Source organism: Punica granatum, chromosome 3 (assembly GCF_007655135.1).
Source record: "Punica granatum isolate Tunisia-2019 chromosome 3, ASM765513v2, whole genome shotgun sequence".
Taxonomy (NCBI): domain Eukaryota; kingdom Viridiplantae; phylum Streptophyta; class Magnoliopsida; order Myrtales; family Lythraceae; genus Punica; species Punica granatum.
This window is the reverse complement of record NC_045129.1, coordinates 32,391,374-32,531,397: the sequence shown is the minus strand read 5'-3', so window position 1 is coordinate 32,531,397 and position 140,024 is coordinate 32,391,374. Positions and strand designations below refer to the sequence as shown.

General features: G+C 39.3%; 18 protein-coding genes across 34 annotated transcripts; 3 read left to right on the top strand and 15 right to left on the bottom strand.

Moving 5' to 3' along the window:
• The first annotated feature begins 8,664 nt into the window (after nt 1-8,664).
• LOC116201304 (poly(A) ribonuclease pop2-like) lies at nt 8,665-15,623 on the top strand. Its single transcript, XM_031532489.1, has 2 exons — nt 8,665-9,606; nt 14,766-15,623. Exons 1-2 carry the CDS (start codon nt 8,764-8,766, stop codon nt 15,585-15,587), a joined length of 1,665 nt encoding a protein of 554 aa, XP_031388349.1. The 5' UTR covers nt 8,665-8,763; the 3' UTR covers nt 15,588-15,623.
• Nucleotides 15,624-16,046: 423 nt separating this feature from the next.
• On the bottom strand, nt 16,047-16,935 carry LOC116201303 (transcription repressor OFP8-like). The gene has a single exon (XM_031532488.1). The coding sequence runs from the start codon at nt 16,889-16,891 to the stop codon at nt 16,346-16,348; it is 546 nt and encodes a 181-aa protein (XP_031388348.1). The 5' UTR covers nt 16,892-16,935; the 3' UTR covers nt 16,047-16,345.
• Nucleotides 16,936-19,057: 2,122 nt separating this feature from the next.
• On the bottom strand, nt 19,058-23,170 carry LOC116200163 (transcription factor E2FB-like). The gene is made up of 14 exons (XM_031530892.1): nt 22,719-23,170; nt 21,913-22,090; nt 21,742-21,801; nt 21,522-21,607; nt 21,349-21,437; nt 21,171-21,225; nt 20,899-20,951; nt 20,762-20,812; nt 20,600-20,648; nt 20,448-20,513; nt 20,281-20,357; nt 19,957-20,185; nt 19,654-19,717; nt 19,058-19,524 (listed from the first exon to the last, which is right to left on the bottom strand). Exons 1-14 carry the CDS (start codon nt 22,908-22,910, stop codon nt 19,358-19,360), a joined length of 1,416 nt encoding a protein of 471 aa, XP_031386752.1. The 5' UTR covers nt 22,911-23,170; the 3' UTR covers nt 19,058-19,357.
• Nucleotides 23,171-34,486: 11,316 nt separating this feature from the next.
• On the bottom strand, nt 34,487-35,071 carry LOC116200542. Its single transcript, XM_031531382.1, has one exon. The coding sequence runs from the start codon at nt 35,069-35,071 to the stop codon at nt 34,487-34,489; it is 585 nt and encodes a 194-aa protein (XP_031387242.1).
• A 749-nt stretch (nt 35,072-35,820) lies between these two features.
• Nucleotides 35,821-38,779, bottom strand: LOC116200164 (transcription factor E2FB-like). Of its 10 annotated transcripts, none has more exons than XR_004155674.1 (7): nt 38,348-38,779; nt 37,544-37,719; nt 37,373-37,432; nt 37,194-37,238; nt 36,979-37,067; nt 36,800-36,854; nt 35,821-36,665 (listed from the first exon to the last, which is right to left on the bottom strand). XR_004155674.1 is itself a non-coding variant. In XM_031530896.1 (7 exons), exons 1-5 carry the CDS (start codon nt 38,368-38,370, stop codon nt 37,045-37,047), a joined length of 327 nt encoding a protein of 108 aa, XP_031386756.1. In that variant the 5' UTR covers nt 38,371-38,779; the 3' UTR covers nt 35,821-36,751; nt 36,827-36,854; nt 37,025-37,044. The 10 variants fall into 10 exon arrangements, 5 of the variants coding, with proteins under 5 accessions (XP_031386756.1, XP_031386755.1, XP_031386757.1 ...); XR_004155672.1 differs by having other exon boundaries at nt 35,821-36,751; nt 36,827-36,854; XR_004155675.1 differs by having other exon boundaries at nt 37,025-37,067.
• Nucleotides 38,780-52,690: 13,911 nt separating this feature from the next.
• LOC116201259 lies at nt 52,691-53,691 on the bottom strand. Its single transcript, XM_031532417.1, has one exon. The coding sequence runs from the start codon at nt 53,521-53,523 to the stop codon at nt 52,882-52,884; it is 642 nt and encodes a 213-aa protein (XP_031388277.1). The 5' UTR covers nt 53,524-53,691; the 3' UTR covers nt 52,691-52,881.
• A 1,986-nt stretch (nt 53,692-55,677) lies between these two features.
• On the bottom strand, nt 55,678-62,214 carry LOC116199533 (serine/threonine-protein kinase Nek5). Of its 3 annotated transcripts, none has more exons than XM_031529909.1 (14): nt 61,590-62,214; nt 61,386-61,452; nt 61,236-61,301; nt 61,064-61,110; nt 60,920-60,965; nt 60,717-60,797; nt 60,578-60,620; nt 60,458-60,486; nt 60,119-60,200; nt 59,968-60,017; nt 59,252-59,325; nt 58,401-58,452; nt 57,687-58,313; nt 55,678-57,607 (listed from the first exon to the last, which is right to left on the bottom strand). In XM_031529909.1, the coding sequence occupies exons 1-14, from the start codon at nt 61,685-61,687 to the stop codon at nt 56,021-56,023; spliced, it is 2,949 nt and encodes a 982-aa protein (XP_031385769.1). In that variant the 5' UTR covers nt 61,688-62,214; the 3' UTR covers nt 55,678-56,020. The 3 variants fall into 3 exon arrangements, with proteins under 3 accessions (XP_031385769.1, XP_031385768.1, XP_031385770.1); XM_031529908.1 differs by having other exon boundaries at nt 60,437-60,486; nt 61,590-62,211; XM_031529910.1 differs by lacking the exons at nt 61,386-61,452; nt 61,590-62,214 and having other exon boundaries at nt 60,437-60,486; nt 61,074-61,110.
• Nucleotides 62,215-71,030: 8,816 nt separating this feature from the next.
• On the top strand, nt 71,031-73,220 carry LOC116198610 (apoptosis-inducing factor 2-like). The gene is made up of 4 exons (XM_031528801.1): nt 71,031-71,332; nt 71,774-72,030; nt 72,173-72,633; nt 72,761-73,220. Exons 1-4 carry the CDS (start codon nt 71,205-71,207, stop codon nt 73,031-73,033), a joined length of 1,119 nt encoding a protein of 372 aa, XP_031384661.1. The 5' UTR covers nt 71,031-71,204; the 3' UTR covers nt 73,034-73,220.
• Nucleotides 73,221-73,222: 2 nt separating this feature from the next.
• Nucleotides 73,223-74,330, bottom strand: LOC116198611 (photosystem I subunit O). The gene is made up of 4 exons (XM_031528802.1): nt 74,171-74,330; nt 74,015-74,087; nt 73,722-73,901; nt 73,223-73,530 (listed from the first exon to the last, which is right to left on the bottom strand). Exons 1-4 carry the CDS (start codon nt 74,259-74,261, stop codon nt 73,440-73,442), a joined length of 435 nt encoding a protein of 144 aa, XP_031384662.1. The 5' UTR covers nt 74,262-74,330; the 3' UTR covers nt 73,223-73,439.
• Nucleotides 74,331-74,903: 573 nt separating this feature from the next.
• Nucleotides 74,904-79,724, bottom strand: LOC116198487 (small RNA-binding protein 11, chloroplastic-like). 3 transcript variants are annotated; one of them, XM_031528645.1, is made up of 4 exons: nt 79,451-79,622; nt 78,913-78,981; nt 78,722-78,828; nt 78,168-78,643 (listed from the first exon to the last, which is right to left on the bottom strand). In XM_031528645.1, exons 1-4 carry the CDS (start codon nt 79,569-79,571, stop codon nt 78,527-78,529), a joined length of 414 nt encoding a protein of 137 aa, XP_031384505.1. In that variant the 5' UTR covers nt 79,572-79,622; the 3' UTR covers nt 78,168-78,526. The 3 variants fall into 3 exon arrangements, with proteins under 3 accessions (XP_031384504.1, XP_031384503.1, XP_031384505.1); XM_031528644.1 differs by lacking the exons at nt 78,168-78,643; nt 78,722-78,828; nt 78,913-78,981 and adding exons at nt 74,904-76,459; nt 77,836-77,961 and having other exon boundaries at nt 79,451-79,715; XM_031528643.1 differs by lacking the exons at nt 78,168-78,643; nt 78,722-78,828; nt 78,913-78,981 and adding an exon at nt 74,904-77,961 and having other exon boundaries at nt 79,451-79,724.
• A 7,833-nt stretch (nt 79,725-87,557) lies between these two features.
• LOC116198581 (mRNA-decapping enzyme-like protein) lies at nt 87,558-92,133 on the bottom strand. The gene is made up of 8 exons (XM_031528768.1): nt 91,825-92,133; nt 91,676-91,716; nt 91,426-91,475; nt 90,919-91,063; nt 90,117-90,173; nt 89,467-89,593; nt 88,211-88,687; nt 87,558-87,849 (listed from the first exon to the last, which is right to left on the bottom strand). Exons 1-8 carry the CDS (start codon nt 91,981-91,983, stop codon nt 87,793-87,795), a joined length of 1,113 nt encoding a protein of 370 aa, XP_031384628.1. The 5' UTR covers nt 91,984-92,133; the 3' UTR covers nt 87,558-87,792.
• A 2,544-nt stretch (nt 92,134-94,677) lies between these two features.
• Nucleotides 94,678-99,912, bottom strand: LOC116198580 (OVARIAN TUMOR DOMAIN-containing deubiquitinating enzyme 6). 4 transcript variants are annotated; one of them, XM_031528765.1, is made up of 10 exons: nt 99,635-99,908; nt 99,362-99,404; nt 98,403-99,274; nt 97,889-98,050; nt 97,381-97,458; nt 96,590-96,668; nt 96,348-96,493; nt 95,894-95,959; nt 95,627-95,801; nt 94,678-95,126 (listed from the first exon to the last, which is right to left on the bottom strand). In XM_031528765.1, exons 3-10 carry the CDS (start codon nt 99,081-99,083, stop codon nt 94,912-94,914), a joined length of 1,602 nt encoding a protein of 533 aa, XP_031384625.1. In that variant the 5' UTR covers nt 99,084-99,274; nt 99,362-99,404; nt 99,635-99,908; the 3' UTR covers nt 94,678-94,911. The 4 variants fall into 4 exon arrangements, with proteins under 4 accessions (XP_031384625.1, XP_031384626.1, XP_031384624.1 ...); XM_031528766.1 differs by having other exon boundaries at nt 99,699-99,908; XM_031528764.1 differs by having other exon boundaries at nt 98,403-99,404; nt 99,699-99,908.
• Nucleotides 99,913-102,467: 2,555 nt separating this feature from the next.
• LOC116199285 (casparian strip membrane protein 3-like) lies at nt 102,468-103,493 on the bottom strand. Its single transcript, XM_031529591.1, has 3 exons — nt 103,218-103,493; nt 102,986-103,109; nt 102,468-102,858 (listed from the first exon to the last, which is right to left on the bottom strand). Exons 1-3 carry the CDS (start codon nt 103,439-103,441, stop codon nt 102,643-102,645), a joined length of 564 nt encoding a protein of 187 aa, XP_031385451.1. The 5' UTR covers nt 103,442-103,493; the 3' UTR covers nt 102,468-102,642.
• An 11,131-nt stretch (nt 103,494-114,624) lies between these two features.
• LOC116201620 (mitochondrial fission protein ELM1) lies at nt 114,625-118,692 on the bottom strand. Its single transcript, XM_031532903.1, has 10 exons — nt 118,218-118,692; nt 117,659-117,897; nt 116,738-116,834; nt 116,482-116,631; nt 116,275-116,401; nt 115,701-115,813; nt 115,552-115,615; nt 115,369-115,462; nt 115,165-115,273; nt 114,625-115,029 (listed from the first exon to the last, which is right to left on the bottom strand). Exons 1-10 carry the CDS (start codon nt 118,398-118,400, stop codon nt 114,928-114,930), a joined length of 1,278 nt encoding a protein of 425 aa, XP_031388763.1. The 5' UTR covers nt 118,401-118,692; the 3' UTR covers nt 114,625-114,927.
• Nucleotides 118,693-122,643: 3,951 nt separating this feature from the next.
• Nucleotides 122,644-125,924, top strand: LOC116201476 (extensin). The gene has a single exon (XM_031532723.1). It carries the CDS (start codon nt 123,159-123,161, stop codon nt 125,550-125,552), a length of 2,394 nt encoding a protein of 797 aa, XP_031388583.1. The 5' UTR covers nt 122,644-123,158; the 3' UTR covers nt 125,553-125,924.
• A 113-nt stretch (nt 125,925-126,037) lies between these two features.
• LOC116201477 (capsanthin/capsorubin synthase, chromoplastic-like) lies at nt 126,038-127,836 on the bottom strand. The gene has a single exon (XM_031532724.1). It carries the CDS (start codon nt 127,700-127,702, stop codon nt 126,191-126,193), a length of 1,512 nt encoding a protein of 503 aa, XP_031388584.1. The 5' UTR covers nt 127,703-127,836; the 3' UTR covers nt 126,038-126,190.
• A 1,337-nt stretch (nt 127,837-129,173) lies between these two features.
• LOC116201478 (vesicle-associated membrane protein 714) lies at nt 129,174-133,119 on the bottom strand. Its single transcript, XM_031532728.1, has 4 exons — nt 132,665-133,119; nt 131,772-131,962; nt 130,802-130,965; nt 129,174-129,742 (listed from the first exon to the last, which is right to left on the bottom strand). Exons 1-4 carry the CDS (start codon nt 132,879-132,881, stop codon nt 129,652-129,654), a joined length of 663 nt encoding a protein of 220 aa, XP_031388588.1. The 5' UTR covers nt 132,882-133,119; the 3' UTR covers nt 129,174-129,651.
• A 1,372-nt stretch (nt 133,120-134,491) lies between these two features.
• LOC116199173 (transcription factor DIVARICATA-like) lies at nt 134,492-135,709 on the bottom strand. Its single transcript, XM_031529464.1, has 2 exons — nt 135,258-135,709; nt 134,492-134,938 (listed from the first exon to the last, which is right to left on the bottom strand). Exons 1-2 carry the CDS (start codon nt 135,584-135,586, stop codon nt 134,689-134,691), a joined length of 579 nt encoding a protein of 192 aa, XP_031385324.1. The 5' UTR covers nt 135,587-135,709; the 3' UTR covers nt 134,492-134,688.
• Between the last annotated feature and the right edge of the window lie 4,315 nt (nt 135,710-140,024).

Genomic DNA, 140,024 nt, shown 5'->3' with positions numbered 1-140,024 from the left:
TTTTCATTCAATATTTCGTATTGTTACTGTGCACATAGGTCTTGTCTTTGTTGTAATATGTTAGGACGTTAGGAAAAAATCTGCCCAAAATATCCCAAGTCCTTATATACTCGAAGTCAATCATTTTTCTCTTCGTCTGCTCTGTTACTGCTTCTTTCTCGTAAGACAAGCTATTTTATTTTATTTTGCGATCATTGTATAGCATATTTTGTGATAAATATTAAAAGTAGGTAGTATTTCTAAACGAAATTGCAAAATTATATGGTATGTTAATGCCGGTTAAACTATCTTTGTAGTCCTTGAAGGATAGGAATCGAGATAGTTCAGCCAAAGCTTCACATATCTAGTGATTGCAATATGTTGTCTACCCCTAGAGAGGTATAGTTTCTCATATGTATGCATGCAGTCGAGTACATCCCAAAATTTTGGATCCGAAAGACTTAGGTTGTATTTTGTTTTAGAATTGAGTAGAATTGAGTTTTTGTTTTAATTGTTTTGTAATAATTGTGTTGTTGAATTATGAAAAAAATGTGAAAAAAGTAATGAATAGTTGAGAGAATTTAGTATTAAAAATTGAATTGAATGGTTAAAAAAATTGAAAAAAAATGAAAAAGCAATAATTGAATTGTTGAATTGAAGATTAGTAGAGTAGAGTTGAAAATTTTTATAAAAATAAACAGATCTTTAATGTGACAACTTAATTGATTTATTATAAGTTAGACTATCTCCAGCAGCCAAAATGGGCGAGTCTCTCCATGCCACGTGGCTTATGGAAAGACGCGCATTGTGTCTTTGGCCGTTAGAGACGCGCGAGGACGGATATCTCTTTGCAGAGAAACCTCAGACAACTACTCATGTAGCGGCTCATGTCAAAAGTTGTTGAGTAATTGTTATTTTTTAAAGAATGGCAAATGAGCCGTTGGCTCTTTCTGCCTTGTGGGACCCACTCCAACCAGGTAGCATCCAGCGGGCCACACAATCACTTTTTTTTTTAAAGTGTGAGGCTTTTTAACGATCGAAAAAAAGCGTGAGAGCACAACAGATATCCAAATAGAGACTGACCATTGGAATTTCGAGTTTCTCTTTTTCTTGGAGATGTCTCTTATTTATGTGGGTAAAAATCGAGCTTATCTTTAAGACTCATGTAGAGACTATTGCTGAATATAGTCTCAGTCTTAGTTTTCTATTACAGGTCATTTCGGTTTTGAGAAGCATGTTGACATCACAAAATTGTGTCACTTATTGCGTATCACATTATAAGAATCATTCAAGGAAAAGCTTGGTCCGTCCTATGTGCCGTTTTTCGGTGCATCGTACGGACTTTTAATATTTATATAGACATAGATATAGATATAGATTGGGGTAGCTCTCACGTCAAATCTAGAGATATATGGTTCTCGACAATACTATTCTCGATCTAATCAGGCGGGACCAAGGCCAATCGTATGCTTTTAATTCCAAAGAACATGTAATTAACACTCTTTGTTAATTTCGTACTCAACAGTATGAGATGATATTTTGTGATTCCGTGGCACGTTTATATTGACCAAGGACTATCATAATTTGAATAGTACTTTCCAGAAATGGAAAACGATTTTTGTCCAACATTTAATCCAATTTTATCTTGGTCTGCTCAATTAATATTCGTGGGCTAATTCCACTCTGATTCCATGGACCTCCACTCTCCGTTCCTGAACTCCACGGCTGCTCGAAGATCTACCATATGTATTCTCACCCTCAATATAATATATCGAGCACGAAATGCATATAGCAAGCGGGAGGTCTACGCAGTTTTGTTTTCTAAGGTGATAGAAATTAAATATAAATGTCTAATATGATCTTAAACAAATTTATCAAAGAGGGTGTAGCGCAGTGAAGTACGTCCTCAACTGATAACCAAGAAATTTCATATTTGATACTCGTTGTGTGATTACTTCCCGTGCCCCTTAGTCAGGTCCCTCTATTGTAATAGGAATTTGTTAGTGGACAAATTGATACACATTTGGAAACATTAATGAGCAAACTGATTCTAACTAAATTATGTTAGTGATTAAAGTGACATTTTTCTCATTTATCGTATTAGGCCTATAGACCAGCTTATGTAGTCAAAAATTAAAGTGACACTTATATAGAAATGTTAGTGGGCAAATTGCCTTCTAGATTGACAATGAAATTAGCACGAGCAAAATATCAAACAAGGAATCTTTATTGGACAAGGATATGAGATTTGATTATGGGGTACTTACCAACAGAGATTGCACGACTGAACCGGGCATAGCTGTGCAAGCATCAACTAGTGAATGTGTATGGAGAATGTGTTTTGTTATGCATGTGAAGATCGATACCAACTAAAGTCGTACTATGATGGAATTGATTAACATCTGATTGTTTATCATCGATGATCATAGTTTTGTCCTGTTTCGTTTTTATCTTTCTAAATATGAAAAATTCCATATTGATGAATTCATATTTAATTGAAAATTTTTGTAACTTTAAGAATTTACATTGTGACAAACTTAACAATAAGGCGTATATACGTCGAATTGCCATATATAACGTGCCGATGGTACAGACTGAGTTCATATAGCTAACTAGATTAATTAATTATCCAATAAAATGCCAGAAGATTATTACAATTAATTAACAGGACGATGGAGATAAATGAAATATGATTAGGATGAAGGAAAAGTAATTCAGATCAGATACACTCTATTTACACTATGGCTTCATATGTTCCCATTATTCCGTTAAGAACGGGTATAGTTATTAAACTGCGAAAATACATAATGCATTTCCCAAGCCGGAAAGCAACTGCATATGTGCAAAGCGCGTGCTTGAGGGCTAGTTAGCATTATAAAAATGGGAAATAGATGGAAAAGGAAACTGCCAAAATCGATTGGAGGAAAATTTGAATTTGGCAATATAACATGATCAACTTCATACAAAGGCACACAACACTTGTGGAAGTCTTTACTAAAGCTTTGGCTCGAGACCAATTTCACTTTCTATTTTGCAAGTTGGACGCATCTGACATACACCTTATTGACATATATAATGGGAATTAAACAAGTGAAAAACATAACGGAATGTAAATAAACAAGGCACATCATCGAAGATGAGCGGCATATGTACCTTACGGAGGGTCTTTCTTGAGAACAACATCGATCGAGAGCCTTTACTGTCTCATTGTCGTGAAGATAACCGCAGCCGGCCGATTCCAACGAGACCCCTAGGCTTAAAGTTGCCTTCCTTCCTCCCAACAGCAACACATCAAACCCTTGGAATTTTAAGGATGATATAAATTAAACTTGCAAATTAATTCAGGGCGGCACCCTTACCCCTTGGAACTTGAAGGTCCATCACCCAATCGACCAAAAGTCTCATGGACTAGAAGAAGTTGACAAGTTACTGCGATCACCCGATCCTTGGTAACATGTTCTAACTCAAGCTCTGGAGGTCAAACTAGATCCGGGTCTACTCTATACCCCTACACACCCCTACCAAGGACAGTTTGTGAGATTGGATTGTCTTCCGGGGATTGTGAAGCTGCACACTGCAAAGAAATTATTGAAGATGATGTAGATCAATACATGGGTGGCGAATTTGAAGGTGACGTTAAACTAGCATCCATCCTTTCATCGTAAATTTGAAAATAATTTTTAATGAAAAAAAATGTAAATGTATGACCACGTTAACAAACCTTTGAAATTTTAGGATAATGGTTGAACCGTAAAATAAATATATAAAAGAAAAAAGAGAAGGACTAAAGAAAAGGCTTTCTAAACTCTAAGGCTACGTTTGGTTCGTTGGAATAGAATAGACAGGGAATAGAATAAATAATGAATATAATAGATAGGGAATAGAATATAAATTCTGATGAAATTTTTTTGTTTGGTTGGAGGGAATAGAAAAATTGAAAATTATAATTCTGATATTTGGTTGGCTTGAGAAATAAAAACCGAATTTTTTCGTAAACAAATGTATACATTCCATATTGTAATAAGAAGAAAATGGATATAAAATTTTGGGCCCAATGCCATGGGCCCAGCCTTTTCTGAAAGTCCAATTGGTTCAATTATTAGTATTACTGGACGGAAACATTTCCGCTGTGCACGAAACCAAAAAAAAAGGAAAAAAAAAGGGAAAATATCGACAATTACATGGGTTTTATTGTTGTCACTTCAAGTTCGAAATAGACGTGTCAAGTTCCGTATGTCATCTTCTTCTTTTTTTAATATAAGAGTCGGATATATTATCAAACAATACAATCTCTTTTTCTAAAATTAATTAGGACTACAGTTTAAAATTAAAATAAAAAATAGATAAAACATAGAGGTGGCAGATGAATAATATGTATTGCATGCGAAACTCACACCTGCACGTGTACAATATGTATAATCTATTGTTTTCGTTTAATCATCATGTAGCTAAACTCACCAACCTCACAGACGCGACATAATTTGATTTTTTTCCCTCTAAATTCTCCATAGTTTGATTGATTTGGAAGAAGAAAATAAAAATTAATGAAAAAATGAAAATAAAGGAAAGACAATTGACCAAGAGCGTGGCCCCTTCCTGAGAGAATGGCGCAAAGAGATAGAGAGAGGAGAGGAGAGAAAAAATTGTTTTCAAGGAAAATTTTGCCCTCGATGATTACAGCAAGTGTTCATTAAACTAAGATTAAATGGTATAATGGACATTTCATGCAGTTTGTAACTGTAAGATGACACCGAGTTCTCCCTTTATTAATAGTATAAATAATTCTTTTTTGGGTAATATTAAAATTATAATTCTATGCTAATGATTGTTATTAATTTGAATTATTGCACTCATGATTTTTTTGAGAAATAAAAGGTCGACAAAATGAATTTCTTGCTTTACGTCACAATGAAGTCACAATAATTTTCAAGGCATGCAAGTCCATTAAGGGATAAAAGTTTTCCTAATTATGAATTTTCTACATTAATAATATTCGAATTTGAGATCTTATTTTAAGAGAATGTCAAATCGCTTGAATTAATTTATATTTGTAAGATACCATTTTTTTTGTGGGCACCTGTATTGATCTTCTTTTTTTTAGTCATTTTGCCTTATTGTAAAGTGAGTAGCTTTTTTTTTTGGATAAAAGAGGTCTATAAGTCTAATACAAATATAAGAAATAAAATTAAATAAAGGGGTATAGAAGTTTCATTAATGAGAATTGAATCCAGAATATCTTAATTCTGAGTCGGCGTCTTGTGTCACTGCACCAAGATCGCTTCTACGAATTTTCCTTTCAATAAGATGGGGAAGGACTTCGGTGGTTTTGTCAGGGTGAATAGTGGACGGATTTTCTGGTTGCTAATTTTAATTTTCAATTTTTTGTTTAATTCTAATTAATTTCTCACATATTTGATTTTTTTTTAGATACTTGAAGGATATTTTTTTTAAGTAATTCAAAGTGGAGCCGCTTTTTTTTTTTTTTAATGATAAGGATTCATCCATTATTAAAACGAGTATATAGTAAAATGCTCAAGAAAAATAATTACAAAAACAAGAATACACGAGGAGCTTTACCAAAAAAAAAAAGAACACAGGAGGAATCATCCAAGCTAACCACAAGAAAGATAGATGTGAAAAATTTGCATTAGTTATGCACGACTCAATCATAGAAATCAAGCCAGTCTCTGAAATCATGAACTCTATCCTCTACTGAACCTCATGGCCCCAGTGAAAAATTGGGATGTGAGAATCCTCGAGCCGAATCTATGCAATTTTCAGTCATTTTGCATGAAAACTTCGAATCAATTTTCACACAGTAACAAAACTAGATGGCTGATCTTGAGCTGTATTCGAGGGCGAGAGGCAAATCACAAGAACCGAAGCAAGGCTGGGCTGGGAAGAGGATGATCAGATTCGATCGGAACTTGTTTGGATCCGGCCCGATCTGATCAATCCGGTCGGGTCTTGTTTGTATAATAGATAAATATATGTGGATTTGCTTTAATAAAAATAATATTATGTGAATATTTTAACTTTAATTTTTAGCACGAGAGTTTCATTCCCATTGACCGAAAGTTTGCCGCCGCCATTTTGGTGCGTTTCTCTCTCCTCCCACTTCACGACTGCCAAGACGGACTCATGTGAAACCACAGTCAACATCATATTTCATTAGTTAGATAATTAATCCAATGATAAATTAAACAAATTACAATCCCTTAAAAGATTCTCCCAAAATTGTTGAGAATTATATTATTTCCGTATTTCATTCAGACATAATCCGAAAACGATCTAAGGATATCTTTTTTTTTTTTGGGGTGATTAATCTAAGGATATTTAAAATCAGGGTAATGATTATATCGGTAACGAATTTAACCGTAATAAGGCACATGTACTAGTCGAATCTTCTTATATAAAGAACTTATTGATAACGAACTTAACTAAAAGGCATTATACCCATCGAACTGTCATACATAAAGTGAAGATTGGAACCGACTAAAGTTCGTATTGTAATTGAATAAATTAATTAACTATGATATTTATCCTCAGTGGATACAAGACTAATATCCGTTTTGTTTTTCTCTTTCTTTCTATATGCATATGAAAAATTCCATATTGATGACTTCGTAATAATTTTGAAAATTTATGTATATTTATTATTAGGGAATTTTTATTGGTAACAAACTTAACGATAAGACATATATACTGATCCAATGAGAAACTCGTGGTCATTGAAAGTTCATGGTGATTTTTCATGGAATTGGCGGAAATTGCTAGAGTTAAGACCTACGCTCTTGCCTTATGTCAGTTGTCGAATTGGTTTAGGTGCAAATGTATCTTTTTGGTTCGATGCCTACCTGCATGTAGGATCTTAGATTAAGTACTGTGAAAGGGGAATCGCGTGTTCCCCAAGTATGGGATAACATGCCACAGTTAGTGCAGTATTGGTCGATGGTAGTTGGGTTTGGCCGAGAAGTTCAAACCCCCAGGCTACCTCCATTCATGCTTTGGATGCTCAAGTTGAACATATTGCGTGAGATGTTGTGGTCTGGACGCCTCATGAATGTGGACAATACTTTGCTTCCAACGCTTAGGGCCGCCTTAGTCCAAGAGGACACAAAGTGGAATGGGTGGGAGCAATTTGGTTTGATGGGCATATGCCTATATCATCTTTTAGTAGCTGGTTATGCATGTTCGATCGATTAAGCACTAAGGATAGATTGGTGAAACGGAAAGTTGATGTTGCAACTACAGAGTGTTAGTTTTGTAACAGTCATTTGGAGTTTTGCGATCTCCTGTTCTTTACCTGCCCCATTACACAGGCAATATGGAGAAGTCTACTAGCTTGAATTGGAGCATAGAGATCTCACCCCGATTGGCATTCAGAGTTGCAATGGATGTCATCCATTAAAGGCAAGAAACTTGACACAATATATTTGAAACTTATCTGGACGCATTATATATGTTGGATATGGCGTGAACAAAATGCAAGAATCTACAAGAAGAAGGCCATGTCTATTTTAACTTTCGTATAAAAAAATTCTTGTTGAGGTGAAAAAGCGAGTTTTGGTTCTTCATAACATTTCTTTGAAGCTTGTACATTCTGTCTATGCTAAATCTTTAGCTAACTGAATGTGGGTACGGGAGAGTGAGTTATATTGTATCCCTTTGGGGATTGATTGTTGTTTGTTTGATGGACTGATTGGGTGAACGATTTCTATATTGTAAATATTTCTTTGTTTTAATGAAGTTTTACCTCTTATCCAGAAAAAGGCCATATATAATGTCCGAACGAGTACCGAATAACTTCATATTGCTAATTGGATTAATTAATCAACTGAGATTTTTTTTTATCTCAAATGAATGAATAGTATTAACATTCGTTTTGCTTTTGACTTTCCAAGTACATGAAAAATCCCTCATCGGTCCACTTTCATAATAATTGAAAAGCTTAATTCACTTACCAAAGTCCCGATAAAATTTCATTACCATCTCGTATACCAACCGTACATTAATTTTTGAGGTGCTGTTATTCAAATTAATTATTTCACTAAATGCATCCTCTTATTTGAATAATATTGTATGGTACCTGCAATCCATGTCGTACAATTTAATATCGTCAATTTCTGAGACTAATAGTAGAACCAATAATTATCTAATAAAATATCGCATCCTTCTCACAATTGGCAAGGCGATGGAAGTAAACGAAATCTGGTTTGGATGAATGGATAAGTAAGCAAACGATGATGCTCTCGATTTACATGGCAAATCCAGATGTTTCCATCGTCCACTGACAAACACGGCTGTAAATTCGGTACGGGAGACACAATGACCCGATAGAACGGGAACGAGTCAGTGCCAATACGTGCGAAGGTGGGACGTGCAAATTTTAGTTAATTTTTTTTTAATAATGATAATTAAATTTTATTTTTATTATTTTTGACAAAAAGGGAAAATATATGAAAAAGGAAACTACCAAAATCAGTTGGAGGAAAATCGGAAATTGGCAACTCCACTGTGATTTGTGACGGCGAGGGAGACCCAAATCCGACCCGGTTTTTGGAAACTTCCCGTCCCTGCTGCCTCTGAGTCAAACGCGTCTAACATGCGTGGGCCCACACACTTTCCCTGTCTTACGTCATCAGCCCACCGTTCCCCTATTAAAACCGCCGCCGCCCCCACCCACTTCCCCACACAGCAATACATCACGCTCTCCGCCGCCGCGCCGACTGTCAGTTCTCAACGGAGAAACCCAAAATCTTGATTTTCAGATCACGGCCAGACATGGGAACCGATCCGGTTCTCCTCTCGACCGATCACAAGCCGGTCCTCATCCGTCAAGTGTGGGCGCACAACCTCGACGACGAGTTCTCCCTCATCCGCGCAATCATCGGAAACTATCCCTACGTGTCCATGGACACGGAATTTCCGGGCGTCGTCTTCGCCCCCTCCGGCGGCCACTACCTCCAGCGAGACCCCCGCGAGCAGTACCGACTCATGAAGAAGAATGTGGACGCGCTGAAGCTGATCCAGGTGGGCCTCACCTTCTCCGACGCCTACGGTAACCTCCCCGACTTCGGGATGCCCTGCAGCTTCATCTGGGAGTTCAACTTCAGGGACTTCGACGTCGGCCGTGACCCCCACGCCCCCGACTCCATCGCTCTCCTCCGCCGCCAGGGCATCGACTTCGAGCGGAACCGGGAGGAGGGGATCGAGTCCCACCGGTTCGCTGAGCTGATGTACACTTCAGGCATGCTCTTCGGCCGCGGCGGCATCACGTGGGTCACCTTCCACGGGTCTTACGACTTCGCTTACCTTGTTAAGATCCTCTCGAAGTGGGACTCTCTCCCGGCCAAGTTGGAGGACTTCCTCTGCCTGATGCGAGTTTTCTTCGGCGACCGCGTGTACGACATCAAATACATGATGCGGTTTTGCAACAGCCTGTACGGTGGTCTCGAGCGCTTGGCGAAGACTCTCCAGGTGGACCGGGCGGTCGGGAAGTGTCATCAGGCCGGTTCGGACAGCCTGCTGACATGGCGTGCTTTTCAGAGGATGAGAGACATTTTCTTCGTCAACGCCCAGCCGGAGAGGCTCGCCGGAGTGTTGTACGGGCTTGAGATTGACATGGTCAATGCTTAAAAAATTAATAATAAATGAAAAAATAAAAATGTACATTAATGATGTTTGAATGATATAACATTCATGACTTCATAGGTTTTAATTTCGGGTTCCATTCTCTCATCTTTTCCCCGTATTTTCGTTCGATATCTGATCTAACTTGGCGACTTTGCAAGATAACCTAAAATAGGCAAATAATTAAGCACTTGACCATTGACTGCTTGATCCTCACTTAATAATCAGGAACACATGAATTTCTATGGCGGCCCGCAGTTATAGAATGATTGATGATATATCTATGAGTATGTGCCCGAACTTAATGTGCATATTATCAAGTTGTAAAAGTGACTTAAAGTTAATAACATCCGGTTAGTCTTGATAATTTCCTTTAGTTTCATGGTTCATTATTCAGAGACATTATTGAAGTAATTCCGAGTGCTTTTAGATACTGCGATATTTATCTAATGAAGTAATGATCTTAAGTGAATTTCAATAAGGTGAGATGCGGGCTGGGACCAAATGATAGACCCCATATCCTATAATCCGGAGGAAATATCTCTGAAGATAAATTTAAGATTTATTTTAGATTTAAATATAAATTTGCTTAGGATTTTCTTTCTAAGTATGAGAAAAGGTAGTAGATAGATTTAGGATTTGATTTTAAGTTTGATTTTAGAGATAAATATTATAGGGGCCAAACTATTTGGTACCCATTCATCAAAAAAATATTTCGTACGTTTCCTTTCCGACCAAAATATTTATATTTGTATAAATAAGGTGGTAACGTTTGTTAAAATATTTTATTAGGGTCTTTTGGATATTTTAAAATACAGAAATTAAAATCTAGATTTTGAATTAAAAAAATTGAAAAAAAAAAAACTACAGCATGCCTGTGCAGAAGCAGGCCGTGGCCACTGGCAGCGGACATGGTCCGAGGCCTTCCCCGTCGTCGGCAGCGGCAACGGCCACAATGGGCTCGGTGTCAAGAGAGAATGCGATCACTTCCTCCAGATCAGGTCTACGAAGACCCTTGGGAGCTTCGTCTGGGTTTGATATTTAGCCTGAAGTTTCGTTATTTTCTGCATCTGATGAAGGGATCATTTTAGAGCAAAGTTGTCACAGAAGAGGCCAATTTTAATATAGCTGCTCAGTTTCTTACTACTCAAGCATGAAAATCACACTGAACTAGCGTTTGGATGCGTCCCTCATGTTCTATAGACGAATTGGCTGTCAATCTAGAAAATGTGCATTAAGCTCAATGCACTTATCCCATCCCGGTTCAATTAATTCATTGTTTGGTATCTGCATGATAGCTAGATAGATCAGTTTCAAAAGGAGCCCGGACTAAGAGATCGTTGGCGACCCAGGACGGGCCGGGGCGGTGGCCGCCAGCAACAGCCCCCAATTCCTCGGATCAATTTAAATAGTAGTCATGAATTTCATATTCTAATAATATGCACATTAATTTAGCTATGTCACAAGAAAAGTAGGATATATATATCTTTCTTTTTTTACTCAGCAATCAATGATTGTCCATAAAATAACGAAAACGAGTACATAATAAAATGTTCAAGAGAAAATTATAAAGACATAAAAATAGAGCAAATCACCGAAATAATTGCAAGGGAAAGACAATGTGACAAAACCCAAAACTATGAGCACAATTATAGTTGCAGAAATCTTTCCAGGTGCTGTATGTATGTTTCTGACCTCTTCGAACTAAATTCTATATAGACCCAGACAATGTCGAGAAGCGGAGCCAGGTGCAATCCATATAAATCTACTACTATGTGGCAACAACGAAGACATGCATAAAATCAGCATAAAACAAACCTCAAAAGGTCGATTTTTGCAAGCGACGGTTCGATCGATCAAATTAAAGCTATAACCTTATGACGTGGAAGGCGGGGATACTGTTGCAGGTAGACGGAGAAACCGTAGACGAGAAGCCACCACCGAGGGTTAGAAGGAGGTCCAAAGACTCCGAATAGTAAGGTCAGTGAGGGTTAGTCGGGTCTGTTGTCAGTAGGGTCTGGTTGAGCTGGTGGTCGGGTAGGGTCAAGTCGAGTTGTGCCTGTCAGTCGGACCAGGTCAGGTTTGTAGCTCTGCGACAATCGAGAGAGCGGCCATCGTTCCATAGCACCGCCATCGCTCTCCATCGTATGTAGGCCAGAGAGGGAGAAGGCGCGGGTCACCGGAGGAGAGAGGACAAAACCATCGCCACAGGACTCTGAGATGGAGAGGAAGGGAAGGGGCCATTGCAACCTCCAGGATATCTTCTTCACCGTCCCCGCACAATACTGCACGACGGAGACAACGATTTGTGGTGGACGAGATCCTAGGCCGCCTCAAGGAGCCGTGAAGGAAAAATCGACCTGTCACAAATGAGGAAAGTGAGGCCAAGATAGAGATCAACCATGTAAAGATCCAAGGCCCGTCGCACATCAATGATGGTATCTGCCACCAAGAGCCATGGCATCGAGCTCGATGACAACGGCGGCCCCATAAATCTCCATCACTGTTCAGGAGAAGGAGAAAAAGGGGAGGAAGAGGTAAGGGGAGGAGAGCCACCGGAATCGAAGGCAACTAGGAGATAGAGAATGGCGACAACTTCTCGATCCCGGTAGCGTGGCGCCAAACGCGCCAAAAACATGGCTTCTAGGGTTTGTTCTCCTCTTTTCTCTTAAGCTTGGGAGAGAGAGGAAAAAAATGAAGAGTTGATTTATCATTTTGCCCTTAAGAAAACAATGGAAGGAAATGATGGGAAAGTAGCATCAAACTTGTCTTTTCCTAAAAGTCATCTCCATTAATTACAATAATAACCCAGGGAGTTAGAACACGTTTTACAAGTTCTTTTTCTTAAATATTTATTTTATTTTTTGAGTAAATAAATTACTTCTGTTGATGTAAGTATTTCATTGGTTTCTATTCTTGTGATCAAGATTTTTAACCAAATAATAGGCTATACAATGCTTAAAAAAAAACATTTTGGCATTCCATGGAAAAAAAATCGATCATATTCGTTTTGTTTTTGAAATTTGAAAATTGAAATCTGTGAAATGTGAAATTTGTTTTATATTATACTCTGAGAAAGTTGATATATAGAGTAAAGTAAAAGCAAAAAAATATTTTAATGGAAAGTTAATTGCAATGATTAAGAAATAGGAAAAGATGAGAAATTAACTATTGATATAAGGGCTTTATTTATATTTAACTAGGGTATTTTGGCAGCATAGATGAAAAATGTGATGGATTAGCCAAAGAGATGGAGAAATAGCTCTAGCCATTAATCAATTAACCGTGATGATTATCTCAAACAAATGCAATATTTACATCTGCCTTTTTTTCGGTAGAGAGACCGGTGAACGCCCAAAAAGTTGAATCGTACAAATCTGTCATTTTCTTATCGTCCATATATTATGAAGAAAATATCTATATTGGTAGACTTCAAATTAATTGATTTTTTTTTTCAGTGTACTAATAATTGAAAATTTGTGTATCTTAATAAATATTGAGAGGTTTTTATTGGTAGCAGAATTTAACGATAAGGCATATATACCGGTCGAATTGACATATTTGATATGAATTTCCATTACTGACCAAGTCCGTCTTGATAATTGGATTAATTAATTTACTTTCATTTTATTCTTAATAAATACAATTACAATTTATGTTCCATTTTATCTTTCTATATGCATATGAATATCGGTCGGCTTCACATATAATCATCATTAAAAAGGTTAGCTGACTTCCAAGATCTCCCGATATTATTTCATTGCCATTTTATAAACCAATTGTTTCCATCAATGCATCCTCTAAGTTGAACAATATCATACAGTACTCACAGTTAATAGGATGGTGGATACAATAAGGGAGTCTGATTTGGACTAATGAACAAGTAATGCAAAAAATACTCACGATTTACATTTCATTCTTTTGTACCAGACAAGACCGTAATTTTGGTAAGTGAGAATAGGAGGATCGATAAGAGCGAGACCTAGTTAGTGGCAGCACGCTTAGGGGTGGCATGTGCAAACTTCCCTTTAAATTTTTTCGTAATAATATATAATTTTTTTTTACCGATGATAATTAAATCATTATTGTTAGTAGTAGTTATTAGTTATTACTTTTACTCATTATTATCAGAATCAGACCGGATCGGCCGATTCGATTCAGGAACCGGTACCATGTTCGGTTCGATTCGCCTGAAAATTCAAATTGCAGATTTGAACCGTCGGGCCTATTAAATCGGCAGATTTTGAGCAAAATTCCATTGACCGGCCGATTTATGGATTTTATGGGTTTTTTATTTAGTGTAAAAATTATTTGGTTGTGTAAAGATTTGAACTCATGACCTTTTACTTTCCATACTTTCATACTACCAACCAAGTCACCACTACTTTTTCGCTGAATCCAAGACATCAATACTTTTTTGTTTTTTAAACTCTATTTTTAAGTACTTATTAAAATTCAATATTTATTTTGAAGTAAGAAATATTAAATATAGATATTTTCTTACACTATTCTTTAAAATCATCATACTTCTATTTTAATTATCATAATTTTTTAATAATATGAATATTTATTTAATTTAATTAAATGTGTGATCCGACCCATTAAAACTTCGATTCGACCCATAAACTCATGAATCCATATCTCTTTCGGTTCGTCATCCGTTCCAGTTTTGATAACATAGTTATTACTATTATTATTATTATTATTATTAAACCGAGTCTGACCGGTCTGAGACTTGAAAAGTTCTCCCTCTCAGTACGGTGGGGCCCCCACCTCTTCCACTCGGTGAAACGCGTCAAACTCAGTATACGGTAGGGCCCACACACGCTCTTACTCTCCCTTCTGTAGGTATCAGTTTCCTTTTCTGACAGGCCCACCGCCTCACTATAAAACCGCCGTCCCTCACCACTCTTTTCTCACCCTACCAGCCACCGTTACCTGCCTCAAGATAGTACCCACAATCTCTGATTTTCCGATCGCCGCCAGCCATGGGAACCGATCCAGTGCTCACGGAAAAACCCATAAACCTTATTTTCCGATCGCAGCCATCCATGGGAGCCGATCAAGTTCTCACCGGAAAACCCGCAAACCCGACTTTCCGATCGCAGCAAGCCATGAGAGCCGATCAGGTTCTCCACTCAACCGATCACAAGCCGGTCCTCATCCGTCAAGTGTGGGCGCACAACCTCGACAACGAGATCTCCCTCATCCGCTCAATCATCGGAAGCTATCCCTACGTGTCCATGGACACGGAATTTCCGGGCACCGTCTTCGCCCCCCCCGGCGGCCACTACCTCCAGCGCGATCCCCGCGAGCAGTACCGACTCATGAAGAAGAATGTGGACGCGCTGAAGCTGATCCAGGTGGGCCTCACCTTCGCCGACGCCTACGGCAACCTCCCCGACTTCGGGATGCCCTGCAGCTTCATCTGGGAGTTCAACTTCAGGGACTTCGACGCCGCCCGTGACCCCCACGCGCCCGACTCCATCGCTCTCCTCCGCCGCCAGGGCATCGACTTCGAGAGGAACCGGGAGGAGGGGATCGAGTCTCGCCGGTTTGCCGACGTGATGTATATGTCCGGCGTGCTATTCGGACGGGGCGGCGTCACGTGGGTCACCTTCCACGGAGGTTACGACTTTGCCTACCTCGTCAAGGTCCTCTCGAAGTGGGACCAGCTGCCGGCCCGGCTGGAGGACTTCCTCAGTCTGGTGGGGGTCTTCTTCGGCAACCGTGTGTACGATGTGAAGCATATGATGCGGTTCTGCAACGGCCTGTACGGCGGTCTAGAGCGCGTGGCGAACACTCTCCAGTTGGACCGAGCAGTCGGGAAGTGCCACCAGGCCGGTTCTGACAGCTTGCTGACGTGGCGCGTGTTTCAGAGGATGAGAGATCTTTTCTTCGTCAACGCTCGGCAGGAGAGGCTCGCAGGAGTGTTGTATGGACTTGAGATTGACCTAATCAATACTAATAAATGAATAAAAATTTATATCCATGACTTCATTGATTTTAAATTCGGGTCCCAAATTGTTCTTTCTTTACCTTTTTTTTTTCTCCTTATTTTGCTTCGAAATCTAATCTAACTTGTCTTCCTGTGTACTTTAATGCCATTGATTGACTTGCAAGGCGGCCCAAAAACAGGGAAACAAATCAAGCAATCCTTATTTAATCATGAACACGTGAATTTCTACAGCAGCCCCGCTCGATACATCTATGAATCCATGGCCAAACTTGATACGTATATTATTGAGTTTTGACAGATGACTTAATAACATGTGGTTGATGATCGAGTTGATCTTGCTAATTGTCCTTTAGTTTCATAGTTCAATTTTATCGGGAGAAGTTTACGCAATTCAAGTGCATTATAACACACACTATTTAGTACTTGATCAATCACTGCAATATTTATGCGGATCTTGATGAAAGTAGCTAGCCGATTTTGGCATGATTTTAATTGAATTATAATATTAAGGTGGATCTCGAAGTGGTCGCACCAACATCTGTTAATAATAGATGAACTTTTTGTTATCGTAGATATCATTATGGCTAGATATCAACTGCAACGTCATTATTTACGCGTTCACATGTATGATATATCTTACAATATTTACGTTCCGACAACTATGAGAAGCATGAGATTGTTACTGCACGATGGAGCCATAGGGTGAGCCCCATATAATCAAATTCTTGCACCTGCTCTTTCTCCGCTATATAAGTCGATCAATGTTGTGCCGTACTAGTCATGTGGCGCCACGGCCTTATTCTTGTCGGAGAAGACACTGTTCCATATCTCGGTGAAGGCCTGAATGATGGCGTCGTGGTGGGAGGGCGAATTCAGCTGAAGGAAGCAGTTGAGGAGCTCCTGCAGGTCTTCTCTAGACTTGATCTCTCTGTCGAATATCATCTGCAGCATCGACCTCCTGAAGTCCCGGTACGGGTCCTCCGAGTCCTTCACGAACGCAACACTGTTCGTGATCTTCCGGCACGGGCTCACCACTCTCGTGGTGACCCTGGGTTGGTCCATTCCAAATTCTGGGAAATAAGGCGACATGGTAGGGGGATTGTTAGGTCGCGTTGGAAGAGAGAATCTGTAGTCTTCTTCATCCTCGTCTTCGTCATCTTCGTCGTCCATTGAGAGGGCAGTGGTATCTCCAGGGGCTCGTTTCAGCCCTTTCCGGTGCAAAGCTTGCGATGGTGCCTTTTCGGGTTTGCCGCAACTGCAGCTCAGTAGACTGGCGGAGGACATGATGCAGCTTAAGAGCTTTTTTTTGGTGGATGCCATTTCTAGACCAAACAAGGGACCAAAGGACGATGATTTTTGAAAGACTATATATATACACGCACGCCCATACAAACGCGTGTGTAAATGTGTTATATTTGTGTATATTTATTTTATAGTCGTCGAATTTATGAAGTCATTGAAGCTATCAAAAACAAAATAATATTAAGTATTATTCGTTAGTTATGAGCCTTATAAAAATTCATAAAATTAGAATGAAATTGATTCGAAATTCAATAATATTATATTTTTTTCCGTCCTAATAATGAGGAGCATCGAACTTTTGTCTAGTTAATTCCCACAATGCACGATCCACCCTATAAGATTACGGGACAAGTAATCAGTCTATAGTTAATAATAAATATTTTCATACATATATTTTTGGGCGAATCGAATTTTGCTCTTCTTTTTTCCCAAATCGTTTTTTGAGTTGTGAAGTAGTTTTTGGAGATTTCTGGTATAAGTCAATCTCATGGAAAAATTCCAAAATACTTAAGAGAGATATGGTGGGAAGCAAAGGGAACATAATTAGGGTTTCTGTTATTTGTCATTTTCACTTTTGTAGTTGAGATAAAGAGATGTTTTACGATTGGATAATAATTTAACTTTGATAATACGAAAACTACATATCTTCTCCTTAGTTTACGTTTATCTCTCGTTCGGCAGTAGATTGGGAGGTTGGTGGCTGAATATCCGAAGAATAACCAATCGATCGGTATTGTGAGATTTGCTCGTATGACTGCGGTTTTTACCAATGCAGATCGGAACGTATATATCATAATAACACCTCGATCCTTTCTTTCAAGAAAGGAAATCCTTGATGTGAACCACAAAGATATATCACATATATAGGACCATGGACACTGGCTCGATCGCTAGGAGAAACTCAGAATGTTCTATATGCCTTTCTCATTGAAATACCAGTCGAGGGCAAACTCGATTATCAATAATATCATGAAGAGTATCAAACTGTATAATCGTAAAATCCTAAAAATCAAAAAATAAAAGGTCACATTAGGCTTTTACATCACTTCTTTTGGGACTCTATATTCACAATTGTTGCGAATGGAAGTGCCTTCAAAGCAAAGAGTGTCACTTGCACAGATTAAAATCAAGACATAGTAAATAGTTCTATTGGTGCGAGAAACCTATCAAAACCTCTGGATATGGGGAACTATCCACATAACCGCGCCACGGTCCTAAAAACACGGAATACCGATCTTCGGAGCTTTCTGAAGATCTTTTGAATAGCTGAATTCGAGCAGCAACAGTAGTCGGGAAGGGGAAGCACGTAGAGCGATGCGGCCTTCCCCAGGAGGGGGTTTTCTATCGAGTTTTCTCGGGGATGTTGCTCTTGTGCTCTCAGTTTCTCGCAGCTTTTGCAGACGAGAGAGTCAGGTATTATATCCCGTAGCGAGGCATACTTGACGAGTTTAGGATCATGAACGGATTCGGGGCCGTCATCCCTGTTCTCTCCTGCGGCTCTGCAAAGCATACTTCTTCTTTGGGGCATTCCAGCCGAACTTAAGCTCGATGAATCCATCATCACAAGTTTGTGCTGTAAGGGAGATCAATATGGCAACCTGATCATAGAATTCTTATTTATTTACCTCGAAAAAGATTAAGTTTAAAATTTAAAGCACAATCCAGAAGAATATTGGATAGCGCTAATATTTCTGCGTACCAGTCAGTGATTTTCGAAAAATAATTTTATTTTATAATCAAACTAAAAAAATTATGTTCTGTTGAAAATGTTTGTGAGAATCTCAGATTCAACATGAATCCTCATTAACTGTCACTTAGGATTCCGTCCTTTCTTTCTTTTAAAAACGACGCTGATGGATTTCTTCCCATATTTTTTTTTCCAGAAATTTAATCCCAACTAAAATAAAGTGAAGACAATTTTTTTTCTTTTTTTTTTTTCCAGTGAAACTACGAGTCCGCTTACATGAAGCTGTGTTCACCAACTGCATCTCATATTGCAGTTTAACATTGGTTCCTTTCTCCAATAGTAATTCAATCTCAGTGAATACAAGCCACTGGGATTTTCTACTGTGCAGCGCATTAACCGTTGGATCACGGCCCTCCTCCTAGCACCACTGGATGTACGGTGCCGTGCCGGAAAGTAGGCTTCCCTATGGCACCGTAAAATTGCCCCAATTCACATCATTATCTGAAGAACCGAAGCTAATGAGCATTAGAACTGAAAAAGTCAACCTACAGATGGAGATTGGTCAAATGCTAATATGGTATGGTAGCCCTTATCCTCCATTAGCCAACAGAAGAAGGCAGCTAGAAACAATATGATACAAAGATCGCCTTTCAGGGCTCTTTCATGCACTAAAAATGGCCTCTAGATCCTATTTAGAGTGAGCATCCTCCTTCCTCCTTGATTCGAAACTCTCCACAAGAAAGTGTACATCTCTGGCAGGACATTATATGTTCAAAGGGATTGCCGGGTCTTCTTGTTTACGGAACTCGGGGTGTCTCTTTCCCTTTCGAATTTCCTGGAGGGTTAATCTGAGCTGGGGAAATCTCATTTGCGCTGTTCGGTGGAATCTCTGCTTGAGCAGGTCCCATGTTAGCAGTGGCTGGATCTTCGGGAACTGAGATCCAATCGCTCCATTCAAGCCCAGCTATTTATGTATCGAGTTAGAGAATTTAATCAATGTGGAAGAGAGATTGAGAATTAAACCGATCATTATACGCAAGAAGGGATCAACAAGGAAAAGAAAAAAGAGCAAATTCTCCATTTTGAAGGATACAGTCCATCCACATGTCGGTGATGCTGAAATCCGCACCCGATAAAAGCCAGTAGTCCGCATCAACCTAGGACGAGAGAATACAAAATGAGACCATCAAATATTTCTCAGCCACTGTCTCGAAACATGAGTTAACTTAGCAAAGCTCTTGGTGTTTAGATCCCACTTTTTCATACAACTCTTGCTATCAATTTCGTCCTTGCTTACTATGCCATACGGATACAATCAAAGCTAGTATTACTTTTACGGTTAATTTCCTTTTCTTTTGCGGAACTGAGAAGATTTTAATCATGCAAAGTGACTTACATCATCTGATGTTGGAACGATCTTTGTAATCCCACCAGGACCATCTGATGAGGGGCCAACATCTGGATGCTGTCCATTGGCATCCAGTGCTTGAACATCAATCTCCTTTCCTCTGCTCTCATCCGATCTGGTTGCTGTTGATGGATCCTCAGTTGATAACGGAGCTGATGCTGGTACTTCAGAAGTGGTCTCATCCCCATTAATCTCCTCAAATTTCTCCTCGAATTTACTGGGAGTTGACAATTGAGACAAGAAGGTTAAATTATCATTCTTATCGAAAGGCATAGCATGTAAGTCTAGAGTTACAATCGCCGTTGAGAATACCTGACAAGGTAAACATCTATAGGGCCCAAAGTGCTCCGAAGGATCATTCTGTATCTCCTTTGCGGGTAGTCAACCGCCTTATTCAAAAAATAAAATTTACTGTTCACTCCATGAGTTTAAGGTAAAATGGATGCGATAGACTTGATGGTAGTATATTCCAGTCTCACCTCATCAGGATCGGGAACCTCAAGAGTTGTTCCATGAGGAGCTTTTACTGCTATAAGAGTTTCGTTCTGATAAAATCAATGAATTATTCTTGTCAATCAAGGGAAATAAGTTTCTGAATTAAGCAAACATAGAGCAGAGGCAAGAAAATAACCCGAAGTGAGGGCAAAGATTGAATGTCTTCTTCAGTGACAAAAAGAAACCTAACAAAAGCAAAAAGAGAGAACTCTAGATTTAACTGAATTCATCGAAAAAGAAAACGAAAAAGGATAGTAAGAACATATAGGTTCCAAAGAAATGAAAGCAAAGTCGTTACTTTTGATTGTTTGGATCTTCACTAAGATTCCTCAATCTTTCTTCCATTTCTCTGCAATGAACTTTAATGTGTCAGCACAGCTAGAGGTAGGAAATAGATTGCGATGGGACTGAACTGAAGACGCTTTAAGTAGTTACCTTATGCTGTTATCCAATTTTGACTCCTGAATGGAAAGACTGTTGATCTCCTCCTGCAGAAGGAACCAGTCAAAAGAGAAAAAGAGGGAAGCCATAAGATTTGGACAAGTAATGCATCAAAATAGCTCTTGAATTTCTGAAAATCTCCGTCATGGATCTATAATCTTTTCCGAGATTTTACTCAATCTTCTCTGGTCTCACCCTCCCAGGAGTACATATACACCTGAGAACCCAAGTCCCATGTTAAAAAAAAACCATGTAGCAGGACATACCTGTAGACGTTCAAAGCTTTCATCAACCTTGCCCGAACTCGATGCTTCATATCCCCTAGTAAATTCATGAAACAAGCCAACCCTTATGTAACGTCTCCTTCAAAATCCCTCAAGTTTTAAAAGATTAAAATAAAATCTACCGGCATCAAACTTGTAATTGTTAGCGAGAATTGCTTACTTCCATTGGATCACGTTCTTAAAATTCTTTTCTATGAGGCCAATACCTTCGAGGACATTCGTTATGTCATAGATCCGTCTCTTTTGCACCTATGGCATCAGGAAAAGGTCAGAACCCTCAACGAGGGTCCCAGAAGCTACCAGTTTCCCTAAAATCAATAGTAAGTCAATAACCTCTAAAGTCTCAGCAGCTTTGTTCAGATCAAGAGTTCCACCTTCGGTGTGCTTCAGCAGGTTAACAAACTTCTTCGTCAGAAGACCTGAAACAGAAAATGATACATGTAGGTTTAATATATCGAATTATTTCTACATTTCATAAATTTCCTCGTGAGATCAAGAATGCAAGCTAAAAAGAATGAATGAGAGATATAACCATATCTAATTCTTCATTTACCTAGAGAGCTGTCATAACGGCATGGACCAGTGGGAGTCTGATTATTGCCAGAAGGAGAACCTGCGAAATATTGGAAAAATAAGAAATGCATAACGAGCTCAAGATCAGATAATGAGACTTCCCTTGACATGATGAGCAGGTAACCACGGGTGGCCAAAAGAGAATACTGACCAACATTTGCATTGGGCGTTTGTGATCCAGCCTTGGATCGATAACTCCTGTTGGTCTTTGTCGATTTTCCTGATACAGGGGTGTGGAGTGCTCTATTAACAAGATCAACGTGTCCGCTAACACTAGGAATCTCATTGAACTCAGCACTCTTGTCCAAAACACTATTCTTCCTCTTAACCTGTCAGCAACACGTTTGCACATTGAGATTAGGGAGATGTTCGAGGGACAGACTACAGCAGCAGGAGTGGAAAAAGTGGTTCGGCAGCATCTAACAGTTACATTATAAGCAAATCCATCAAATGTGTTACCTTGGGAACAACAATGAAGCTCATTTCTGTGACAACGTGTCTCATCAATCCAAATTCTATTCTTGAAAACACAGTGTTATATGGCTCATTAAAGTACAATCCGCCTCATCAAACACAACAAACCCTATCTTTGCATGCTTTGCTTGTCCATTTAACGAAGGAACACATGCCAAAGAACAAGCTTTTAGCTAAATATAAGCATGGCAACATCAATACGACAACATAAAATGTTCTACAAGCTGTTTCTGCATCGCGGTCCCCTCCTAATGAATTCTAACATTAATCTAGAAACAGCAAAAACCCAGAACAAAGACTCACAATTCTAAAGAAATTGTTTCAAAAAATGGCCTTTCCTCTGTCAACTATCTGTCGATTTTGCTCAATTGCATCCATCAGACTCAATCAGCTAAACCCTGTAACCCCTCATCATCTCACAACTCAAGCTAACCTGAAGCACCGATATCACATTTGCAAGCCAAATCCATCGCTAGGACTCACCGGGGTCTTGACGACGATAGCATCGGGTTGCTGGGAGCTCTCCTCAGCAGCAAACCTGCGATACTCCCCGGGGCGGGCGAACGGCGGCTTGGTCGAGGAGAAGGGGAGCTGCCGCCTCGAAGGTGGAGGCGGAGGCGGTGGCAGTTGAGGCTGAAAGAGCCGGTTCACGTCCGAACCCGAAGGATCAGACATGAAGCAAAAGAAGATCGGAGCACACACTTTGGGGTAGAAAATTTGGGGCTTAAACACTGAAGATCTGATCAGAGGCAAAGAGATAACGGATTCAATCGATTGAGCAGGACGGAAGTGTGAGGTGAGGAGGCCGGAGGGATCCGCTGCTGCTCGTTCGGCGGGCGCGAACGGGAGAGAGTGGGGAAGTGGGCGAGGGTCAGAGAGAGAGAGAGGGGGGAAGAAGAAAACGAGGGAAAGAGGGGAATTTGGTTCAGATATTAGATGTGGAGGGAAGTGTAATTATATATTTTCCCCATTTTCCCCGTATCAAATAAATCAATATATTTACTAGGTGAAAATTTAGGCCCCTTTCCACCCAAAAATGACAAATGATAATCGAGGATTTGACTGTTGTTTCATTAATTAGAGAATCGACGACACGAGAAAGGAGTATCGAGAAGTAATTCATATTTATCGGGACCGCAATTCGTAACTAGATTGGTTAGTCGGGAGTTCATTGCAACTTTCTCTTTAAATTTCATCCCAATCCTACTGACTTTTAGCGGCTGTATCGTTACTACTTTTATTATGTATTTTTTTATTTTTTAAAAAATATTTAGGATTTTAGCCCTGATTTTCTTAAAGAAAAATAATATTAATTTAGATTATAACCCTCGTCGTCATGTTGGATTAATGGAAAAGGGAAAATGGACGATAAAGAAAGAAATTTGAGGTTTGGTGAGTGAGTGAGAAGAGAGAAGAAGAAGAGCAGAGAGAGAGAGAGAGAGAGAGAGAGAGGAATCGGCTGGGTGATATTGTTTGGCGCGAAATCGGTCGAACCGGTTGCACACGTCACTTCCCCGCCAAATTTTGTGGGTTGCGGCTTCGTCAAGATGGCCCATTAGCGCAGCACCAGCCCAGCCCACATTTATCATGGGCCGTCATATGAGGCCCATAGTTTCTGTCCATTCCACATAGACTATCAAGTGTTCAATGGAATATTTATACTATATATACTACGAAGGGAGAATTTAAGAAATAACTACCACATCCACTACTTTATTTTATCTTACCCCACTCTCTCCTTCACTCAGCATATTTATTAATTATTATAATTGTTTTTAAAATATTATATTTTCTTCATAACATTAGATCACTACAAAAAAGACCTCAATTTGTGACAAATAATAAGAGGCAATTATAAAATTTGCCCCCCGAAATTCTTGTTTGGAGACAAATGTAATATATGCCTCTAATTTGGATTTTATTTGCCTCTAAAACACCTCAAATTAATACATTAAAAAATCATACTTACACCACAATTATTAGCAACACATTATTATTTTGGCCTCTAAAACAAGAACTTTTAGAAAGATGCAAACAAATTTGCTTCTATATCTTTTTTTTTCCGTAGTGAGCTTCTATATCTTTTTAAGTATTGTCATATAATCACAATGAATTTTCTATTTTATTTATCTTATGATAGTAATACAACAACCCCATATTTAGGAAAAATAATTATAAATAGATGACCAATGCTTGTTAACTACTTATAAAAGGGCTCCCATAAAAGATGTCAAATATAGTCAAAAATTTTCCAAAAATATTGTGAAATATGATTTTGTGTGAAATAATATTTAAATCTGTACTACATTAGTATGTATTATGCAGGCTCCAGCAAGATTTTTTTGAACCATATGAAAATTAGTTTCCATATCTAATTGTTTACTCACAATTCAGAAACAACTTGCTAGTGACGATTACTTTCAATTTTAAATTCTCTAAGATAGTAAAAAAAAAAAAACATATCAAATCATCGTTATATTCGTGTATATATATTTAGTTTGTGATAGATGTTTTAGCAATCTTTTATTTTCTATAATTGAAACAGATCTATGCAATCTTTTACACGTTAAAATAGTAAAGATATTTAACATATTATCAAATCTTCAGAATCTTCATCCTCTTACCTCTAAGAGGATTTTTTTTTAACCGATAATTGAGAAATTGGAAACAGAAGTCTTCCCAAATATTCCGCCGCCAACCAAAACCTAGAGCTGGAGAGTGAAATTGTCAAACATTCTGCCGAAATCCAAAACCTAGAGCGTGAGAGTGAAATTGTCAAATTCCAATTCTACCGCCCAGTAATCCCCATTAAATTCTAGCTCAAAATACATTCATTCGATTCTCAGCAGATCGCTTGGGGGAGTTTGTTTGCTCCTCCATCGGCCTTCCTAGTCAAGAATGGTCTACTCAATCAGCAAATATTGATTCTTTTCATTCTTCTTGTGCGTCCGTTGGAGATTCCAACTCGATCAAGTGAATACTCGTCAAGAATAAAACTGAGTTATTGAGTTTATTGGTTACCTGAGGGACAGCATGAGAGGACAATTATTTTATTTAGCTTCAATACCCAAAGATTTTAGAAAACTATATATATGTGTGTATTTTAATGTGCATCTTCACTTGTGTGTGACTGGACTTTTTTAAGTCCTTATATACTGGGTATGTTTTTTGTGTCATTGACACTTGTTTAGTTTTAATATATCTACTCTAGAATCGAACAATGGCGCCCCATAAACGTGTACCTCCTCCTCGAATTGGAACTCAAAATCAAGTAGACAAATGTTGTGATTGGAAGTGTGCCCACTTCATTATTATATGCTGAGGGATCAAACACCGCTTACTGGTCTCAAACAGATCCTACACACAGTACCACTAGCAATGGTAAAATCAGTTTATAGATAAGGAATTAAATATTATATAATTTGCTTCAACTTTTTTATGAGTTGATTTGCAAAATTAATAAAGGTGTAAGTGAAACCCGAAAGAGGACTAGAGGACCGACGATGTTCAAAGAACCAGAAGAAGTAAGTCGAGCAATTTTCTCTGTTCATTGGCAAGAAATGGAGCATAATCCACCTCTTAACTACAAGGACTGGAGAAACTCGAACTATGAATTTAAAGATGATATGTGGTAAAGGGTTCAGGTAAAAATTATCCCCCTTGTAGTTGATACACGAACTATGAATTTTATTTTATTTTTTATTACATTGATCATATATTTGTCGGAAAAGTTTGACATGGATCCGTTAGCATGCTATCTTTGAGTAGGAAATGGCAAAACTTCAAGAATAAACTGAAGTATAAATGGTACATTAAAAGAAAGAGAGATCCTAGGGTTTGCGATAAACATTTTAATTGGTTGTTGAAGCACTGGGCAAGCGGAAAAGGTGAAGGTATCTTTCATTTTTCTAACATAAAAAGTAAATGAAATTTATAGTGAAAGTTATTATGATATTGTTTTAATTAAGGTGCAATTTCTTGAAATTTGAATTTGAATTATAATTTTATTCTTTCTTTCTTGTCCTTAGGAACGACAAAAAAAATGCACAGTAAACAGAAGGTAGATCAAGTCACCCCACACTTCGAGGACAAAAGACCTTGTTGTATGACTAGAAGAAATGGTAAATTTAAATGACATTGAAATTTTTTAAAAATATATTTATTAACAATGCAAAATGTAAATACTTTTCTTGTGAAATTTACCAAAAAATAGCAATCCCGTGGAAAGGACCCTTCTCGTGCAGAATTTTATATAAAGTACAATGATGGTAATCCAGTTAACGAGAGGATGCAGCAATAACATTTGTATGGAACTTTTCTCATAGATTTTATGAATTTATGGATTTTTAATTTTAGTTGACCATATTAAGTGAATTAATGTTCATCTATATTGATTTGAAATATGCTTCTTCATATAGGAAAAGCTTCAGCAAGCAATTCAAAACAAAGATACGGATGATGAAGATAGTTGCGGTCCAAACGATATCTATTCCCAAGTGATGGGAAAAGAATTATTATGTTCCGACATATGATTAGGTCTTTTTCCTTCGGATTTGTGGGGAGTAAATCGTACTCATTTCTTCTTACCTAAAATGGCTTTGGACGCTAAAAGGCTACCCGATGAAAAAGTTGAGAATATGCAAAAGGATTCGGATGGCATGAAGTCTCAAATGAGTAAAGTTGTATCTTTACTTCAGAGAAAATGTCCTGAACTAACTTCTGATGAAATCCTCAATTTATCAAGACAGGTCATATTGTTAATGCATTATAACGTTGTGTATTATTAGAGATTAAAAATATCCTTGTAAGTGTAGGAACATGAGATTAATACTTCCATGAATTTTTTGATTTCTTGATTGTAGCAGGACGAAGAAAATCTTGCATTTGATGGTGGATATCCTAGCCCTTCTATTCGAGGAGGTCCAGCAACAAATCAGTCAGATAATCATGAGGTTATTAATTATGTTTTATATAACATTATATGATGATTAATAATTGAATTTATATATATATATATATATTTATTTTACATGAGGATGCAACGACTAGACACACTCGAAGTGCCAAACACTTCAAACCAGTTACGAAATTTTATTTATTGAAATTATCGTGTGGATTTACGGAAGCTGTTCCACTATATTGGGAAGAATATACTATTACGATTATTTTACACGGATTTCTTTAGGATTTTTACATGTTATATGAAATTTAGTACTATGATTTGTTTTAGATAGCTTTAATCATTGTTATCTTTTCCGGTTACAATAGGAGGTTCATAACCTAATGCAAAGAAATAAAAAGTAAATCTTAAGATATTGGCACATGTAGTCTCACTGATGAGAATTTAACTTGAAATCTTCAAATTATCAGACGAGAGTATTAGTCACTACACTACACCCATTTCTTAACTTTCATTATTATCTTAGTATTATAGTTTTTGTTTTCTATGCAGATTCAAGCTACTCTAAATGATGCCCTCGAATCATATCTTCCTATGCTTAGACCACCAAATTTGCTAGAAGGATTCCAACCTGATCATGTAAGCAAATTCTCTTTTATTTTTTATGTAATATATTACGATTTTTTATAACGTAATTGCAAAATCATTTGCTCTAGCTTACAAGACTTGTATATTTTAGGTGGATGATAATTATAATATTTCAAGCAGTTTACCACGTCAATCCCCTGAGTTGCAAATTCCAATTCGTGGGTTCACCTCTACTTATGTTAGAACTAGTTTGACCCAGTTGTTATTGGCTCCTCTTGAAAATACCACTTCAACAAATGGACACTAATCCACCCAGAAGACAAGAGTTCAAGAGATTGATCCTATAAATCAAGTATTTGCAAGATTTATTTCTTTACTTTTTTTAATCAAGCACCTATAGAAATAAAATTTATATTTCGCAATTTTTTGTAGGAATAATCTTTGATGTTGCTAGGTAGCATCACCAAACCTGCTATTTATGTTGCAAAAGGAACAATTATTAGCAAGGATCCAACCACAGAAATTGGAGGGCTTGAGTTATGTGAAGGGTATCATGAAATATATGTTGACGCAGCCCAAAGAATGAAAGAAATTCTACCACGACATTATGAAATTTACAGAACCGAGATGTTATTGGAGAAAATGTTGCGTGGCCAAGATCTTTTGTAAGTTAATTATCAAATCTCAACACAAAATATTTATGAAATTTTAGACTATGTATTTTAGTAATATAATTATCGTTAGTTTTATTGATCAAATTATTAGCTAGCTATGCCTTTTTGATCATCTAACTAAAGATGTGTCCCTTACAATTATCAGGTTTCCCCAATATGAGGCTACAAAGAAGTTGGACTCGAACGAGGAATTGAAGAGATGATTTGAAGAATTACTAGCTAGGAATAAGCTCATTGATCGAGTTTTTTTTTTCATTTTCTTTTGGTGGATATTGAATAGGCATGACTTTAATGTTGAATATTTAAACATCTAAGTGTCGTTTGCTTGAATAAAATTCTCATTTCTTGTTTTATTTATTGTGCATTATTATTATTATTATTATTTTTTTGTTGTTGTTGTTGTTATTAATAATTTAAGATGACCATTTTAATAGTCTCAATCTTTAAGCATTAGAAGCAAATATTTTAGTTGCAGACAAAATATAAGTGACATAAATTATTGTTGCAAATTGGAAAATTGTAGTAGAAAAATTGTCTCGTAAAACAACCATTAGAGACAAATTGTATGCTTCTGAAAACTCTAAAAAGAGGCAATTACAATTATCTCTATTCAAAACTTTAGAAACAAAAAGTTTGTTGATACATCTCTTTAATGGAGTCAAATTTAATTGATATTATTAATAGTAATTAGTGGCTTATAATTATTTGTTGCTAATTTGCCTCTATAGATCTAAAAAGACACATATAAATGAGGCAATTTACTTTTTTGCCTCTAATAACTTTAGAGGCAAATAAATGGCTTAGCAAATTTCAATACTTTTAAAAGGAGTTTTTCTTGTAGTGGATAATTGAATTGAATTTTATTTATTTTTACGGTTTATTTCAATTCATATTTATTTCCCTTAATTAATTCTGCACATACCGTGAATTAACATCTAATTATTGAATAATAATTTTAACTACATTGCACTTAAGTGTGTACGATTTAATTCAGCGCATAGCGTGAGTTACCACTAGCATATTTGATTTGATAAAAGGTATCTTTGGATCCACTTTAATGACTATCATATGATTATGTAATATATCATATATACTTACACTACCAGGTCCATTCCCACAGGCGATTTCCTCTAAATTTACAGGAACCTTCCCTATAGTGGTATGGTATGACCTCTTCGAGACAAGTCCCATTCTCAAAAAATTCGACAATCATCTACGGGAGTCGTCACTATATCTATTAACAGTCCCGTCGATTTCAATAACTTCCCAGATATATAATACATATTGTAAAGTAGAATTTGTCTATTTAATATGTATTAAATATTGCAATTCATTATATTTACAAACAAATTTTCAAGAATTGCAAATGCATAAATATGAAATCTCGATAAATAGATTCATCCTTTTTAATTACATTCATCCACATTTTCAAATTCAATTAGAAAATGATCATTTTTCTCTCAATAAAATTATATTTCACATTATAGATGTATTACTTTCCATTATTTTTCAATTCACGTTTGGTTCACTGAAATGAAATGACATGGAATCATTCTTAAACTTTATTTTCTCATTTGATGTCATTTATGTGAGTTCAAAAGGAAGTGCATTCCCTCGTAGTAATAATTTTTTTCTTCAATTTGATGGAACGAGCATTATCTTATAAAAGATACGTAACAGTAATTCCCTCATTTCAACGGCTAATATATTGAAAAATAGACTCAATCACTTATAGATCAAGTGAAAATTTTTATATATTCCTTCACATTGTCAAGTTCAACCCAAAATAAATAAATCTCAATACCATAAATATATTTCATTCCATAAAACCCATTCTATTTCAATTCATTCTATTCTCGAGTACCAAACTAGATCTATTTTTTTGCCACTATATTCCCTTTCTAATCCTATGGATCTCCTTATAAAAATAAAAATAATAAAAAGAGTTAATTGCGCCATATAACCTAATATTTGAAGGAATTTTTAGTTCTAGCTCAAACTTGATTTTTTATCTGAGATATCCCAACGTTGACATGTTGGTTTCACATATATCCCGACGCTAATTTTTCATCCAAAATTGATGGAATTACACACGTGGCACGTTAATTTCACATCTATCCCGACACTTGTTACAAAATTAATGTGCCATGTGTGCAATTCCGTCAATTTTGAACGGAAAATTAGCGTCGGGATAGATGTGAAACCAACACGTGAACGTTGTGATATCTCAAGTAAAAAATCGAGTTTGGGATAGAACTAAGAATTCCTTCAAACTTTAGGCTATATGACGTAATTATCCATAATAAAATAATAATAATAATAATTGGACGAATTTTAAATGGTAAAATCTGCATAAATAAATCTAATTAATTGTTCGATGTAGAGTCAACATCAGAGACCCGTGCTTTTCTTTAGCCCATTGTTGTCTATATTCATCTTTATTTTTTAGGGAGTTCGTTAAATTGGATGTTGCGAATCGTCCGGTATACGCTATGATCTTTCCAAAAGGGTAATGAAAAAAAAAAGAAAAAAGAAAACGATCCTATAAAACAACTACGTAATCTCCATCAAATAGATACAAGTTCGACCTGTAAGATATGCATTTGGGAGGGTAGTAATCTTTTATGCTCCGTCTCTTAAAATTCGAGCGTAGGCTTCCGAAAAAATAATCTCCATCTATATGAATTTACTAAATAATTACTTACTTACGTAATAAATTATCAATCGTCAGAATAGTCAGAGGAAGCAATTACATCGAAAATTTCAAAATCTGATGATGTAGTCAAATTTTGAGTTACTCAAGGGATAGGTTTTGTCAGAAATGGAATTGCGTTGCTATAGTAGTGTTTAATCACGTACATTGCACCGGTTTATATTCATATATTTATATTTTATATGAATAATAATTATCACAGTTTAAGATATTAATTTACTTATTAGGATTATTATTATTATTATTATTATTGAAAATCAAAGTTCTCAACCATCAATTTTCAAAAATAATTTTCAATTGAGTTGTCGAATACTTTTGAATAATTAAATTATAATTATATAACCAACGTTCTTATTATATCTTGTAAATTTATTTAATTTCTTCCATAATTTTAATTTTTATTATATATAATTATATTATTTATATTTATTCTTGTATATTATTTTCAAATTTATGTAATCTCCTTCTAGATAAAGATTGTTATTTTTCTTTATAATATCATTTTTTCAATTTATATCATCTTTTATTGTGGGTAAGGATTATTATTGTTTTGTATAATGAGATATTATATATTTTTTAAATATGAATATTAACTCTATTTTTTTATTTCTTATTATTTTAAAATTTATTAAATGAAAATCATTTGTATGATTCATGATTCTTATTTTTAACACAATAAATTTTACTTTTCAATATGCTTGTACATATATATGTTTAGTTTTTATGACAAATTATATATATGCATCATTAATTTTCCTAAGAATATCAAAAATTTTATATAAATTTCTATAAGTCAGGCTCAATTTTTTTATAATGCCACATTACATTAATTGTTTATATCCATTTATCACTTACATATAATTAACAAAATACAATAAATTTTTCTCTTAATTATTTTTAGTAAGAGATTTAGGTACATTTAATTCCATTTATTAAATATTTTTAATTACTTTGTTTTTTAATTTTCTCAATATTCTTGTAATTATTAATAGTGAGTAGGAGATTTAGATACATATATTGCATTTATTAAAATTTATTTATTATTATCTTTGTTTTTAATTTTCTTTTTTCATACTCTTTCAAATTTTCTTTTAAGCATATATTATGCAACCAATCTCATTTATTATGCACTCAAGTAAATTTTAGTTATATATAGATGTAACATCATATAACAATATCATCATCATTATCATACATATATGTGTGTGTATATATTTATATTGGGGCTGGATCAAATTTGGAAAGGCATAAAAGGGGTAATTCCATTTGGATCTTACTACTTAAGGTACACATCTAGAAGTATTTATTAGAGACATACCACAGAGTCTTTATGAAATCTAACAACTATACTAATAATAATAACTGCTCCGATCTCGATCTTCTTTTTCTTTGTTTTTTTTTTCCAATTTCTTTTTTAGAGTGGGTGACCGTTTGGTCTATGCTAGTCTTCCATAGTGAAAGGATCAAAATCATTAAATCATATCACTAAGTTCAGAAAACTATCGATAAAATCACTAAGTATAGATGGCCCAATTATAGATACTAGAGTTTGCACCTACTATAATTATAATCTCATAAAATTGATTCTCTTAATAGAAATATCAGCATTTAAGTTAAGGGGTCCTTCTTCGTTAGGGAATTTTAGATTTTCTATACCGTACAAAACTAATATGAACCCTTAGATGTCTTCTCATTTAATATGGATTTAAAGTATTTTTACGCTTTACCTTTCTATTTTCCTTTTACAAACCTTCACCGGTATTGTAAATTAGCCCTCTTGCGTTGACCAATGAGGGAGTGTGGCCTCGGCTTCAGCCGCAAACTGCAGAGTCACTTCACCCAGCCCTCAGAGTCTCGATTGTCCTCTGCTCGTCCTTACTGCTCCTCCCAGTTAATCATCCAGAAGAAATTACGGTGCCTTTTCCGCAAATGTTACTGAGTTCTCACTAGAAGTAGAAGTTGGTTATTGAATCTGCTCAGTGATGTCAATTTGCTAGATTTGAATGATTGGTACAGTAAAGGCTCGTCGAAGGGCGATGTATGTGACGTCGCTGATGATTTGGAATTCCACCAATGAAAAGCAAGACCCCCCCCCCCCCCCCCCCCCCCCCCCCCCCAAATATCTGCAAGTGTCATGTCATCCATCATAAATCACCCATGTTTTATTTTTCTAAGGAAGGCTCTCCTTCCAACACCTTCCCCTCCACCAGCTGCAACTGCCATGTCATCGATCATAAATCAGCCGCGTTTTATTTTCTAAGGAAGACTCTTCTTCCCCCTCCCAATATCTAATCAGCCGTTCAGGATGTCATCGATCATAAATCGCCCCATCGAATCGATTTTATTTTCTAGGCCGATTGGATGTTCAATTGAAGCTGTTTTATTGAACTTTATGGTTTATATTGTTGTAAATTAATTTGGTTTAATATTACACGTGAGGCAATAACATAAATCCACGCTAGCAGCCTAAATTTGTGATGGTATTGAACGTCGACGAAAAGAATTGTGAGTGAAAATCACATTTTATATAATAAAGGGATTATATCGTGATTTTTTATAATATTTTTTGAAATTTTAAATTTTATAAAATGAACTATTCATATTAGAATGAGAGTGATCTAAAGGCCTAAATTATTTATGTATGGTGTAAAAAAAATTCAAAATATGCACGGTAAAATATGGCTTGAGTTAAATATTTTTATGTTAGTTAATAAAAATTGAGGTGTAATTTTGACAGTGTTAATCGAGAATTGTGGGAACAATTCGACCAACTAATCAATAATGGTGAGAACGGTCATCGCAAATGAGCCGGGAAAATAAGGGATAAAAAAGAAGTTAAAGAAACAGGATGGGACACGTGCGAAGTGAACTGACAGTCCCTATTTAATGATAAAATCGGGTGACGTTAAACAAATTAGTGCGACATTTAGGTCGATATATAAAACAAACTAGATATCGAACTTGTGACATTTAGATCAACACGTAAGAATTTACAGCACTGTGCAACACTCACTTTTCATTAAATAAACCTATTTAAAGTTATAAAGTCATTCATGCGTGGAGAAAAAGAGGAGGAGAGAAACTGCGGTTAATATCTAATTTACCACTATAGCAATTATTGCTATAACAAGCAAAAAAAAAATGTTTATTCTACACCATACGAAAGAGGGTATCTTAGACAATGTACCGTGTCAACCGCACCGCGTTTCCTTTACATAAGAGTAGAGATATCTATGTATCTATCTCTAATAATATATCAAAGGCACGATCAAGCACAATTCATGCGAAATTAGACTACTCGAAATCGACAATGCAAGCGTTAATGCGTCCCTCCCGGAGCTTCCCCGTGTCCGACACGAACTCGACGTTCAGATTCTTACATGCAACAGTGAGCACTTTCTGCTTGGTCAGCCAACGCACGGCCCTGAAATTCGCCCGCACTGTCATTTTCACGTCCAAGGTGGACGACGCCTTTACTCCATTCCCCAATTAAGTTCCCGATGATCCTCTTCCTCGCCTTATCCTTCAGCCGGCCGGTGTTCATCTCGAGCTCGAGCTTGGAGTCCTGGTTCCCGAGGATCTGCAATTGCGGGGACAGGCCAGTGACATTCTTCGACAGGGACACGCCCCTGTACACCACGGACGGGCTGAAATGGTCGAACGATAGGTCTATCTTCGGGTTCGGGTTCGTTATGCTGAGTTCGAGATGGTATTTGCCGGCGATCTGTGCGGCGGAGAGGTTGAAGCCCGAGATGGAGAAAGACCGGACGCGGAAAGCGGGGAGGCGAGGGCCGAGGCAGAGCCAGGTGACAAGGCCGACGGTGCTGCAAAGGATGAAAAGCATGACGGCGGACAGAGTCAGGCGGTTTACGACACGGCTGGCCCTGGTGGGTGGCCCACCGCGTGGGAGAGGAACAGGTGGCCTGGCGGCGACGATGTTATTGTTCGAGTAGGATGCCATGATGGGTTGGGTACGTACTACGTAGTTGAACAGAGAGATTCGAATGATGCTTGAAATGATTAGGTCGGGAATACTGAGATGGTAGGGATAGTGGGGGGTAGCTCATATATATATATATATATATATATATAACGTCGACAAACGGCGTGCACTTCAACGAAAAATTTTCTCGTGTGAATCAAACAGGGGAACCTTCTGGGAAGGCGCGCTTCCGTTTATGTGCCGCTTGATGACCTGAGCATGTGACGTGGTCTTACGATATGATAAGAGAGCAAGTTTATTGATTTAAAAGATTAGATTGGCAAAAGCTAACCAAGACCGAGTTGAAGTACACAAAATGATCCGAAATGTTGACATGGGAGGACATTATTTCCCCTTTATTAATTTTATACCGTGAATTAACTCTAATTATCAAACAATAATCTAACTACATTGTATATTTTGATTTGATAAAAAGTATTTCTCAATCCATTTTAATTACTATCATCATATTATTATATACTACCATATAACATATCATGATGCAGGCGATTTCCTCTAAATTCAAAGGAACCTTCCGCATAGTGGTATGGTATGACAGCTCCAGACCAGGGGCCTGGGCTGAAGTCCGAATGCAATTGTGCACCCTCTCGATGACAGGCTGCTTAAATTCATGGTCCCAGATATATTGCACATTCTAACTATACTGGAGGAACTCGTCCGGGAATTTCACCAGCATGAGCAAGAGGGGAAAAAAAAAATAAAAATCATATCGACTTCAGCTTGCGCAGGTGGAATTAATACAGCCATGTCGAAAGGCTTTTAAGCTGATTTTACACAAAATAATCCGAAATGTTTGTTCGATATATTCAAGAAATGATACATCTAAAGAATTGACCCTAGTTGCGGGGAAATTTATGCCTTTGACATTAAAAAAAAAAAAAAAGGTCGTTTTCCCTCCCTCGGATATTCAAAGAGGAACTTGAATGTGCAGAATGCATGACCCAAAAGAAGGAAAGAAACAAAGAAATAGTTTAGGAATGTCAAAGAGACCCCCATGGCAAGAAAAATAGGGCATGCTTACCGCACGCAAGTTCTGATGCCTCAAGAACTCCTCACACTGTCCTCGACCATCATTCCTTTGAGACTTTTGGCTAGCCATATAGCTGTCTCCCTAGGAGAGACCTTATCTTTCCCAAAAGGCTTTTAATACAAACTGCTAGCTCTTCCAACCTATTCTGCAGCAGCAACTCAGCTGACAACTCCAATAGCCCTTCCAGGGCTTCAGCCCTCTGCCTTGAATGACTTGACGTCCAAAGTCTCCTTTGCAGGTGCCCCCTCTTCGCTCAAAGCAGGGTTGGGCTTCTCCGGCTGAGCTGAACTGGCTTTTGGAATTGAATCGGATCTCGAGACAGAAGAGACATGGTTTCTAGCATCTGCCACCTCCTTATCACATGAAGCATCAGAAGTGTTTGGCTACAATGATACTGCTTCAGAACACGCCGCAGCCTTAAGAGATGTAAGGGTGGGGGCGGGACCGGGACTGGGACTTCTAGTGGGAGACGTGGCAATAGCAGGAGGGGCAGCATGAGAGGGAGCAGGAGCTGTTGAATTTCTGAAAAAATCCGTCATGGATCTATAATCTTTCTGAGATTTTACTCAATCTTCTCTGGTCTCACCCTCCCAAGAGTACATATACACCTGAGAACCCAAGTCACATGTTAAAAAAAACCATGAAGCAGTACATACCTGTAGACGTTCAAAGCTTTCATCAACCTTGCCCGAACTCGATGCTTCATATCCCCTAGTAAATTCATGAAACAAGCCAATCCTTATGTAACATCTCCTTCAATATCCCTCAAATTTTAAAAGATTATAATAAAATCTACCGGTATCAAACTTGTAATTGTTGAGCGAGAAATGCTTACTTCCATTTGATCATGTTCTTTAAATTCTTTTCTATGAGGCCAATACCTTCGAGGACATTCGTTATGTCATAGATCCGTCTCTTTTGCACCTATGGCATCAGAAAAAGGTCAGAACCCTCAACAGCAGGTCCCAGAAGCTACCAGTTTCCCTAAAATCAATAGTAAGTTAATAACCTCTAAAGTCTAAGCAGCTTTGTTCAGATCAAGAGTTCCACCTTCAGTGTGCTTCAGCAGGTTAACAAACTTCTTCGTCAGAAGACCTGAAACAGAAAATGATACATGTAGGTATAATATATCAAATTATTTCTATATTTAATATATTTCCTCGTGAGATCAAGAATGCAAGCTCAAAAGCATGAACGAGAGGTATAGACGTATGCAATTCTTCATTTACCTAGAGGGCTGTCATAACGGCATGGACCAATGGGAGTCTGATTATTGCCGGAAGGAGAACCTGCAAAATATTGGAAAAATAAGAAATGCATAACGAGCTCAAGATCAGATAATGAGACTTCCCTTGACATGATGAGCAGGTAACCACGGGAGGCCAAAAGAGAATACTGACCAACATTTGCATTGGGCGTTTGTGATCCAGCCTTGGATCGATAACTCCTGTTGGTCTTTGTCGATTTTCCTGATACAGGGGTGGAGTGCTCTATTAACAAGATCAACGTGTCCGCTAACACTAGGAATCTCATTGAACTCAGCACTCTTGTCCAAAGCACTATTCTTCCTCTTAACCTGTCAGCAACACGTTTGCACATTGAGAATAGGGAGATGTTTGAGGAACAGACTACAGCAGCAGGAGTGGAAAAAGTGGTTCGGCAGCATCTAACAGTTACATTATAAGCAAATCCATCAAATGTGTTACCATGGGAACAACAATGAAGCTCATTTCCATGACAACGTGCCTCATCAATCCAAATTCTATTCTTGAAAACACGGTGTCATATGGCTCGTTAAAGTAAAATCCGACTCATCAAACACAACAAACCCTATCTTTGCATGCTTTGCTTGTCCATTTAACGAAGGAACACATGCCAAAGAACAAGCTTTTAGCTAAATATAAGCATGGCAACATCAATACGACAACATAAAATGTTCTACAAGCTGTTTCTGCATCGCGGTCCCCTCCTAATGAATTCTAACATTAATCTAGAAACAGCAAAAACCCAGAACAAAGACTCACAATTCTAAAGATATTGTTTCAAAAAATGGTCTTTCCTCTGTCAACTATCTGTCGATTTTGCTCAATTGCATCCATCAGACTCAATCAGCTAAACCCTGTAACCCCTCATCATCTCACAACTCAAGCTAACCTGAAGCACCGATATCACATTTGCAAGCCAAATCCATCGCTAGGACTCACCGGGGTCTTGACGACGATAGCATCGGGTTGCTGGGAGCTCTCCTCAGCAGCAAACCTGCGATACTCCCCGGGGCGGGCGAACGGCGGCTTGGTCGAGGAGAAGGGGAGCTGCCGCCTCGAAGGTGGAGGCGGTGGCAGTTGAGGCTGAAAGAGCCGGTTCACGTCCGAACCCGAAGGATCAGACATGAAGCGAAAGAAGATCGGAGCACACACTTTGGGGTAGAAAATTTGGGGCTTAAACACTGAAGATCTGATCAGAGGCAAAGAGATAACGGATTCAATCGATTGAGCAGGACGGAAGTGTGAGGTGAGGAGGCCGGAGGGATCCGCTGCTGCTCGTTCGGCGGGCGCGAACGGAGGAGAGTGGGGAAGTGGGCGAGGGTCAGAGAGAGAGAGAGAGAGAGAGAGAGAGAGAGAGAGAGGGGGGGGGGAAGAAAACGTGGGAAATAGGGGAATTTGGTTAAGATATTAGTTGATTTGCAAATGTGATTAATTTTAATCTAATTTTAAAATTGTACTATTAAACCAAATGTAGCATAGATGTGGAGGGAAGTATAATTATATATTTTTCCCATTTCCCCCTATCAAATAAATAAATATATTTACTAGGTGAAAATTAATTAGACTGTGTTTCATTAATTAGAGAACCGAAGACACAAAAAAGGAACGTCCGGAAAGCAATTCGTAACCAGATTGGTTAGTCGAAAGGTCATTGCAACTTTTTCTTCAAACTCCATCCCAATCCTATGTCTTCTAATGGCGGTATTGTTACGGCTTTTATTATGTGTTTTTTATTTTTTTAAAAAAATATTTAGTTTTTTAGCCATGATTTTCTTAAAGAAAAATAATATTAATTTAGATTATAACCCTAGTCGTCATGTTGGATTAATGGAAAAGGGAAAAAGGGAAAATGGACGAAAAAGAAAGAAATTGGAGGTTTGGTGAGTGAGAAGGGAGAAGAAGAAGAGCAGAGAGAGAGAGAGAGGAATCGGCTGGGTGATATTGTTTGGCGCGAAATCGGTCGAACCGGTTGCACACGTCACTTCGCCTCCAAATTCTGTGGGTTGCGGCTTCGTCAAGTTGGCCCATTAGCACAGCACCAGCCCAGCCCACATTTATCTTATGGGCCGTCATATGCGGCCCATAGTTTCTGTCCATTCCACGTAGACTATTAAGTGTTCAATGGAATATCCATACCATATAGACTATGAAGGGAGAATTTAAGAAATAACTACCACATCCACTTTGTTATCAAAAAATTACCACATCCACTATTTTATTTTATCTTACCCCACTCTCTCCCTCACTCAGCATATTTATTAATTATAATAAGGGATAATTACACTGGTGGTCTAAAAAGTTTCACTAATGTATCAAGTTGCTCCAAAAAGTTTTTTTGCTACTTGATGGTACAAAATATTTCAAAAGTGTAACATGATAGTACAAACCGTTATCTCACTATTGACGTCGTCATCTCGCCATTGACATGGGTGGACCTTTAAATTAATTAAAGAAATATTTTATACCATTGTGTTACATCTGTAAAACATTTTGGACCATTAAGTGACAATTTCAAAAGAGTTTGAACCATCATGTAACGTTCCACCAACTCCTAAAAACATATCAGAGCCACGTTTCGGCCACGTCAGCTTCGCTTGACGGTGTCAATGATGAGATAACGGTTTGTACTATCATGTTACACTTTTGAAACATTTTGTATCATCAAGTAGTAAAAAAATTTTTTTGAACCAACTTGATACATTAGTGAAACTTTTTGGACCGCCAGTGTAATTACCCCTTATTATAATTGTTTTTAAAATATTATATTTTCTTCATAACATTAGATCACTACAAAAAAGACCTCAATTAGTGACAAATAATAAGAGGCAATTATAAAATTTGCCTCCGAAATTCTTGTTTGGATACAAATGTAATATATGCCTCTAATTTGGATTTTATTTACCTCTAAAATACCTTAAATTAATACATTGACAAATCATATTTACACCACAATTATTAGCAACACATGATCATCCTTGGCCTCTAAAACAAGAACTTTTAGAAACTAATCTTTTAGATGCAAACAAATTTGCTTCTATATCTTTTTAAATATCATAATATAATCACAATGAATTTTCTATTTTATTTATCTTATGATAGTAATACAACAACCCATATTTAGGAAAAACATTATAAAAAGATGACCGATGCTTTTCGACTACTTCTAAAAGGGCTCCCATAAAAGAGGTCAAATATGGCAAATTTTTTCCAAAAATATTGTGAAATATGATTTTGTTTGAAATCATATTTAAATCTGTACCACATTAGTCTGTATATATGCAGGCTCCAATAAGATTTTTTTTAACCATATGAAAATTAGCGTCCATATCTAATTGTTTACTCACAATTCAAAAGCAACTTGTTAGTGACGATTACTTTCAATTTTAAATTCACTAAAATAGTAAAAAAAAAATCAAATCATCATTATATTCATGTATATATATTTTAGCAATCTTATTTTCTATAATTGAAACAGATCTATGCAATATTTTACGCGTTAAAATAGTAAAGATATTTAACATATTATCAAATCTTCATCCTCTTACCTACAAGAGGATTTTTTTTTTTACCTATAATTGAGAAATTGGAAACAGAAGTCTTCCCAAATATTCCGCCGCCAACCAAAACCTAGAGCAGAAGAGTGAAATTGTCAAACATTCTGCCGAAATCCAAAACCTAGAGCGTGAGAGTGAAATTGTCAAATTCCAATTCTACCGCCCAGTAATCCCCATTAAATTCTAGCTCAAAATACATTCATTCGATTCTCAGCAGATCGCTTGGGGGAGTTTGTTTGCTCCTCCATCGGCCTTCCTAGTCAAGAATGGTCTACTCAATCAGCAAATATTGATTCTTTTCAATCTTCTTGTGTGTCCGTTGGAGATTCCAACTCGATCAAGTGAATACTCGTCAAGAATAAAACTGAGTTATTGAGTTTATTGGTTACCTGAGGGACAGCATGAGAGGACAATTATTTTATTTAGCTTCAATACCCAAAGATTTTAGAAAACTATATATATGTGTGTATTTTAATGTGCATCTTCACTTGTGTGTGACTGGACTTTTTTAAGTCCTTATATACTGGGTATGTTTTTTGTGTCATTGACACTTGTTTAGTTTTAATATATCTACTCTAGAATCGAACAATGGCGCCCCATAAACGTATACCTCCTTCTCGAATTGGAACTCAAAATCAAGAGACAAATGCTGTGATTGGAAGTTTGCCCACTTCGTTATTACATGGGGAGGGATCAAACATTGCTTACGGGTCTCCATCATGTCCTACAGACAGTACCACTAGCCACGGTAAAATCAGTTTATAGATGTGGAGTTAAATATTATATAATTTACTTCAACTTTTTTATGAGTTGATTTGTAAAATTAATAAAGGTGTAAGTGAAACCCGAAAGAGGACTAGAGGACCGACAATGTTCAAAGATATTTGGGGTCAACCAGAAGAAGTATGCCACGTGGTACGGGTAAACGACATAGGCCAACTGATTGGTTCAAAAGCAAGTAAGTTGAGCAATTTTTTTCTGTTCATTGGCAAGAAATGGAGCATGTCCACCTCTTAACAACAAGGACTGGAGAAACATGCCTGATGAGTTTAAAGATGACATGGGGTTAAGGGTTCAGGTAAAAGTCATCCCCCTTGTAGTCGATACACGAACTATGAATTTTATTTTATTTTTTATCACACTGATCATATATTTTTGTAGGAAAAGTTTGACATGGATCCGTTAGCAGTAATGCTATCTTTGAGTAGGAAATGGTAAAACTTCAAGAATAAACTGGTGTACATGGTACATTAAAAGAATGGTAAATTACACTGGTGATCCAAAAAGTTTTACTAATATATCAAGTTGGTCCAAAAATTTTTTTTTGCTACTTGATGGTACAAAATGTTTCAAAGTTGTAACATGATAGTACAAACCGTTATCTCGCCATTGACGTCGTCATCTCGCCATTGACATAGGTGGACCTTTAAGTTAATTAAAGAAATATTTTGTACCATTATGTTACATCTGTAAAATATTTTGTACCATTATGTTACATCTGTAAAATATTTTGTACCATTATGTTACATCTGTAAAATATTTTGGACCATTAAGTGACAACTTCAAAAGAGTTTGAACCATCATGTAACGTTCCATCAACTCCTAAAAACATATCAGAGCCACGTTTCGGCCACGTCAGCTTCGCTTGACAGTGTCAATGGTGAGATAACGATTTGTACTATCATGTTACATTTTTGAAACATTTTATACCATCAAGTAGCAAAAAAAAATTTTTGAATCAACTTGATACATTAGTAAAAAATTTTGGATCACCAGTGTAATTACTCCTTAAAAGAAAGAGAGATCCTAGGGTATGCGATGAACATTTTAATTGGTTTTTGAAGCACTGGGCAAGCGAAAAGGTAAAGGTCTCTTTCATTTTTCTAATATAAAAAGTAAATGAAATTTATAATGAAAGTTATAAATTTGAATTTGAATTATAATTTTATTCTTTCTTTCTTGTCCTTAGGAACGACAAAAAAATGCACAGTAAACAGAAGGAAGATCAAGTCACCCCACACTTCGAGGACAAAAAGCCTTGTTGTATGACTAGAAGAAATGGTAAATTTAAATGACATTGAAAATTTTTAAAAATATATTTATTAACAATGTAAAATGTACATACTTTTCTTGTGAAATTTACAGGAAAATTACTTCAATAATACAAAATCTTTTAAGTTGTAACATGGACGGTACAAAATCTTTTTTTGTAACAATTTGATACAAAACGTATCAAATTGTTTCAATCAAGTACAATCCGTCAATTTCCATCGCCGCCGTTAAAAATTTCTAACGTGGTACGTGAAGTGACAAGCCTTATGACACTTGACTAGATGTCGTTAAGAATATTTGACGTGGCATGTGACGTTACAAGTCTTATAACATGTGGCTGAAAACTTTTAGCATGATGTAACAAATGAATACAGAACCTTATTAAGATGTAACAAATTGGTACAAAACTTTAAGATGTAACGAAATGGTACCAAACGTTTTGTATGATGTAACAAATTGATACAAATAGCTGAACAAAGGACAACTACACCTAATTAAAATAATAAAATGGGAGATTCGTATTGAATGGTGCTGCGGGATCTATGCATATCCAACGATAGGAAGACCCGTATTATGATAATATATTACCATGAGCGAAAAAAATATCTGGTAGTATGAATTTGCGTCCTAAATTTTGGTCCCTGTGAATTTCAAGAGAAGTACATAAGTTGGGAAAATTACTTGAATGATACAAAACCTTTTAAGTTGTAACGCAGACAATACAAAATCTTTTTTTTTTGTAACAATTTGATACAAAACGTATCAAATTGTTTCAATCAAGTACAATCCGTCAATTTCCGTCGATGCCGTTAGTAATTTCTGACGTGGCACGTGACGTGGCAAGCCTTGTGACACGTGGTTGGATGCCGTTAAGAATATATGACGTGGCACGTGACGTGGCAAGTCTTATGACACATAGCTGAAAACTTTTAGCATGATCTAAAAAATGGGTACATAATCTTATTAAGATGTAACAAATTGGTACAAAACTTTATTAAGATGTAACGAAATAGTACAAAAAGTTTTGTATGATGTAATAAATTGATATAAATAGCGGAACAAATAACAACTACACCTAATTAAAATAATAAAATGGGAGATCCTCATTGAATGGTGCTGCGGGATCTATACATATCCAACAATGAGAATACCCGTATTATGATAATATGGAGTCATATTACCATGAGCGAAAAAAAAAATATCTGGCAGTATGAATTTGCATAATAAATTTTGGTCCATATTTAGATTTTGAGAGAAATACTTAAGTTCGAAAGGAAATATTGGAAGAGAAAATAAAGGGAAGATCTTTCATTCCAAAAATTTTTAACGAGATCGTTACGTGCCACGTTAGAAATTTTTGGAATGAAAGAGCTTCCCTCTATTTTCTCCTCCAATATTTCCTTTCGAACTTGTTTACTTTTCTCGAAATCTAGAGGGACCAAAATTTATGATGCAAATTCATATTACCATATGTTTTTTCACTCGTGGTAATATGACTCTATATTATCGTAATATGGATCTTCCCATCGTTGGATATGCATAGATCTCGCAGCACCATTCAATACAGATCTCCCTTTTTATTATTTTAATTAGGTGTAGTTGTCATTTGTTCTGCAATTTGTATCAATTTGTTACATCATACAAGACTTTTTGTACCATTTCGTTATATCTTAATAAAGTTTTGTACCCTTTTGTTACATCTTAATAAAGTTTTGTATCAATTTGTTATATCTTAACAAAGTTTTATTCCCATTTGTTACATCATGCTAAAAGTTTTCAGCCACGTGTCATAAGACTTGCCACGTCACGTGCCACGTCAGATATTCTTAAGGGCATCTAGCCATGTGTCATAAGGCTTACCACATCACGTGCCACGTCAGAAATTCTTAACGGCATCGACGGAAATTGACGGATTGTACTTGATTGAAACAATTTGATACGTTTTGTATCAAATAGTTACAAAAAAAAGATTTTGTACTGTCCGCGTTATAACTTAAAATGTTTTGTATCATTGAAGTAATTTTCCCACATAAGTTTGAAAGGAAATATTGGAAGGGAAAATAAAGATAGGGACATCCTCCCAGCCTTGTCCATAATTGTGACGTTAATTGGGTTAACTTGACCTATCATGAAAAATCGCAAAATTCTCAAGCGACAAGATAGTTACGTGCCACGTCAGAAACTTTTGGAATGAAAGATCTTTCCTTTATTTTCTCTTCCAATATTTCCTTTTGAACTTATGTACTTATCTCGAAATCCAAAGGGACCAAAATTTATGATGCAAATTCATATTACCAGATATTTTTTTTCGCTCATGGTAATATGACTCCATATTATCGTAATACGGGTCTTTCCATCGTTGGATATGCATAGATCCCGCAGCACCATTCAATACGGATCTCCCATTTTATTATTTTAATTAGGTGTAGTTGTCCTTTGTTTCGCTATTTGTATCAATTTGTTACATCATACAAAACGTTTTGTACCATTTCGTTACATTTTAATAAAGTTTTGTACCAATTTGTTACATCTTAATAAAGTTTTGTACATATTTGTTACATCTTAATAAAGTTTTGTACCAATTTGTTACATCTTAATAAGGTTTTGTACCCATTTGTTACATCATGCTAAAAGTTTTCAGCTACATGTCATAAGACTTGCCGCGACAGATATTTTTAACGGCATCCAGCTATATGTCATAAGGCTTGCCACGCCATGTGCCGCGTCAGAAATTCTTAACGGCATCGACGAAAATTGATGGATTGTACTTGATTGAAACAATTTGATACGTTTTGCATCAAATTGTTACCAAAAAAAAAAATTTGTACCATCCGTGTTATAACTTAAAAAGTTATGTATCATTCAAGTAATTTTCCCTGAAATTTACCGAAAAATAGCAATCCCAGTGGAAAGGACCCTTCTCGTTCAGAATTTTATATAAAGTACCACGATGGTAATCCAGTTAACGAGAGGATGCAGCAATAACAATTGTATGGAACTTTTTCTTATAGATTTTATGAACTTATGGATTTTTAATTTCACTTGACCATATTAAGTGAATTAATGTTCATCTATTGATTTGAAATATGCTTCTTCATATAGGAAAAGCTTCAGCAATATGCTGGAACTAGTTTGATCCAGTTGTTATTGGCTCCTCTTGAAAGAATCACATCAACAAATGGACACTAATCCACCCAGAAGACAAGAGTTCAAGAGATTGATTCATATATCACATCAACAAATGGACACTAATCCACCCGGAAGACAAGCGTTCAAGAGATTGATCTTATAAATCAAGTATTTGCAAGATTTATTTATTTACTTTTTTTAATGAAGCATCTATAGAAATAAAATTTATATTCCGCAATTTTTTTGCAGAAATCATCTTTGATGTTGCTAGGTAGCATCCCCAAACCTGCTATGTATGTTGCAAAAGGAACAATTATTAGCAAGGATCCAACCATAGAAGTTGGAGGGCTTGAGTTAGGTGAAGGGTATCATGAAATATATGTTGACGTGACCCAAAGAAGTAAAGAAATTCTACCACGACCTTATGAAATTTACAGAACTATTGGAGATGCTATTGGGTAGTTGTTGCTTGGCCAAGATCTTTTGTAACTTAATTATCAAATCTTAACCCAAAAGATTTATGAAATTTTAAATTGTGTATTTTAGTAATTTAATTATCGTTAGTTTTATTGCTCAAATTATTAGCTAGCTATGACTTTTTGGTCATCTAATTAAAGATTTTCCCTTACAATTATCAGGCTACGTCAATATGAGGCTGCGAAGAAGTCGGGCTCGAACGAGGAATTGAAGAGATGATTTGAAGAATTACTAGCTAGGAATAAGCTCATTGATCGAGTTATTTTTTTTCATTTTCTTTCAGTGGATATTGAATATGCATGACTTTAATGTTGAATATTTGAACATCTAAGTGGGATTTGCTTGAATAAGAATTCTCATTTCTTGTTTTATTTATTGTGCATTGTGATTATTATTATTATTTTTAAGATGAGCATTTTAATAGTATCAATCTTTAAGCATTAGAAGCAAATATTTTAGTTGCAGACAATATAGAAGTGACATATATTATTGTCGCAAATTGGAAAATTGTAGTAGAAAATTGTCTCGTAAAATAACCATTAGAGACAAATTTTATGCTTTTGAAAACACTAAAAAGAGGCAATTACAATTATCTCTATTTAAAACTTTAGAAACAAAAACTTTGCTGATACATCTCTTTAATGGAGTCAAATTTAATTGATACTATTAATAGCAATTAGTAGCTTATAATTATTTGTTACTAATTTGCCTCTATAGATCTAAAAAGATGCATATAAATGAGGCAATTTACTTTTTTGCCTCTAATACCTTTAGAGGCAAATAAATGGCTTAACAAATTTCAATACTTTTAAAAGGATTTTTTCTTGTAGTGAATAATTGGATTTAGTTTTATTTATTTTTACGGTTTATTTTAATTCATTTTTATTTTCCCTTAATTAATTCTGCACATACAATGAATTAACTTCTAATTATTGAATAATAATTTTAACTACATTGCACTTAAAGGTGTCTCTGGATCCATTTTAATGACCATCACATGATATATTATTATGTAATATATCATATATACTTACACTACGAGGTCCATTCCCTCGGGGGATTTCCTCTAAATTTACAGGAACCTTCCCTATGGTGGTATGGTATGTCCTCTTCGAGACAAGTCCCAGTCTCAAAAAATTTGACAATCATCTACTTGAGTCGTCACTATATCTATTAACAGTCTTGTCGATTTCAATAACTTCCCATATCTATAATACATATTGTAAAGTAGAATTTGTATATTTAATATGTATTAAATATTGCAATCACATATATTTACAAACAAATTTTCAAGAACTGCCAATGCATAAATATGAAATCTCGATAAATGAATTCATCCTTTTTAATTACATTTATCCTCATTTTCAAGTTCAATTAAAAAAAGATCATTTTTTCTCTCAATAAAATTATATTTCACATTATAGATGTACTACTTTTCATATTTTCCAGTGTCGCGTTTGGGACACTGAAATGAAATGACATAGAATCATTCTTCAACTTTGTTTTCTCACTTGATGTCATTTATATGAGTTCGAAGGGATGTACATTCCCTCGTGGTAATACTTTTTTTTTTTCAATTTGATGGAACGAGCATTCTCTTATAAAAGATTATTAATAGTAATTCCGTCGTTTCAATGGCTAGTATGTTGAAAGATAGACTGAATCGCTTATAGATCAAGTGAAAATTTTTATATATTCCTTCATATTGTCAAGCTCAACCCAAAAAAAAAATCTCAATCCCATAAATATATTTCATTCATAAAATCCATTCCATTTCAATTCATTCCATTCTCGAGTACCAAATTAGATCTATTTTTTTGCCACTCTATTCCCTTTCTAATCCTATGGATCTCCTTATAAAATAATAATAATAATAATAATAATAATAATAATAATAATAATAATAATAATAATAATAATAAAGAAAAATTGGACGAATTTTTAATGGTAAAATCTGCATAAATAACTCTAACTAATTGTCCGATGTAGAGTCAACATGGGAGACCCGTGCTTTTCTTTAGCCCATTGTTGTCTACATTCATCTTTATTTTTTAGGGAGTACGTTAAGTTAAATTGTATGTTGCGAGTCATCAGGCATACGCTATGATCTTTCCAACGGTTTAATGAAAAGAAAAAAAGGAAAAAGAAATCGATCTAATAAAACAACTAAATAATCTCCATCAAATAGATACAAGTTCGACCTCTAAGAAATGCATTTGGGATGGCAGTAATCTTTTATGCTCCGTCTCTTAAAATTCAAGAGTAGTCTTCTAAAAAAATAATCTCCATCTATACAAATTTACTAAATAATTACTTACTTATGTAATAAGTTATCAATCGTCAGAATGGTAGGAGGAAGCAATTACATTGAAGATTTCAAAATCTGATGATATAGTCAAATTTTGAGTTACACAAGGGATAGATTTTGTCAGAACTGAAAATTGCATTACTATAGTAGTGTTCAATCCCGTGTGTTCCACGAGTTTGTATTCATATATTTATATTTTGTACGAATAATAATTATCACAGTTTAAGATATTACTTTACTTATTAATATTATTATTATTACTGAAAATCAAGGTTCTCAACCATCAATTTTCAAAAATAATTTTCAATAAAGTTGTCGAATGCTTTTGAATAATTCAATTATAATTATATAATCAACGTTTTCATTATATCTTGTAAATTTATTTAATTTCTTTCATAATTTTAATTTGTATTATATATAATTATATTATTTATATTTATTCTCATATATTGTTTTCAAATTTATGGAATCTCCTTCCAGATAAATATTGTTATTTTTTTTTGGTAATATCATTTTTTTTCAATTTATATAATCTTTCTTTGTGGGTAAAGATTATTATTGTTCTATATAAGGAGACATTATATATTTTTTAAATATGCATATTAACTCTATTTTTTATATATAATTTTTACTTATTTCTTATTATTTTAAAATTTATTAAATGAAAATCATTTCTGTGATTCACGATTCTTATTTTTAACACAGTAAATTTTACTTTTCAATATGCTCGTATATATATATATATGTTTAGTTTTTATGACAAATTATATATATGCATCATTAATTTTTCTAAGAATATCAAAATTTTTATATCAATTTCTATAAGTCATGCTCAATTTTTATAATGTCACATTACGTTGATTGTTTATATCCATTTATCACTTACATATAATTAACAAATTACAACAAAAAAATTTCTTAATTATTTTTAGTAAGATATTTAGGTGCATTTAATTGCATTTATTAAATATTTTTAATTTTCTCAATATTCTTTTAATTATTATATAGTGAATAGGGAATTTAGATACATATATTGCATTTATTAAAATTTTTAATTATTATCTTTTTTAATTTTATTTTTTCATACTTTTTCAAATTTTCTTTTAAGCATTTATTATGCACCCAATCTCATTTGTTATGCACTCAATTAAATTTTAGTTATATATAGATGTAACATCATATAACACTATCAGCATCATTATCATATATCTATATATATATATATATGTGTGTGTGTGTGTATATATTTATATTGGGGCTGGATCAAATTTGGAAAGGCGTAAAAGAGTAATCACATCTAGAAGTATTTATTAGAGACATACCGCAGAGTCTTTATAAAATCTAACAACTATACTACAATACTAACTGCTCTGATCTTGGTCTTCTTCTTCTTCTTTTTTTCCAATTTCTTTTTTAGAGTGCGTGACCGTCTGGTCTATGCTAGTCTTCCATAGTAAAAGGATCAAATCATTAAATCATATCACTAATTTCAGAAAACTATCGAAAAAATCACTAAGTATAGATGGCCCAATTGTAGATACTAGAGTTTGCACCTACTATAATTATAATCTCATAAAATTGATTCTGTTAATAGAAATATCAGCATTTAAGTTATGGGTGCTTCTTCATTAGGGAATTATGGATTTTCCATACCGTACAAAACTAATATGGTCCTTAAATCCATCCTTATCTATTATGGATCGTCCATTGTACATAATTTTTTTAAAATATTTCCATTCTTTACTTTCTTATTTTTCTTCGACAAATCTTCACCGGTATTATAAATTAGCCTTTATGTATGGACCAATAAGGGAGTGCGGACTCAGCTTCAGTGACAGACTGAAGAGCCACTTCACCCAGCCCCCCGAGTCCCGATTGTCCTATACTCGTCCTTACTGCTCCTCCCGACTAATTATCCAGAAGAAATTAAGGTGCCTTTTCCACAAATGTTGCTGAGTTCTCACTAGAAGTAGAAGTTGGCTATTGAATCTTCTCAGTGATGTTAATTTGCTTGATTCGTTTGATTGGTACAGTAAAGGCTCGTGAAACGGAGATGTATGTGACGTTACTAATGTATTTGGAATTCATCATGAAAGGAAGACATTTTTCCCCCCGATATGTAATCAGCCGTTCAGGACGAGTGCCATATCATCGACCATAAATCACCCGTCGAATCAGTTTTATTTTCTAAGCCGATTCGATGGTTCAATTGAAACCATTTTATTGAACTGTATGGTTTAGATTCTCGTAAACCAATTTGGTGGGGCAGTAACATCGATCCACGCTAGCAACCTAAATTTGTGATGGTATCGAATGCCGACGAAAAGAATTGTGAGCGAAGATCACAATTTTATGTAATAAAGGGACCAGAGCATGATTTTTTATGGTATTTTTGAAATTTTAAACCTTATAAAATGGGTTGTCCAAACTAAATGAGAAATATCTAAGGGTCTAAATTAATTATGTATGGTGTGAAAAAATTCAAAATCTACACTGTAAAATTTGGCTTAAGTTAAATATTTTCATGTTAATTAATAAAAATTTAAGTGAAATTTGACAATGTTAATCGAAAATTGTAAGAAGAACTCGACCATACTAATAAAAAATGGTGAGAACGGTTATCGCAAAAGAGCCAGGCAAATAAAGGGAAAAAAAAGTTAAAGAAACATGATTGGACACGTGTGAAGTGAATTGACAGTCCCTATTTAATGAAACCTATGTAAAGTAATAAATAAAATCATTTACTAAATTACTAATAAAATATGTACGGATAGTCCACTAGATATCGAAACTACAACATCTAGATCGGCAAGAATTGTACCATTGTGCTGCACTCTCTTTTGATTAAAGAAACTTATTTTCGTTTGGTTCATTCGAAAAGAATTGAAGGGGATTAGAATTGATAAAGAGTGAAATTTAAGAGGAGTAGAACTGACATTCCGATTCTAAACCTTTGTTTGGTTGAGTCTCGCAATTAGTACGGAATGAAATCGGATAAATTATGAAAAGACTGAAGCACCCTCTATGTTTTAAAAAATAAAAATAAATAAATTAAAGATTAAATTAAAAAATCAATTTCTTTGTTCATAATCCTTGCAAGAAAGAAAATGAACGGTGTTGGCCTCTGTAATCTGGCTTCGGGAGCCACAAGGCTCGGGTGGGTTCATTGAGCACTCGCGAGCCCGAACCAAGGGTCCAAGCCACAGGCAGAGGCACCATGGCTTTTTAATTTTCTTTTAAAATTTTTTTTGCTTGTTATATTTTTCTCTCATTTAATAGTAAATTCCAATACTTATTTTTTAAAAATTATTATTACAATTAATTTTTTTAATAATAAATTCATTATCTATTATTATCTATTTTATCTATACACTGGTGAAACGGAATAGAATTGAAATCCTATCCGAAACCAAACAAATTATTGTCACTCCTTTTCCGATTCTTTTCCATTTGATCTCATTTTGATTCTATTTCCGTACCCGTTTAGTAACCCAACTGACTGTAATTACCTCCACATTTCTTAGAAAATTAAAAAGAAATGTCGGTGAGGCGACGTGGAAGTCCATCTGGTCAGCGCGGACATGCCCAATGAGATATCCTAATAAAATAAAGCCAAAAACGTATAGTCGTGATTTTAATATTAGCTTTGGAGCAACGCATGATCACATCAGGGGGGGCACATGGAAACTGTGTACACGTAATATCCATCATGCGGGGCAACCAGGCTGAAAGAAAATATCACTATTAAACAAGGCTCGGTGGTTAATATCTAATTTACCACAGTAGCTATTATTATTGCTATAACAAGCAAAAAAAAAAAAAAAAAAAGTTTACTCTACACCATCCGAAACGGGGTATTTTAGACAATGTAATGTGTCCACAGTAGCTAAATATTATTGCTATAACGTGTTTCCTTTACATCAAGGGCTCGATCGAGCACAATTCATGCGAAATTAGACGAGTCGAAATCGACTATACAAAGCGTTGTTGCGTCCCTCCTGGAGCTTCCACGTGTCCGATACGAACTCGACGTTCAGATTCTTACATGCAACGGTGAGCACTTTCTGCTTGGTCAGCCAACGCACGGCCCTGAAATTCGCCCACACTGTCATTTTCACGTCCAAGATGACGACGCCTTTACTCCATTCCCCAATCAAGTTCCCGACGATCCTCTTCCTCGCCTTATCCTTCAGCCGGCCGGTGTCCATCTCGAGCTCGAGCTCTGCCTCCTGGTTCCCGAGAATCTGCAAGTGCAGGGACACGCCCCTGTACACCACGGACGAGCTGAAATGGTCGAACGATAGGTCTATCTTCGGGTTCAGGTTCGTTACGCCGAGTTCGAGATGGTATTTGCCGGCGATCTGCGCAGCGGACAGGTTGAAGCCCGAGATGGAGAAAGACTGGACGCGGAAAGCGGGGAGGCGAGGGCGGAGGAAGAGCCAGGTGACGAGGCCGACAGCGCTGCAAAGGATGAAGAGCATGACGGCGGACAGAGTCAGGCAGCTTACGACACGCCTGGCCCTGGTGGGTGGCCCGCGGCGTGGGCGAGGGACAGGTGGCCTGATGGGGTCGATGTTATTGTTCGAGGATTCCATGAAGGGTGGGGTACGTAGTTGAACTGAGAGATTCGAATGATGCTTTAATTTAATTGACTATATTGAGATGGTAGGGATAGTGGGGGCAGAGCTATATATATATATATATATATATGCGTAGCGTATATATAACGCAGAGAAACGGAGAAATTTCAAATGATAACCTTACATGCGATGATGGGACACGGTCTTACGATATGATAAGAGAGCAAGTTTCTCGATCCAAAAGATTAGATTGGCGAAAGCTAAACAAGGCCGACTTTATACGAAATGTCGACATGGGAGGACATTATTTCCCCTTCATTAATTTTATAACGTGAATTAACTCTAATTATCAAACAATAATTTAACTACATTGTACATTTTGATTTGATAAAAAAGTATTTCTCAATCCATTTTAATTACTATCGACATATCATCATACATTTTGATTTGATAAAAAAGTATTTCTCAATCCATTTTAATTACTAAATTCACAAGGAACCATCCGCATAGTGGGATGGCATGACCTCTTCGAGATAACAGTCCGAGTCTCAAACAATTTGACAATCATCTACGTGACTCGTCACTGAATGGTCCCAGTCTATAGGATTTCGGCGCCCAAATCTTCTAATAGTAGAAACAATCAGATCGCTAAGTACAGATGGTCCAATTATAGATATCTAGATATCTATAATAATCAATCGAAGGCTCGATCAAGCCAAATTCATGTGAGATTATACTACTCGAAATCGACTATTCAAGCGCTGTTGCATCGTTATAGATATTAGCTATGATGATTAAAGGCTCGATCGAGGACAATTCATGCGAAACTAGACTAGTCGAAATCGACTATTCAAGTGCTGTTGCATCGTTATAGATATTAGCTATGATGATTAAAGGCTCGATCGAGGACAATTCGTGCGAAACTAGACTAGTCGAAATCGACTATACAAGCGTTGTTGCTTCCCTCCTGGAGCTTCCCCGTGTCTGTCGATACGAACTCGACGTTCAGATTCTTACATACAACGGAGAGCACTTTCTGCTTGGTCAGCCAACGCCCGGACATGAATTTCGCCCCGACTGTCATCTTCACGTTGAAGGTCACGACGCCATGGCTCCAGTCCCCACCTAGGTTCCCGACAATCCTCTTCCTCGCCTTGCCGTCCAGCCGGTCTGTGTCCATCTCGAGCTCGAGCTCGGAGTCCTGGCTCCGGAGAATCTGCAAGTACGAGGACAGGCCAGCGACCTTCTTCGACAGGGTAACGCCCCTGTACACCACGGAGAGGCTGAAGTGGTCGATCGACAGGTCGATCTTCCGGTTCGGGTTCGTTATGGCGAGTTCGATGTTGTACTTGGCGGTGAGCTGCGCGGCGGAGAGGTTGAAGCTCGAGACGGAGAGGGACTGGACGCGGCAAGCGGGGAGGCGAGGGTGGAGACAGAGCCAGGTGACGAGGCCGATAGGGTCAGGCAGTGTACGACACGCCTGGCCCTGGTGAGGGCCGGCTCTTGGGGAAGGGAAAGTACGCCACGTGGCGACGAGGAGATGTTCGAGGGGGATGCCATGATGGGTAGTTGAACTGATGAGAGAGATTCGAAAGAGAGAGAGGTGTTGTTGCTGTTGCTTTGCTTAATGATTAGAAAGGTTGGGAATGAGATGGTAGGGATAGGGGTTTTATCCCTATTTAACGTCGAGAAAAGCTGTGGACATTAACGAGAATTTCTGGTTTGTTTTCGGCAATGAAACAGCGGAAGACCTTCCCGGAAGGCGGGGCGCTTCTGTGCTGAGACACTCGATGACATCGGCAACTAAACTACTCAACGGTAGATGAAGACATATAAGATAAGAGCATTAAATGATCACGAGAAAAAGAGAAGCTTCCATGGTATGGAATATTATGGCATGCGAGGATGATGTTATATCTACAGGAAGTGTACAGTATAAAAATACATGGAGATGCCGATAAAAGTTGCGTCACTGACTGACTGAACAGACTTCGTCAGCTCCGGACCAGGGGCCTGGGCTGAAGTCCGAATGCAATTGTGCACCCTCTCAATGACAGGCTGCTTAAATTCATTGTCCCAGATATATTGCACATTCTAACTATACTGGAGGAATTCGTCTGGGAATTTCACCAGCATGAGCAAGAGGGAAAATAAAAAAAATAAAAATCATATCGACTTCAGCTTGCGCAGGTGGAATTAATACAGCCATGTCGAAAGGCTTTTAAGCTGATTTTACACAAAATAATCCGAAATGTTTGTTCGATATATACAAGAAATGATACATCTAAAGAATTGACCCTAGTTGCGGGGAAATTTATGCCTTTGACATTAAAATAAAAAAAATAAAAAAAAAGGGTCGTTTTCCCTCCCTCGGATATTCAAAGAGGAACTTGAATGTGCAGAATGCATGACCCAAAAGAAGGAAAGAAACAAAGAATTAGTTTAGGAATGTCAAAGAGACCCCCATGGCAAGAAAAATAGGGCATGCTCACCGCAAGCAAGTTCTGATGCCTCACGAACTCCTCACACTGTCCTCGATCATCATTCCTTTGAGACTTTTGGCTAGCCATATGGCTGTCTCCCTAGGAGAGACCTTATCTTTCCCAAAAGGCTTTAATACAACTGCTAGCTCTTCCAACCTGTTCTGCTGCAGCAACTCAGCTGACAACTCCAATAGCCCCTCCAGGGCTTCAGCCCTCTGCCTGAAGGACTTGACGTCCAAAGTCTCCTTTGCAGGTGCTCCCTCTTCGCTCAAAGCAGGGTTGGCCTTCTCCAGCTGAGCTGAACTGGCTTTTGGAATCGAATCAGATCTTGAGACAGGAGAGACATGGTTTCTAGCATCTGCCACCTCCTTATCACATGAAGCATCAGAAGTGTTTGACTGCAATGATACTGCTTCAGAACACGCAGCAGCCTTAAGAGATGTAGGGGTGGGGGTGCGACTGGGACTGGGACTTCGAGTGGGAGACGTGGCAATAGCAGGAGGGGGAGCATGAGAGGGAGCAGGTGCTGTTGTGCTTCTCATCTCCTGATCTTCTTTTACAACATTTATCAGCTTCCCAATGTTCACATTTTGAACTCCCATCTCCACAGATTCTATTATTGGCTGCTCACTGCCAACCCGAAAACTACTGTGCCGTATCACATGTATGACATCATCAAAAGCAGGAGGGAAATGAGGAGCAGCCGAAGTTGAGTTTTCAATCTTTTGATGGTGCATGATAGTCCCTTTCTCAAGCTGCAAATTCTTCTGCGGGTTCGCTTGGATGGAAGAAGCATTCAACGAAGCCGTGTCCACAACTGATGATAAAGGTTCCCTCACTATAAACTTGTCGTCCCCACTGGAGGGAGACACAGGAATCGACTGGGAGGGTTTGCTGGGAACGATATTAGCCCTGATCAGAGGCCCATCACCTTTACACACATATATCTCTTCGGAACTATCAAATGCTGAACTTGTGCCCACTTCTCCAGTACCAGCAGCCGTGTTCTGAACATCAGCTTCACAGGTTTTATCCATAACCGTTGGACTTCCATTATTGAGTCCAGAGCTCTCAGCAGCAGGAATATAGTAATTCTCACATTGTATAGGGGATGCAAGTGAGCTGGAACGGGAGCGTGAGCTTTCCGAGCAAGTGACTCTATCAATCTCCTGGTACACTTGTTCTCTCATGCCACCAGAAGGGGTCACCACATCATCACAAAACTCGAATACTTGAATGGACAGGGAAGATGATTCAGAGTTGCTGCTCGCAGTTTGCATTCCCTTCGAAGATACTGCAGGAGTTCTCTCTGACACCTCACTGTTCTGCCTATGAAGATATGAGATGGCACCACTTTGGACTTGATGAGAAGCCTTCTCATGCTCTTGAGTTTGCTCTGGTGTACTCAACTTTGGAGTGTTGCTCACTGTATTTGGAGCATCTGTCCCGGCTTGTCTGATTCTTCCAGAAAATGAAGATCTTCTAACCACATTTGAAGGAGGCGTTCTCAGCCTCGTCTTTGTCTGTGGATCATCAACAACTTGTCTCGTAGCACCAGATGGAGGAATGGCTTCATGCCTTGGTTTCGTCTTCGGCGTGGAATCTATTGCAGGTAACTACATATTAAAAGTCAAAATGTCAGCCATCAAGCAGCTTAAAGAATCTTATTGTAAAGGAACATTTTGTCCTAAATACCTGATGCTTCAAAGAATGAGACACCTGAACCCGTTTTGAGGTCTCAGTATTTGCCTTTGTTGGCGTGGCAGTTGGAGAATCAGCATTAGGCCTAAAAGTAGGGATTGCACTGGGTTTGAGAACCTTGGGTGAAGCTTCAGGAATATTTTTTTGGGTGGGTCCAGCTACAGCCTTCGTACGGCTTCCTCTCATCGGTGAACCATTTTCTCTGACTTTTCCTTCTTTAAGAGCCATCATTATATTCTTGATGGTTCTCGGCTGCTTTGATTCAGCATTGGAAGGCTGTATATCATGCTGGGGTTTTAATACCTGTTGCCCGTCCACCCTAGTAGCATAAACAACAGCACCAGATTGCACTTCATTTGAATTTGACTGTTCAGAGCAATCTTCAACATCAACAGAGACCAGATCAGTATCAGTAGCCTTATTGTTACAGCTCAACACCTCGCTTGGAAGCAAGCTGTCTTTGTCACTGCTTGAACTGTTACTGTTTTGGCTTTCAGCCATGCTTTTCCGAGAGCCTTGCTTACTAATGGGCTTCTCAGGAGCAGTTATAGAAGGATTTGAGGCTAGACGGTATTGATCAACATAAAGCTGCAAATAGGGATGCTTTAAGATCTCCGAAGCCTGTTCACAGTCCAATTTTATCGTCTTAGATGAAGATCTTCAAGCAGAACTTTCTTAGAAACTTAAGTTCATGAACAAGGGGCTTACACTTGGTCGGTGCTCCGGGTTCTTTCTTAGCATGACTTTAATAAGCGTCTTTCTGCATGCAATAAGATTGTAATAATTATATTTAAAAAATGTAAAAAAGGAAAACCGCTATGAAATATCTCTCAGCATGTGAAAATTTGAGGATTTTTTTTTTTTTACAGGAGCAGGAATATTAGAATCAAAAATTGAGTCTTCCACTACAAGCAGCAACAGCTGCTACTGCAGGCTGAAGAAGCTTCCTGATGGTGATTTTTGCTGTTAATAAATAGCTCATGTTCATAGTATCATTTCAACGGACAGCCCAAATGATAAAGCCCAGCAGTTCCAGCATCCACAAGCAAAAGAGATCTGAAAACTTATAAGCATAATCCATGAGGAGCAGTTGAGTTGGCATATATTTCGGTTTATTCAGTTGAACCAACAAGCAGAGAGGAAGAAACCTGAGTGCCTGCTATCATTTACTAGATGCAACTCAAATGTATCGTCATCTCAGTTTAGCCCCCACTATCAGATTCCAGAATCCACTACTAAGTCTACTTATTATGGCACTAAGGTACCTCCTATAAAGCTGAGAAATGAAACATTTATACTTCAATGAAAGAAATCTGAAGAGCAAACTTACTAACACGAAATATTGGAAGAGGATTTAACTAAAATAGCTGACATTACAAGAAATCTCAACAGTAATCTCCCTCAATCTTTGAGAAAAGAATACAAATCAAAACTGGTCAAACCCCAATCCTTTTAGAACTGATCTATGGCCAGTTAATTTTTCTTATCAATAATTTCGGTTAAAGTCTTTTTTCTTCAGCAAATTGAGTAAAAATTTAAAGTCGCTATGTAAAACTTACAAGGATGGGGAATAGCAGGAAGGCAGCGGACCAATCGAGGAGCGGTTTATCTTGCTAATGAGTCCAGCCATATCCTAAAATCAATTGATATTTGCAAACATTAGCGTTTGATAAATTAAGTGCTTAAAAATTAAGCACTCAGTTAGTTCAGAAATAAAATGTAGAGGAAGAGGGGAGGGATGATAAGGATGAGAAGATATTTTGTGATAGGTGAAGAGCACCAATAAGTGAAAAATGACTTATTTCATTAAGACAAGTTTTTTTACTTACTCATTAAGTGGTTTTTGGCTTAATTAGTAAGCAGTTTATACCTTCATCTCTCATATTTTCCTCTTTCTTCCATTCATTTTCTCTTGTAACTAACTTTATAACTAACTTTTGAGCACTTATTTGATTAAGTTGAAACAAACACATGCTAATTATCTCATATTACCTGCTTCAAGATTGACCAGAAGACATTCGCAACATATAAAAGAAAATATAGGCTCAGTAAATGTATTTGATAGAAAGACAGCTCCAAATATTTGCTTAAGTAAATACTCAACTGCTTATATATCATAATAAAATGGACATTGATTTGGTGAGCCAATAGAAAGTACGTAAGACGTCCATGTAAAAGGTAGCACTTTTATATAGGAACTAACCATGAATAACCTTAAACACAAATAAATGAGAAGTCGGACTATATTAGACTAAAAGGTTACAAGGGATCTTACAAAAGCCTTAAATGCAGGTCGATGAGCAGCCATCTCATACATACAACAGCCTGATTAAAAGGAATGCCATTAAAATATGAGAAAATATTGACAATAATTTGAAACATGGAAGGACTATGAAATGAGACAAATGATCTTACAAAGCACGTACCCAGGGACCATATATCAGATTTGAAGCCATAAGGTATATCTGCAAGGAGCTCCGGACACATGTAATTGGGAGTTCCAACAACCTATGCATCATATAAACGAATATGTACATTTCACATCAGAAAATAAGGAACCACATGTTTTCTTCTACTCTGCAAATCTTCTTCTTTATTTAATTGCTTAGTTGGGGAACAGGAGTTTTTTAGGCCTTAGCTGGGTTTGCCGCTCTTTTCCCCCATTTACACTAAATTTTAAAGGTATTTCTAAAAGGATCCCATCTTGTTCTCAACACTCATCAAATTTTACACCGAAAACCTACTGAAGAAGCCAAGTCATCTGCCTTGAGGGTTTTGGCAAGCCCAAAATCTCCTGCAGTCAAAAGGAAAATCAGTTAGTTTCCTAAAAGCAGCACAAACCAGCATTAAGTCCCTTTGATTAGTTATCAAAGATACGAACTCACCCAGCCGAACGTCCTGATCTTTGGTGAGGAAGATGTTGGAACACTGCAGAAGCGCGTAAAATAAATTCAATAAAGTAACCTCAGAGTTACAAAATAGATTTATACTCGTAGTCAGAATAGATAATTAGACAGGACATACTTTTACGTCGCGATGAAGGACAAAATTTGAGTGCAGATACTCCACTGCTAACAATAGTTGCGTAAACCACTTGCAAAGTTTCTGAGCATCATCCACATTTGTCAATGTAGAACAAAGGAAAAATCATGGAAATATTACGCTCTGCCTCATACACCAAATAATAATGAAAAGGCTTTGCCAAAAATAATAACGAATGGCAATACCTCCTCTGGAAAATATACACCATTAGACTTTTTCATTAATTCAGCCCTGCAAGAGAAACAAACAAGAACAGCGACTGAGATGGGGAGGCAATGACTAAAACTGAAACAACAGGATGCAGATTCCTTGGCTTTATGAAAACGCACATGTCACCACCTTCGCAGTAACCAGTAACAATGCAGACATAGCAGCCCTACATTGCAAACACAAAGCTTCCGATTAAGGAAAAAGACAATACCGTAGGATACAATTCAAAAGGGATAAGGAATCAGCAAAATGCAACATTCGAAGTTCACTATTAACAAGTGCAATCCTTACTTTCTCAACCCATGCCTCCTTGAACTCCACGATGTATTGGTGTTGAATTCGCGCGATCAAAGCCATCTGTAAGTCCAGAAGTCGGCAATGACGTCCTAAATCAAGTCAATTTTGCAGCAACGACAGAGAATTCAATCGAACTGGAGTTACCTCCTGATGAGCAGATCTCCTGCATCGCTCAGTCTGCCGCGCTAACCGAATCTTCTTCAGCACGTACCTGTCAACGCCGAATCAAAGTTGATCCAGATCTCAGACGAAGTATCAGATTCCTAGCCTAGAGATTCCTAAACGAAAAGCTCGAAAATTAAATTTATCCAGGAACGTGCATACTGATGCTGCGAGTCCCACACTTACTTCTTCCTCTCCGACTTGTGGAGGACGAGAATGGCAGCGCCGAATGCGCCGCGACCAATCTGCTCCATGATCTCATAATGATCCATCCGAGACTCCATCGGCGTCGGAAAAACCAGCTCGGACTCAACAATCTCCAGGTCCAGGGTGAAACAATCAAACAAGAAATATCCACGGCTCTCACACCATTGCGCAGCCGCGATGCGTCAATCTCCGGATCAGCGTTCGGCAATCCACCTCCCCACAGCAACAGCAGACCAAAGGAGCTAGAATATTCCCAATCTGCAGTAGCATATCACAGCTCGCAGCCTTGCGGACCGAGTCATCCACCGTCAAATGGCAGTCCGAGCTCAGCTCCTGCCTGCTGTTCCTTCTTCTTCCTCTTCAGGTTGAACGAGACGATGCGATTGAGGCAATGGAGGAGACGAGCTGAGGAGCTGCGGAGCTTCTGCCTCTCTCTCTCTCTCTCTCTCTCTCTGGGGCTTATTCAGTGTCCTGTGCAGCTGCAGCTGCTCCCCCCCACGCTTGAATGGAGTGCGGAGTAGAAATGGAAATTAATGAAGGGATGAATAATGAATAATGAATAATGAATAAATTTTATTTATTTATTTTCCTTTTCTTGTAAGTGAATAAGAAAATCTGGATCGAAAAGGAAGCGATGGATCGGAGAGCTGTTGCTTTGCTTTGCTGTGAGCGTGATTAGAAAATCTGGTTAGCAGTTCACTCCAACTCCATAACGTATTTTAAATTCAATAATAAATAAAATTAAAATAAGTTTATAATAATTCAGCTTCAGCCAATTAAAATATAGATAAAAATCTAATATATTTTTTATTTTATTTTTTTAAAGTGAAAATCTCGCGCTCTCTCGCTCTCGCTCTCTCTCGCACACACGCTCATTTGAGTGGGCCATGTGCGGAGTGCTTATGCTGGACAGGTTTGTGCCGACACAATTGGAATTGGGGTGATAATGTCCACAGCAACATCGGAACTGGAATTTATATCATACCACTCGGTCTCAGATGCGGTGGGCTCGTCGATAACTTACATGATCGAGTCAGAGGACGATCGGGTCAGAAATCGTCGACAAGTCGGGTGATCAATACATGTATTAACAATATGTATTGGTCCGTCATATTTTGGATCAGTAGAGAGATTAGTTGGACCATGAAAAGGACCTGTTTATTAGAGTGAGCGGAAAACAATTATCAAAAAACACAATTAAATTATTCCAGCTGAATTTTCTTATATGATTTCACCTGATAAATCTTGTTGAAATGACACTTCACTGGTAATTTATTTTCAAATGGCATATTCTCATGGAGTATCTATTATTAAGACTCTATTGGAGAAGGAAGCAATGGTGTCACATTCATTTTTCCAAAAACCACTAATAAGATATTTTTAATTAATATCAACCGCTGAAATAGAGCTACAATTATAAACACACATAATTAACTATTCTCTTGACTGTACGTATTTTTTTTATATCAAATTTATATATTGCTTAAGCTTTAAACAAATTAAATTTAATTTGCAAAACATTAGAATTGGTTGATAATCTACACTAAGTCACATAACAATTTCTTTTACTTAAACTTATATTATTAATTTAAATTTATTATCAATAATTTGAAATCATGCAAAACCTGGGCGTAGTTCAAATAAGAGTCTAGTATGTATATATATATAAGTTGGACAATCCACTTCGTTTTTCTTTTCCCATGAAACGTAGCTACACAAAAGCGAGGCATAGACCCAAATGAAAGCGCAAAATAGAAGGTCATGCATGCCTTCTGCTAGAGAGCAAAAAAAATATGATCGATAAAAAAAAAAAAAAAAAAAACAAGAAGAATGAAAAATATAGAAGCCCAGGGAAAGATTCAGAGATTTTCGAGTGAACAAGTTTGCACGGATTAGAATGTCGAATTAGACCATCGGCACCTTAAAAACCCAAGCTGCCGCATGAAGCTCCATCAGTATTCATCTTGATAACTGTAGCTTGCAAAAATTATGAAAGATCGACTCGATTTCTCATGTGACCAAATGTTCACAGGTATAAGTTTGGAAGGAGTTTGTGGTTGATAAATCGATCGATTTGGACTTTCAAAATAGGATTACCATGCCATGTTTGGTAAGATGAAATGGAATGGAATAGAAATGAATCAAAGTCTCTCCTTCCACTCTATTCATTGCATGGTTTTCACTTTGTAATGCTGCGTTTGGCTTCATAGTAGGATTTTAAAATAAGAGTGATTTTGAAAAGGAGTGATTTTGAGTTCATTTGTTCAGTCCTTTGGAATGTCATTTGTCTTTAACTCGATGGAATTATAATTCTTAAAAAAAAAAAGTTAAGACATGTTCATTCAATCATTCAGCAAATTTAAGCAACAAAATGAAAAAAAGAAGAAGAAGATAAGATGCATTTTTTAATATTTAGAATAATAATTTGTTAATTAGGTATAAGGTTATAATTATATTATACCGTGTGTCTAAATTAACTCAAGAATCACCATTTTTCTCTCACATTTAAGTATATTGCATTCTATAAAATCATTATATTCCATTTCATTTCACCATACGAATTGGGGTCTTAGAGAGAGATGATTTCCTTTCCGGCTCATATATTTTAGATTGAGATAAAAAATTTCTTGCGATCTTACTAATTCATCTGAAAAAATATCTATGGAATTGCAGTAAATGAATAAATGAACTCATAAACACATGGATGTTATGTCATAAGTTTGTATAATGAAACTATTTCATTAGTTCCTTCGCATTACGTTACTTTAAGAAATATCCATTTGAAATTTTAGGACGAACGTATATTATATACGTAGAGAGCAAGAGGCTCACTGTTCAGATAAATTAACAATGCTGTGCACTTCTCGTGCCACTGAATCCTGTGATGTGAGTTGACCAATCAAAGGTAATCATTAGCGTATAATATACCGTCAAGCTTGATTAGTCAATGGGTAGTTTAGTACGTTATAGAATGCAAATTAGTAAGACCTATATATATATATAATTAAATTATTAAATTATTTCATTAATAACTACCGAAAAACAAAATTTGTTTCATTAATTAATCTCACCACCATGTGCTTTTCTTTTTTCTTTTTTTGGTGAAAGGAACTTATTCCATTAACCAAAAAAAAAAAAAAAGACCTGCTTACAGAAGATGGTCCTTAAACAGGTCAACCACCATGAGCTTCGCATACCTGTTGCTCGGGGAAATTTTGATTTGGAACCTTAAGGATTTAACATTAATTCTGTTTTGCACCCTGGATTTTTTTTTTCTTTCGCGCTCTTGGCTTAGAAATCGGCAGCATTTTGCACCACAACACTCATTTGGCTTGGTTTGGGAGTGTTGTTACTGAAATAGAAGTGCTGAAGTATAATTTTAAAATAAATGTTGATTTTAAAATAAATAAAAATATTTTGGAGGTAACAATTTGAAACTGCTAAAATTAAAATTGTTTAAAGGTAGATTGTACAATGGAACCCCAACTTGTGTTTCATGATAAAACATTAATTTCAGCCATTAATTTTAAATCTCATCCAATCATTATTTACATATTTTGCCCCGTATTTCAAGTCCTTCATATTTTCATTTCACAATTTTCAATACTATATCACTATTCTCGAATCTTCCCGCCACACGTAGCAATCATATTCCGTCACGTAACCGAGCTGGACCATAAAAATCGATTTTTAAAGAAAATCAGTCTAATATAAGTCGGACACATTAACGACACATCATCGACATGTAAGCAGATTTTAATTTATGGACACAACAACGACACGCCATCGACACGTAAGCTATTCTCCAATTTTACAGTATTTTACATGTGAGCCAATGAATTTGTGACGCTATTAAAAGATCTATAGGCCAAAATATTGTTTTTAATATTAAAATGACTAGAAAAAACTAGCGTTCACTATTGAATATAAATTGGCTTTCAATTATAGAATTTGCCATGCTTAAAATAGAAAATGAGCATAAACAACTCTTATAAGCACCTATCAACCAGATGAAGAAAATCACATTTTCAATCGAATAAATTAAACGAACCATGATTTTGAAAGATCTCATCAAACACTTCTACTTAAAATTCAATAAAATAAGCATTTATTCACCGTCACCACACTCTCAAACCAACTCTCAAATTAAATTTTGTCCTCCCACCTTTAGTTCCTCCTCTAAGTCTTCCTGGAGTGCAAAAAATCCTAAAACGTAGAAAATTAGAAGTAGGATTTGAAAAGAAATTCGCGAGATACTACCAAGAAGGAAAAAGGAAAAAAAAGGACTATTGATCTCGCCAAGCACAATCGATAATCTTACATTAATTGTTGCATGCTTCGAGAATGGAAAAGGTGGCCATGGTTCGATGATCGTACATTTGTTGCTGCACGCTTCGAGCCATGGTGCAAAACAAGACAGAATATCGACTTTAGGTTAGGATACAGGCCTGAAGGTATTATGTTGCGTTTGGTTTCAAAGTAAGATTTTAAAATCAGATTTTGATTTTGAAAAAGAGTGGTATAAATGTGACCCACCATTTGACTTTGTATGAGTTATTTTGTTTTATTGTGGAAAAAAAGTGATATAAATAGGGTCCACTCTTTGACTTTGTATGAGTTATTTTGTTTTATCGTAAATAGATTTATGTTAAAATTGTGATTTTAAAATCACATTTGCAAACCAAACAAATCAAAACTTTAGGGGTGCGAAATCGAATATTCCCATTGTTGACTTGACTCCAGCTGGGGCGGCAGCCCCTTGCCATCGGTGTGCCTTGTACTACAACTGAGGGGACCGTAGGAGGCAGTTACTCCCCTAAAATTTCAATATTCTAAGAAAATTTATATGATGTTCTTCAAAACTTTCATGAAATTACTGTTATTGGCTCTATAAATTAGAGAGTCTAAGTTGTTATTACCTCTCCAAAGACCTCACTCCCCTCTATCCAAATCTTGTGTCGGTACCTGTATATATCCAATACTGACACTAGCTAGCTGCCTATTTTTCATCATCCGATTAAACACTACCTCTCAATGATTGCAGACATGATAGTGCCCAGGGTGGGGCAGTGCAACTATTTGGAATGGAATCATTTCTCACGAAAAGTTATTACGAAACATTCACGAGCGCGGATCAACAGCCTCATCGTTGTTTCTCGATAGAATCGTAAGGGGAAGGAGGAGAAGAGAGAAACGGAAAAATAATCTAACTTCTTATAAATATCTTTTGTTAAATCTATAAAATGTTAAATCAACTTTTTTCTTTTTTTTTTTTGGGTTATAATGAGCGAATTTCATAATTAAAAAAGGAAAATAACTCAATAATTTGGAAGAACCAAGAACGATTCTTTATATGGAACGAACAAAACTTTCGGAGAAATGGATAAGAGTTGCCTTGAAAGAGGGTATCTACGACTGTTGATTTCACCCATCAAAAGGGAGATGGTGTTTGGTTGGAGATGGAGAGGTAGGTCGAAAGTTGTCGGGTGAGTAAAAGAAGAGAGACAGAAAAAAAACATTAAAAAAAAAGGGGGCAAACTTTATTTTTCCACTAGTTCTTTAAATCTTTGCTTAATTAATTAACTGATTAATAAATTAGGATGATACTGTGGGATGTCGGCATCTCGATGCTCATTCATTCAACTAATTATTGATGAATTCTCCTAATTAATCAGGCCCGTCACCATCTAACTAATTAAGCTAATCAAATTTCGGAGACCATCTTAATTAGGTGAATATGTTCAAAACCTTCCTCTTCTCTGTCTTCAAAGGGAATTAAACCTCAGTCTAAGCAAGAATCAGAATTAGCTTGTGCTTCAACCTCAGTCTAGCCACTCGTGCGCTTAAAACCGGACTAAGAATGATTTTCGAGAAAACAGGAGACAAGGAATTAACTGTAAAATGTCGACGACATTGTTAATCTTACTATATTCATGTGATTTGGATACTTGCATATAGTTCGTATAAAAAAGATGTTAAACTTTTATAAAAATTGACAATTCTCCCAATCATTAAAGTGTTGTTCTGTTGAATGCATTTGATGTCATGATCAAATTTTTGTTAAATATGAGTTTCATATTACAAATTAAAGTTTAGGAAATATATATAATTAAAAATAGGCTTGGTTTGGAAGTATTATTACTCATGGGAAAATTAATTGCTTATTTCAGTTTAAATTAATGTGTTTGAATAATTATACGCAAAACTATTAACACTAAAGTAAATGATTATTAATATTTTCTTTTCTTTTTAGGCGAGGTGTTATAACTTTTGTCCAACTAATTTTCATGCTTCACATAACACCTTGCAAGTCCATAGGATAGGTTAGTTCGGCTACACAGATCGTGGATATGGCCTAATAGGGAGCATTCTCCTGCATGATTTCTGGAGTAACTTGAACAAAATCAATTTCTTATTATCCTATTGACTACTATTATAGAACATTCATGTTTACAATTGTCAAATTCAGCCAAAAAAAAAACCATGGTTGCAAATTTTTCTTCAAACCCTACAAGTCCATCGGATAGGTTAGATCTGCTATACATATCGTAGAGGTGGCCCAATAGGGAGCGTTCTTCTGTATGATTTCAAGGGTAATTTGAACAAAATTAATTTCTTATTATCCTATTGATCTGCTATAGAAAATTCATGTTTACAATTGTCAATTTTTTTTAAAAAAAAAACTATGGTTACGAAATTTTTCCTCAAATCCCCTTATACTTCAAATTGTTATGAACAAGAATCAACAAAAAAAAAATTTATGAAACCACTCACTGCACTTCCAAACGGAAGATGTTGGATTATAATTGTTATTAACTTTCGACTGTGCATTGGCAATGTGTAAAAGCACAGTGAAATTAAAAACAAAGAAATGGTTGGAGATTCTCGCTTTAGTTAAATGGGGCTAGTTTCTTTGAAAGCAAAAAAAAAAAGAAAAAGAAAATATTATTAATATTATTAATAAAAAAGAAGAAAAGATGAATTAACGCTTTTGGCAATGAATTTAAGCAAAGCCTCGGCAAATGATGCCATTGGGGACTGTTTAGCACTAATTTTGTTTCGCCCAATTCTGTACGGAAATAATATAGTTTAAGAGCCCCTTGGGAATAATTAATTAGTGATTATTATCCTTTAGCAGACAGTCTCTTTATTTGATGGACCCCTAATAAAACAATGCAAATCATGCTTTTGTGCCAAATTTGAATACTTATCCAAAATTTAATGGATTATATGATGGAGTTAATTTAATCTTTCATAAAAGAAAAACATAGATTGCTTGAGCCTATCTAATCAATCAACTGATAGCATCCCATGTAGTACCTTTTTCGAGGAAGATGCACGACTCAGTGGATCTTACCGACGAACGAACAGATGATGATGCCTAATCATGCATTGTTGTAGCATTTACAAGAAAATTAAGAAAAGGTCATGGACTATCGAAATAATTCACCGGTTTTACTGATGTATGACAAGGGTATCGAAAGAAATCATATCGCGTGGTTCATTAAAATCGTCGATCGGCATGTCGCGTACTCATCACAGTGGCGGAGCAGTTAACACTTTTTTTGAGTATTGCCAATTTACCCGACTCAGTTAACTATAACGGTGTTCGCGTGTTGACACGTCGAGAATTACAATGATTTTGAAGAGACATATAAAATTAATGAACTTTGTTTGCCTTTTGAATTTTATTTGACGAAGAACAAAGAGATGGTAATTTCCAAAAAAAGAAAAAGAATATTATTATTATTATTATTATTGGGAGGGAAAGATTAATATCTTTGGTCGTCGCATGATATGGCATGTGTGATGGTCGATGTGAGACAGAGTGTTGGTGGGGGAAGAGATGGGAAACGTGCTGCATTAATGTAACAAAACCAGCACATGGGCATTGGCAAGCAGCTCAGCATTCAGCAATCCGCAGGCATATTCCTCCAGAGGGCTAGAATCGTAATTTCAGCTAATAATTAGGCCTTAAAATAGAAGAGGCATTGCTGATGGGGTTCATTTAAATGGACAAATGATTGATATTGGTATGGAGGAGTTTGGGTTAGATGCATTCACTGGGCCGTTGCCTTGGGTCGACATTCCAATCCAATTACCTCTCACACGTCAACTTCTTCACAGATGAGATGAGACACAACTTTGTTCAAGTTCTTTCCTTTATGGGATTTTCCGGGAAAGAGTTTCACTCTGTTTAGTTTGTGAGTTATATTTTTAAAATTTTAAGTTTAATTTTAATTCTATTCACTACACAGCAAAAATCAATAACACAATTATTACTTTTTTTATTTTCTTCAATTTTTTAAACTATTCAATTCAATTTTAATAATAAATTTTATCGATTATTCATTACTTTTTCACATTTTTTCTCATAATTCAACAACACAATCATTACAAACCAATTAAAATCAAAATTCAAATCTATTTAACTCTAAAATCAAACACAACGAAATCCTAATATGTGTTGGTGAATGGTTATGGACTTCATTTGCAGTTTTGGAGGTATATAAAAGTTCATTGGAATCACTTCGTATTTAGAGCAATTCGACGTTTGAATGGCGTTTAGCCTTAGCCATTAAATAGAGAATATTTCACTATCTTGATGAAATTGGGGAGCAAAATAAAATTGTGTCATTTTTTAAAGATCATGTTATATTTAGAAAAAAGTGTAAAGGTCGTGCCTCTCTGTGCTACTTTTCAAAAGTCGTGCTATATTTATGTACTATTTTCTAAAGGTCGTACTATATTTAGGAAAAAGAAGTGTAAATTTCGTGTTTTTCTAGGTGATTAACCCTTATTATTACTACTATTATTATTGCTATTTTTTTTTTCAAGTACGAAGGTGTTGGGCTGACCAAGTCACAGGTCAGGACAATCGAGAAGAGATGCAAGTCATTTTTAGATTTGTCTCAGACCCAACTGTAAATAACCAAATCTAAGAATCGAGATTTAGTGGTGGCAGAGATAATTCTAAGATTTTGCATAATGATGATCAAGCAAAATCTAATACAAAGCCATCCCTTCTTGACACCGCCCTCTTAAGCCAACTTTCCGCCAGTATTAGATATCTATAATGCATATACTCGACTAGCCACACTTATTAATCACTTTGGCGCCCTACACCGAAGTAATCGATCCCCGGAAATGGGTTCATGACAGTCAGTTACCTGTCTGATTTCGACAGAACAGGTAAACAATCCAATTTGTCATGTGCAAATTGGGTTATCGTGAATGCAAAAGGTTTCCTTTAGACTTGATCCAGAGCCCTGGTGCCATGGTACATGGCATTTAAGTAATTTCCTCAAACATCAAGTCCATTTGCACATCAACCCGTTGACTTTGATCGAGTTAAAAGGAGACTTTTGGCAAAAATACTCCGTCTGCCGTCTGACGCGTCTTGTGCTTTGTCTTGGTCTTCGCCGTACGTGTTCTTCTTCTACGGATGACGAAGTCTCTTCCTACGTACATTGAAAACTTCTCCGATCTGATCAAATCACTCCTTACTTATATCGGGCCAAAGGCTCGAGGTGATCGAGCGAGATATGAAACTAAATTAATCCCGTGAACTCGTGATAGTTTTGAATCATAGGGATGGATCGGATGCAGTCGCCGGAACCGAGCAGGAGAAACCGGAGGGTGGTGGTGGTTGGCGGCGGTGTCGCTGGCTCCCTCATTGCCAAGAACCTCCAGTTCGTGGCCGACGTCACTCTCATCGACCCGTAAGACTGATCCTTCTCGCAGAGAGCCCTCCTATCGATATATTTAATTCATCATTTTCGCTTCATATGATGATTCTTCTCCGTACATCCATTTAATGCAGTTCTATTCCGAACCTTGTCCATCGCTAGAAAGTGTGCTAGCTTTGTTTCCTCGACCTTTAAGTTAACAAACATCAGTATGGCACGATTACACAGATCAATGATCTTACCTCACTTTTAGTGGTGTGCATATGGAAAGACTAGCTCATTTTCAAGCATCCCGGGCGGTTTCCAATTAGGACGATAATGAAAATACGTTACAGTACGAGATGAACAATGATTCAAAGGAGACAGAATGATCCTTTATGAGATCATTGAATCACGCCTTCTTGTTTTCATTTCGCTTTATCAAATAGGCTATTATTTTTGTCGGACTACATTGATTATGGGAAACTTGAGCAGGAAGGAGTACTTTGAGATTCCATGGGCAAGTTTGCGGTCGATGGTGGAACCGTCATTCGGGGACAGATCAGTGATCAACCATGGGGATTACCTAACCAATGGTCGCGTGATCACGTCCAGAGCAATTAAAATCACTGACACAGAAGTTTTGACCTCGGAGGGTCGCTTCATTGCCTATGACTATCTTATCATTGCAACGGGCCACGATGATCCGGCCCCCCTCACCAAAACTGATAAACTGGGAGAATACGAAGCAGGTAAAGCAGTTATATTTTCTGGAAATCAATCCTGGCTGTCAACTCCACTGGTTAATGCAGTTGAAAGGCAACTGGAGGGACAACAGGTTCATTGTCTCGGCCCTAAGTAGACAACATCTTATCGGGTTGCTTTGTCTTGCAGAGCTTCAAAAGATCAAGTCTGCTCAATCAATTCTGATCATTGGTGGCGGTCCAGTGGGGGTGGAACTAGCTGGGGAAATCGCAGCCGACTTCCCGGAGAAAAAGATAACTCTGGTACATAGGGGGTCGAGGTTGCTGGAGTTCATCGGACCGAAGGCTTCAGATAAAACACTAAATTGGTTGAGGTCCAAGGGAGTGGAGGTGAAACTGGACCAATCAGTGGACTTGAAGTCGATTACAAGTTCATCCGATGGAACAAGAACATACACTACGTCTGAACGGGAGAGTATAAGCGCAGATTGCCATTTTCTCTGCACGGGTAAACCGGTGGCATCTGAATGGCTTAAGCACACCATCTTAAAGGACAACTTGGACCAGGAAGGAATGTTGATCGTGGACCAGCACATGCGAGTTAAGGGCCGGGACAACATGTTTGCTATCGGAGATATTACTAACGTTCGGGTACGTCATTAAGACATTTTTTGTTCATTATTTGGTTCCCATTGTTTCTGAATGGTAGCAAAAGTGCATTCGAGGCTAGAATTCCCCAGAAGCACGATTATTTGACAAGCTCTTGTCATGACAATAGGAAATCAAACAAGGTTATCTGGCGCAAAAACACGCTCTAGTCGCCGCGAAGAACCTGAAGCTGCTGATGGAAGGGGGGACAGAAAGCAAGATGGCCGTTTACGAGCCTCGCTCGGCGAAGACTATTGTCTCGCTCGGGCGCAGAGATGCAGTGGCGCAGTTCTCTTACACCACCATCATCGGACTCGTCCCTGGATTGATCAAGTCCAGGGACCTGTTCGTCGGGAAAACAAGGAAACTGATGGGTCTGAAACCCGATATCGAATATTCTTGAGATCCAACCGAGTACATTTACACTGCAACGTTTTTGCCTGCTATTGTTTGCCTATGGGGTGACGAATTTCTCATTTTCCCACTTGTCCTTACAGTCTTCATTTATTTGTAAAATTGGAGAATAACTCGATGTCCATTATGAAATTCGTGAATTTTCTTCATTAATGAATGCGAGTACTTGGGCCACATGTAAGGGAAAACCTGTTCTTACTTTCTGTCTCTCTTTCACTTCCATAGAGTTTCCAATCGACAGACAGAGCAAGAAGAAGAACTGAACGGCCAAATTGGAATTTAGACGAAAGTTCAGGGGCTGAATCATAAAATTTGCCAAGATTAAGGTACATGTTTTTGAAGCACAAGGAGATGAGGGGCTAAGAAAATATACAGAGAGATTGTCGGATACATTCTCAGAAGTAGTCCTCGGTCCTGCCCTTGAACCCAATCTGGCCGAAAGTGAGGCAAAGGAACAGCCCAAAGTGCCATGTAACCATCCATAGCCTGCCCATCGTAATCAAATTTAGCGATGTATATAAACATTTGTCGATATTCGATTTAAGCATCCGACGATCGGTACGGGAAATGGAAAAGGAATCTTATGAAATCGCCATATACATTTCTGGTATCTCGTATCAAACACGGTAAAAGGAAATGAGGTTGGAGACGGGAGAATGTGTATATGTCATATATACCAGAACTGGGAAGTAAGGGGGGGGCCGGTTGGGAAGTGGGCAAGCTCGGCGCCGATGCTCTCAAAGAAGAGCCCCGTCAAGCTCTTCCCATTGATCGCCGGGATGCTCGACGGAGCGAGCCACCCGATCAGCCCGAACCCTATCACGTTGAAGTCGGTTCGCAACCAGTTCCTCTCAAAGCTAACAATCAATAATATATCAAGTCAAATTTCCGTCATCGTACGTATAAGAGCCTACTGAATATCAGTTGACTCAATTGAAAAAAGTAATATACATAAATTAAGTATGCTGACCATGTGAATTTTCCGCCGGAGGCACGGGCCACGCTAAGAGGATTCCTCGCCCTGACCGGAGACCGGACGAGCTCTACAAAAGAACCAGAATTACGCATAGGTTAGCTAAAGGACGTCGAAAACAATGCCGAATCCGAGGCGAGGCCGGTTAGTCACCTGAGGCAAGGAGTGCCGGTCTCTTCCGGGATGAAAGAGTGGCGGAGCCGAGGCCGAGGACTGCAGACGGAGCGGCGGAGGTTGCGGCCATTGTCTCAAGCTGCGGTGTGATCTGAGAGTCTGCGGTGATGTGGCAGCTGCGATTTCTTTGGAGGGAAGATATTGGTTCCGTGGAAGATAGACGGGAATTCAACGGATGGGCTTCCCGTCAATCACGGCCTGCCACGTCAGATTTTCATGGATAAGTGCGGGGCCCACTCGCCAACCGAATTGGTTGTCCAATCAGGCCGTTCGCCCGGGCTCGTATTGGGCCGAAAAGTGGCCCATTTTCCTAAGCTGGAGCTTCGAGTTGGGCTTCATTGTGCCAGCCAGCCAGCCAGCCTGCATTTACTTACACAGTCGAGGCCCAACATGGTGTCCGCCAGGTACACCCGGCGTATGCACCCTTCGACTTCCTTCAGGAGCCCAAGGACACCTATGGCCTTGGATCAATATGAGGTCGTCTGATCATCAATATTGATCTGACGGTTCCAGTGTCGTCAAGAACGGTATGCCTCATGGACCTGAATAAATTGCGGGGGGGGGGGGGGGGGGGGGGGGGGGGGGGGGGGGGGGGGGCTTATCTTATCACCCTTCAGATCAACCTTTGTGAGGGTGACCTGATGAAATTCGGGATGGCGTTGATAGAAATTCTCAACTTGCAGTATTACACGGAAGTATGTGATGTGACTGATTTAACAAGTGAAAGATTGGTTTCTCCCATTTATTTCGTGATGATCAAGTCGATCCACTCACGTGCCTCGCCCACGAAAGGGAAACAAGAGAGACCCCTTTCTTTTTTTTTTTTTGCTTTGAAGCTAATTGGGAAACAATAGAGACTCCTCACCTGTCACTACCTTAAACGAAATGCAATCACTATATGAATAGACACGATATGAAGGAAGTAGTAAAGGCTGGATCGCGTTCTCTCTCTCTCTCTCTCTCTCTCTCTCTCTCTCGTACAATATCATATTCGACATGATGAGTTAGACATCAAACAACTTCTAAATTGCATCGATGAAACTCGGGCTGATGATGCCGATGGTATTCTCCATGTCAAGGTTATTCTGTCCTCCCCGGCCCTATGATCCACATCTTCTGGGACTTCTAGTACAGCAAACCGAGCCTGAACCTTTAAGCCGACTTACTTAACTCGTGCTGCAGCTGAACAGACCATGCAGCCAGAGGAAGAAACTCATGGCGATGGCGATCCCAACGCCAATGCAAGCCATGTCTGCGGCTCTCTCCCACCTCCGCCGCCTCTCTCTCCTCTTCCTCTTCATCTCCTGAAACTCTTCAAACCTCTCTTTCATGGCGATCCCTATTCCTCCTGCACCTCTCCTCACCTTCAGACTCCTCTTCTCGCCCTCCATGGCCTCGGCTAAAATGACCAAACTGCTCTTGCCGCTCAATCCTCTCCCTTCTATGTCCTCCATCCTCATGCTTACCTCCACCACCTCCATCCTCCCATCCACCCCACGTCTGCACACGAGCGTTGGGCGACACTCCACAAACTCGGACTCTTCATGGTCACCCCCAAGAAAGGATGAAAACTGCAGCTGCGCTACACCTAAATACAGCCAGTCCCGACACACTGATACAGGCTGGGGGCTTGGTAGATTGACTGCTCGTTTATAGGTTGGGTCGACGAGGATCCAGTTCAGGGTCAAGTTCTCCTCCAAGTGCCTTATCATGTTCTCGACACTTTGACTCGCGTAAGGTATGGGAGTCTTAATGGACTCTTTTGGCTCGAGCAGATCAATCTGGAATGTGGTGAACATGAACCGGGGAATTGAGGTTTCAGTTTCCTGCACCTTTGAGAAGAGGAGGTCACCTGCGTAGAATATATCTATAGCAGATATCAACTTTGAGGGCATCTTTAGAGATGGAGCGAGAGGACCGCTGGGGATGGATGGTAAGTGGAGGATCGGGTACGAGTCGGAGTAGAAAGAGCGGAACCCCAACGGGAAGGTGGAGATGAGGTCGTGGAGGCTCGGGTTGGTGGTGGAGGGCCAAGTGGATGCACAGATGTCGCGCCACAGCTCATCTACTGAGCAGATGGTTCGGAGCTGGGAAGAAGACGAGGCAGCAGAGGCGAGGCTGGGGCCGTCAAGGCGGGAGAGTATATGGGCGCGGATGATATCCGGGTGGAGCAGGGTGAAGCTGCCACCACTACTGTCGCCACAGGAAGGGACCGGCGGCGGCTGCGGTGGTGGTCGAGAACCGGGAATCATTCCGCTGAGAACCTTTCTGTTCTAGTAGGGAAGGGTGTGAGTGGATATTTTTCGCCAAAGCAGGCGGGAATTTATAAGCCATGAAACTTGAAAGAGTCGACCAAAATCTTAACAAAGAATGGGTTAAGTAAAAATATTATCTAAACAATTAATTAGTTCTAAAAAAATTAATTTATATAAAGAAATTCCCATTTGTTTCGTCAAACAAATCCATCTATTAGATTTAATGCTTTGGACTTTGGCCTGTTGTTTATTAAGGTTGTATACGGCCAAAGGTAGATAGATACAGAGCGTCCAGTCCCCACTAAGGCCACTACTACTACCACTAGCACAAGTACTACTCCTACCACTAGCACAAGCTGACGATCGACTTCGTCAAGTTTTAAACAGAGTAGAGATGGACCCGAGAGGGTCTATGGGTGGCAGTGTCCCCCAAAAAATGTCACGCCTCGAGAAAATTTACATATAATTTTTTAAATTTTGATAAAATTTCTTATATTCGCTTCGTACTTTGAACAATTATCTTACTATTTGGCCCCACTAGGATCTTGCCCACCTAGGCCCAAATCCTGAGTCCGTCCTCGATAGTTAGGTATATTATCTCTTCAATTTTCTGTTGCTTCATTCACTATTTGATTAACATTTCGATTCTGATAGTCAAGCTCAAACTGAGAAAAATCTGATTAAGGAGTGACCTACCTAACATGTGCATGCAAAATCTGATCCAAAATGACCGTGAGAAAAGAAGGAATACGAGCAAGGAGGAGTCAAGAGGTGGGACCAGATTCCGAGCTCTGATTCGTGTTACGCAGCCTTTAATTGTGTTACAAGGCAAGGTCACAATGAAAGCTTCAGGTAATCACATCATGAAACTGCATAGGATGTGAATTCTTTAATCTAAAACCTTAAAAGACTTTATGATGAGGCCCCAAAGAGGACAACAAAGCAAAGCAAAATTTTCTTGTTAAGCCGTAATTTCAATCCATGTCTAGCTAACAAGGGTATTAATAGCAAGCAAAGCACGCTTGCCATCTAGAATCTCATCAAACACGGCACTCATCAATCCCTTCTGCTCTTTCTCTGCCCTAGGCCCCTAGCATACTAGTCTACATAAAATATACGGAGTTATAGTAGATTTCTTTTGTTTTTTTTTTCTCGTGAATTTAAAAAAAAAAACACGCAGCATATATTTCTGAGAAACAGTTGCTAAGTCTAATATAACTGAAATGACGAAACAAATACTGTTTTATCTCTCAATCAGAAGAAACATAGCATCGGTTTAAGAACTACACAACTCTTAACTTTTCATCAAATAAGGCTTTGAATCCAATTTGCAATGCTAACAACATGACAAGCTTATCCGTGCACAAGTTACAAGCTTATGACGCTTACCAGACATGCCAATTCAAGCACTGCTTGCCTTCCAGTTGATACGCGTAGAGTCTCAGATGCGCTGTTCAACATGTGGGATCTTCACCTTTGTCAGGATTAGCGGTGACAAAGGGACAATCCTTTGCTCTGAGGTAGAAGACAGATTAACCTGTGATTAATAGTTTCCTGTAGTATGCCACATAACTCGAAATGTATAATTTTCAGTTGTCGTCATAGAGAGATTGCAATCCACCATTATCTATCATTAGGTTGGATCATTCTGGCTGGGAAACATACTTTCCATTGGATGATTTAAATCAGCGTAGAAAACAAATGGAGGCAAAAAAGTAGATTAAGTCCAGAGATCTAGTAAGTTGCCTCAGTAAAGATTGACCAAATTACGCCACGTCGATTGTAGATACAAGATTCAAGAGTATACAGATCCTTTAGCAATGCATCACCAGTGAAGTGCATTTAGCTCCAACTCTCACAATTTTGAAGGGGAACAACAATGTCACGATTTTATCAAACCTTGATGGTAGGAACTACCATTATCTCACCCATCATGACAGAATTTCCCACCATAATTTCCTCACGAGGACACATTTTATATACACCAAACACTGAAATGATGCCCGACTAGTCACTTTAACTGAAATTATTTCAGTGAAAACCTTTCCAAACTGGAACGGTTGAAGTCTACAATCCAAAGTCACTCGTCAACTGCAGGCACCATGGGCTCAGGGGGTCCTCTTGCAATTGGCATATCGGAATCAAAGTGCCTTATGGGTCTTGCCAAGTCAACAAAGACGACACGCCCATCCAGTAACTGCAGGAAAATAAAGGTGTTTCTCTAATCGAATGTCAAGGAACTCCTTAAAGTCTGAAGGAGAGGATTTGATGTTACCTTCCCATTCATATCATCCAAGGCCCGGACTGCATCATCACTCGTCGCAAAGGCCACATATCCGTAGCCTTTCGACCTCCCATTATCTTTATTCCTTATGATTGAAGCTGCAGAAGAGAAGCGGTTACTACGTTCTTATAAGGATAAGGGACTGCGCATCAAGGCTTAAGGTGACAGTGACTTAGGACTACCTTCGACGACTTCCCCATATTTCCTAAATGCTTCCTTGAACGTAGCTTCAGTGGTGGAAAAAGATATACCTGCTCGAACGTAAGCAAATTTATTACCTCTCAGTAGTTAGCGAGACGACACTTTGCTAAGACTAACACTCATGGATTGCATTTGCAGTGGAGAATACAGCTTCCAGTAGTGCAGCATAACTACATACTTCCAGAATAGCTCCATCGGTTTTCTAATCTCCAGAACGTAACACCTAAATTTGTTCTAGGCTCAACACATGCTAATTTCGCGACGTATCAATCGAGAACGCACTGAAGAAGACTGAAGGAACAATCATCACAAACAATCTCGAAATGCAAATGCGTCATCAGCTATAAGACGCTGAGGATTTGAAACGAATTTCTCGCTCTCTCTCTCTCTGCAGAAAAATACTCGTTGCTGCTTTTGGACCCGTAGTGAAAGAGATAGAGGTGGATGACACCGATTAGAAGCAAAGACGAAGCGAACGAGAAGTGCGGGTAGAAGAAGTTAGAAATGAGAGGAACCAACCTTTGACAAAAAGCCTGGTCTTGACTCCCCGGTGGAAGATGAGCTGAGCCGGCGATAAACTCCGATGCATCGAACTGACAGGTTTGAGAAACGAACTGCAAATTCTCCTGAAACCCGCCATTTTGGAAAGAGTGTTGGGGCAGAAAGCTCCGCTTGGGAGGTTGAAGAAGAGGAGATTATAGCAGAGGAAGTAACGAAACCTGAGCGAGTCATTTGGGCCTTCTTGGTTATGGGCCGAATTCACTTGGGCCGTCTATTGGGCCCATTTGGATAACCGGTAGGGAATATATGCGTACTCTTTTCTTTCATCACGATTAATTTTCGAGTTTGATCTTTGCCATATTACCGATCGATGGCATCCGTTAGGCCGAAGTACGTTCTGGGTTGAACGATGATTACGGGCAGACCGTGATGATCACGCCGTCAATGCCGTTGGAGATTTTCAGTCGACAGTCTAGTCTAGACCAATCTGAGCTGACGGTTCGAACCCAGATTTCAACCCGGAGCCCATCGGAATGCATATGTTTCCTTGTATAAATACTGTTTTCATGAGACCCCTCGAGGCACGGCTGTGCAGGCCCAGTCCCATAAGTCGTTCCAACGAGTCCTTAATCTATTCGACCTCCAGCTACACTGTTTTCGACTTTGCCGTTGTATCGGGTAACGCATTCGAGATTACCAAGCACCCGCCAGATAGAAAGTACCACGATACAAAAAGTATTTGATGGAATATACCCGTGTTTATCACCGACCCTACGTAAAAGAGAACGTGGTTTTTATAATGTGAATGCGCTAATTAGTCGGCTATACAAAATGGGATCATAAACCCATATTTCAGAAGGCCCGGAGTTGAAAAATTCAGAAGGGCATTTCAGAACTCTCTCCTCTATTGAGAGCTCTCCTCTCTTCCCTCCTTTGGAAGCTCAGCTCCCTTCTTCCTTCTTCTTCTTTCTTTAATGCACTGATGCTTGGATCTTCAATGGCGTCACCCACCCCCCTTCTCCCACGCAAAGCTTTCAATACTCTTAAAGCCAAGATCTTTTCTGATCTTCCTTCTGAACATTCCTCACCAACTGTGTACTTCAGCACTAAAATGGCATTTACGAAGCTCTCTAAGTCCGATTCAATCCCTCTATATCCTCCTGCGACACCAGTAACTCTCACTGCCCATCTTGCTCTCATTCCTCCCCTGACCCCACAAGACACTCCCCCACCGAGCATAAAGATCACAATGGACCCTACTGACCTCAACATCAACCTGGCAGAGATGTTTAACGCCCATATGTCCATGGCTCCAACCGCTGAGGTGCTTGATCTTCCTGCCAATGATGAAGAGGCACCTGATCCCGTCCCGCTCACACTCTTAGTCAAGCCTTTCGGATTCAGAATCCCTCCTCCGAAGCTTATCATCCCACGCCTCATACAGATTTGGGCTGCGAAGAAGGGTGTCTCAATAATCCCTGATGACAGAGATAAAGAAATATTGGTTTGCCTCTTCAGGGACCAAAGGGACCTCATTGCAGTAGAAAAGGGAGGGGCCTACCACGTCCAAGGCGCCCACATGATGCTGAAAAGATGGGATCGAGCCCTCCCGTTCGAGGAGATCAAGTTCAATACCGTTTCCTTCTGGATCCAACTCAGGGGAATACCTCCAGAGCTCCTCTCGCACCAGAACATCACCCAACTCGCTAAACAAGCCGGCTCAGTGGTTCAAGTGGACTGGAAAAACAAAGGCAGTGTCCCCAAGTGGTTCGTCACTCCACGTGCACTGGTGAAAGTTCCCACAACTAAGCCTATGTGCCCGGGGTACCTAATTGCCAGAGGAAACAATTCGGCTTCATGGGTTTACTTCAAGTATGAAAAACTCGCAACCTTCTGTTACGATTGTGGTACCCTAGGCCACGAACAGGGGAATTGCAGCTCATACCAGCCGATTATCCCCGATAAATATGGTCCATGGCTCAGACACGACCCAAAGAACGACCTCCCACCACCTCAGGTTTCTGCCGTCCCTGACTCTCCCCCTCCAAACACCCCCTCAGGCGTGACCGAAACCGAGCCCAACTGCTCTCCGCACACCCCCTACCTTTCCCCCAAACCCCTAACTCACAGAGGCGACACCGCTCCCAAGAAACCGAAATTCAAAATCATCTTCAACATACCTGACAATCTTGCAGCCTTAGCCCCTGATTTTGACGTCCAATCTGACACGGAGGATGGAGCCATTGCTCAAACCCCTTCTCAGTCCCCTCTGCCTTCTGTGTACGACGGTGAACAGAGGAATCCTAGCGAACTTTGCCCCAGATCGCTCCTGGAAGGGGAAGCCCAGAAAGACGGGCCTGAAGAGGAGGCCCAAGGAAGCCCATCTCAGCTGGGCCGAGCCTGGGATTTTACGGACCAGCAGAGCAGCCCAATGGACTCCCTTTACTTGGGAATCACCAGCAGCCAGGCCCACGATTACTCCCCAAAGGGCCCAATTTATCCGGCCCATTACTCGCCCGATTTCAGCTCCCCTTCAGCCAACGCCTTTTTCTACAACCCACTCGCTAGGAAAAGAAAAATCGAATTTCCCACAATAGAGCCAGTTAAGCGAGCTGCTCCTTACACCGCCCCCCCAATAGAATGGCAATATCCCCATGGCAGCAGCCCGATCTGCTCTATTACGTTGAGGAGATGGAAGATGGTGACTCCCCCAATGACATCCAAATGGCTGAGGAGGCGAGCCCAAGCATGCCCCCAACTTATCCATGAGTATCCTCGCTTGGAACTGTCGAGGAATGGCAAGAGACCCGACAGTTCGCGCTTTGAGACTCCTCCAAAATAAACACCAGCCCAGCATAATATTCCTATCCGAGACTAAAATCGATTCTGATCGATGCAAGAAGCTAGCTCGGCGATGCAAGATGGACGGTATTTTCTCGGTGGATGCTATAAATTCAGTAGGAGGACTATGCTTGCTTTGGAACTCGGAACTCAAGGTACAAATCCTCCAACACTCTTCTCATTATATATCAACGCTATCATTGATCATGCTATTTTACCTGCCTCTTGGTGTCTTACTTGTGTATATGACCCCCCCATATGTTCACCTAAAGTATAATTTCTGGGCTGATCTAGCCAACATTGCTACTGATATTAAACGCCCTTGGATGCTTATTGGTGATTTCAATGAAATTTGCTCCAGCAATAATAAGAGGGGCGTAAAACCCTTTGTTTCCTCAAGCCGCCCCTACCTTGATGATTTTATGAGCTTCTCGGGCTGCATTGACCTAGGTTTCAGTGGAAATCCTTTTACCTGGAGAAATAAACGATCTGGTCTTGCTCACATCAAACAAAGACTTGATCGTGCTATTGCAAATGATGAATGGCATCTCTTGTTTCCTAAAGCTGGTGTTCTGCATCTGCCTAGCATTAAATCTGATCATAACCCTATACTAGCCAAGCTTTGGATGGATTCTACCAAACGCCCCAAACCTTTCCGTTTTGAAGAAGCTTGGACTCGCGATCCAAGCAGTAATGAAGTGATTCAAAATGCTTGGAATTTCGAAATAAATGGCTCAAAGGCCTACCAATTTTCCTCCAAACTTAAAATCATGAAAAAGGATTTGAAAAACTGGAACAAAAAGTGCTTTGGCCTTTGTGATACTAAAATTGCAGGCATCATTGAAGAACTTGATGAACTTCAGTGCAATATTCCAAATCCTATAACTAAGCAAAGAGAGGACTCTCTGCTTGCTGAGCTTGATGAGATTTTGCTAAGGAATGACTTAATCTGGCGGCAAAAAACCCGGGAACTATGGCTAAAAAATGGCGACAGAAACTCCAAATTCTTCCACCTCTCCACCATCATCAGACGGAGGACAAATCACATCGCCGCTGTAAAGGGAGAAGGGAATCAATGGATAGAAGACCCTGAGAGCATCGGAGAATATTTCCTTAAAAACTTTAAGGACCTATTCACCTCAACCTCCCCAACCTTCCCAGAAGACCTTGAAGGATTAGTGGAACCTATCATCACAAATGAAGAGAACATCCTCCTTACCTCCATCCCATCTCGTGAAGAGATCACCCATGCCCTAAACTCCATACCAAATCTCAAGGCGCCTGGACCAGACGACATCCCTTCATTAGTTTACAAACACTACGGCAACATCATCAAGCCACTCCTCACATCGGCAGTCCAAAGCTTCTTCATCTCCGGTAAAATCCTCAAGGAATGGAGCAACACCTTCATCACTCTTGTTCCCAAATCCAAAAAGGCTTCCACCTTTAAGGACTTCCGGCCTATAAGTCTCTGCAACGTCTGTTACAAAGTTATATCCAAAGTCATCGCAGGAAGGCTCAAGCCCTTACTCTATAAACTAATCTCGCCAAATCAGATTGCCTTCATTGAAGGAAGATGGATTAATGAAAATGGACTTCTCGCGCAAGAAATCATCCACACAATGAAGACATCAAGGGCTCGAAAAGGCTGGGTCACCATGAAGATTGACTTAATGAAAGCCTTTGACAAGTTAGAGTGGAGCTTCATAATTACAGTTCTTAGGCAATTTGGCTTTCATGAAAAATTCATCGCCTGGATACACCAGTGCATCTCCACCTCCGCAATGTCCATCCTCATAAATGGGTCACCACACGGATATTTTTCCCCAAAAAGAGGTCTAAGACAAGGTGATCCAATCTCCCCCTATCTTTTCGTCATTTCCATGGAGATATTGTCTCGTCTCATGTACAGAGCCGAAGAGCAAGGGGCCATTAGAGGAATCCAAATCTGCAGAGGCGCGCCCAAAATCTCTCACCTAATGTTCGCCGATGACCTACTAATTCTAGCTAGAGCAACCACCACCGACTCAAATAACGTCAAGAATATTCTTGATAAATTCTGCTCATGGTCGGGACAAGAGGTCAACCTCGCAAAATCATGAGTTTACTTCTCAAAGAACACCCCAGCCGCTTCTCGCAGAAATATCAAAGATGCAATGGGAATGAAAAAGCTCAAAGAAGACTCCCGCTATCTTGGTAACCCTTTCCTTATCAAGAAGAAGCGAAAAGATTCATTCCAATTCATTATTGATAAAATCAAAAACAAGTTATCCTCTTGGAAAGCTAAATCTCTATCTTGGGCGGGAAGGGCTACATTAGTGAACTCAGTTATCTCCTCAACCCCCATATACACAATGTCCTTATTTCGGCTCCCTAGATCAACTCTCAATGAGATTGACCGAGCTACAAGTCGATTCTGATGGGGGAACTCAAAAGAAATAGGACATACCTTCACTCCAAAAAGCTGGACCGCTCTATGCCAGCCTAAAGCATTCGGAGGTTTGGGCTTTTGAAGGGCTGAAGACTCCAATCGCGCCATGCTTTCCAAAACGGCTTAGGCCCTCACCTCTAACTCAAATAGCCTAGCCTCGCGATTAATGAAGGCCAAGTATGGGAGTCCCCTAGCACCAAACCAACGTACTCCAGCTTCCACTTCAAGCATTTGGAAAGGACTTCTATGGTGCAGAAATACGCTTCAGGCAAGTACGTGTTTCTCCATTGGGAATGGCAGTTCCACCTCCGCATGGCACGACCCTTGGATCCCAGGTAATCCGTCCTTTAAACCAATCCCGAGTATAGGTATACAAGTCGAACCAAACACCAAGGTACGTGACCTAATGCTCTTCCATCCCAAAAGATGGAACACCCCTCTGCTCCTGAATCTCTTCGATCAAGCCACGGTAAGAAATATCTTGAAAATCCATATCCCTCTAGAAGATTATGGTGATTCAATTGTATGGACTCCGTCCTCTTCAGGATCGCACAGCGTCAAATCTTTCTATCTTCTAGACTAGCACCACAGATTCAACACCTCCCAGACCACAAACTGGAAAAAGCTTTGGAGCTTAAAGATTCATGACCTCCTGAAAATCCATTTATGGAGAGTTGCTAGTGAATGCCTCCCCTAGTTCTCTCAAAGCGATACTCCTTGTTCGCTTTGTCGTACCAGTTCCGATAACTTTGCACATCTCTTTCGAGAATGCATCTTTTATCGTGTTACTTGGAGGGAATCACCATGGGATATATGCGCTGAAGCAATCCCATGCATAACGCCTGCTGATACTGTCAACTTCATTGCGAATCCTCCTGTTTGCATTTCTCGCCATTTGACTAACAGCTTACATTTCTCTCTTTATGGTTCCATCATTTTATATCATCTCTGGTCTCTAAGAAATGATGTCTTGTTTGCAGGACGCATTGCCGACCTATCCGAATGCCTTCGCAGCATCAGGCGCGCTTTCACAAAATACAGCACCTGTCGGTCTCCACTGCCTCATTTTGAGCCCATTTCGGGATCCGACCAGCGAGAAGAGGAAGCAGGCAGTCTCTCCGAAGAGTGGAACTTCATACACACTGATGCTACATGGACCACAGAAAACGCTACCCTTGCAGGAACTAGAAGCCAACCAAACATGCCCATATCACACTCATGGATTTCTAAAGCAGAAACGGCCTCTCCTCTACAAGCTGAAGCCCGAGCAGTCTTGCTCGCAATCTCCGTGGCGCTTGACCAAGGATGGCAAAAGATCTGGATTAGGTCGGATGCCCTGCTGCTAATTGACGCTATCATCTCTCCGCATCGCTCCCCTTGGGAAATCAAACATTTAGTCTCCGACATTGTTAGATTATTAGCTCTTTTATGGGACTGGAAATGTACTTGGACTCCACGCTCGGATAACTCTCAAGCTCATGACTTAAGCCAACTTGGCAATAAGTCAAATTTTCCTTCCTTTTGTATGTTTGAGGGTTATCCAAAATTTGATGTACCTTCTATGAATTAATACAACCCCTATCTTATTTATCAAAAAAAAAAAAAAAAAGAAGGCCTGGAGTTGGAGAACAGACAAGGAGGCGATTAACGCTTCACTCGTATATTTTCCATGACTCGTGTGTGTTTACGAGTGCTCGATACACTGGGTCGATAAATCGATTGTCCTGAGAGACGAGCAAGCCGACACCGATCAGAAAACTTTCTGATGACAATAAAGTTATCCGTAAAACATACATAGAAACACAACAGCTCTAAAAGTGCTTCACTTAAACATTTGCATCTTGACAAGTAACCTGAACAAGCGCTAAAAGTGCTTCTCGAACTGTTATCTTTCCTTACAACGGGCCCGTAGTCGGCAGCGGGAGCTGAGGTGGGTGCGAGTGATGGTGGGAAGGTGCTGGCGGAGGAGACGGTTGACGGATAGGGGCACCGTATGGTCGCTGTAAGTTACACCGGAGGATGGAGTGGAGGGGCTGTGGGCATGGATGAATTATTTTCAGCAGTCAGCACCATGGATTTCCTCAAGGCATCACTGTCCTGCTATATCTTCACCTGAAGTAATAACTTTCGAAAGCTTTCACACGAATTCGTATATAAACAAGCGATACCTGCATATATATTATGTATTTATGTACGTTCATAAGTGTTGCGTGATAAATATTTCTCGGGACCCCGAACCAACATCGTCAACGAGGACAATGAACCAACATCGTCAACGAGGACAATAACGCAAGGGAGCTTATACTAGCTAGAAGATCAGGATCAACTTATGTACCACCCCGGCCCTTTTCTCCTTGTGAAGTTCGCAGAATTGTCAGAAGAGAGAGTTTCTGCCCCAACATTTTCTTAGACCTCCAGACCCTTTGCACGCCTAACGTCGATCTCCCAACATCATCTTGATTCTCCTATTTTTCCTTGTCTAGGATTATTTACTGCAAAACGAGGTTCTTGCTTGGGTTCAGTTTCTGCCAAATTACAAATCTATGATACATCCTTTGCGACAAAGCATGTTCTGCTTTAGAGATGATTAAAGACAGACCGTTATCTTCAGCCGGGCTATGTTTGTGGATGTTTTTCAATCAACAGTCCTGGCCGATCGCAGATGATGTTTGAGCCAGCCCCGATTATGAACTGAAGCCCACCAGAATGATTCTATTTTCTTGTATAAGGTCTTCACGATCCCTTCGACCCACAACAACACGTCTTTGACTTTGCAGTCGGATCGGGTAACTAGGTCGAGATCACGAAGCACTCGCATGCAGAGTACCATGATACAACGAACGCATTCATAAGTATATACTTACTGTAATGGAATAAACCTGTGGTTATCATCGGCAGCACATAAAAGAGAATGTGGTTTTTAAATGTTGAATGCACTGATTAGTTCGCTATACAAAATGGGATCATGAACACATCTTCCAGACGGCCCCAAGCCATAGAAGAGAGAGAAGAGAGGGAGAGTTAAAGAAATAGAGACAAAAATTTTCCAGCAAGTAGAAGGCGATGAATGCTTCACTCGGCTGTTTGCTCATGACTGGTGGGCGTTTAAGACTGCTCGATAGACCATGTCGACGAATTGATTGTCCTGAGAGACGAGCAAGCAATACCAATCAGAAATCTTCTGATGATTACTAAAGTTGTCCATGAAACAAACAGAAAATCATAGTTCCATGAAAAGCCAAGATGAAAACAATGACATTTGCCTCGACATATACTCAGGTTCATACTTTACATTAGCTATCAGATTCATCAAATGATCATCTGTTTTGTTTCTTGTTAAGCATTGAATTCCTAGCGATGTGACAGAAATTAAACACCCACTGACCATTCCCAAGGAAGGAAACTTTGTTGATCTGTTGAAATGCAACGGCCCCGCTTGTCTCACTCCACATTCTATAAACACTAGCTCTAGTTAAGGTTTGCATCATATCAGAGTAAGAACTAACCTGGACAAGCACTAGAAGTGCTTCTCGAACTTTATCTCTGCTCGCAACAGGCCCATAGCTAGCAGAGGGAACAGGGCTGGGTGTCAGTGATGGTGGAGGTGTCGGTGGAGGAAAAGGCTGAAGGATAGGGGCACCGTAAGGTCGTTGTAAGTTCACGGGAGGATGGAGTGGAGGAGCAGTGGGCATGGATGAGGAGACAGGTGGCACCATCGCATTAGAGGATGAAGGGGGTGAGATAAAGAATGAGGGCTTCACGAGATTGGTGACCCGACTATTGTTGCTCCCAGAGTCGATACTATCAAGGAGTGGAGCCTGTGGGGCGGGTGCTGATAAAGGAGGTGATGGTATTTGCAGAGATGGTGCAGCAGGAGAAGGGACAGCAGGTGCCAGGGAAGGTGGGGCCATTGTATTGGGGGAAGATTGGAAAGGCTGTCCACTGATGGTTGTGCGCGGAGCATTCCCAACAGTCAAAGCCGACTGCACGCATGAGAGGAAACAAAACCTTTGTGATAATCCACTAGATAAAACAAAGATTTAAACTGCGAAAGCAGAGCGATACGGATTTTTGTTTAAAGAGGACAAACAATGTGCAAACCCAATTCGGATTTCTATCACTGTTGCCGGAACAACACCAAACATTATAAACATCAACAGGAGTACAAATGACTTAGGCTTTGTTGGGGAATGGAGTCGAGTTTAACTCCACTCCGTTCCAACTATAAATAATTATATTTATTTGGGGTAGTAATGATTGTGTCGTTGAATTATAGGAAAAAGTGGAAAAAAGTGAAGAATAGTTCAGAGAAAATAATAATTATATTGTTGAATTGTGAAAAGAATAATGAATAGTTGAGATAATTTAGTATTAAAAATTGAATTGAATGGTTAAAAAAATTGAAGAAAAAGCAAAAAGTAATGATTGTGTTGTTGAATTGACGATAAGTAGAGTAGAGTTAAAAAAAAAAAACTCCAAAACCAAACATGCCCTTATCATCCTTAGAATTATGATAATCTCAAATATTTTCAGCGTAATGGATATCCTCAAAGAACACTATTCTTTCAATAATGCCATTCAAAATATTCTAAGCATCACAATACTGCTATTATTTTTACCTGATCTAATTGTTTTGAAAGTTTTCACACGATTCACTACCAGGCATTAGCTGCCTGTTTGTCATGCAACACTATACACTCATTTACCTGGTTTTCCCACTATACAGTACTAAAGAGAAACTGAAGTTCATCTTAGAACATACACTGAAGAAGTTCACAAAGGCTGGATCGTCAGGAACATCTGGAACACTGGAAGTAGCAGGTGCTGAGGGTTCCAGAGGGCCATCCATAACTGCCATTGTAGGGACTGCTTCCAGTTCCTCAAACTCACTGTAATTGCAACAACAGTTCAGAAGTCTGTAAGTTTATATATGCATCATGCAGAAAGCAGATATACTTGAAGCTTCTTGTTTCATGATACAGCTGTGTTGAACTCTTAAACTATTCTATAAAAGTGAGGTTCGGTATAGGGAATTTCAACATCGCTAGTGAAATTCATGCATTCGGAAAGGCATCTACATATAAGCCAAATTGATTATTACAATCAAATAAGATGCTCCAAGGACAATGAATTGGAAAACCGATGAGTAGTAACAAGAAATTGTTGATTCAAGTTCCAGCTAGCACAAATAGAAAACCTCATTAGGTAGACAACCTATAAGGACAGGACACTCAACTAAACCTTTTAACTTGCTCCTTTTTTAAACCTGCGCTCCCAAGCAATTAATGCTAAACAAACTTTACAGGATTCGCAAACCAAACTCACACGAAAGAGAGAGAGACTTGGGGGCAGCGATGTTTGGAAATCTCTACGTAAAATCTCTATGATTTGGTCGGAAGAAACCACTCATACCTTTTCGTTGAAGATAACTTTGACTTTTGAGGAACTTTAGAGTATGCATTGAGGATCCTGGACGTAAAATAAATGTAAGAGTTACAAGAGGCCACCAACTCTGGAGAAGCCTAATTCACAAATTCACAGGCTGTATTTGAAGTTAACAGAACAAATCAAACAGGATGGAACAGACAAGCCTGATTGTGTTGTTCAAGAAAAAGAAGCATGCAAACATATACATATATACATATATAACAGTCTCTAGTTTCTGGAATTATAATCCCCACAACAAGTAAAGGAAAAATAGCAATTTACTTAAATTGTCACATTCAATAAGCATCGTGCAACACACAACAAATTACACCTCTCCATCTAAAGACTATTCTTTGTGAATTCAAAACTGGTTCTATTTATGATTTAGCAGAGATAAAACTCCAATTTGGAAATTATTACCCGATTTCTAACCATAGCTAGTGAGAAGTTCAAATATAGACATAATGAAAATGCCTACAGAGTGTATCTATAAAGATGCCAAACCTAGCTGACTTTTTCTCAATATACATATTACAGAAATTTCTTATACAAGGTTGACAAGCATCACCACTATCTATATGTAACTGGTCTTCATACCTAATACCTAAAGTCTCAAATAGCAGCCTATCCTAACAAAAGAGACCTGAGAAAAATAGATCACCGCACGAGATATACCATTCATATGACAACCAATTTAAGATCTACCAAGCTTTGCCAGGCATATCGTCAACTGAAAAACTCTAAACTACATAGTTTAGCGCATGAATTGCCTGTAAACAAACAATACCTGCTAAAAAGATTTGCAACCTCTTCGCATTCACGAGCATTATAGAACCAGATCCCATTCACCTCCTGAGCAGCATTTCGATATAATAAATATGGGACCTGGACTTCAAACTCAAAATCACCTAAGAGATTCTCCACCAAATTTTCTGAAGAAACAAGAGGCTAAATGTTAAGTACATATAATGATGAGAAGGTGATGCAAATCTAAAGTCTCCAAACTCCACATAAATTACTCAAATTTTTCAGCATAGCACATATTGAAATTGGACAAAATTTCACCAATTTAAATATCAAGTGCTAAAGGTCAAATAGATGGGACCAAGTGATTGCGAATGTTATATGATCCGGATGTTCTTATGTATCTCTTTTTATTCAACAAGTCATGTTCATCAGATCTTAATCTACGCAATGGTATGGTTCTTCACATAACTACTGAACTCATGGCATGACCTGATGAACTCACAAAAATGATATATATATATATAAGGCAGCAAATACACTAACTAACCTGCATTGCGGCGGTTCATTACAATGAACTGAAACCGAGGTTGTGTGTTCCTAAACAGAAAAAAAGTGAAGATCACTTGTTTTATTCCAATTGGATGCTAACATTGCACGAGAAACTGCAAGTCAACGGCTCATTACTATAATTTAACTATGCAAATAATCCAACTCCGAAGATGTCCGATCGGAAACATTTTCCGATTATACCCACACAGTGAAATTCAATTCCACGGGATCAGATAAGCCCAACTCACCTCTTGACGACAAACAGAGAACCTTCCACGTCCTTGCGACTCTGCAAAGAACGCCAGCCAGACAAAAAATTTCACATCAGACACGACACGAACAATTAGCAGCGGAAGCCGAGTATGAACATTGGGAGGTTGGGGGATGGGAGACGGACCCACTGGCTGGTATCGATGTTGAATTCGTAGAAGGTGACGTGAGCGGCGGTGATCAGAATCTCCTCCACGAAGGGGTCCATCCGCTGAAGGACGGTAAGGTTTAGGAGCTTCGTGCTCTGCTGGTCGAGGTTGGGCATCAGCTTCCCGCCCTGAGACATCTCTCCGTTCCTGGGAATTCTCCGAGGAGAACAACAGAAAAACCCTCGACCAGAAACCCTAGAAATTGATTTTTTTTTGGGGCAGGCAGGACTTCCTCTCCGACAGAATCAGAAGAACCAGAAGCCAGCAGCCAGCAGCCAGCAGCAGAGAGAGAAAAACAGGAGATGATGATGTGTTTCAGGCGGGTGCGGTAGTTGTCGGATCCGGATACCCGGAATATTTCGGGTTCGGGTTTCCAAAAGGCCAATCTACCGCTCTATATCTATATATTATGCAATTTAAACTTCTCTTATGATAGCTCACGAGAACCCTCCCTTTGATTGATGAGGAGTTTCCATTCATAATTATCAATTTTTGGACGATCGATGATAAGCATCCCATGTATATTAATATATACCCTTTGAATTTCCGCAATTTATTTTATGTATTAGATGTTTTCAACGAGATTATAATAACGGTTTGTTCGTGTAGATGTAATTTGTTTTGTCGTAAACCAGGCATGGGAGCCCTTTTGGTGACAGTCGAACAGCTGATAATCCCGTATTTTGACATGGTCGAGTATGTCGTACCGGATGGGCTATCAATATTTGGATTTGGATAATTGATCTGAGTGAATAAACCCTCTTAACAATCATCAGTAGATCTTGATCAATCTCGATTACAATTGGTCTTTATTAGGATTGTTACTGTTGTAACACATGCGACGACGACGTTCTTTGTATCATCGGAATCACTCAACTGCGACAGACACCGCTATCGCAAAAGCGTGTGGTGTTGTTGTCACGGCTAGGACCTCAGTTGCTACAGGTCCTATATATGTTGCTGACAGTCATGGTAGCATGGAAATTGGTACCTGTTAACAGCTTCCCATTAGTTGTGGGTTCTCAAAGACAAACCGAGCCTGCAAACGTGAATTTCCCGTACCCAAAAGGGTGCTGAAAACCCGATACGTTGAGTACGGAAAACCCGATGCCATTCCATTCATAGGGTCTAACAGGATAGAGGCATCACATCCCTATGTTGCAGCCCACGCAAATAAGAAAAGATCGCCATAAAGCCGAGAAAAGTTGCCTCAGATAATTGACAACCATAGAACTAAACCGAAGAGCATGAGAAGAAACTAATTCTAGAACCGAATCGACCGACCCAGAACCTACACTTGATCGGTTAACAAAACACACTCTGGTACATAAAGAACAAGCTCATCCACCCCTAGCAGAGACCAAGAAAATCATGCTGAAGTATAAAGTAGATGCTAAAAGAATGGAATCGTAAAATAATCGAATCAATGCATAATATGGGTTTCAGTGTCGGGCCCAGATCGCCATGTTATGCAAAAACACGATGGAAAACTCGCAAACTCAGAAACTCGCACAGCAATCTTTTTAACTCTGTAATATCGAATCAACGAGATTCTAATTCAAGCAGCACAGGAGCCAACAAAGACGCTCCCGTTCTCTACAAGCAATCGACGACAGAGAAAATCGGCGCTGTTAAACTTCCCAGGAAAGAACACAGACGAGGATTGACACACCCACCCACCTCAATGGAGCAGTCGTGGAAAGCTAGCCGGAGAAGAGACGGGATGACGCGAGGTCGGACTCAGTAAAGCTCTTGGACCATCTCGCGAACCATTCTCTCGGCCTGGGGGCAGGACTCCCGATAGTAATCGTACTCGAGGCCGCCTCTGTCAGTGGGGTCATCATCGGAGGGTTCGGATCGCATCAGGAATCAGGCGGCAATGATATAGGCATCGATGTCCCAAGAAGGCTTGAACCTTGCGATTTGGTTCGAGTTCGGCAATTTGGGGTCCATGGTGGCGGCGTAGACGAAGAGCATGAAAGCGAAGAACCTCATCTGCTTCCATAGATCCATCTTCTCCGGGAAAGAGAGGGAGTTCTTCGCTGGGGAAATGGATTCTGTTTCTCGAGAAATGAGGGAGGGGACTGGGGGAAGGAGTTGAAGGTGGGGGAAGAGGGTGAAGTCACGTAGAATGACGGAAATGCCCTTTCAAAGTCGGTTGAGAGTCCTGTTATGGTATGGACTTCCATCTGTCTCATACTCATTATTATCATAAGGGGGATGGAGTGCTAAACCATAGCCCATTACGTGTGCGTGTATATTATTGATGGAACTGAAAAATGGGGTGATGGGCATCTGACCCGATACGACCATAGGAGAACTGGTTAGTGTTTGTACGCATAATTTTAATCAGGTCTGCTGGCCCGTTTGATGACGTCAGGCCGACTGATATATGTTGATGCAACCGATTATGTCAATACCGAAACGGGCTATCAGTATTTGGGGTTTGGATCTTTAATTTGGCTGAAGAAACACTGTTAACAATCCATGTGTAGACCTTGATCAATCTGATCACAACTGGCCCCCATTCGAATTATTACTGTTGTAACACATGCGATTCCCAGACGCAATTCGTATTATCAGTAACTGTAATACACTGCTATCGCACGGCGTGATGATCTTACATGCGATCTGATCGACAATATTCTCACTGCCGTGTCGATGATAGCCATGGTGGCACGGAATCTGCAATACTTGATACTTTACTATTGCTTCCGGATGCCGAAAGACGGTCCGAGCTAATATTTAAATTTCCCACCCCAATCCCTCGACGCACAGCAAAGAGGTCAGATCCTCACTTCCCTCTTAAGCCGATAAACAAACCAAGCCTAGAAAAGTAAATGCTGACAGAAGATTTATATTCAAAGCTGATGTTCCATTCATTTATTGACGGCATCAAATCAACAACCTAATATAGGTGTCGACAACAAGAAGGTGGGTCGTTTAGTAAGGGTTACGACTACCACTGTTGAGAGGACGAGAACATTGAGAGGCCGAGAGCATTTCTTAAACTACCCCGATCTTCAATTCTTCTTTCTTTTTTTTTTTTTCCCCCTTCGGACATCTCATTCTGTTGCTTTGCCCTTGCGCCTATTGCTAGTTTCTAAGAGATAGCAAACCATGGAGTCGACATCTTCTCCAAATATACTGTATGCCTCGATCGCCTGTAGGTAGCTGAATCCCATCGAAAGAACAATCCGCATGCTGCTGCTGCTGAGAACGGACTCCTGAACCCCGTGCCCAGTCGCAACATCTGTCTTCGTATCGCTGCCTGATGCTCCTGACCAAGACAGTGATATTAGATTGACAAAAAAAGAAACGAAGCAAAAGACAGCGGATTGTTTTGAGGAGATCAAAGAGAAGATCCATAAAACAAGATGGGCTTCGCAGGCATTTTTCCTGTCCCTCTTTTCTATTCTGCTATGTTCAGTCTGAATCATCGGGAATGCCAACAACTCATCAGTATAAAGCAATCCATGGTCTCACTTTGCCAAAAGTTGCATTCATGAAAACTGATGAGCAAGGAGGCTGCAAAACTAGTTTGCTTTGCATGCTCTGGTTCACCGAAAAACAAATGTAAGAACACTGAAATATTATTTGCATCTGAAGGAGCATCCTGTTCTGATCATACACAATAAATCTGAAAACCAGCATCAATTCTGTTCAACTCCATCAAACCGGACTGATTCATTAACAGCTTTCATATCATAATTTGGTGCATATCTACTAGGAGAGAAATCAAGTGCTGACCAAAGAAAATGAGGAGCAGAAGATACTCACTCTCCCCGGATGATGATGGTTCAGCACCAGAGGTAGAAGAATCTCCACAAGCAAGTTGCTTTTTCAACTTGTCATGGGCAAGATACTCAGCTCGAGAAGCTTCCATAACCATACGTTCAATTTCCTTCTCAGTTAGCTCAATGTCCGAGTAAAATTGCCCCTCTGCTAAAAGAGCCTGCCAAGAAATGCCATATGAAATGTAAATATTCATAGAAATATGTTAAGCATAAGATCAATCCATATATGGTCAGAATTCAAGTCACTTACATTATCAATCTGTTGATCTTGCTGAGCCTTGATAGCAGCCTTGACTTGGTCCTTGTCTACATTCGCCTGTCCAAAGTGCCACCATAGTCAGTGGGGAATCATCATTCAGATTTAGCTTGCATAGCAAGATGAATTGAAAAAAAGAAGGCAGATACAGTTTCCCATGTGGCTAAGAAAAGAAAACATGTCCTGCAGCAGACAATAACGCCCACAAGAAGCAGAAATTGGAGGAACATGTAACCAAACATAGCAGCCTAAGACAATAGAACCTGTTGCATGAAATGCTAAATTTCTACACCACACTAAAACCTCAAAGCCCAAGAGTAAAGCTAGTTAACCCTCTGCCCAACCACCCCCCACCCCAACCAAAAAAAAAAAAAAAGAAGCTAATTAACCATGACAACACTGGCTAGTCCAAAAAGTGAGACAAAAACAACATATAACAATAGCGTACCCCACGGAGTGAGCTGAACCCGAGTCCTGCTCCAATTGTTGGGCGACGAGGATTGACCAAGGAGTTATAATGATTCCCGTGGTGGTAACTTAGCCTTATGGGTGGAGTGTCTGTATGATAATTCCCTTGAAATGTGTTGATAGGTTCTGCATTTGTATTTCATCAATAGAAGAGACATGCATTATAAAGATTGAAGTCCTTACATGGTAAAGGACAAATATTCTCACTCAATTAGACAATACCTGTGCTGTAGGAATAAATATGGATGAGACGGTTGTACATTTCAGACATGGCTTGGATCTCGACATTGTTTCCATATACCTAAAGCCAAGAATATAAGTACAGGAAAAGGATAATATCTTTAACTATACAAAACAATAATATATGATACAGGTTTCAATGAAAATCACTTATATTGTTTTCAATACACTGATAATCAAATCTTTATGGAGAAAGATCTACATATATACGTCTGTATCTGCATGTGTTACATGATAATTGTTAAATCATCATTTCTTGTGAAGCTGAATCAACCATAGTCAACAGGCCAACAATATCAAAAGGGAGCTCATACTAGCAAAACATCAGGATCAACATGCCCTACATATTTGTTCTCTCCATGGTAAATAACTAACAAAACAATTACATGCTTTCCACATTGTCCCTTATTTCAGGACCATTCATCAAGTTTTCATTTTAAACTTGTTTTCTATGAAATGAAATCTGCACAATTAACCATACTTCCAGGTTTTAGTTGCTTCTAATAAATTTTATCAGCTAAACGTCCAGGAAGCCAAAAGTAAATAGAACATAGAATGAATCTCTCTCAATTTGGAGTGAAGTCATCTCTTCTCCCATCAACCTAACTCTAAACCCCAAGAAACGGCCTATTCCCGTCCTACCTAGAACCCATCACATATACTACTAGCTAAGATGCAATAAAGAAATTTAAAATCAGGTGCTATAATTGATAAGAAACATAGGGAAGGGGCTCATTTTTCTATGCCAAGCAAGAAGAAAAAGCATCACAAACCTTGTCCCTTCTCTTCCGTTTACAATATGACACAAAACCTTCTGTGATGAATTGGGAGAAGTGATCCCTGTTCCGTTCCTATATGAAAAGAAATACAGTATTAGTCCCACCGTTTTGCCAATGTTATACTAAAAAAAAGGTAAAAGACAGATGGAATGAAAGCAAATTTCGATGCAAAATAGACAGGACAGTAATATTATGAGAATAAGTACTCATGATTAAGTATTAGTTCAAAAATGTAAAGGGAGAACAAGCACCACCACATTCCCCTATATATTGAGCAAAATTTTTTCCACATGTTCTACAGTACTAATTTTCACTCAGGACCATATAGTACTCAAGAATAAGCTAAACTCTCCAGAAATCACGTGAAACCCTCCCAACAAAAAAAGGAGTGGAAAAAATTCCCTCCCAGTAAAGACTTGTCTACATGGGACCCTGACTAATCTCATGTTTAAACATTCTTTCGCTTTCCAGGGTCAAACAGATACGTAAGAAAATTGTATACCATGTAATCAATACACATTTGTCTGACATCATCATACAATTCGGAATCCCCGTATACTTGATCTGCCACAGCTCGGAAGAGACAGTTTCCATCCTCCAACATTTTCTTGACCTCTAGACCCTTTGCACGCCTTATGTCAATCTCAAATTGACGCTCTCTTTCCTGTAATACATGCAGAGCTCCACACAATCAAATTATAGTGTGGAATGGTGTTACTGAAAGTCTGAAACCGAAATCCATCTCTATAACACAAATGATTGCGGAAGTACGGGAAAGGGAAATTTTATAAATATAATAATCTAAGACAAGGTGATGGTCACGATCCCTACGAAGTGTTTATCACAAACAGAATTGCAAAATGATTAGAAAAAAATGACAACACATGTTTCTCTCTTACTAGACAGAGTCATAAAAAGATTTCCAGAAAATTGAATGGCTATAATACCTTACACTGAATAGGGATCATAGAATGCAATGACAAATTATTCAGCTCATACTCTAACAGGCAACTCACCAGATCATCATAGGAGATAAAGCCAGGACTCTGCTCATCTGCACTATTGTAGCCCTCACTTTCACCATGAGATCTTGGAGAAGAGGGCCGTGATGCAGTAGGCGAAGTACGAGTTGAAACAACAGGCCAGGCAACTGCCCTTCTAGCTGAAGCAACTCGGGCAGAATTTGGACTTCCCAAAGGAGATCTCCTAAGATTAGAGTTAGTGGATAAGGGCTTGGGTGGCGGGACTGGAGGTGGGGGTGGATGCAGATTGCCGCCAAGATTTTGTGTGTGACTACTACTAGTGCCTTCATTCTCACCTCTGCCCAAAACCTTCAACTCGCCAAACCCATTCAAGAACTCATCTGCATTTGTAGTCTCATCGCCAGCAGTGAATTCACCGTCAACAATTTCATTACTGACACTCTCATTTAGATCACTAGACATGCCTTCCAACAAATGATCATCGCCTTTCAAATTCTTGTTTTCTGCACTGCCAGAAAAGTCTTCACCCACAAGAACCTGGTCATGTACATCCTCTTGATTTTCCTCCTCTTTCACAGCTGAAGCAACCTGAGGTGTAGCAACGGACTGCTGCTCAGTTCTACCCACTGAAGAGTTACCGGACAGGGAAGAGGACCGGCTTGGGTTTGATGAAGAAGCACTGGAGGAACCGCGTGGAACCAAAACCCGAGTCATCGCTGCCGATCCTTATTGACAACTCAACTACACCAAAAACCTTTTTCTCAAGCCACCCCTTTCCTTAGAGAGCCAAAACCATGCTGAGGGGTTTGTCACGTGTTCTGACCTTGGGCGTGGTGACGCCAACTTTCCGGCTGAAGGATCTCTTCCTGCCCGACAGCACGTTACTCTGCTCCCTGCGAATCAATCTACGCATTCCCCTAAAAATTCTCATGAGAGCGAGACCCCTTACTTGTTATAACGACAAACACCAAGATGCAAGTTCTGGACTTTACCCAAAAATAATCCCAAAGAAACGACCTTGGAAAAACACCGAAGCTGCAAAGAAAGAAAAAGAATTCAATATCACTCAGCTCCTGCCAAAAAGTCCCACCATATCATGATCAGCCACACCCAACAACCCTAGCTCCGATTGTCAACTAAATCAAGAACAAGATACCTAGAAAGTTCCCAAATTCATCCAAATCTTTCATCAGCAAACCGAAACAAAGATTACTAGGAGGGAAGGATCGAACTGTAAACCCTAAATTCATGAATGAAGATTTCACCTGAAAAGGAGTGGGGATGATTCCAGAACCCTAGAGTTGACTCGGCCGAGTAAAGAACACTCACCTGAGCCACACCAGATCAATTGCGGGAACGTGGAGAAGATAAAAATTTACAGGTAAATTGTCTAGAGAGAGAGAGAGAGAGGAAATGAGGAGGGAAGAGAGAAGAGAGAGAGGGAGGGAGCTTAATGGAGAAGGAAAGGAAGACTGCTGCAAGAGGGTAGAGAGAGAGAGAGAGAGAAGCGGAGGATGCTTTTTAATGGTGGTGAAGAGGAGAGAGAGTGAAGAGAGAAAGAGAGAGATGGAGGGGGGGGGGGGGGGGGGAGGGGGTGACGTGGAATTTTAACTTTGAGCGGCGGCTCCCGCCGAGCGACACACACGTGGGGATTTGTCCGCGGGGGAATTGACACAGGAGAGTCTCGTGACGGGCGAACTCAATTGGGCCGTCAACGGGGCCCATTTCCTCCTGGATTGGGCTAATCTGGGCTGGACTGGACACAGCTAATTCGGCAGGGCAAAGGTTTAAGTTAGGTCCAGAGTCATCTAATTAGATAGTTTTTAGGATCATGGGACAAAAAGTATATCCACTTTATTTTAGACTTTTTTGAGTGAATCACTTGCACTGCATTTGGATATTCTTCAATAAGGGGTTCGGAGGCTTATGGAAGGCTAAACAGGGGAAGGTTTTATAAGATTACGAAATGGTTCCGAAACTCCTGTTTGGATAGAACTCATTATGGGATATGGAGGGATTTGATTGGATTTCTTTTGTTATTTTAGATTTGTTTTGGGATCGAATTGTTAAATTATTATTATTTTCAATAAAGAGACGTACAAAAACCTCATAAACCTCTCAATTTGGAGGGTTTGGAATAATTCCATTTGGAGGGATTTGGAGGTGTTTCAAGCCCCTCCAAAAACCCTAATAAAATTTTCTCAAACAAACCTATTGGAGGGATTTATAACACCTCCAAATCCCTCCCCCTTCAAAAAATCCCAAAAACTTCCTAACCCCACAATCCAAATATAGCGTTGGTTTCATACTTGGTAAAACCTAATGTCACCGTTCTATTCGATTTGCCCAACCAAAAAATTATTCCGGGGGCGTACGAGAAGATAAAAAAAAAAATTCAAGATTGTATAAAAAAAATTATATAAAAAATACGAAAATATCCTATGGTGTAGAGGGAATAGCACGCATAGAAATTCAAAATATAATTGATCTAATTCAAGTCGTAATCTATATGAGATTCCCAAAGTTATTAATCGAAGGGAGGATGTGAAGAATCGAAGAACTACAGGCGACCGTACAAAAAGAGCTAAATTCTATGAACCGAAAAGTCAACATGGCTATGTATTATTGTTTTTCTACGACAAACTTTTGTTCCTCCGTGCCCGGTCGGGCCTTATAACGCATGAGAACTGGTGCCTCCGTACCCGCATTCAATAGGCTTTTCTTGGGAAGGCGATCACACGTATAGGTGGCTTCCGAAGGTGTTTGAGATTGATCAAAGAAAGTATCAATCAAGGGGAAAGCTAAAGCAGGAATCTGGATTTTCGAGAATGATTAAACGAGTTGAGTTTGGTTGCCCATGGCTTTAGGCATGTATTGCTCTGTATTGATCATATAGAAAGCAATCTAATTATGGACGTGAAGGAAGTGCTGCATATGAGCAAGGGAGAAGGCGAAGATAGCCATTTCAATAACTCTGAATATGCTGCAAAAGATATGGCAGCTATGTCTTTTCAATATATGTATGTGTATAATGCACATTGAAGTAACGATTGCCGTTTGCTCCATGGCAGCAAAAGATAGAGCAGCTCTGGCGAAGCCGATCATAACAGCTAGGAGGAGGACAGTCGATTCCTTAATCGCAGAAGGTCTCATCCCTTGCAAGCTTCTGAATGTGGCAGACCTTGGGTGTTCCACAGGTCCGAACACGTTCACCTTTATGTCGACTCTTACCAGGAGCGTGGAGCTTAAATGCATAGAATTGAAGTTGGACATGCCCGAGTTCCAGTTTCAATTGAACAATCTTCCAGGGAACAATTTCAGCACACTGTCTGGGAAGCTGCCAGAGTTTCCGTAAGAGTTATGCAGATTTGTCATGCTTTTTCGTGAGAGCTCTGGCTGGCTTCGTTTCATCAGAGGCTGTTCCCGGAGAAATGCTTGCATCTCGCTTTAAGCGTTCTATCTTGGGTGGGTAACATTCAGCACCATTTTGGATTTGGAGAGATCGTGAACAAGCTCTACAATGAGAAGCTCGCTTATCTGATTGGTGAAGACCTGCGTAAGGGGCCCTCTAAGGGCACAAGCATTGTTCTTGTATTGAGGAAAACGCTAATGATCTATTTGTATTTCTCTTGGCTTTTTCACTAAGTAATGTCTTGAAGATTTAGCCCATGCTTGGTCAATCCAAACATTGCATATGAGTCTCTTGCTCTATCCGCCTATCTCGATTGTAAATAATAGTTTATATCTGGAAGCGATCGAGTTTATGGAATGACGAATATCTGTGCAGTTTAATTTGATAAGCAATTGTCAAAGTTGTCTGCAGTCACAAGCAAAACACCCGTAGATCATATTTAAAGATGCAAAAATAACAAATTAATAGGTCAATCCAAACATTGCATATGAGTCTCTTGCTCTATCCACCTCTCTCGATTGTAAATAATAGTTTATATCCAGGAGCGATCGAGTTTATGGAATGACGAATATCTGTGCTGTTTAATTTGATAAGCATCCGTCAAAGTTGACTGCAGTCCCAAGCAAAACACCCTTAGATCATATTTAGAGATGCAAAAATAACAAATTAATAGGGAAGCAAACCGGGCCAGCGAAGATTCACTTTTTTCGAACAATATTCAACTTAAGGGCCTTATGGTGATTCAACGGAGTTCCTTAGGGTCGATTTTATTTACCAAATTTTTTCTTTAGAAGTAAATGCAACGTTCTGACTTGCTGTCGTGGATTTGATGCATACATTTTTATGAAGAGACATGTCTCCTCAGGTCCTCTTGAGGGCAAAGGCAGACAAGACAACTATGAAGAGGAGGATGAGGGCCGCTGCAAAGGAAGCCACCACGGCCCCGCTGACTCGCTGGCAGAAGTCGTTGAACTGCTGGCAGATGGCCAGCCAGTTTGCATTCGTGTTCCCGTTGTGTGCCAGGTACACTATTGCTGCAGCAGAGGAGGCGGCAGCGGTCATGATGGCCATCATTACCTGCATTTTCAACCGTTACGATATTCAAGTTTTATGTAAGCAGAAGCGTGCTGTCTGAGGAGTACCTAAAGTTGGCCTGACAGTTAGATCAAATAACTTAATGCCCTGAGAGATTCCGATACTTTACAGCGTCAAAGATGAGGAGGAGGAGCCTTGGAGCAGTTGAGTGAGGCTGGATAACGCATACTATGGAGAAGGGCAAGGAGAGGATGAGGTAAGCACCCGCTGCTGCGTTCGCTATCACGAAGAATCTGCATCCAACACCGGCAAACAAGCACTCTCTAAAACATCAAACCGAGCAGACTCCAAATACAAAAACTTGTGTCAAGAGAGAAATTTGATCTTATATAAAGTGCTACGTGAAAGAAGGGAGATCGTCATAGCTGGCTTGGAACTGGAAGAACTGCGTGAAGAAAGGAAGTGTCTGGTCTGTCGTCCCCATAGTAGTCCCGGCGGCTAAGCTGGCCCCAATGGCACAGAGCCTGAGAATGAAATCGAATATTGCAATGCCCTTCTTCCATCCTCCTCCTTGTCGCGGGTACAAGGCAGCTTTTCTTCTAGCTTCGTCTCCGGAAATATCCATTCTATTTGCTGAATACAAAGTGCATATCTTGTTGGGCTTGTGTTGCCTTCGAGCCGGTGAGATGTCCGGTTGAGGGAGATCACATATATTTAGGGGACAGGAATGAGAATCTTTAGTAATGGATCAGTTCACACTTTCGGTTAAACCTTATTAAGTTAGGTGTGTTCGTACGAAAGTGCAGAGAGGAGTAGTTTGCTTTGCTCTTGCTCCACTCACAGGCACTGAAGGTGACAGAGACAAGGCCGATTCTTTACATCATTCGATTCGTATTAAACCGCCCCGTTAATGTTCTCCATTAAGGCCGATGGCGCTTCTGAGTTTGGGTTCTTGCATCTCATAACGCAGCATTAAAACAATCAGCAGAGAACGGAAACTCGGACTCATAAAACTTCCCGAACTTTGTAAAACTTACCAGATTCAGGATTTGTTCAAGCTGGACACAAATATGTAAGTCATGATCAACTCTAATAATTCACAAATTTACACAGCTGAATGGATAATATCCAGAGGCTTGCGCAGTTGTTACAGAAGAACTCAATCAGATTTTACCGCCAAGTCCAACCCGTCGAAAAGCCTTCAAAATACGCACTGCTCAAGCTCTCCCTTCTTTATTCTCGAGATTTATCTTATGATCTGTGTATCTAATAACCCAAAAGGGAAAGATTATTATCGATCTGAAGCTATTTCTGTAGATTAAAAAGTATTCTCAAGTGTACATTGACTTCATTGTGCAGTCATGTCGTAAATTAAGCGTTGCAGCAAATTCACCCTTACAAAAAAAGGGCATTGATCCACCGGGGGGAAAAAAGGCATTGGTATAAATTTTGCAGTTAGACCAACGGAAGGCCCAAGAGGGTTGGTGGCCTAAAACGAAACATTAAAATGAGACCTTCCATTTATTTAATCAGAATAATATATTACTATATGACTTATTTTTCTTGCTTTTCAGTATACGAAATAAGTAAATAAATTCTTTTTATCAATTTCTTCTATTATTTCTTTTTCAATTGATAATAGAATCAATCCATTTAATCTTTTTTTGGAATCATTGTTGATCTCTCATAATATTTTATTAATTTGAATATTGACAAACTTCTATCATTTGTATTGACATTTACAAGAATCTTTAACATTATTACACTATAGGTAAATACATAAGGTAAATCAACATTGCATTATATAAAATGATAAAAATACTAAAAGTAAATCTTATGAGATATGAGTGCTAAATAATGTGGTTGACAGGATGAGCAAAAAAAGTACTGCGATTGCCTGATTGGATAAGAATTAAATATAGAAAAATGCTAATTCCTCAATCAGAAATGCCTAAAATCCTCCTAATACTCACATTACATATGTAGGAGGCTCTTTATATGGGAAAACTACAATGGTGGTCCTAAAAATTTATCATTTTTTAAACATGAGTCCTATAAGTTTATGTTTGCAAAAAGTAGTCCTAAATCATTTTAAAAAGTGACAGATTTGGTCCATTCTGTAACCGATCATCAAAAAGTCACCGATCTGAACTTAACACCGTCAAAATTGCTCGAGTTGACCATTTATTACCCACGTGGCAATTTTTTTTAAAATATAAAAAAAAAATAGAGAATAAGAAACACAACCCAGCCCTTTCTTGGGTTAGGTTGTTGCTAGGGGCTGAGGCCTCGCCTGCGACCCCCACTCCCAGGGCTGAGGTCGCCGGCCGTCGGGGACCACACGCCCTCCTCTGATCGCCTCTCGGAGCTTCGTAGCTCCTATGATTTGCAGCAGCCGTCCGCTCTTCCTTCCTTCCCTCTCCCTATCGTCTCTCCGTTCGGGAAAGTCTGGTACCCACGAACCCCCAGAGCCTCCACCGATCTACCTCTTGATTCTTTGTTTTGCAAATCATTGCAGCTCTTCTCCGTTCTTAATCGAGTCTACAGCATTTAGATGAGATTGACATTTCTTGAAATAGAATTGAGAAATCTTGCTTGAAACATCGAAATTACACTTTTGGGTGGAAAAGATTCGATTTTTATTGAGGTAGATTCACTGGTTGAAACAATGGCTCAGCTCATCGTCGCCATCCTCTACAAAACTGAACGCTTGAGAAACATAGGAAAATCGAGTTAATTAGTGAAAGTGATAGACCATATGCTATTTATCTTAATCAACTGCCATGCAAAACAATCCTTCAACAAGTGCATATACGGTGAGAAATCTGAAGCCAAGAACCATAATTCCAGCGATTCAAAGTACAAAAGATAACAACCGACAAGAACCCTAATTCGGAGGAGAAGAGATGGGGGAGGGAATCAATCAACTTCAATTGAACTCCATTTCAATTTCAAGCTCAATTTTGCGATATTCGTATACAGGTTTTGAGGTTTTCTTTCTTTTCTTTTTTGTAATTTTAATATTTATTTTTGTTTTGTTTTCTCATTTAATTTTATGTATATTTTAAATTATTTCCAATAAAAAACCTCCACGTGGAAAAATAGCAGCTAACTAGGACGAGTTTAACAGCATTAATTCCAGATCGACACTTGGTGACGGCCAGTTATAATAAGGACTAAAACTGCCACATTTTTAAATAATTTAGGACTGATTTTTGCAAACTTAAACTTATAGGACTCGAATTGAAAAAATGACAAATTTTTAGGACCACCATTGTAATTCTCCTCCTTTTTATTTTAACTAATGTGTAACAGCACGTGGTTGTTCAACCGCGGCCTTTAATTTCAATTTGCGCGCTATATTTTCATAATCCAAACAGTCGTGGCCCAAAGAAACAAATAGACTATAAATTACACGAGTTATATAATTTGCAAACAGGAAGCAAAACGGTAAGTTTCCAATAAAGCTCCAATTTTCAGTGAGACCAATTCTGCATTATTACCTGAAGGGCAAGTTCATAAGAATAAATTTCTAATAAAGCTCCAATTTTCAGTGAGACCAATTCTGCATTATTACCTGAAGGGCAAGTTCATAAGAATAAATTTCTATCCTTGTTTTATAGTAGACAAGGGATGAACAAAGAAATGAACCGGACTTTCATCATACTATTAACAAAATTCACATAAAATTGCTTCTTGTAGATACCTTAAATTTTCAAGTCTAATCTTATTGGCTAATCTATCAAAAGCCAGCCATGAAACAAAATGAAGCATGGGTAAGTATGAGAAGGGAACCATAATAATTTATGCGACGCGCATCTTGCATTTTCAAATCACAGCACAACTTGGCACCTTTCAATATGATTATGCCTTTCCACAAAAAAAGAAAAAAAAAATGAATCGAGACGCAGCAAAAATGACCTACATAGGAACAAGTATCGATAGACCAGTCTATTATCCGAGTAATAATTTTTTTTTCTAAGAACTTATGTTCTTCTTCCCAGAAACAAGGGAAAAGCCTGATAAGCAGAAATCCTCTTAAAGCCAGAAATATAAATTAAGTGTAGCTACATGCTCCTCGGTAATTCCAGCAAATAAAGAGGTTAGTCTTTTCAGGATTGCATTCAGCTCTGAAACTCGATAAAAAGTCCTCGTAGCATAAAAATAGTTGCTTTTCATCTGCGAAAATATCTTAAAAGAAAACTAAATGAGATGCAGGCATTAATAAATCAAAGAATTAAATCAATAAAGGATACTTTTAGTGTTCATATTCTAAGACCTTAATATCTAACAAAGAAACCACGCTATGAAAGCCTATGCATCGGCATAATCCAAAAGGGAGCCTCATAATCGGCATTATGATCAAAATCTACCCTCTACAAGTCCAAGGGGAAATAACCTCAAGAATCATACACGAAGATAAACAAACATAGAACATAGCTACAGAGAGAGAGAGAGAGAGTCAGAAAGAACATGCATATAGGGAAAGATAGGCAAGAAAACTGTTACCGAACCACTGAAGAAAAGTATCAAATTCATATTATCTCCTACAGTTAAGGAGAGAAAGAAACGGCATATAAGTCGTGAAAAATTGTGAAGGAATCAGTTAACTTCAGTTCCCTCATGTGTCCAAAAATCAAGCAAATACGGGAGAAGGGGTGGCAAAACACACGGAGTATATGAAAAGTTCGAACTTACAAGGATCGTTACAGAATAAGTCTTTTAGGTTTAGGCACATTCATGAGACCGAATATCATGATTTGGATTGCAAAATACGGGCGTGTAGATTCAATGTATTGAGGGAAATGAGAATGTGTACATTTTTTTTTAACCTGCTTTTTATTTATACAGAAAAGAGTCCTTCTTCACCTCTAAACTGGGGAAGTGGAGATTATGGTCTAAGAAACTTGGGAAACTGTTAAGTGTCAGTCTAAATTAACAATGAGCGCTCCTCAAATTTAACGGTGAGCATGGTCTCAGATACAATTCTTTATTTCTTTTTTAATGCAGATCACTAAAATCAGCAAAATAATTTCGAAGAAGAAAACTTCAAGAAGGATTAAAGACTATGGTACTGGTTACAGTTAGCTCTGCGTATTCCAGCCATTCCAATAAGTCCTAGGTGAATAGCAAGTGGGCACTGAACAAGTAAATGGTAAAAATAGCATCATAAATAAATGAGGAAAGAGAAAGTATAGCCGTGACAGAGACTAGAATAATCATCTAGAAAGTGAAACCAAACGAGATTGTTAAAGGCTTTGCAACCCACAACATACATCTGTAAAATTGGAAGTGAATGTAAAGTCAGAAAGCAACCTTTAGCAATTGGGAGGAAAAACGTAGCCATGGTTTGAGTGGGGGAAAAGATCTTTTGAATGGTTTTTTCTAGTGAACCGCACGGATAGCTCCTGTTATGACATGATTCAACCAATTTAACATAAGCCTTTCTCAAATGGCCTTTAGCGCCTTACATAACCTCTAAAAGCAGCATTCCATGTCAAGAATTGGTGAGCATTTGCTGAGCTTGAGGTAGAGCCCCTATGGGGGAATTGCAGAGCCGGAGACGTGTAAAATTTGTTGAAGATCGGTGAGGTGAGGTCGAATACGATGCAACGTGGAGATTTGTTGATCGAGGTGCCTCACATTCGACCTTGGAGACTTGGAGATTCGTGAGTCTTGGGAGATTAAAAGAACGACAAAGATGATGGAGAGGGATTGGAGGAACTGATCAGCAGTTCAAGTAATCCTCTGCCTACGCTGCCGCAGCATCGCCTGCAGGAAAATTTTTAGTTCTATTTCAGAGTCGCAACATCGCAGTACATGCTGCAGTATCATTTGAGAGCTCAGCTGAAATCTGGGCAAGTTGGACTCGCGACCCGACTCGGTTTCTTGTGTTTTTCCACTCGAATTGACTAGGGTTCACCTCCTTTGACTCGGTTTAGGACCCGTTTTTATCTCTTTGGCTTTCTCTTGTAAACATAAGGACAAAAAGACCACATTTACGCATCTTTGAGAGAGAGAAAAGGAAGAGGGGGTTAGGGTTCCTGCAATTTGGGGCTTTTGGGTTCTTTGAGTGATCAAGAGTGTATACACTTGTAATCTCCCGATCTACTAGTGGATTTCTCCATGCTGTGATGCTTCGGGTTTTATCACGTAAATCTCAGTCTCTTGATTCTCCTCCATCTCTACTCTACTTTGTTGCTTTGAGTTGTTGCTTGGCTTGCTTGTATTTGAGATTCTCGATCCTAGGTTGTTTCTATTAGTGATATGCCTTAGAGCCTGATTTATATATTTGGATAATTCCTTTTATGGCAATAAAGTTTATTCTATTATTCGTATATTGTCTATGTTTATTAAAATAACGTCTTTAAGATATTTTGAATGCTTCATTCTTAAGAGTTAAGAATATGGGTGATGAAGTAATTCGGTAAGAATATCTTTAAACTGCTCACGATCGTAGGAGACTTAACTGGATATTATTTCTCCAAATAGATCGTCACCTCTGTCTGTTTCCATGATTAGTATACAGATACTAATGAAGATGGAGTAGTGAGTCTCATGCTATCTGATAACTGTTATCATGACAAATATGTGGATACTTAGATGATAAATAGTTGAACGTGATGTGCAGATAATATTCATACGGTAATTTACTAATGTCAATGAATGTTATCTGGATCGTATTAGTGCATATAGTCCTTAGACCTGAGATGGAACGCTATCTCAAGTATAGGTGATTAGGATTTGCTACTGCTAATATATTTGTGCTTAGCATGAGTATTCGGCAGATAGTGGTCCTAGTTAGTTATACTTGGAGTTAAGTGTCCGATCAAGACGGGATTCGCTAACCTGAGTAAATTGGGAAAATGTCCTATGGATATGAGTTTTGTTCTGGATCAAGAAATACTCGGCCGGGGTAGATAAACTCGAATAGAAAAGAGTTTATGTTCAAGTACTACAGATCTAAGAATGAAATTAAAGAGTCCATATAATCGGCTATAGAGTTTGGTATTTACCGTAACTCTGGCTAGATCGGGATCTTGTAGTGAAGGGATTCAATGCATGGCATATACGATCAAAGGTTCATCAGAATGTTTCAATTATACATTCGTCATCATTTAGATTGTCACGATATGCTGCTAGGTGTCACTCGTGAACTTTGGGAACCAAGGGCATTTTGGGAATTATGCTTGTGGTTACAGAAAGAGTTTCTGGTAGTGTCAAATGAGTTGATACTATAATCCCATTGCCATTTGATGATGAACCTAGTTAGTCACACACATTGAGCATGTTTAAACCGAAAAAAGAATTAATTCTAAATAAGGAAGTTAATTAGGAATTAATTATCGAACGAGGCTTGCAGTGTGGTTGCAAGGGTGCTAGCACTTCCTAAAGCCATGTTCAATATCAAGGATAAATCTAATTAAGGAAATACTATAGTTTCCTTATTTGGAGAGTTTCTATAAATAAATTGTCTATTGATGGAAACTCGTGTCAATGACTTATTTGATATTTCTTTCTTACAACAAGGGCAAGTCATTGGATGACTTAAGTGTGATGACTCATTTGTGATTTATTAATTAATGTGGATTAATTAATAATTATATTTTAGTCCATAGAGTAAAGATATATATAGATATGTTCTTACAGATAACCCAATAATGCAATCGATCATCAATCGATATTAGAGAGAAAGAGAAAAGGTTTCGACTGAGGCAATCAACAAGCAACTTAGCCGCACAAATCCCAAGGCTGATCGGAGTTCTTTTCGGTTCCGGTTCAGCGCTTCGGTGTTGTCTTTGACGTCCTTGAAGAGATCCTTTCATTTCGTGACGATTCCATTCGAGATCGATGACCTAGATCGTAGTGTATGAGTCGATAGGAGTCTAATCTCGGTGGAGATGTGCTCGTGTGGACGAACTAGAGGCCGAACACTTGGACGATTAGTTTGATCGACTCGAATTAACAAGGTTAGTATAAAAGTCTAATGTTGTGTTTGGTTTCAAAGTAGAATTTTAAAATCAGATTTTGATTTTGAAAAAGAGTGGTATACATGGTTATGTATGGGGCCTACCATTTGACTTTGTATGAGTTATTTTGTTTTGTTGTGAAAAAAGAGTGGTATAAATGAGGTCCACTCTTTGACTTTGTTTGAGTTATTTTGTTTTGTTGTTGGTAGAATTAAGTTCAAGTGTTATTTTAAAATCACGTTCAAGGACGATTTGAGATTTTGATCAAGTTTTAAACTTTTCTTGTAAATTCGATATGTGATGTTGTCTATTCGTTTAGAAGGCGATTCTTATGTCAAGATATGATATTGAAGTTTTCGATTAAACGAGCACGCGATAAAAATTTGATTTTTACAGTAATTAACTTTTACGCTGCGCACGCGCTCGATTTTCTAACAGTTTCCGCATTATTGTTGCTATCAAAAGAATGATAGAAAAATTCTAGCGCGATTGATAGATGTGCATAAGGGGATTTACAATGAATTCCAAATCACATATATATATGTTACAATAAAATCCTACGAGACCTATCAAAATCGAATACGCCTATCATTGAATCATGATCTTATTTGAAAGAGAAACAACCATCTAGATAACCTAAACCTAGCCAACGAAATATTGTAAAAATCTCGGAGAATATTTCTCCGATTATTCTGATGTCTAAATTAAAATATGGAATCTCCATCAATGCCTTTCGCGACCAAGATAAAAATCACTGCCACCTTCCATCATTCTCAACTTGTTCAACCAAAATGCTTGGGCTGGACTTTCATAAACGGACCTCCATCATGAAATCTTCATGGGTTTCATGAAAACATACGACCAAATACTCGATGCTTCAGCCTCTACTTGATCTTGACCCAAAATATGCTTTAAGCTCATATTTCCGTGAAGTGCGAAAAATGGGTGTAAAACACCATCAAAATGGTAAGGTTATGAGCAGCTCATCTATCTTACCAACTTTTGATCAAGTATTAGTAAAAACTGTTGCATCCAGGATAACTCGATAAGATAGCATTCTCTGCAAAGTCCACAAAAAATAGATGCAATGTTCATGTTTATTAGTGATCGTGTCGACCTGAACATTGGTAAATATATATAGATCCAGCTTATTTTTGCACAACAAAGTCCCGAATAAAGTCTTTGATAAATTCGTTGAGTTTACAGATGTTGAAGCCCAGCGAGATATTTTAAAAATAAAAATCCCCATATATATATATATATCAAAATCCAACCAAGAACATAGCTAGAATAACTCATCCAGCAATGACGCATAATTCGCTCGGATTCCCAAACAGCGCATCAGTATAAATGCTTGCTCTTTATGTAGGCTTTTGTTGCGGGAGCGAGGATGATCAGGGCTGTAGAAAACAAGTATTCCATAAAGTCCATAGGAATAGCTAGCAAGACGACAGTGGACTTTACTCAGGAGGATATGGTCTGATGGAAAAGCTACCCTTTGCGGTCGAAATGCAAACCACCGACTCTAGGAACACTGATTCTGAGATTTTACGGGGCATCCAGTTTGTTGTGATATGACTATTGCGAACTCATGTCAGTGATTACCCAAAAACAAATAAACAAAGAACAGGAAGAAAGTGATGGATTAGTTGCTAAAAAGGATGTTCAACTTTAAGGGAACACAGTATACATATATATACACACACCATGTCATATTTCCCTACTGGTGTACTGATAAGAACTGGCATGGCTGGTTTAATTTAATGTAGTAGTGATGTGGCTGAACTTACATGTACATGAAGGAGCTTTCCAAGCATCCGGCATCTGCCCTTGTGAGGGGTAATAGTGAGGGTGATACCAATCATCCCACACCTGCATTGGGCAATCCTGATTTCGCAATAAAAGTAAAAACCTCTCATAGCCTCCTATTGTGTAAACTACCCCCCCCCCCCCCCCCCTTTGATAGTAATGATTCATTTAAGAGTGAAAGAACAAAGTACACAGGAGTATACTAAGGCCCTTCAAACAATAAAATATAAATTTTAATAACTAATTAATGGGTATGGGTAGCCCCACCAATCCCGTTGCTCACCCCGAAAGAGTCAAGGAAATAGACGCAATTGTCTCCGCATTTTGGAACTTCATAGGCCAAAGAGGGCATGGGGCATTTGAAACTGAAGAACAGTGCGTGGCTGTGCAAATTCTCGACCTTCACTAATCTTTCTGCAGTTTCCAGCTCAAAGACGAGGAAAGGTGGCGAACCAATGCAATGACTCAATCTTCCGATGGCAAATACCGCGTATCTCGGTCAAGTAGACATATCCTTCGAGGTATGGTCCTTCTCGTAGCCGAATCTCAATTATTTGTCGAGCAGAGTCATTGAGGTCATAAATGATAATTCTTCTATTGAAATCGATTGCATACTGGGTTCGTCTTCTATCACATGCCATGATTCATATCCCAATCTACAAAATGCTAATCCCGCACATTGCTAAATGATAGAACAAGACTGCCCACCAATCTCGATGACGACCTAGAGCAGGACTTTGTGACAGGAGGACGGTGTTGACAATGGTTTCCCTCGTTTCTACCGCTTTCATAGTGAGTCGGAGCCGCTTATGAGGTTGGACCACATATTCTTGGCGGACTTCTTGAAATTCTAGAACCTCAGTCAACCTGGTAAGCTTTGGAGGAGGATTTTCTTGTCTCTGAGTAGGTTGTAGAGTGAGCATAACAGGAGTTCCATCCTCTAAAGCCAACCAACAGTGGGAGGAGCCACAACATCGTTTGCTGAGAAATTGGGGAGACTTGAACCGGTAAAACTTATTCTCCGAAATGGTAAGGAAAGTGCATGTATCGGATACCGGATGGTAAGGAAGGAGCGCCCACGACATTTGACGATGAAACCTTTAAACTGTTTGGTACAGATAATCATTAATTAGATATACAACACTACCAATTGATACATAAAAACAGAACAGTTGCGTACTGACACTAACGATGAATGAATGCCAAACTTCAATCCGGTAGGAAGAGATTGTGCACCTCAAAGGAGGTCACGTATTTGCCCAGCTTCTGCAGACAGTTTGGAACCGAACATGATCGGCAAGGTTGGTCATCCGATCAAAATCTCCTCTAGGAGTTCTTTGGGCAGCTCAGACCAACAGAACTCCACCATTGAAACTCCTCTAGCAGTTCTCGGAGACTCAGCTATGTGTTGGATGAAACACTCGCACGCGCTCTTTATTGATATCATCTCCGTTAAAGAGCAGAGCATCACAGATTAGTTACTCTCATCCATTAAAGATCAAGAAGAGCTCTCAACTCAAGAACCTATTATGGGATATTTTGTTTTTTTTTTTTCTTTTGGGGTAGCAAGGATATTTTGTATTTTTTTTCGGTGAATATATTTTGTATTTTCATTGTGTGTGTGTGTGTATACTCATGCAATATATTCCTTATTTGAAAGAGTCGCATGACTGCAAATGCTGAAGAAACGGATCCTCTCGTGCAATCTACACTAGAAATTTCGTGACGAAATGCTATGTTTCATAGATTAGTTGTAAAAATGTTATAATCGAGCAATATTATTTGGAGTAGATATTTTCCTTTTTAGAGCAATGTGTCTTCTGACAATATGGACCATATTTAATGTAAATGATGCAAACAAAAATACCATCCCCGGACTCTGCAAAAAAACCTGAAACTGAGTGCATGCTTAAAGACCTTGCTCCAGTAGGTGCACTGTGCTTTCGAGTTCGGGTTTTGTATCATAGCACAGCATTTGTAACAATCAACTGAAAATAGAAACACGGACTCGTGAAACTTCCCAACGGTATGTCAATGGAAATAAACATGCAATTCATTTACTCCTAAAACTTGAATATACAGCTCGATACTTACTGCAATGTCCTACACAAACAAAAGCCCTCAAAGTACCTATGTACTCAGAGCCATCTTTTTTCCTTTCTCGAGATTTATTTTACAATCCGTGTACCAAAAATCCACAAGGGAAAGAATATCGATCTGAAACTAAAACCATGTGTAGATACAGCAGTAATCTCTTTGTTCTGTACGAACCATAACTTGAAGATGATCAGATAACTTGTTTACAGATTCGTCCTATTGACAGGTCTACCGTTTATGAGCGGATACTCCATCCTCGCTCTGCAAGGGCTTTCCGGACCTGATTAGCTGCTTCTGCCGTGTCGTTCAAGGGAGGATAGCTCCAGCTTTCCGACATCTGAGATTTGGATCAAACAACAATGAAGTTAACAATGATCCGAAATACTTAAGGAACAAAATTTGCTTTTCTCATGGTAAATCAAGCAATGGAATAGATTTTGCAGGCTAGATAAAGTAATTTGGATTTTCTTACATCTTCAGTACCCAGGAATGGCCGTACGACTCCTCGGTCCCTCAGAGACTTATGGAACTCAGCATATTTCCATGTGCATCGCTCGGCTCCCATAACATACACTGGCTTCCTGCATGAGCAAAGATCAGAGATACGTAATGAAAATACAACTGAGGAACAAAGGAAATTATGGCTAAACAAGACTGCAGAGATTTTGAAACATACCCTGTACTGCAGGATTCACTTATCATACTGACTGAATCCGCCGTAATAACAAACGCATCTGCCCATGCTAGATGCCCCATATAAGGGTTCGGCTCTGAGGAGAATATCATCAATGAACAATCAGAAAATTTGGCAGCTTCAATTTTCCAAATACAAATCTGTCACCAAAAGAATGGCACTCACCTTTGCCATCCCAGATGTAGACTTTTGGGTTATCTCCAAGTTGTTTCACAATAAAATTGGACACCTGTTGGTCAAAACAAAGTAGAACAAAGAATTATGACTAACATTTTTCGTCAGTCATCCTTCACAAAACTATTTTCCTCTTGTACCTTTGCCGGGGTTTTATTTGAAAAAGACACTCGGACACTGCCACAGCTCGCAAGCACGCTGAGTAGATTTGCTATCAACTGCTTGGCGAGATCCACACCATACCGACAGTTGCCTAATGAAAAACATCACAATCCATGATAACTATATTTGTATAGTATAGTCCTCAAAACTGGAAAATACATGTAACTGGCAGAGATAGAGGGTATTAGCTGTTGGTTCCAATGGATCGAGTCCGGTTTCAAAAGTAACGCTTATATTTCTTTAAGAGAATGAATTTCATACATTTATGACTTAAAGATATCTACAAATGTGAATTTCTTAAATTCAAGGAAGAAAACGGCCAGTTCAAAGCATGGAAGACCGGTTAATAGCAATCCAGTATGAATCGACTGATTCTAACCAAAAGGTGGCTGGTTCAATGAGCCTATGTGCATACCATATTCTACTCAACTGGACAGCCAGGGTTCCACTTTGCCTGAGCAGTCCGAGCCGATCTGGTCTATGGTTTTAAAACTATGAATAACATAAAAATAAAAAATAAAAAATTCTGCCAAATGCTTAAAGAGTATTTACTTATAGGTCCTCCAATGTTGACCACAAGTAGAGGCTTTGGAAGAGGTGCAAATTCGTCATGCCAGGCACTAGCTTCATTCCTCAGTACAGTAGAATCAATCTGATGCAAAGCTCCTAAAGTGAGGACCTGAAATCAGAGTTCTCACATAAACAACCTCCAGCTGTAAAAACAAACTGCATGAGCCACTCTCGCATGTAACTACGTACCACATGCCCATCTGGAGGTTCACGTGGAGTCATCCACAGTCGTAAAAATCGAGGAACCTGCTGCTGCGCTTGAGGTGTCAAAGGATAGTAATCATGTTTAGGGGTAATCACCAGATCAAACCTATCTAACCTTGTCCTTGGATGTAGTATCTGAAACGACAAGACAGAGATATCCAACATGAGAAATCATCTCCAGTCTTAAGCAAAAGCTTAATTGACTAACAGCAAACCAACATAAGGTCGTCCTCAGAGATACCTGAATGACAAAAACATTTTGTGATGCCAGACGCTTGATAGAACTTGCAACAGAGATTGTATCCCTACCAGAGGCAACAACTAGTAATGGCCCATCCCTGCTTAGAATAGCACAAGATCAGCTTGTAATATGGAATACAAATATTCGGGGAAAAACTGAGGGAAGGAGAACCAATATGCTCTAGAGCGATGAAATATATGACCAAGATGGTGACTACTTTGAGGCAAAACAACACAGATTAGAAAATAAACGGGAAAAACCAGGACACTGGGGAGAACCGAAAGATAGTAGAAAATGTATCAACAGCCTCTTTCAGTCGATCATACAACTTCTCATGACAAACATTTCGGACAGCCATTAGGTGCAGATTATATAGTAAAATTGAAGCAATAATGCAAGTGCACCAGCATGTTAAACTCATCAGTTTCTTATCAACAACACATATTTGTGTACACAGATGTATGAGGACCAAGCTGGAGGAATACACAAATTAACCATATTCTATTCTATGTAAAATATACAGAGCTATCTGCCTCCTCAGAACAGACACCTATGAAATTCAAGAGAAGTTTAAGCTGATGACTTGTAATTAGCTCCTCTAATGTATGCCATACAAGTATACACTCCTACGTGTTGAATGTATATATTGTACTAATATCGTAAAATCATGTTTTTAATATACGAAAACAAATATAAAACAGAAGGAACAGGAAAAGAAATCTACAAGCATGGCTATATAATTCAAGATCTCAAACGGGCATTCTATTTAGACCATACTTTCCAGCACAATAAGGACGGTATCATGCAGAACAACTATCTCATCCCCACAAAATTCTGGGCAAGATCCGTTTAAACTTGAAATTTAATGACAGAAAGTAGCAAATAGGGGATTTGAAACGAAGAAGGATGCATTTTTCATACTTTTCATAGGTTTCTCTAGCCGTGGATACAATCTTCTTCACGTCGGCCTCCAAAATGGTAGACAAGCCCACCCCTTTACCATTTTCAGAACGTACAATCACAGGCTTCCTTCCTCGGGCTGTTAACCAAAGCTGTGTGTATCCAAAAAGCTGCCTCAATATAAAGTCCAAATTCTTGTGAACTGACACAGGAAGCCAGTGTAGCCACTCATTTACACCTCCTTTAGGCCTCGTAACTCTCTGCATATAACATCGACGCACATCAAAACTTCTTGTATCACAAGAAGTCTAAGGAACCCATACAGCACATAGCCACTTATAAACCCGCCAATATCGACTCAATTCGCTAGCATACAAAGAAACCACCAATACTATTGAAGAATGTAGCAGAAAGCTAATTCAACCTCCTTCTATTCGGTCACGCAATACGCTTTTGTTCAGCTCATTGAACTGTGAAGAACCGAATAGTCTGATAACTACTTGAAAATTCTGTAATCTCATCCGGCATTCGACAATTTCCTGAGTATATCAACACAGAGATGGGAATTGACCGAACTCACGTAGAGAACATGCTTGTCCAATAAACCGAGGGCACGGACCAATCCGATGCTCTGGTTCTCAGCTCCAGGAGAGCCGTTTCCAATGATGATTGCCCGTCGGACGATGCTATAAGCACCAGCCTCGAAGATCTCCGGGACGCCAAAGGTCGGGCTAGGCGGCTCGGGAAGCCTGATCGGCTTCATGAATTCTCTCACGGAGAGGCCTCTTGGCTGCGAGGATAATGTAATCCTAACCCCCTCACGGATCGACAAATTCAGCAACGCAGGAGCTTAGGCTGCAAGTTTTTCGCGCGCGCGGGCAGATGCGCGCCGACACGAGCTCACGGCGGCGGCGATGGCGGCGACGGGAATGAATATAGGAGAGAATCCAGGATTCTGATAGAGAGAGAAAGCTGTTCGTATGGCTCCGGTCGTCCCTTCGCTCCCAAAAAGGAACTCCTCTCTTCTGTAATTCCGTCTTCGCCGTCGTGAAGGGAAAGTCTGTCACTGTCATATCTCTGCGTTGGGATGTGAAGATGGGTCGGTATTGGGCCTGTCTGGGCTTATAGCAGGCCCAAGATCAACCTGGCCCATTTATTGCTTTGCAAGCTTCGCGGGCCCATTCAACTGATGAGGCCTTTCCTCCTAAGAAGAAGAACATCGACCATTCGAGGAGAGATTAATCAATTGTATATTTATCTTTGATATAAAAATCTAAAAGTTCACGATTTATTAAATATTCTATAGTTAATAACATTTCATTGATATAAATTCGGTTTATGAATTTCATAAAAATATGTGGCCATAAAATTTTATAAAAATATTAATAGATATTACCTATATTATCATAATATAAATATAACAATAAATAAACAAATTTAAAAGGCATAAAAGTAGTCTATGACTAAATGGCGAATGGGTTGGATTTCCCCACCCGCAAAACCCATGGTCCTCCCTTAAGTATATATTTTTTATTTTAAATTTAATTTAACTACATAAGTCTCTTTTTTTTGCTGTATGCATCACTTCGTATGTGGAGCTCCAACATATTTACATTGCATTTGGTAACGCAGTTAAGTTTGATTTAATTTAATTTAATTTAAGAAGATGAAGACAAAAGTAATTAGAAAAAGTATGTAAGAGAATTTAAATAAAAATAATAATGATTGTGTTGTTGAATTGATGAATAAATGTTCAAATTGAGGAGAAAATGTTGAATAGTTGAGAGAATTTGATATTAAAAATTAATTTAAATAATAGATAAGAAAAAGTATGAGAGATAATTTGAAAAAACGATAAAAAAGTAATAATTGTGTTATTAAATTGAGGAAAAAGTAAAGTTAAATTAAGTTATATTTTGTTATCAAGTAAAGCATAATTAGTTTATGCTCAAAGAGATCGGACTCGCTAAGAAATAAAAATCTTTCAATCACAAAACTTGCACTCGAGACCTTTAGTTTAAGGAAACAAATTTCGAATCACAACCCAAGTTGATTAAAAATCAACTATTTCAATCCAAAGTTTTCCCACCAGTGGGGACCCAATCCAACCTCCTCTTTTTTTCAAAAAAAAAATATTTTTTTTTGTTTTAAATTTAATTGAACTATATAACTCTCCTTTTGTTTCGCGATGTGCACCACCTCGTATGCAGAAGCTCCATTGCTCTAATTAATTTATGCTTGTGTAAAGTTAGCTCACTAAAGAATAAAGCTCTTCCAGTCACAAGACTCACGTCCGAGACCTTACTTTGAGGGGACAAATTTCGAATCAACTAAAACTAACTCGAGTTAATAAAGAAAAACTATTTCATTTTATCACCAATTTAAGTAATCTCTTCTTATTTACGACTTTAAAAATGTATTTATTTGTACGGTGAAATATAAAGTTAGGCCAACTTGTTTTCTAGGACTAATTCTAGATTCCTTATTTACTTTTCTATGATTACAAGCTGCTTTTGATAAATATCGAATCCCTTTTTTAATTTTTCCGTAAACCAAAAATATCAAGCTCTTACTGTAAATAAAGTTCGTTCACTTAAAATTGACTAGTCACTTAAAGCCTATTATATTTGTGATTATGACTTTTAATTAGAATATTGAATTCAATTAAGATTAGCATGGACAAAAATCCGAATCATTTACTATCAATTGAGAGTTCATAATTTTTTTTTCATGCGTAGCCTAATATTCGAAAGCCCAGCGAATCCCAACTATTCTAGTTCAAGCTGAGTTGGCCCAATAAGATGTAAAACTCTCCCAACATAGATTTTTCTTCGTTCACAAGACTCGAACTCGAGATCAACAATCAGAGATCTCTGCCACATGGAATATCACAGACAATAAGACAAAACCCAACAATATCACGGAATCTCTGCACTAATTAGAGATCTCTGCCATCGCTCCCCGTGAAATAGCGGAGATCGGGGGGATGCTAAAGAGGCAAGTAGAGAAGGGGGGGATAGGAGATCAGAGGAAACGAATGATGCCTGTTGCCGGCCAGTGATCTAAGGTCGGAGAGAGGGATAGATATGTACTTTCTCCTTCGCTTTTGGAGGCATAACCACACAGAGAGCTTGAGGTCGACGGCTCGAGGGTCGCGAGGTCGAGGTCGAGGTCATGGTTGAGGGCTCGAGGGTCGCGGGTTCGTCTTCGTCTGACTCAGTATGAGTGTTGTCGAGGCGCAAGGAGGGAAGGGAAGGCAAGGTTGAAGGTCAAAGCTCAAAGGTGGAACCGTGGAAGCTTAGAACTTGAAGGAAATTAGGGTGTAAGGATATTTTGGTAAATTCAGTTATATAAACGGGTTATACGATTAAACACATCCAAATAAACATGTTTAATCGTGTATAATCTGGTTACACGGATTCAACATAGTAAGACATGCTTATTAACCGTGTCTAAACGAGTTTGGCCCGTTTACACCGAATATCAAAAATACCCAACCTGAACCCGTTTAGCTCCGTATCGTATTCATGTCGTGTTATCGTGTCGTGTCAAATACTGCAGGCCCTAGTAGACTTCTATGTAAAATAGTTTTATTTTTAGCTTTTTATTACACAAACTACTATAATAAATTAAAAAATTGATGAAAATTTTGCCGACCATGGCGCAGATACCGCACCCTAGTATAAATTTAAAACGTGCATAGCCAAAGAAGGGCTGATCAATTGTTGGGGCTCTTTTAAAAATTTAAAAATAGAAAAGACTTGGTCAGATCAAATGTGAAGTTCAAAAGTCATAATACATGCGGGCGTTAAACTCAAACCACTCTTCCTTGTGGGTGCTCTTGTGATTTTTTTTTCCTCTTTTTTAAGAACGGGCGTTATGTCAATATCGCTCAACTAATTTCTGTGTTCCACATAAATACCTCACGGGACAAGTTTAGCTATTCGGGCCATGCATAGTACTAAATATTATATTACATACTATAAAAAGTCAAATTATCTTACGTGATTTCATAATAATACGAACTCGAGTTTTTATTTGCGGTCCTTTCTCCTTTTTGTTTATAATATAAGCCTTTTTGTTCCCAAAAGAGACCTTCGAGGGAACGTTCTTTAACGAATAGAAAGAGTCGTTGCCATTCTAGTTCGAAGCGTCCATACACGTCGTGAACTCAAAATCGAACTCAAAGTAGTTCTTATGGACGTAATATGGAATAGGAACGCTATTGGACCGAGGTAAACGAAGCTCACAAGAGGACTGGACTGCCAGAGGAGAGATTAAATTTATCTAGGATAAATAGTCCGAGCTAAAGATGGAATTATCAATGTGACCATCGACGTAAAATTATTGGAAATTTTTTGGTATATAATTGAATGCTATTGGAAATTTCTTTATAATTTTGTTTTTCTACGTAAAAAATCTCCCCTTCCCTCAAAGAGACATTTTAATCGGTGTCACGAAAAATCATCTGATCATATTTATAAAAATATTTATTGTGCATTATCTTTTCAAAATAAACATTCTCATATGATTTACCATAAAAAGTTAGATCTGATGTCTTGCAAAGGCTCCAGACAGTCCATTAACAGGATCAAAGAAGAATTGTCATACATCATCAAATTTTTACAGTTACATGTAACCTCAAATCTTCACCTTCCCGATTTTTTGTTCCTCCCCTAATTGTCTCGTTTCATTAAAATTTAAGAGCTCTCCACCACAGGTGTTAAACGATTTTGTTACCGATGAGCTAATCAGTGTGTCCTGTTCCACATCCATAAAGAGCACGCCCCACACGGGTTCGGAGTGCTCATGGACCGAGCAAGAGTCCAGTCGTGCAATTAGGTGAACACGAGTAAAGCTAAGATGGCTTTTCTCGGTTCGTATTGATGACCCTGCAGGGCAAACCCACCAAACCTTTATTTCACAAATGGAATTGGTAACTCCAGCACATGAACAGAACTACCACGTCCCGGAAATTATCGTAGTTATGATTGAACTAACCCGCTGATCATATTCCGAGAATGGATTGCTAATGCCAAGAGAGGAAAACCAATGAATAGCAATGCTAAGCTGAAGCTGATCATCATCATAGTCTGCAATCAACCCTCCCAGGTCTCTCCTTTGCCATTAATGTCTCCTCTGTTCAAACAAAACACGCACAAAAAAGAAACAAACCAACGTTAAACATTGTGATCTCACCAAACAAACAGCTGCCCATTGCTTTCTTCTACCTCTGCCATTAATGACTCAGATTTCCCCTTTAATCCCCTTGCTGATGAAACAATTGCCCAAAACCCGGAACGTTTCCCAGGCCTCCTTTTCCATCTGTCTGAGCACGAGCAATCCCCTCGACAATGACTCTGCTAGAGTCCACAGTCCATCAGTGTCTTCCAGTCCCTTGACCTGCATATAAATTCAGCTCAGTTCTTCTACCCTCCTGCAACTCACTACCAGAAGCCTAGCGAGTGTCTTGGCTCCGGTTCAGTAGTCTCCCTTTCCCGGATTTTCGCTTTCCTGAACCATGAGAACTTTCTCGGGGCCTGCATTGTTCTTCTCCTCCCTAATAGTGTTCTGCAGTCAGGTAGTTGTTGCCGAGTATGAGAAGGATAATGGCATTAGAATCCACCCCACCATGCGATCTGTCCCTGACCAGCTTCATGGATATTGGCCACCATCGCCTTCTTCGCCACCATCTTATGGGTTTCCACCACCACCACCTCTAGCGCCAGGGCGCCGTCCGCCCACTCACTGGCCGCCCCATGCTCGGAGTCCACCACCAGCACACAGGCCTCCTAGACACTGGCCTCCAAAGCATCGGCATCCGAGGTCTCCACCTCCGACTTATGAACAGCCACCTTCTCCAACACCAGCGTATTTTCCTCCACCGCCAAAATATAGGCCGCCGGCACCAACTTATCAGCCTCCCTCTTCACCGCCAGTATACGTGCCGACCCCTCCGACTTCTCAGCCTCCTCCTTCACTGTCACCACCATCTCCGTCTTCTCCACCTTCACCTTCTCCACCACCGGTTCACGGTACTCCCCCACCAACTTATCAGCCCACACCTCCCAATTACCAACCACCACCATCTTATGGGTTTCCACCACCGCCACCTCTAGTGCCAGGGCGCCGTCCGCCCACTCACTGGCCACCCCATGCTCGGAGTCCACCACCAGCACACAGGCCTCCTAGACACCGGCCTCCAAAGAATTGGCATCCGAGGTCTCCACCTCCGACTTATCAACGGCCACCTTCTCCAACACCAGCGTATTTTCCTCCACCGCCAAAATATAGGCCGCCTGCACCAACTTATCAGCCTCCCTCTTCACCGCCAGTATACGTGCCGACCCCTCCGACTTCTCAGCCTCCTTCTTCACTGTCACCACCATCTCCATCTTGTCCACCTTCACCTTCTCCACCACCGGTTTACGGTACTCCCACACCAACTTATCAGTCCACACCTCCCAATTACCAACCACCACCATCTTATGGGTTTCCACCACCGCCACCTCTAGTGCCAGGGCACCGTCCGCCCACTCACTGGCCACCCCATGCTCGGAGTCCACCACCAGCACACAGGCCTCCTAGACACCGGCCTCCAAAGCATCGGCATCCGAGGTCTCCACCTCCGACTTATCAACAGCCACCTTCTCCAACACCAGCGTATTTTCCTCCACCGCCAAAATATAGTCCGCCGGCACCAACTTATCAGCCTCCCTCTTCACCGCCAGTATACGTGCCGACCCCTCCGACTTCTCAGCCTCCTCCTTCACTGTCACCACCATCTCTGTCTTCTCCACCTTCACCTTCTCCACCACCGGTTCACGGTACTCCCCCACTAAATTATCAGCCCACACCTCCCAAATACCAACCACCACCTTCTCTGCCACCGCCAGTTTATGATCCTCCACCACCGAAGTACAGCCCACTACCTCCAAGTCCCGCTCCATCTTCACCTCCACAACCTATTAGCCCACCTCAACCGGTCTATAGTCCTCCACCCACTTATCAACCTCCACCGTCTTCACCCCCACCTCCTCCATCTTACCAGCCTCCATCTTCTCCACCACCGATTTACGATTGTCCCCCGCCAAGTTATCAACCTCCACCTTCTTCATCACCACCAGTATACTGTCCTTGGCCTCCCAAATATCAACCACCACCTTCTCCGCAACCATCAGTCTATAGTCCTCCACCAATATATAGTCCATCACCTCCAAGTCCCCCTCTACCTTCACCACCGCCACCTATTTATAGCCTAATTCCATCTCCACCGGCTTATAGTCGTTCTCCACCCACTTATCAGCCTCCAACATGTTCACCATCGACTCACAGTCCACCTTCACCACTCTACACTTCTCCTCCACCCACTTATCAGCCTCCAACGTCTTCACCACCACTGGCAACTTGCAGTCCACCTCTACCGGTCTACAATCCTCCACCCATTTATCAGCCTCCATCATCTTCACCACCACCGACTTATGGTCCACCCACACCGGTCTACAGTCCTCCTCCACGCACTTATCAACCTCCACAGTCCACACGACCAACACCACCGACCTACAGTGCACCTCCTCCAGTCTATAGTCCTCTTCCACCCACTTATCAGCCTCCACCGTCTTCACCATCTCCACCACCAACTTACAGTCCACCCCAACCACCCTATAGCCCTCCCCCTCCAACTTATCAGCCCTCACCTTCATCGCCTAGTCCACCAACTTATAGTCCACCTCAACCGGTCTATACCCCTCCTCCTCCAACTTATCAGCCATCACCCACACCGACTTACAGTCCACCTCCACCAGTATATGGCCCTCCCGCTCCAACTTTATCAACCTCCATGTCCATCACCACCACATTGTCGCCATCATCGTCCTCCTTCTCCACCAAGACACCAAAGACCACCAGTCCATAGGCCTCCAGCTCCACATCGCCGCCCCCCTCGTGCTTCCCCAACCTATCAACCACCACCCATTCAAACATCTGCTCCATCACCAACATACAACCCCCAGCCTAGCCCTCCCCCACAGTATGGGTATCCTCCGTCGCAATACAGTATTGAAGTTTAGTCGATAATGTTTAGTTTATATATATAAATATACATATATATGTGAACTAAGCTAATGGTCACTGATGAGTCCTACTCATCACCTCTATCAGACTTGTTTGTATGATCCGTGTTTGGTTCTACCATGTTCCCCTGTTTTCTATAGTTTAACCATGCCTTTCATATAGTTGTGTTTATTATATCTATTGCCAGTTTTATCAAATGAAGTATGTCATAATAGGGCGTTCTCTTGTTTTCTGAAGCATCATCCTCATTATAACATTATTGTATTAAATCAAAGACACCGTTCCCATGATCAGGCAAAAGAACAACTGGAATAAATCGTCAATATGTTCGTATGAAAAGACTGTGTTTCTTATTCAAATACCGAAGTGAAAAATTATACATTGAAATCTCAATTGCACTTGACAGTACAAATTTATAAAGCTGAGGCTGCATATCTTGCAAGCTTCTAAATCAAAAAGGTTTCCCGCTGTCCTCCTATCTCATATAGTTTCAAGTGCTAGACTGCCGACCATTTTAACCAAAGGAACAGGGCACTTAGTCAATATATCTAACCTGGACAGATTCGAGGCATGCCCGAATAATGATACACTTAACATAGCAAGCTCTCCGAGGGACAATCTCGAGGAGAGGAATCCGTGCCAGTAGTAAGGGTTCAGATTGAAAAAAGCATCAAAAAACCTCCTCGTCCCGTTCAGGTCCAGCTTGAGCAGAGTCTCCATCCCGAACGCATAAAACTCCCGAGTGCACCTTCTCTCAACGGGCCAGAGCCCCGCCCAGACCCGTTGATGGAGCGGCCTCCCCCGGATCATTCTGGCTGAGCCAAGGCATTCTGCGATGACTGCAGCTAGGGCTGGGGCAAGGCCTAGTGTTCGGGCCACCATGTAGCCTGTGGATGGATGGACAATCCCAGAAGTCCCACCGACCGCCATCAGACTCTGCGGGATCTTCAGGAGAGGCCCGCCCATTGGAATCAGGCACTTCTCTTCCTCCAACACCCTCGTCACTCGAATCCCCAAATGCCTCAATCTCGCAACCATCCTTCTCTTTACCTCTGAGTAAGATAGCATGGGCCTACTGACTAAAGATGTCTCCTCAAGAAAAATCAAATTTGAACTAAAGGGCATTGCATACATGAACGTTGGAAACCTTGAGCTGCTCTCTCGGAGGTAAGGCTCGTTCCCAAGATGAGAGTCCCTCCAGTCCATGAGCACCATCTTGTCCAAATCATAAGGGTGAGAATCCACCTCGGCCAGAATCCCATGAGCGATCTGATACCCGTGATTTCTCGGCTTATCATACTCAATGAACGGGCTTGAGAATCCACTCGCGTCGACAATCAAGTTCGCTTTCAGTTGGGTCCCATCATCGCAAGTGATTGAGGACTCGAACTCCTCATGCTGGATTTCCCAAACCTTAGCCTCGTGAAACCTAACTCCGCCCGAAATGCAGCCTTCCAACAGCTTCGATTTCAGCTTCTTCCTGCTGACTCTGCCGTATGGCCGGTCCAAATACTTGGTCTTGCGCTCATCGATAAACACAGTGGTCATATCCCACGTCTTGTCAAGACAGTCCGCGAGCCCCATGCTCTCGAACTCATCGACCCACGAACCGTAATTGTTCGCCCACATAGACAGCGGAGACGGGTCCACACAGCACAACCGGATCCCATACCTCGACACCTGCTCGGCCAGCCTGAGTCCCGCAGGCCCTGCACCGATCACGATCATGTCAAAACGACGCTGGCGGCGGTCGCTCGGGTCGAACCAGGATAGCTCATCGAACTCCAGGGAATCAGGGACCGGTTCGGGCGTAAGGTCGAGGAAGTTCCCGAATTTGCTGGTTCGAGCCCTAGCATCGGGGTTACGCGGAAGCCGATTGAGGGTCCCGAAGAAGGAACGGGGGACAGGAGGAGGAGGAGGAGGGGGTGAAAAGAGGGGCTTGGTGGGGCCGAGGGGAGGAAGAGGGTGGGACCCGAGAAGTAGGGTCGCCATGGAAGAGATGGATGAAGATTATTTGAATTTGATTACTTATACAGAGGAGGAGAGCTGAGCTGAGAGGAAGAGGAATCTGTGGGGAGGGGGGTTGTGGCGGAGAAGACGAAGATACCGGGCGTTGACTGTTTTGGCGCTTCTTTTAAATGGACAATTAATTTAATTTTATTAATATATCCGATCATACGTAAATGGGGAAGGAAGGAAATCATAAAATAATGGAGTGTGATTTGCTGTTGCTGGGTGGAGCACTACCGGAGTGAGGGTGGGGACCACGTGGGTGTGTTGGGGGTCGGCTTGGGTTTGGACCGACCAGGTGAGGACAGACCTGACCGAAAGGTGCGAAAGCATCGTACCCGGGCCCACCACGAGGAGGCTGGCCCACATAACCAAACTCAGTTTTGAAACTTCTTCATCCCCGCCCCACCCCCCCCCCCCCCCAAACCCCGAACATAGGGAGGTGGGTCCCAGTAACGAGGACCCGGCCTGGACCCAGAAAAGGTCAGACAGTACCGTGTGGGCCATAGCCTAACCCCTTGAGTCACGGCCATTCGCTCGTAGTCACCGACCCAAATTCTCATGCCATGCAATTCCCCGGCGCAATGAATCACCCACTGCTTCAAGTTATGACGATACTCGTCAATTTCGAGTTACTGTACCATATGTAATCAGTTTCCTAGGAAATTGCAAATTCTGATAGAAGCGATCCGACCAACCAGTCTTTATTATAGAGGCCTACAGATGTCAATCCGAATCAAAGATCTCAGCTAGTATGAACGAGAACCAACACCTTGATCCAATAGGATGACAATAAAATAGAGTAGCGTAACATGCATGCTACCAAGTTATAGAACTACGGATGTTTTTCCATTCTGATGTAGAGCGAACCGGTTTGTTCTAAGATTAAGACACGTTAGCACACCGACGAAGAAATACCTTCGAGGAGAGCTGAATGCAGGCACAGACAAATGAACAGGAGAGACGACATATATTGCGATTAAATGGGTCGTATCTAAATGGATTCGTGTCAGAAAGTTCTAAATTCAAACACAATACGTTTAATAAACGTATCAATATTTTCAAACACGAACACAAACAAGTTTAATTACGGATTGTACGGACACGACACGTCTAATTCGTTTAACTAAACGTGTCTAAATGTGTATGTATGCTTACCAACACAATATGACACCATTATCTTGAGGCATATAATATACTTACATGATATGACACTATTGACTTTAATTACACATTATTACACGATCGACGTGATAAAAGCACATAAACAAGTGATTTATATAAACAAATTAGATGATTTTAGTGTCCTTTATTCTATAAATTAATGCAATATGTGAAACAAATTTATTAACACGATAACACATAATATAAATTGATCTAACTATGTCTAAACGAGTTACAAAAATTAAACCCATTTAAACACGAGTATTTAAAATAATCATGTCTAAACAGATTCAACCGGTTTAAACAGGAAATACATTTAGCCTTAACCCAAATCCGCTTAACTCTGTGTTGTATCCATGTCATGTCAAATAATACCGGCCTTACAAATGAACGATGCAAGAACTAAACACACCCTTAAATAACTGCAAATTTCACGGAAGTTGTTTACAAGCTCACATTGATACGATGCTAAACCCGGTGATTATAGCATCTTAAGAAGCAAATATAGATACAGTATATACACAACACGCGTAAGGCTCCACAAGAGAGCTCATCAGGGATTTAGACTAGATCCAAGAAAGAAACGAGCATTTGACGCTCTTCCATGTAATGCAACGCAGAATGGGAGAATGTTTGCCTTACGAACCTTGCGAGTCCATTTCTGACGAATGAGAAGTTTGTCCAATTATTGCCCGCGTATATGACCGGGGAAAAAAACCATCTCATCAAGTGCACACCAAGATGCCAAGAGCTAGCAGAAGGGTGGGTCAAGATCTGCAGTTGGGTAAGGTAATGCCTCCGCAAGCAGCCGCAATTATAATGTACAGAAGCAGAAGGATCAAACCCGTCAGCAAGGCCCTGTGACATAGAAACGGTAGAGATTAAATCCAGGGCATTAGCGATGCTCACAGTTTTGATAAAAATGCATCGGCAAAATCAGTCTTCATTCAATCATCAGTTCTAGGATCAAGAAAGCCTTCCTGTGTTCTAAAGAGTGGCCTATTGTGATAAAAATCCGTTTTTCATATAATTGTTATGCAGTTTTATCATAATATCAGAACAGCAATTGAGCACATAAATGTGCGGATATTGAGAGGTCAGTATCATCTACCCAAGCCCATGAACTAAACAGCAAGGACCCGAACTGGAAGCGACCTCATTTAGTTATATTAGGCATAACCTTGAAGAGGAAAAAAAATGAAAGACAAATGGAAAAGAGAACACCCACGCTCAAAATTGAGGACGTAGGATCAAATGGAAAAATTAAGTTCCAAGTCAGGGCAACTGTTGACCTGAACAGAAGGGGGAAATAATTCTAGAAGGGGAAACAAGCCAGTCTTTGCATAAGCTCACAAATACATCACGATTGCTGGAGTGATTATTGAATCCCCCTTAAAGAACCATGAATAAGGTATTTAGGCGATGAAATTCTTCATAATTGGATTCTAATATTATTCCTAAATCCCCTCTTTAAAGCACCACCATAACCTCTATAGTGCATGCAGCACAAGAGGCTAACCAATCAGCTGTCCATAAAGGGATTCAAAAACCGCCCCTTCTATAGTATTCTTTTCCTTTACAGATTAACCCTACAGTGTTGGATGGCTGTATTACAGACAGGTTAAGCTAATTGAATGAATCTTCCCGGAACTCTGTTTCATCAATCTTGTCTATAAACCCACCTGCGGTGTATGCACATATTTGAGATGTAAAACAGTCTCATAAGAGAGTTAAAAGTGATTTGGATAAGTACGTTTACTATCCCTTTTATCTTCTCTGAAAAGTAAATTCACCGAAAGTAATTATTCTGGTACAGTAACAATGCAGTAAAATTAATTATAAAGAAGAAACAGAAACAGCATAGTAGGTTGATCTCAGAATTACAGGCTACATAGCTAGGAGAACAATGTGACTTACAATAGCTTGGCATTTTTCATCCAAAGAGCTCGGCGGAGTCTCTTTGATTGTTTCCTGAAGTGGAATGCACCATCTTGCATTGTAGCAGTTTTGTCAACGAGCAGCTCAATCCTGTCACCTCTCTCCAGTATCTTCTCAATGTTTTCCACCATGATAGTGCGTAACTGATGTAACATAACCCAGACTTTCAACCACAGGAAGCTATACAAGATAAAAAGAGGATATCGACAAAGGTGACAAGAAACATAAACAACTGGTGGATCAAATCAAATGATTCAAATTTTCCATTTTCTTATTGTATATGTGATTGGCACCTCTACGGTGCTTCATTTTGATTAATGAAATTTATTCTTACCAATCACAAATTAAAAAAAAAAAAAAATCCGTCGTAGACTAATGTCCAAGTTTGCAATTTCCTTGTGTAGAAACACACTTAAGTTACTTCGGTCTAAAATTTCTCAGGGGAAAAAAGTTTTAAAGCTGCCATAAAGAAAAAGAAATTTTCTAAAGTGCAATTTCACACTTTTTTTTCCCTCCCTCGAGAACAGGGAAACGGAATCGAGAGATTTTTGTTCTTTCTTTTTGCAATGAAATTATAGACCATAACATTCTTTGAAGCAGCCTCAATTTGTTCTGGCTTCGTGAAAGAAAGAATCATTACAAACCTGGAAAACTGTCCAAATCAATCACGTGACTCTTAATAAATTCCAAACTTTGCCTGTGATTTTAATATATGACTACTAAGCCACAAAAAGCTTTGATTTTAACAGACAGCATGTTTAAATACTAGAGCATGAGATGTGATACTCAGAGCAAACAGTACAAAGATCATAGACAACTTAGATGCCAAAACAGACAAAATTCTGACATCAGAACCACTCAATACATAGTGAAAAGAATAACAAGTGATATGTCCTATGCATCAAACAACATAAGATTATATAATGTTCCATTCAAGAAAGCCACTTGCCTCGCCAACTTCGCCTCTCACACGATTGAGGGTATCAGCGCTTGGATTACTGGAGAAAAATTCCATTTGCTGATGTAAGACCCTTGAGAATTCATCATTCATCGCATAGGCGGGAGCATAAGGTGCAACTCTACCATAGTTTTTCATGAATCTCATGTGAATATCCTCCAGATATGAAAAGGGAATTCTCCCTGAATAACACAGAAGATGATACCATGTTAATGCAGATAATAGATAATGAACACGAGCACGCTTAAAGCTTACATCTCGGTTTACCAAAGTTTCTCTATTAAGAACAGGGAAGAATGCACTAACTACAGTTCTGATCCTAGGAATTATTGTACGCTTCGCATGGACATGTTGACTCACTTGCACGGGGTAGGCATAACACTCAATGGATGCGTTTCATGTTATTAGAAATTCAGCTGAAACAGCACAGACATACATATAGTATTTCAGCTTAGCAAATTTCATGACTATCAAACGCCTAAACCTCTACAAGAATCATTTGCTTTGCAAACCCGAAACAAGCTAAACCTCGGGAAATTCAAGGCCATTTTAAGCTGATAGCTGCCCAACAAGGAATTTACACACACATTACTTATTTACACAATTGGCATCAACACACAACTATTAGTTCATTTCAAATCGAGAGTCATGCAAGTGATAAAACTCTCTAAGATCACCTTGCACAATTCGCAGCTTCAGACAAGTGAAAACAGATTGATTCGATCACTAAATCCCTATACAACTCATAGAGAACGATCAAGTCATTGGAAATGCATACACAAGTGAATCAAGTGAACGAGCTGAAAATCAGAGAAGAGTTAAAATCATCAGCCGCCTGCAGCGTATTGCATAGTTCGAAGAAATGGAAAGATGAAGAGACGCACTTCCGAAGGTGTCGTTGGCCATACAGAGGAAGGTGAGGCCATCGGATCTGAGGATGTGGAAGATGTACCGGTCCTGGGAGAAGCAGAGCCGCGAGTCGGCCTCCGAGGGGAGCTTCTCGAGGATACGCCGAGCCACCGCGCCGGTGTTGCCAGTCACGGCGCTGAACTCCGCCAGCACCACCGTACCCCTCGCCACCACCGCGTACAGGATCGCCATTTCTCGTCCAGAGGATCGGTTGAGCTATCAATCGACTCTTCTCATGTACAGGATCGGGGGGAAATGATCCGCCGCGATCGGCCGGTAATTGGCCGCCGCTCCGTTCGACGTCGCCGAGCTAACTCACTTGTGATCGAATGGTCGAGAAAAGGGGCGATTGGGCGAAGTCGATGGATCGGATGGCGGGGAGAAGTTTAATGTCACCGGCCGGCGCACGGTGGCCCGAACCCGTTGGATATGATACGCCTACCTACGGAAGTTCAACAAACATGGATTACCATCTCCAGGAAACTGGGCCTAGGCCCATTTACTGATGAGCCCATTCCAACACTCATTGTAGGCCCATAGATTTTTCTTCATATTTCCTTCTTTTTTATTTATTTTTTATTTTTTATTTGTCACGTTTTCATCCCACCTACATTGGAACTTAAACATTCAAGGGATTTTAGCTTTCTGAATGAATTAGAAACTGATGCTGGAAAAATCATAAATATGGAATTTGGAATCTTCAATCTTCTAGGGAATATGAATAGTTTTTTTTTTTTTCCCCTTCTCGAGTCCTAAAAAATCACACGATAATTTCCGCATACTGTTGTATGCTCAGATGGCCTTGAACTACTGAAAAACGAGGTTGGCTCGAATTCCCTCTGATGATCAAGTTTTCTGCTTGGGGAACACAACCAAGGTCTCTAAGAGTGAACAATAAATATTCAGGAAAAAAACAAAAAAAATCAGCAAAAAAGAGTGAACAATAAGCTTACCAAATCTGTCCAAACATTGGGTATACATAAGAAAACGCGCTAGGACATATACGGTGCGTTTGGTTTCAGATTTAAAATAACTTTGATTTTAATTGTGGAAAATAACAAAATGTTGTGTAGTGTGTTGAGTTAAAATTAAAGTTAAAATTTTTGTGATTTTAATCCTGAAAACAAACGATTCAATATTGTTGTCTAGGCCCACTAACTCTCCTGGCTGGGTGCGACTCCACGTAGGGCTCACTTTTGGATCGACATGCCCGATCTATAGATATGGTCCAATCGAAGCCCACAAAGCCGTTATCAGTTGAGCCTTATGAAGCTGGGACAGTGGCGGCCGGCGTTGGGTCCCCTACCGCTCCTCTAATTCCCGATTTTTCTTTTTCGATGTGAACTCTAACATTCAAAAGTCCAATGGACCTCGACAAATCCAATTGAGTTGGATCGACTCACTAAGGGATAGTGCTCTCACAACATTAATTTTTTTCATTAACAAGACTTGAATCCAAGACCCTGCTTAAAGAAAGTAAGCGTTGAACCGTTTGAATCAATCCACATTGATTCCTTCCTAATTTTCCACTCTCTATTTTTTCGTTGACTTCTTTTTGAAATTTATTTTATTTTTAGAAAAATTGGAAAAATAGTTGTTTTAAGGGTAACATGATTATTTTCATTTCTTATAATAATCTCAATCCATGACATGTACCAAGTAAATAATTGTGAAGTTACAATTTCATGGGACGTTAAATCTCATCCTATCTCGAGCCTATCTCATGTCCTATCCGATCTGCCACACGCGGTCTTTGTGAGTAAGGAGGGATAGATAGCAAAAACTAACAACCTGATGGTAAATCGTCGGAACAAGCAACTCTTTTTTTTTTTTTTTAACGTCTTCCTAGCCGGTGAGTTGATCAAGTGATAGATACAATTTAAAGTGGACTATTTACATTAACCAGATGGAAAGCAGAATATTCACATCTTAACATGTACACTACAAAGTACAAACCAGTGAGAGGCATTTTAATGTACGTATTAACCTAGTGATGGTTCTATGTCAAAGGATCGGGCGAGGGTCCGGCCCAATTACTATAATGGGCCAGGCCGGAGGGCCCAGGATCGGGGGCGGCGACGTCGTGAATGCTGGACCTCTTCTTCTCCTTCTTGGCGGAGGAGTTAAGTCGGAGGAAGTACTTCTGGGCGTGACTGGCCACTTGGGTCGGGGTTCTTGATACGACGGCGTTTCTCGATATGCTCCTCCAATCTCCTTTCCCATACCTCTGCAGCCCAACTAGAAATAACCTGCATACAACAAACAAAACAATTCGATATGGCGATTCAATGAGTCTCATCTGGTTTTCGAATAACCGAAAGCTATTGTTTGAAATTAAACATGTGAACTCGGGAAGTTGATTCCCGAGTCCTGAGAGTGCCTACTGGTAGGTTGGACCCGAGTGAATGTAACGATCGAAGATCAAAAGTTAAATTCACGGAGCTTATTATGTAGTATTTATTCGAAATATCATCTTTTGCTAGAGAAAATCATTAAGAAAAACGCCAGAAGCCAGAGAAATGAATGATTAGTTGAAATGGAACAGAGGTACGGCAATGCCCCACCCACCTATGCTCTTCCTCCGTCCAAGGGATACCCTTCCGCCGTTCAGCGTCGACTTTGGCCTTCAACCCGGATGAGGCCTGGGTTGAGATGGTCCCCGACGGCTCATAACCACCCCACTCTCCCGTCCCGCCCTCCTTGTAGCTCGGCAGCTTGACCCTTCCACAGTCAATCTCCATGACATCATGGACCAGGTCCTCGTAGTGCTGCCACACCTCGGCCGCAGACTTCCCCGGCACCCCGCGGGCTATCATCTCCCACCTGTTCGGCGTCTCCTCGGGGAAGACCACCAGCGCCTGCTCGAACAGCTTGTCCTCATACAGCGACCACGCCATATCCGAAATCAAATGAAAGCGCTGGCTCCGTTCTATTTTCTCTATCTCTATCGAGAATGAATTGGCCCGTGGCGGCTTTCGTACGGCCGTGAGCTGTAAATTTCGTAATAATTTATGCGCATGAGGTTTGACCGAGGAAGCTATGGTAGGTGATCTCTTTCGGATCACGTCTGTTAATTTAATCGTTAAGGTTCAATTAAATTATTGTAATTTGCAACACGAACACGTTCCGAGGAATCAATGTTTTTGTCGTAGCACAACCTTTAAAAAAGTGGAAGATATCTACGGGAGACGATAGCCATAAAGCCGAGGCCACCCAACTTGGTTTATTAATATTGTTTGGCCGGTCGTATCACAATTATCTTTCCAATATGCAATCTTTTCTATCACAATGATCATTCAGCTCGTCCTCATACAGCAGCCCCGCCATATCCGGTCACGACTCCGCTAGCTTAGACTAGTCGAGGAACCCAATATTTGGACGTGATGGCCCGATTTGAGCTTCTAATGTTTAGATCTTAGATCTCTAATTTTGTTGTTCAGTTGCCGGTGAAATTCTGTCAGATGCGGAATCATTAAAATTTACGAAAGATGATCTGGAAAAGTATGCGCTTCAGGGATGGTGACACGTTGGCAGGATAGAGAAATTATTACATAGAGATGCCTGAGATGCTTTTTCCCATGGAAATACTTCGAAGCTATATGTACATACAAATAATATATATATATATATATATTTCTTTTCGAGTGTGATTATTGTGATAATATAATAAAATAAAAATTTTAATAATTAATAGAAAGTTTGAGTAATCTCACTAAAAGAGCATAAATAATTGTTCTACACTATTTTTTGATAAAGCTATATATACTTTAAAAAATAAAATATGCACAAATTGAACTTCTTGGACCTTATTCACTCCCCCATTTGCTTGTCAATTAATTTTTTTTTAAAGAGTGGTATCCACATAAAAAAAAAGGTGCAATTTTCATATTGCACTATATGTACACGAACTTTGTGTAAGTCAGAATACATTGAGAATATGGAGAATTTTAGCATGACACACGATCATGCGGACGAGTGCATCCTGACCGTCGGATGCTTCCCTTTTATGCGGGCTTCATGAGCATCCGATGCGGGAGAGCCGCATGTCACCATAGATACACCCCGAAAACATTTCATAAAAACTCAGTTATTCAAACGAAGAATTAATCTAAAATGGTACCCTAAATATGCGTCATGATTTCACGGAAAGCAATTATTATCCTGATTAAAGTGAAATACAGGAAAAGCAATCAGATTTCAGATCTCTGTCATGCTGCTATCCATTGTACGGAGTTTATTTTAATCGGGCGGGCCCCATCTTCTCACCTGCCGAACAAGCAAGTCGGCCTAATTGCATAGCGGATAAGATCTTTTCAATCTTCTCTTTATCTTTTTTTCTAACATGAACCAAAGAGAAACTTCCATCGCATCTCTAGATCATTGGATTAGGGAATGCGAAAGAAAGAAATGGATAATCATTCGGTATTTAGGATTCATGGGTTTATGAAAGATTTACACCTCGTTTGAAATCAATTTTTGCAAAAAAATTATTTGAATTCATTTTGTTTCAGTTTTTTTCTTTTGATAAGGGATATATTTCATTAATCAAAAGACCGTATAACTTACACTTATCCAATGAAAACATTTAATAAAATCTATGAAGACTGTGTACATCAAAATTCAAAAGTTGAATTAGCTAACGAAGACCTAAGCTTAGTTTGTACATTAGGAATAAATCACACTCTTAGCTTTGTAAGTCTTGTTATCTACTGTAAGATGGAAGAAATAGAGCTCCGCTTTCCCTGAAAAACACAAGCATTCTGTTCCCGCCAAACTTAATATATATAGCAGGTCCAGAGTAAACGCAAAACTATCAAATCAAGCTTCTTGCCTTTAATCAAACAAATCCATTGCATTTCAGATTTTCAATTCCTCAGTCTTCTGGACGCCAAATCGACTAAGCGCGCTCCTCCATATTGTTTGGGCAACTAGACACGTGAAAATAGGCGGTCCCTTGATTCTATCTCCAATCCACAAAATTGGCATTCAGGGGTTGCAATGGGGAATCCTCATCTCAACAATCTATTTTTTGTTGCAAGTTTGTCTTTCACAGCAAGCCAATATGTAAAAGAAGCTTGAGGGATATTCCATGGGAACCATATAGCCTTCCACCAATGGACCTGTTCTTCTTTTGCTCTGAGTTGTTCCTAAGCCGAAGCTGCAGTAAATTGTCTCGTCTTAGACAAAGACCAGGTAATGCCATCTTGTTTTCAGCTGAGTTGTACAAGTAATTGTCTTTACTTACTCAATTTGGAGATCAGACGTTCTAGGCCAATCCCAATCTCCGAGCTTAAGAATGGAGCTAACTTTTGCATTCCTTCCAATAGTAGAGAAACATAGGAATTGCCTGGCAGAGTAATCCAAGAGCGACATATCCAAAACCCATGGATCATACCAGAAAAATATACCTGACAAAAGGTTTGATGAGAGGCCTTAGCTGTAACTCTTTCCTCCGGCTCCATGAGCAATGTGAGGGGGCTTTAAGGGCATAGAAGCTTACCTTTGATCAAGAATTTGTTAATGATATGCCATAGAATGAGTTTATGTATTCGGATAATTTTTATTTATGGCAATGAATTTATTCTATAATCATATATTGTCTATGATTATTTGAATAAAGCCTGTAAGATATTTTATGAATACTTCATTCTTAAAAGTTAGGGAAAAAGACAAAAAACCCTTTTGTGCTTTGTGGTTTGGACAAATAACACAATGTTCTTCTCCTAGAGACATATAACACCCTATTCTTTACTGCGTCAGAGACAGGGGGTAACACTGTTAAATTTCTTTTCAGTGGACCATTTTGCCATCAATACATTTTTAAGCCATTTTTAATTAACTTTTTGTCTTTCATTTTCCAGTCAGAGGACCGGCTTTAGGGTTCGGGGAAAAACTTCGACTACTGAAATAGGGCAAAGCTTCTCCTGCGAAATTCGACTGCTGAAATCGAAAGGGAACTGGAAATCTACCTCTGGAAGGACTCAACAAGGTTACCATGAAGGTTTAGGGCAAGGACTCAACGAGGCTACCTCCGAACTTCTTGTTGTATGATGCTTTCATTGTTCTCCTGATTTCTGTTTTTTCTGTGTAGATGTTTTTTCTGTGCTCGACTGTGTAATAATCTGTGAGAATGTTGTTTGTTATGCTTAAGTCTTTGTAGATTAAGACAGGGATTGCCTATCCTTATTTGTTCGTTATGCTTAAGTCTGATGTTACTCGTTTATTATGCACTTTTGCTGTTGCTGCTATTGTGTATGTGTGATATGTTAATAAGATAATATATCTGGTTTCCGAACTGTTCGGTTTGGTTTGACTAACAGCATGCTTGGAATTGGGGATGATATTCTGGTGAATTTTTTGCAGGGCAAATGGCTACCTCTACACACTCTTGCTGCATCAGGAGAATTTTACCTTGTAGATGCTTTGCTAAAGCATGAGGTAGACATCAATTCAGTAGTTAAGGCAGTTAATGCAGTTATCATTCTAGTTCTCAAGTTCTAGTTTTCCATTCATTTGAAGCTATTTGTTCACACATGTTTTTCTCCTTCCTGCAGGATTGCTCGACTGCACTTCACAAAGCAATCATTGGTAAAAACCAGACAATTACCAACTATTTATTAAGAGAATCTGTTGACCCACTTGTTCGGGATAAGGTGAGCGGAAGCTAGCCTACTAGTTCATGCCTTTTTGTGCATATATAGTCATATAAACGAGACAATCCCATCAGTATAGGGGTTACAAGACACTCTTAAGAAGTTCAATTTTCTTGTCTTCCCTTTAATTCTCAGTTTGACCATGCAAATGGGCCTTTGTTAACAGGGCCCCGCCATTAACTGTATCTATACATTCGCAGTGTCCATGGCCTTAAAAGGGCCTTTGCTTTGCTCTTTTTTTTTTTTGCATCTGTTCAGTTTTTCTTGCTTTTTTATTTTGTATCCGATCTGTTCTGCATCTCGTTCATGTTATAGAGACCAAAATGTCAACTTCATTAAAAGATAATTCTATTGAGGAGGAGCCTTCTGTGATTACGCAAGAGGAATTACACTCAAGTGTAATTACACAAGAACCTAACTGTAGCCATACAAGAGTTTCCAAGCAAGCTCTTGTAGATGATAAGGATGATGGTGATGGTGGATATTGGGATTCCACTGATGAATCACATGAGGATGAGAGGGATAATGAAGACCCCATATGGGTTAATGAAGGAATTGAAGCAGGAGGTGATGATGTATTCGGGTTAGGTTAGTTGCTCGAACAATTAGACCAATTTCATGTTGAGAGCGATGAAGATATTCAAAGTGAAGACAACACAGGTGATCTTAATGAGAATATGGA

Bases quoted from the DNA above. Each gene is read 5' to 3' on its own strand.
- LOC116201304 (XM_031532489.1), top strand. From the start codon at position 8,764: ATGGGAACCGATCCGGTTCTCCTCTCGACCGATCACAAGCCGGTCCTC. The intron at 9,607-14,765 runs GTCAATGCTTAA...ACCGATCACAAG, and splicing joins ACGGGCTTGAGATTGACATG to CCGGTCCTCATCCGTCAAGT.
- LOC116200163 (XM_031530892.1), bottom strand. From the start codon at position 22,910: ATGTCTGATCCTTCGGGTTCGGACGTGAACCGGCTCTTTCAGCCTCAA. The intron at 21,608-21,741 runs GTAAATGAAGAA...TTTCTGTTTCAG, and splicing joins CCGTTATGACAGCTCTCTAG to GTCTTCTGACGAAGAAGTTT. The intron at 20,514-20,599 runs GTTATTTTCTTG...TGATTTTATCAG, and splicing joins AATCTTTGCCCTCACTTCGG to AACGAAACTCTTATAGCAGT.
- LOC116198580 (XM_031528765.1), bottom strand. From the start codon at position 99,083: ATGACTCGGGTTTTGGTTCCACGCGGTTCCTCCAGTGCTTCTTCATCA. The intron at 97,459-97,888 runs GTATACAATTTT...CTTTTCATATAG, and splicing joins AAATGTGTATTGATTACATG to GAACGGAACAGGGATCACTT. The intron at 96,494-96,589 runs GTATTGTCTAAT...ATACAAATGCAG, and splicing joins TATTTATTCCTACAGCACAG to AACCTATCAACACATTTCAA.
- LOC116198610 (XM_031528801.1), top strand. From the start codon at position 71,205: ATGGATCGGATGCAGTCGCCGGAACCGAGCAGGAGAAACCGGAGGGTG. The intron at 71,333-71,773 runs GTAAGACTGATC...AAACTTGAGCAG, and splicing joins GACGTCACTCTCATCGACCC to GAAGGAGTACTTTGAGATTC. The intron at 72,634-72,760 runs GTACGTCATTAA...TCATGACAATAG, and splicing joins GAGATATTACTAACGTTCGG to GAAATCAAACAAGGTTATCT.
- LOC116198487 (XM_031528643.1), bottom strand. From the start codon at position 76,443: ATGATTCCCGGTTCTCGACCACCACCGCAGCCGCCGCCGGTCCCTTCC.
- LOC116198611 (XM_031528802.1), bottom strand. From the start codon at position 74,261: ATGGCCGCAACCTCCGCCGCTCCGTCTGCAGTCCTCGGCCTCGGCTCC. The intron at 73,902-74,014 runs GTCAGCATACTT...ATTGATTGTTAG, and splicing joins TCCGGCGGAAAATTCACATG to CTTTGAGAGGAACTGGTTGC. The intron at 73,531-73,721 runs GTATATATGACA...TACGATGGGCAG, and splicing joins CCCCTTACTTCCCAGTTCTG to GCTATGGATGGTTACATGGC.
- LOC116198581 (XM_031528768.1), bottom strand. From the start codon at position 91,983: ATGTCTCAGGGCGGGAAGCTGATGCCCAACCTCGACCAGCAGAGCACG. The intron at 91,064-91,425 runs GTTAGTTAGTGT...TTGTTTCTTCAG, and splicing joins AATGAACCGCCGCAATGCAG to AAAATTTGGTGGAGAATCTC. The intron at 90,174-90,918 runs GTATTGTTTGTT...TTTTACGTCCAG, and splicing joins GTTGCAAATCTTTTTAGCAG to GATCCTCAATGCATACTCTA.
- LOC116199533 (XM_031529908.1), bottom strand. From the start codon at position 61,687: ATGGAGTCTCGGATGGATCATTATGAGATCATGGAGCAGATTGGTCGC. The intron at 60,966-61,063 runs GTGCGTTTTCAT...TTTCTCTTGCAG, and splicing joins TACTGCGAAGGTGGTGACAT to GGCTGAATTAATGAAAAAGT. The intron at 58,314-58,400 runs GTAAGCCCCTTG...GACTGTGAACAG, and splicing joins ACCCGGAGCACCGACCAAGT to GCTTCGGAGATCTTAAAGCA.
- LOC116200164 (XM_031530893.1), bottom strand. From the start codon at position 38,370: ATGCTATCGTCGTCAAGACCCCG. The intron at 37,720-38,347 runs GTGAGTCCTAGC...TGTTGCTGACAG, and splicing joins CTATCGTCGTCAAGACCCCG to GTTAAGAGGAAGAATAGTGC. The intron at 37,239-37,372 runs GTAAATGAAGAA...TTTCTGTTTCAG, and splicing joins CCGTTATGACAGCCCTCTAG to GTCTTCTGACGAAGAAGTTT.
- LOC116201259 (XM_031532417.1), bottom strand. From the start codon at position 53,523: ATGGAATCCTCGAACAATAACATCGACCCCATCAGGCCACCTGTCCCT.
- LOC116201477 (XM_031532724.1), bottom strand. From the start codon at position 127,702: ATGGCGACCCTACTTCTCGGGTCCCACCCTCTTCCTCCCCTCGGCCCC.
- LOC116199285 (XM_031529591.1), bottom strand. From the start codon at position 103,441: ATGGATATTTCCGGAGACGAAGCTAGAAGAAAAGCTGCCTTGTACCCG. The intron at 103,110-103,217 runs GTAGCACTTTAT...TGTTGGATGCAG, and splicing joins GACGATCTCCCTTCTTTCAC to ATTCTTCGTGATAGCGAACG. The intron at 102,859-102,985 runs GTAAAGTATCGG...TTGAAAATGCAG, and splicing joins TCCTCCTCATCTTTGACGCT to GTAATGATGGCCATCATGAC.
- LOC116201303 (XM_031532488.1), bottom strand. From the start codon at position 16,891: ATGGCATCCACCAAAAAAAAGCTCTTAAGCTGCATCATGTCCTCCGCC.
- LOC116201476 (XM_031532723.1), top strand. From the start codon at position 123,159: ATGAGAACTTTCTCGGGGCCTGCATTGTTCTTCTCCTCCCTAATAGTG.
- LOC116199173 (XM_031529464.1), bottom strand. From the start codon at position 135,586: ATGGCGTGGTCGCTGTATGAGGACAAGCTGTTCGAGCAGGCGCTGGTG. The intron at 134,939-135,257 runs GTGGGTGGGGCA...TGTTGTATGCAG, and splicing joins TGGACGGAGGAAGAGCATAG to GTTATTTCTAGTTGGGCTGC.
- LOC116201478 (XM_031532728.1), bottom strand. From the start codon at position 132,881: ATGGCGATCCTGTACGCGGTGGTGGCGAGGGGTACGGTGGTGCTGGCG. The intron at 131,963-132,664 runs GTGCGTCTCTTC...TGTGTTATTCAG, and splicing joins GGCCAACGACACCTTCGGAA to GGAGAATTCCCTTTTCATAT. The intron at 129,743-130,801 runs GTAAGTCACATT...TCTATGTCACAG, and splicing joins ATGAAAAATGCCAAGCTATT to GGCCTTGCTGACGGGTTTGA.
- LOC116201620 (XM_031532903.1), bottom strand. From the start codon at position 118,400: ATGAAGCCGATCAGGCTTCCCGAGCCGCCTAGCCCGACCTTTGGCGTC. The intron at 117,898-118,217 runs GTGAGTTCGGTC...TGTTATATGCAG, and splicing joins TGGACAAGCATGTTCTCTAC to AGAGTTACGAGGCCTAAAGG. The intron at 115,616-115,700 runs GTACAAGAGGAA...TTTGACCAACAG, and splicing joins CAAATAAAACCCCGGCAAAG to GTGTCCAATTTTATTGTGAA.
- LOC116200542 (XM_031531382.1), bottom strand. From the start codon at position 35,071: ATGGCATCCTACTCGAACAATAACATCGTCGCCGCCAGGCCACCTGTT.